At 43.7% G+C, this 144,179-nt stretch overlaps 3 protein-coding genes across 4 annotated transcripts; all 3 read left to right on the plus strand.

Moving 5' to 3' along the window:
• The first annotated feature begins 224 nt into the window (after positions 1-224).
• On the plus strand, positions 225-40,666 carry LOC141117018 (T-lymphocyte surface antigen Ly-9-like). Its single transcript, XM_073609588.1, has 5 exons — positions 225-351; positions 7,758-8,066; positions 28,242-28,547; positions 30,253-30,357; positions 40,558-40,666. Exons 1-4 carry the CDS (start codon positions 288-290, stop codon positions 30,354-30,356), a joined length of 783 nt encoding a protein of 260 aa, XP_073465689.1. The 5' UTR covers positions 225-287; the 3' UTR covers position 30,357; positions 40,558-40,666.
• Positions 40,667-51,301: 10,635 nt separating this feature from the next.
• LOC141117777 (SLAM family member 9-like) lies at positions 51,302-64,419 on the plus strand. 2 transcript variants are annotated; one of them, XM_073610809.1, is made up of 5 exons: positions 51,302-52,522; positions 57,128-57,436; positions 59,711-60,013; positions 62,495-62,599; positions 64,214-64,419. In XM_073610809.1, exons 1-4 carry the CDS (start codon positions 52,459-52,461, stop codon positions 62,596-62,598), a joined length of 780 nt encoding a protein of 259 aa, XP_073466910.1. In that variant the 5' UTR covers positions 51,302-52,458; the 3' UTR covers position 62,599; positions 64,214-64,419. The 2 variants fall into 2 exon arrangements, with proteins under 2 accessions (XP_073466910.1, XP_073466909.1); XM_073610808.1 differs by having other exon boundaries at positions 51,305-52,522; positions 59,711-60,022.
• Positions 64,420-96,107: 31,688 nt separating this feature from the next.
• LOC141117747 (SLAM family member 5-like) lies at positions 96,108-126,069 on the plus strand. The gene is made up of 4 exons (XM_073610761.1): positions 96,108-96,739; positions 102,264-102,569; positions 120,096-120,404; positions 125,619-126,069. Exons 1-4 carry the CDS (start codon positions 96,676-96,678, stop codon positions 125,720-125,722), a joined length of 783 nt encoding a protein of 260 aa, XP_073466862.1. The 5' UTR covers positions 96,108-96,675; the 3' UTR covers positions 125,723-126,069.
• The last annotated feature ends 18,110 nt before the right edge of the window (positions 126,070-144,179 follow it).

The following is a 144,179-nucleotide window of genomic DNA, read 5'->3' on the forward strand; positions in this document are numbered from 1 at the left end:
CCAGCCAAACTTAGATTACAGTTGACATTTTCAGACTATAAGAAAATGTTGAAATCTGAAGAAATAAAGACTGCATCTTGTCAAATGAGTTTTGTTGATTACTGATTAAAATATCTGTTTATGATACGTGCAGTCCACTCCTCCTAAGACATCAGGAGTTGTGGTTTCACACTTCCTCTAAAATAATTTCATATGTGTAGAAACTGCGGTTTCCATGCACGACTCTGAATTTTGCAGTAATTTCTCTTGCTTTCTGCCCTTCAGTATCACTCTCCATTCTACAGACAATGATGAAACATCTACCTGAATGCTTCTTGGTCCTTTCAATACTTCCTTCTGTACTTCTTACAGGTAAGTACACCATATAGCTCTTCACTCAACCCCGACCCCCCTTCCTCGCTACAAAGTTCACCTCCCCTTTAGTACAGAGCATCTCCTCCACCCCTCAGTACACAGACTTCCCCCACCTCCCTCTTCCCCCAGTACACAGAGCCCCCCTTCTACCCCCCCCAGTACAGAGTTCCCCCTGTATACAGTGCCCCTAGTAGATAGAGCTCCCCCAGTACACAGAGCTCCTCCAGTACTCAAACCCACAGTACATAGATAAGTAAAAAGGATTGAAAGGACAAAGGAATGTTCTCAAAAAGATAGCAGTAAGGAGGATCAACAACGGTCTATTAAAAATTAGTAAGTACTTTATTGAGAGTAGAAATGTCAATGATTAAATCCACCATAGGTATAATATTACCATAATAGTGGAAACACCCCCCCCCCCCCCCCCAGTGCATCCAATTTAAAACACAAACAAAAAAATTACAATGTTGTCACAATATGGCGCCGCACCCCGGGCCCCACACATACACTTTCATACATGGCCTGCTAGGAAGGAATTGGTGCTGCTCCCAAAATAAGTCCAGTGTGTAATACTAGTCATGAATCTTCCAAAGTACCACACTACACACTTTGCATGTCCATGGTTGGGACTTGTGCAATAATTGTGTAGATAGGTTGTACTCACATATGTATTTATCACACAGGGCTGATAAATAGGGGTATTCAAGATTAATTATGCAGCATGCACATACCAGCATTTAGCAAATACCAAGGAGCTCACAGTTTACCAGTATTCCATACCTCCCGACATTTTGAGATGGGAATGAGGGACACCTATTAGCAAATGTATGTAAGCATAGGACACGCCCCCTGCCACACCCCCTTAAAGGAGAATTAACCCCCAAAAAAGGTTAAGTAAATCCACAAGTGCTTTTTTTTACCACTACTATTCCTTTATATTGGCTTTTAAAATGTACAAATGCAGCAATTTAGAAATTGGATCAAAGGTTTAGCACTGGGAAACACTTTTTGAAAGATAAAAAGTGCATTTTATATACAACTATATAGATCAGACCAAAATGAGGGACAAATGAGGAGGAATGAGGGACAGAGGGACATTGCTCCAAATCAGGGACAGTCCCTCGAAATCAGGGACAGTTGGGAGGTATGGTATTCATGTAGCATAAAGGTAGATATTTGCTCAATAGATATAGAGCAGTTCAGTCCCGTAAGATATAATGATAACTGACAGTTGACATACTATGTATGCTTTAAAGGAACTTGACAGTCCGATACTAGCAGGAGAGAACTAATATATAGCTTGGGCTCAACAGTGAGAAAAACTCAATTTGGTAAACAAATGAAAAGAGGGGATTTGTTGCCCGAAGGCGCTCACCACTCCTGGGTAGTAGCTGCATAGACCCCCCCCCCAGTACACAGAGCCTCCCATTACAGAGAGTTCCCCCCAGGATATAGAGCCTTTCCAATAAATAGAGCCCCCACCCAATACACAGGGCCCCCCAGTACACAGAACCCCCTCCAGTACTCAGAGCTGGTAAACTGCAATATTGCTTTTGTGTTTAGATATTATTATGTATTGTACATACAACCAGAATTAGTACCTGAATCTGTCTTGATATCAATCCCCTTTCATACTGTGCTTAGTGGCACTCACAGAAATGGAGGGGAAACACTAGGACCCAATTAGAATATAACCCATGACTAAGCCTATTTCTGACATTTGGTGTTTACAAGATAAAATCCGTATTTTTTGCTAGAAAATTACTTACAACCCCCAAACATTATATATATATTTTTAGCAGAGAATCTAGAGAATAAAATGGCGATTGTTGCAATATTTGATGTCACACGGTATTTGTGCAGCGGTGTTTTAAAAGGACACTTTCATGAATTTAAAAAAAACAAAACAGTAAAGTTAGCCCAATTTTTTTGTATAATGTGAAAGATGATGTTACACCGAGTAAATAGATACCAAACATGTCACACTTTATAATTGCACGCACTCATGGAATGGCGACAAACTACGGTACCCAAAAATCTCCATAGGCGACGCTTTAAATTTTTTTTTTTACGATTACCAAGTTAGAGTTACAGAGGAGGTCTAGTGCAAAAATTATTGCGCTCGCTCTGATGATCACGGCGATATCTCACATGTGTGATTTGAACACCGTTTACATATGCGGGCGCGACTTCCGTATGCGTTTTCTTTGCTGCGAGAGCTTGCGGGGATGGGGGCGCTTTAAAAAAAAAAGAAAAAATTTCTTATTTATTTAATTTATTTTTATATTATTAAACTGTGTTTTAAAAGAAAAGAAAAATTTGATCACTTTTTTTATTGTCACAAGGAATGTAAACAGTATAAGGTGGTGACAGGTACTCTTTATCGAGGAATCAGGTGTCTAAAAGACCTCCAATACCTCCTTTGCACTTCAAAGTATTCAGATCTGAATACTGTATATTTTTTTAAATCCGGCGCCATTGGCAGCCGAGTAAACCGGAAGTGACGTTGTGACGTCGCTTCCATGTTTACATTCAGGAGACTGTAACAAAGCCATTTACGACTTTGTTCCAGTCTGTGGCTAGACGCCGGAAGTGCTGGATCGTGGATCGGATCTCCCGGTGGTACGGGAGGCCGGTCAGAGCGGCGGGAGGCGCCGGGAGGGGGGACGTCCCCTCCCGCTCCTCCGGGATAACAATTGATCGGCTTTTAGGCGCATCAGTTGTTATCCCTGGAAAGCCGATCGCTCGCTCTAAAAAACGGTACTAGGATGATGTCTGCAGCTGTGGCCATCATCCCGGTATAACCCCCGAAAGCCGAGGCCGCATATCTGTGTACGCTCGGCGGGAAGTGGATAATGCATGCACCTGTCCTTTTCTATAGCTATATGTATATCTATATAAAGTAGGGCAGTGCTCAAGTGTTTTACATTAAAGTGGTTTTAAAGCCTGAAGGTTCTTTACAGGTTGTAAAGGCAGAAGTATTTTTTTACCTTACTGCATTCTATGCCTAATCTCAATCCAGCAATGTGCATGAGAGCTGAGGCTCACTCGGCTCTCTTGCTCCTCATTGGCTCAGCTGCTGCCAATCAGAGCCAGTGACAAGATCGATCCCCGCTCTGTGCAGAGATGTACCTAGAGCATTTGGCACCCGGGGCGGATTCTATATCTGGCATCCCCCGAAGTTTAAAATGTAAAAACACCCCACTGTGTCACCTGCATACCTCTGCACCCCAATATCTGTTTGTCACTACTGTGTACCCCCTCTCCACAACTGCACCTCTGGACCCCTTTACATTACACAACCCTCCCCCCCACACCTTGCACATTACATAGCCCCCCTCCAGCTCTGGATCCCTGCAGATTACACAGCCCCCCTCCCAGCTCTGCCCCTTCCTACCTTACTCGGGCATGCAGAGGTGGAGACACAGCAGCGATGAACAGAGGGCGAGAGCTGCTGGAGTTAATCTTTCATATTAACAAGCTAAGGATTGGTTGCTAGGACCACCTAGCAACCAATCATCTGCTGATTAACTTGGAAAGTTAACTCCAGCAGTTCCCGTCATCTATTCAGCGCTGCTCACTGTCTCTCTCCCCTGCTGTGAGCGGCAGAGTCAATCTGGCGGCTGGCCCTGGGTGTCAGTCACCCGAGTACCGTCCGCACCCGGGCACCCCCGCACACTGTCACAGCTCGCCATTCCCTGCCCTGTCACAACACCGCTGCCTGAGGCACTGGCACTGCTTCACCCACCTGCCTGACACCCCCCAATGTGTGGGACCCAGGGCGGAATGCCCCCCTGCCCCCCTGTTGGTTCACCACTGGCTCTGTGTGTCTTATGGACACATAGAGCGGAGCTCAAATGCGAACACGCACAAGTGCCTCAATAGCTAGTGGCTTGCTAACTCAGTGGGGTGGTGGAGCCTTTAGTACTGGCGGGAGACCCCAGAAGAGAAGGATCGGGTCTGCTCTGTGCGAAACCATTGCACAGAGCAGGTAAGGATAACATGTTTTTTTATTTTAATTAAAGAAAAACAAAGCTTTACATTAATTTCAAGGTAAAAATCTTTTGTAATGAGGATCCCCTCACCCAGCCCCCCCCCCCCCCTTTATACCAACTTTAGTCCAGCAATGTGAATGAGAGCAGAGTCTCTCTCTCTCCTCACTGGACTGAGAAACAACAGCAGGAGCCATGGCCTCCTGCTGCTGTAAATCACAGCCAGTGATAAGGGAGCAGGAATGGGGCCATGCCATGGACACAATGGACACACAGAGCCGTCTCAGGAGCGAGCACGTATGAGTGCCCTCATAGCAAGCGGCTTGCTTTGGGGGCACTCAGCAGGGAGGAGGAGCCAGGAGCGTCAGTGGGAGACCCCAAAACAGGAGGATCAGGGGCTGCTCTGTGCAAAACCATTACACAGAGCACGTGAATATAACATGTTTGTTATTAAAAAAAATGTGAAGCTTTACAATCACTTTAATACTGTAAAGGAGATTTGTAAATTCTGTATATTATTGTATTTTATTTTGTATGTATTGCACACTGGATTGATAATGTTTTTATCACATGTTGCATTCTTTCGAGTCCTGATTAGAAATTAACCTACCTATGTTACGCCCCTTACTATAAAAGTACAACTGTAATAATAATGTGACACCTACGTAATCGCATGTATAAAAAACTTCAACAGAACAGTTATTTTGGAAAGATGCTGTGTGGATCTTTTGTGTCTGTTCCCTACTGCAGCAAAAATGTCCAGTGCATATATAATAAACTACATTAGTGAAGCAAACTATTTATCCTCCATGCTTTCAACTCCACCATCAATCTTTAGTGATGCTCTCCACCCAAAACTACAACTTCTTTATGCACCTCTCTGCTGATTTGCTCTCACAGTTAGGAATGGGACCTACTAACTGACAGGTCCAAAAAACACTCTTTCCCATCAGGGATTAATCTCAAATTCCCTTAATGCAACTTAATGTCATTGGTGCAAGTGAGCTCTAAAATAAACATCAGAGATACTCATACCACTTTCTGTTTAAAACAGTATTCATTAGGACACAAGACTAAAAGCACTTACAGGATATTATACCTATCCAAGTTCAAAGGAAACAACACTTCTGCTATTTGCTGTTATGGAACTGGGATCATCATCGTTCTACTCTCCTCTCCTCTCACCTCTGGAGGCCGACACCACCGGTAGCATTGTGACGTCACCTGTAGCTCATCCCTACACTTTACATCATGTGACTTCGTCAGGGTTTGATGGACAGGCAGACAGAAGGAGAAAACAAAGTAAAAAAACGTATCAGTATGTTGCTTCTTCTTCATTGTCCAGTCACCAGGCTGTAGGTGAGAAGGTGACCTTGGTGTATCCCAAAAGATACCCTTTAAACACGAACTCACATACAGGAGCCCATCCAGTAAAAGAAACCCCTCCATACTTACCTTCCTATCAGCTTGTATCTGCAAATGCCTCAGTTTTCACTGCTTCTCAGTCGCTGCAGGCATTTAACTTATCCAGCTAGTTTAACCCCTTCATGCCTAAGCCTTTTTCTGACATTTTTTGCCATATTTTTTGCTACAAAAAATACTTAGAACCCCCACAAATTATAAACAGTAAATATATATTTTAGAAGAGATCCTAGACAATAAAATGGTGGTCATTGCAATATTTTATGTCTCACGGTATTTGCTCAACGGTCTTTCAAACGCAATTTTTTTGGGAAAAAAAAGACACTTTCATGAATAAAAAAAAACCCAAAACAGTAAAGTTAGCCCGATTTTTGCATATAATGTGAAAGATGTTATGCCGAGTAAATAGATACCTAACATTTAATGCTTTGAAATTGCGAACGCTTGTGGAATGGCGACAAACTACTTAAAAATCTCCATAGAAAAAATTCTACAGGTTACTAGTTTAGAGTTACAGAGGAGGTCCTGTGCTAGAATTATTGTTCTCGCTCTAACGATTGCGGCGATACCTCATATGTGTGATTTAAACACTGTTTACATTTTTCGGGCGCGACTTACGTATGTGTTTTTACACTGTCTCGTTAAAAAAAAATTCGGATGATTTTTATTGCTGTCACAAAGAATGTAAACATCCCTTGTGACAGTAATAGGCAGTGACAGGTACTCTTTATGGAGAGATCTGAGGTCTATAAGACCCCAAATCCCTCCTTTGCACTTAAAAGCATTCAAAACGCCAAGTTTGGCTGTTTTGAATGCTGTAATCTTTTTACATTTGGTGCCTTTAAGTTCTGTAAACCGGAAGTGATGTCATGTAATGGCTTCCAGGTTACTAGATCCGAGACCCAATCAAAGCCGATTCTGGCTTCGTTCGGGTCTCCGGCCAACCGGTGGACGTCCCGGCTGGTCGCTCGAGCCTCCTGGTGGGTTGGGAGAGCCAGGGCAAGCCGCGGAAGGTGGGAGGCTTTTAGCCACATCGGTTGTTAGCCCAAGAAAGTCGACCGTTTGCTCTAAAAAAACACCACCAGGGTGATGTGTGCAGCTGCATGCATCACTCCGGTACAACCCCTTCAAGCTGAGTTCGGTCGGCGTGAAGGGGTTAAATATCTGCTCCTCCTGCCTAATGTAGAGGTTACTCCCACCAGCTCATACACCCTGTAGTGATTTGCACTTTGTGCTGTTTCTCCCTCTCCCAGTTTGAGCTCTACTGTACCATGGATTATAAAAACCTGAAAGCAAGTCCAATTCAGGTACCAACATTTCTTGCATTTAAAAAAAATTATACTTCATGTGTTTATGAATAAAAAGCCACATTAATTTGTGTCTTTTCTATCTGCCTGGAGTTCAGCTTAAAAAACAAGAAAGTATCCACACACCCAGCGGTTACCTGTGGTTGTGATGAATGAGCTACACTGGACAAAGACAGATGGCAGATGGCAGCCCAAATCTTACAGGATTTCTGAATCCAGTATTACACACTGCCCTCCCCCACCATTATGGCTGCAAGGAGCCCATATTAGGGGACAGTTTAGTTTAATGTCACAATGCCACCTTCAGGTCGGCAGACAAACTGCAGCCCAAACCTGCCTACATGTGTCCCCTTTGGGGCGCTTTCCCCTCACTTTCAGGCAACAGTATAGAAAGTGATGGGTAAAGGAAAATCTACTAATGAGACATCAGAAAATTACACTCACATTAGGTAGATTTAATCTTGTCTACACTTTTGTTTCAAGAGCAGGAAGTGAGGGGAAATCCCAAAGGGGTCACAGATAGCAATAAAAGCCTGACAGTGGTTCTTACACTCATGGGTTATGGCAGGGGATTTACTTTTTACATTTTCTAGTTTTAATTAGTGGAGCCTGTTGTCATCTACCATCCAAGATCCAGGATAGAATGATCACCTTTACACTTCTACCCTTATTGTGTATACAGGAGGAGAGTATGTCCCTGTCATACTGAATGGTCTTATAAACCAATCCATCCCAATGTCACTGAGTGGAGGTTCATCGGGTCCTGTACTTCTAGTAATCTGGAACTTCAAAACAAACCCATTGGTGACTTACACAAATAATCAGCCTACTGTTATAGATGAAAAGTTTAAAGGAAGACTTGAGATCCTGGATGATGGAAGAGTGCTGAAGATTGGATATCTGAGACTGGAGGACAGTGGACTGTATACTGGAACTATAACTGTTACCAACAACAAAAACTATAAGAAAGTCTACAACCTCACTGTGTATGGTAAGTGATCATCTGTGCATTCTTTTGTTTAACTGGCTGAAATATTATCACTGGTTTCCAATCTCTTTATGGAGAACACAGAACATCATCAACGTATTTAAAAGCTCACATCTGTTTAGTAAGCCCACAAGTATATAAGATTTAGTCTGTGTATTTACCCATTATCCTATAGGAAGATGGACAAATTCCCAAGAACCAATGTTTCCTGAAAATTATTTGCATTCTTTACATTTTGTGGAAATTATTTGGAGTTTTTTTTTTTTTTTTTTTTAATGTTATTCTTTTTTTATTTATGGGAAATATCTACAGTATGTATGAAATTTCATTGACTATGGGTAATTTTTACTAAATTATTGCAATGGGCAACATTCTTAGTATATGTAAAATATATTTGTTTTTACATATTATATAAATTTTTAATATTGACCAGAGGGTGTACATGTGTGTGAGTGTATTCTGTCCTTTCTCTCAACTTACTGCAAGTGAAACAAGCTTCCGTCTTTTTTTTTTATGCTATGCTTTTGGTTGTCTGCAATGTGGTTGATGCTAGACATGTATGTCTCACCAAAAGTCTAAAAAAGTTCAGCTTGCAAAACCTCTACATATTTTGGGGAACAAATGTTCTACATTGCATACATTTTCATTTTTGCTTAACCATACTTATTTCATGGAAAGTTTGCTCCCCTCCCCCCCAAAAAAAAAAAATAAATCCTGAGCTCTCTACATATGGTACTGTTTCTATGCTCAATAAATATACTTATCAGCCCAGCAGATCCAGCTTTGTCCTCTTCTCCCACACTGCTCTCCTTGTGCAAGTCTGTTCCATCAGCTTCCTCTTGTATGCCATCAGGGGGTCGGCTGTCACCAGTGGCGTACCAACGAGGGGGGCAGTCCACCCTGGGTGCCACAAATTTGGGGGAGGGGGTGTCAGGCCGGTGTTCCGTCAAAATAGCCAATTCATCAAGATCTCCAATTACGTCACTTCCGGTTACTGTAAGCCAACAGTAATTGGAGATTCGGACGACTTGCTGTTTGGACACAATACCGGTGTCTTGCCGAATAAGTTCCCTCGGCGGATAAGTTCCCCCCTGTACTGCGCAGGCGCAGCGCCTGCGCAGTACGAACTCCTGACAGCCGCCGGAGATAGCCGAAGCTGAAGATCGACAATCAGCTGTACACGGCGCCTGCGCTCTGGGTCCAGGTTCCTTCCCTACCATCCAAGTGGATCTAGAGGGGGAATCTAAAAGAGCCGAGCGCAGCGAGGCCGTGCCCGAAGCGCGGCGAGCGAAGCGTGGCGAGCGAAGCGAGCCCGCGAGGGGCCCTCTTTCAGCCGCCGTGTACAGCTGATTTTCAGCTATTCCGCTTCGGCTATTTCCGCCGGATCCTACTGCGCAGGCGCAGCACCTGCGCAGTAGAGGGGGGAACTTATCAGCCGAGCGGAACTTTCTCGGCAGAACACCGGCAACCATATACACTCCGGTACACAGTATTATGAGCGGATATTGGTATGTCATTCTCTGCTACAGAAAAGTGCTTGACATTTTCTGAACCGATTTTTGGGGCCCTGTATCTCGGGGCCACTTGGTGCTAGAGACTCCAGCTTTGGATATTTTATGGTGCTAGTTCCACTGGGTTTGCACGCCAAATTTGGAGTTCTTAGCACTAAGTAGCCCCAAGATACGGGGCCCCAAATTCGGCCAACTGTGTCCATCTGCAGCAATGTCATTTTGGGACCCTTTGGGTTCAGATACCCCAATTTTTGGCTGCAGCTAGGGGGCATCTAGGAACCCTTAACTACCGAGTTTGAAGTTTGGGGGACCTATGGCTGCAAATGGGCACAGTGAGGCATGCAAATGGGCACAGTGAGGCTGCAAATGGGCATTGTTGACCCTCTTTTCCACTTACAGTAGCTGTGCATTTCTCACCCTCGTCTTATACTCGGGTCAATAAGTTTTTCCCATTTTTTTGTGGTAAGTTAGGGCCTCGACTTATACTCGGAACGACTTATACTCAAGTATATACGGTAATGTGAAAACAGCTTAATGTAGCTTAACGTGTAATAAATTGCCTAAACCTCAATCAATTGCCCTGAAATTTTGCACAGCCTAAGATCTCAACTTCCCAAACCTATCCTATAAGTTTCATGCAATTCAGTGTTCCACAAGACAAACTAGGCACATTAAGCTTGTTTTTTGGGGAGCTTATTGTGGCTTAACGTACAAAAAAGACCTTAAATGTTAACCAATTTCCCATAAACTTCACACAATAGAAGACTCTATCCATGCCAACATATTCTGAAAATGTCAGCTCATTTAGTAAATCACAAAAAGTTATTCACGTTAAGCTATATTTTACAATGCTAAAACGTTTAATGTAAAGAGCTTAACGTACCATAATGTGCCTTAACCTGAATCAATTGTCTTGAAACTTTGCACAGTCTAAGTTCTCAACTTCGCAAACCTATCCAAGAAATTTCATGCAATTTGGTGTACCACAAGGCAAACTATGGACATTAAGCTTTTTTTTGGAGAGCTTAATGTGGCTTAACATACAAAAAAAACCTTAAATGTTAACCAATTTCCCCCAAACTTCACACAATAAAAGACTCTATCCATGCCAACATATTCTGAAAATGTTAGCTCATTTGGTAAATCACACCAAAGTTATTCACATTAAGCTATATTTTATAATGCTAAAACATTTAATGTGAAAATGGCTTAATGTAGCTTAACGTGTAATAAAGTGCCTAAACCTCAATCAATTGCCCTGAAACTTTGCACAGCCTAAAATCTCAACTTCCTAAACCTATCCAACAAGTTTCATGTGATTCAGTGTCTCACATGGCAAACTAGGGACATTAGGCTTGTTTTTTGGGGAGCTTAATGTGGCTTAACGTACAAAATGACCTTAAAGAGGATGTAAACCTGAATTTTTTTTTTTATGTCATAATATAGAGTATAAGATTGCCTATCATTTGAGCCCAGTCTTGCCACAAAGAGTTAATCCAGCTCTGAGCAATCCCCTTTTATTGTTCAGTGAGATAAAACTTGACAAACAGAGCAAATCTTTGTCAAATCCTCCCCCTTGCTGTGAGTGACAGGTGATTTACATATCTTGTGCACTAGCCTAAGACAGGCATTATTTTTTAATTTCCACCCCCACTCCTTTCTTCAGCAGCTCTGCAAGGATTAGCATTTCCACACCTCAGCATGATTTGGCATGCTGAAGTCATGTGGTTACTTTCCTGTCTTTTTCAATGGATGTTAGAGATCATAGCAGAAGTTCAGTGTTAGAAATACACAGGAGAAAATGCATATTGACAAGGGGAGTGTAGAGGTGGGCGGGGAGTCTACTGACATCACGACTCCACCCACCGAGCTCCAGACAACAGACCCACCCACAGAAACTGCAGTTTTTTGGGTCTCAGAACAGACAGAGGAGAGACATTTGACAGCATACATGCAGGAGGCATGTATATCCTTATAGATAACCATATGGCAGTAGTTTAGAAAGGATGACATTGGGCTTACATCCACTTTGAATGTTAACCAATTTCCCCCAAACTTCACACAATAGGAGACGCTATCCATGTCAACATGTTCTGAAAATTTCAGCTCATTTGGTTAATCACACCAAAAGCTATACACATTAAGCTATATTTTATAATGCTAAAACATTTAATGTGAAAATGGCTAAATTTAGCTTAACGTGTAATAAAGTGCCTAAACCTCAATCAATTGCCCTGAAACTTTGCACAGCCTATGTTTTTACCTTTCCAAACCTATCCAAGAAGTTTCATGCGATTCGGTGTTCCACAAGGCAAACTAGGGACATTAAGCTTGTTTTTTGGGGAGCTTAATGTACAAAAAAGACCTTAAATGTTAACCAATTTCCCCCAAACTTCACATAATAGAAGACTCTATCCATGCCAGCATATTCTGAAAATTTCAGCTCATTTGGTAAATCACATCAAAAGTTATTCACATTAAGCTATATTTTACAATGGTAAAAAGTTTAATATAAAGAGCTTAACGTACCATAATGTGCCTTAACCTCAATCCATTGTCTTAAAACTTTGCACAGCCTAAGTTCTCAACTTCCCAAACCTATCCAAGAAGTTTCATGCGATTCGGTGTACCACAAGGCAAACTATGGACATTTAGCTTGTTTTTTGTAAGAGCTTAATGTGGCTTAACGTACAAAAAAGACCTTAAATGTTAACCAATTTCCCCCAAACTTCAAACAATAGAAGACTCTATCCATGCAAACATATGCTGAAAATGTCAACTCATTTAGTAAATCACACCAAAAGTTATTCACATTAAGCTATATATTACAATGCTAAAATGTTTAATGTGAAAATGGCTTAATGTAGCTTAATGTAGCTTAATGTGTAATAAAATGCCTAAACCTCAATCAATTGCCCTGAAACTTTGCCCAGGCTAAGATCTTAACTTTTAACTTTCCAAACCTATCCAAGAATTTTCATGCAATTCGGTGTTCCACAAGGCAAACTAGGGACATTAAGCTTGTTTTTTGGGGAGCTTTATGTGGCTTAACGTACAAAAAAGACCTTAAATGTTAACAAATTTCCCCCAAACTTCACACAATAGAAGACCCCATCAATATCAACATATTCTGAAATTTTTAGCTCATTTGTTAAATAGCACCAAAAGTTATTCACATTAAGCTATATTTTACAATGCTAAAACATTTAATGTAAAGAGCTTAACGTACCATAATGTCCCTTAACCTCAATCAATTGTCTTGAAACTTTGCACAGCCTAAGTTCTCAACTTCCCAAACCTATCCAAGAATTCCAGATCATTTGGTAAATCACCCCAAAAGTTATTCACTTTTAACCATTTTTTTTACAATCCTTAACCAGTTGCAGACTTTGGGCTCACTAGACATGCCCAAAAACATGTCATCAGTGTACACAGGTCCAGGGCCGTCTTTAATATTGATTGGACTCTGGGCAAAACTTTTCTTGGGCCCCCCCCATGCAGTTTCGCTCTCCACCTGCTCTGATACATACAATAAATAGCAGCTAGACTGAAAATCAGTTTACTGAATCAGATCAGGCAGCTATTGCGATTGGTTGCCAGAGGTTACAGTGCATCATTACCGCTAACTGACTGGTTGCTAGAGGTTACAGCACACATTACGGCTCACTGATTAGTTGCTAGAGGTTACAGCACATGATTTCTGCTTGTTGATTGGTTGCTAGAGATTACTGTGGATATGACCTGAGGGGGGCATGATATACATATCAATGCCGCCGGCCGCCGCTATTTACATATGAATGCCGTTAATTCACATGTAAACACAGGGTCTGCAGGTGAGTCATCTGTACACAACAATAGGGCAGAGCTGGGCAGCATTAGTAGCAGCACTTCACACTGAGATATTGGGACACAGCACGGGACTAAAACCCTGAGGGACGAGGGAATTCAAACCAGGATAGCTGGCAAGTATGAGGAAGTTGCTTTGGGCCCCTCAACAATGACAGGGCCCAGGGCAGTTGCCCCTTTTGCCCTGCCTTAAAGACGGCCCTGCACAGCAGTGCTGGGACAAGGCCATTTGGTGCCCAGGGCAAAGATGGCAAACTGCGCCCCCCCCCCCCCCATTTTTAAGAAAGAATCAATGTCATTTCAAAACAAGGATATACTTAAAACAATACAAATTCAATTAGGTTTAATGCGATAGAAACAGAGTTCACTCACACCTTTTAATTATATGTAAACTCAGGTCCATATATATTGGGACATTGACACAATTCTAATCTTTTTGGCTCTATACACCACCACAATGGATTCCACCACTGGTCTACAGTGGGAGGATTCCCCCTTCCACCTGGAATGTGTAGATGGGGGAATTGGAACATTCTTTTTTTTTCATTCAACCTAATAGTTGAATGAAAAAAGTGATCAATGTATGGGCAGCCCAAGAGCTAAGACTAAGATAGTTTAACCTCTTGACATCCACGCTATAGCTGAATGACGGCCACAGCGCGGACCTGAATTTCCGGGAGTGCACGTGCCCTGTGCATGCTGTGATCACCGAGTCACTGAGTCCCGGCCCCTTACAATGTGATCAGCTGTCAGCCAATGACAGCTGATCACATGATCAAAACAAAAGCTCTGTGATCGTTTTTTTTTTCTCCTCACGCTGACAGCGCGAGGAGAAAAAAAAGCTGATCACCGGCTCATCTGCAAGGGACATTGGTCCCGAAGAGGAAGAGGCTATTATGCCTCATCAGTGCCACCTACCATTGCCACCTACCTATGCCCATGAGTGCCACCTATCAATGCCCACAAGTGCCATCTATCAATGCCACCTAGCAGTGCTGCCTATCAGTGTAACTGATCAGTGTCCATCAGTGCCGCCTCATCAGCGTACATCAATGAAGGAGAAAAATTACCTGTTTTAAAATTTTATAACAAAATATAATTTTTTTTTTTTTTTAATTCGGTCTTTTTACATTTTTTTTTAACAATAAATAAAAACCACAGAGATGATCAAATACCACCAAAAGAAAGCTCTATTTCTGGGGAAAAAAATTATAAAAATTTCATTTGGGTACAGTGTTGTATGACCGCGTAATTGTCATTCAAAGTGCGCCAGTGCTGAAAGCTGAGAATTGGTCTGGATAGGAGGGGGGTTTAAGTGCCCTGTAAGCAAGTGGTTAAATTTCAGCTGTTTCAGTGAGAACTGGCTGAGATTAGAACCATTAATGGGCAGGCTAAATGTACCAAGTTGATCGATCAAATTGGGTACAACCAGCCTGCCGGATATTCTTATGATTATCACTAGCGGTTGCTATATCTGCTAGTGATAATCACTGTTTGTTGGGACAATACAATTGCTCAGCAGAAGGGATTCCCCTGTCACCACTGACTGTGCTGACAGGGGAATCATGTAAATTTCTTTCCTGCAATCTGTGGTTACTGGAAAGAAATTTGTACAATCTATTGTCTAACTGAAAGTGAAAGTTAGTGAATATCTTGAAAGAACATGGGGGGGGGAGGGGGAGACAGATGGAGATAAGGACAGTTCAGTGATTACATTGCACTGTAGTGTACACAGTTGCACACTCACCCTGGTCCAGGCTGGATGCTCAGGCATCTTTGGCACACAGAGGAACCTGCAGCTGCTGTTTTCATATCTCCCGCCCACACATCCCCTCACTTCAGATACATGTGCACGTCGGGGATAGTGTGGACGGGGCGGGAAGTCACTGAAGGAGCAGAGGTGGGAGGAGGAGGAGGAGAGCTGTATTTCTTCCTGATCTCCCGTCAGTGAGGGGGGGAGGTGATGTGTTCGGGCTGGGTAAGTGTCACAGTCAGACACTCTTACAGAGCTGCAGCCACCAGTCTCACAAGTTACAGCTTGATTCTCCTGTCCTACGGACGGGAGAAATCAGTCTGTTTCTTCACAGTTACAAAGATAATGGGAGGCTTGTCCGCCCCTCCCCTGCTGATTCAATCCCTCCTGAAGTCGCTCTCCTCCCTGCCAATGAGGGGGAGGGAGCAGATCGGTTGGAGCGGCTCTCATATTATGCTCAGAGTCAGCGAGCAGAGAGAGGGGGAGAAATCCACCCCCTCTCACACTCCGCCCAGGGCACCCGCCCCTCTCGCCCACCCCTTGTACCGGCCCTGCTGCACAGGTCATGTCTAGTACATCCAGTCCTTCTGCTCTGCTGCCAGGATGCTTCCCTGTCTCAGTACCCAAAAATTCAGCAGGAGCTGTCAAAAAAAAAGAAGCAGGCTGGCAATGTTTATCAACATCCACATCACAGAAAGTTACATTGAAACATTGTATCAATTGTAACTTTCTGTGTTTTGCATTCACAGATTAAAGAGATGAACTTCGATTTGCAGGTGAAGAGAATTAAAGTGGATGTAAAGTCGAATTTTTTATTTTTTTTTATCATGCTGTAGAGTATAAGATTTCCTATCATTTGAGCCCAGTCTTGCCACACAGAGTTAATCCATCTCTGAGCAATCCTCTTTTATTGTTCAGTGAGATAAATCTTGACAAACTGAGAAAAACTTTGTCAAATCCTCCCCCTTGCTGTGAGTGGCAGGTGATTTACACATCTCGTGCACTGGCCTAAGACATGCATTATTTTTGAATTCCCTCCCCCACTTCTTTCTTCATCAGCTCTGCTAGGATTGGCTGTTCCACACCTCAGCATGATTTGGCATGCTGAAGTCATGTGGTTACTTTCCTGTCTTTTCACTGGATGTTAGAGATCATAGCAGAAGTTCAGTGTAAGAAATACACAGGAGAAAATGCATATTGACAAGGGGAGTGTAGAGGTGGGCGGGGAGTCTACTGACATCATGACTCCACCCACCGAGCTCCAGACAACAGACCCACCCACAGAATCTGCAGTTTTTCGGGTCTAATAACAGACAGAGGTGAGACATTTGACAGGTAAAGATACATGCAGGAGGCATGTATATCCTTATAAATAACCCCTATGGCAGTAGTTTAGAAAGGATGACATTGGGTTTACATCCACTTTAAAGCAACCTTGACAAGTAAAAAAAAAAAAAAGTTTTCTACTTAAATTATTATTATTATTATTATTATTATTATTATTATATGAGATTTATATAGCACCAACAGTTTACGCAGCGCTTTACAATGTATAGGGGGGACAACACAATTACAGTACAGTTCAATACAAAAAGGTATAGGAGGGCCCTGCTCGTAGAGCTTACATTCTAAAGGGAGGGGGTGGTGGTACAAAAGGTAATAGCTGCAAAGAATGATTTGATGGGGGTGGCTCAGGGACAGTTTTGTGGGTGTGGGATAGGCTTCCCTGAATAAATGAGTTTTCAGGGATCTCCTAAAAGGTGGACAGGGTAGGGGCTGATCGGACATACTGGGGCAGGGAATTCCAGAGGATGGGAGAGGCTCTGGAGAAGTCCTGAAGGCGAGCATGGGAGGAGGTAACAAGGGAGCTAGAGAGCAGGAGGTCCTGGGAAGAGGGAGGGGGCGATTTGGGCGATATCTGCAGATGAGGTTGGTGATGTAGATGGGGGCGATGTTGTTAATGGCCTTGTATGTTATGGTTAGCATTTTGAACTTTACACGGTGGGGTAGGGGAAGCCAGTGAAGGGATTGGCAGAGAGGAGCAGCAGTCACGGATGTACCTCCTTATTAACCCTTTAGTTTTCTCTAATCAGCATTGATTAACTCTATATTCTCCTTCTCTATTCAATTGTAATTTTCCTGGTGATTTTTTTTCTTTTCTATTTTATTAACTAATAGTTAAACTTTTTTTCTGTTTTTTGTTTGCTTTGTTTAATATTTTTGACACCTTTTTACATATAAATACTGATAGAAAGAAAAAAAATGCCTTTTGTTTAGTTTAATTACATTTAATTGTCTAAGGATTGCAAAAAATAATTATTGTTGCAGGACAATATTCACAAAAAGAAAGCCTTGTTTGTCCTTAAAAAAAAAATGCATGTATTATGTTGTTATCTTAAGTCAGGGGTTAGGCAAGCTCGGTACTCCAGCTGTGGTGAAACTACAAATTCCATCATGCCTCTGCCTCTAAGAGTCATGCCTATGATTGTCTGGTAGACATGTGCGATTTGTTCCCGAAAATTCGTACATTCGTAAGGATCCAAAATACAAATTTATATGCATACAAATTTTGTACAAAATACAAAATTTTGTTTACGAACTTCGGATCCAAATTCCGTTACAACAATAACGAACATTCATTATTATTACGAAAAGTTAACAAACCTAAAAGATAAAAACCCAGGAAGTCAGCACAGCACAGGGATGGTGGGAGCCCCTCATAATGATATATTTATCATAACGAACATTCGTTATTGTTACGAAAAATTAATGAACCTAATGAACATTCGTATTTCGTACGAATCCGAATTGAATTTTGGATACGAATTACGAAATACGAATCAATTCTAATACGGAACGGAACGAAAGGAAACAAATTTATTGACGGCGCACATGTCTATTGTCAGGGTCTTGCAATGTCATCTCTGGATCTAGATGCGACTCAGGATAGTGTTAGGGGGGCTGCTGCACACAGAAGGCTTTTTATCTTAATGCATAGATGCATTAAGATAAATTAATCTTCTCACTTTAAAATTCCTTTAACCACTTCAGGCCCGGAAGATTTTACACCCTTCCTGATGAGAGCACTTTTTACAATTTGGCAATGTGTCGCTTTAACTGACAATTGCGCGGTCGTGCGACGTTGTACCCAAACAAAATTTGCATCCTTTTTTTTCCCACAAATAGAGCTTTCTTTTGGTGGTATTTAAGAAAATATAGATAAGCCTTGCGAGCCACATAAGGGTTAATGCCTTATAAAATAATAAAATAAAACCTAAGTGAAAACTAGCTGCAAACACTAATCACGTTCCATAACCGTGTGAATGGTGTTAAAGAAATACAAATGTGTCTGCGCTAGATTGAAAAAATATAGATGATTACAGTAAGTGTTAAGTGCCAAAATAACCAAACAAAAAATAAATAAATAAATGTGCTTAAGCTGACCAATAATAAATCAGAAATATCTCTTAGTGATTAAACCTTATAATTTTCAAAGTGCAAAGTGCAATATAAAACACACAATCTAAGTGCCAAATCAGGAGTGAAATAGCAACATTCCTCATGAAAGTCCTTATAGTTCAAAAAGTGTATATCCAAAGAAATATAAATATAAAGTGCTCAAAAATTGTGTCCATAATTAGTGAAGCTCATCCATCTTGTTCTTCCAAAAGTGCAACACCATAAAGCATGCCTTAGTGTCTTCCAGTGACCCCCAAAAGAGTATGCGCTCACCTTACAGTGTGTGGCACAGTAATTAAACTCTGTCAAACACGCTTTGGAGCCACTCCTGTGCTCAAATGGAATCAACTGTGCAGACCTCCAATGTTCCCAGTCATGATATTATATGCAAGAAAAAAGAAACTCCATAGCGCAATATTGTAAGATAATGAAGGATCTTTTATTGTGAACAAAAACTCTCCCCTCATAGGGGTACTCACATGCTGTGGGTGCGTGAGTGCACCATCCTATACAGGCATAGACACAAACAGGCCGATCGTGAGGTATAGCGTGCGGGGCGGTGTGTGCCTCAATCTCTCTCTCTCTCTCTGCTGACAGCTCCGTCCAGGCCCCTCCCCTACGCGTGTTCGGCACCGGGATCATGTGCCTTCATCAGGGGGATTGATGAAGGCACGTGATCCTGGTGCCGAACACGCGTAGGGGAGGGGCCTGGACGGAGCTGTAAGCAGAGAGAGAGAGAGAGAGAGAGAGAGAGAGATTGAAGCACATTGAATACTTTTGACACATTTTTGGGACCATTGGCATTTTTACAGCGATCAGTGGAAAAATGCACTGATTACTGTAAAAATGTCACTGGCAGGGAAGGGGAAGTGTTAACTAGGGGGCGAGCAAGGGGTTAATTGTGTTCCCTCTGCATGTTCTAACTGAAGGGGGAATGGGATTACTAGGGGAAATGACAGATCGCTGTTTACACACACAGATCCCGGTTCTCCCTGTGGCACTCGATAGTCTCCATAGGCGCGCCCCTAGTGGCCACAGGGTGAAGTGACGTAACATACAGTACCTGTCCACGAGAATGTGTGTTCTTGGCGACAGGGTACTGTACATCTCGCGCTGGCTACAATAGGAAAAACACATTTTCCTATTGCAGTGAGCGCGAGGGGGAATTCCCCTCCAGGAGCATACCAGGCCCTTAGGTCTGGTATGGATTTTAAGGGGAACCCCCTACGCCGAAAAAACGGCGTGAGGGTCCCTCCCAAAATCCATACCAGACCCTTATCCGAGCACACAGCCTGGCCGGTCCGGAAGGGGGGTGGGGACGAGTGAGCGCCCCCCCTTCTGAACCGCACCAGGCTGCATGCCCTCAACATGGAGGGGGTGGGTGCTTTGGGGGAGGGGGCGCCCTGCGGCCCCCCCACCCCAAAGCACCTTGTCCCCATGTTGATGAGGACGAGAGCCTCTTCCCGACAACCCTGGCCGTTGGTTGTCGGGATCTGCGGGCGGAGGGCTTATCGGAATCCGGGAGTGGGCATCTAAAGCCCTCTTCTATCCATTTCCGGTAATCGGTGCAGCATGCACCTCCACCTCTTGCGCCTGCGCAGTAATGCCACCACAAAGCGCTCCTTTCTCTTGAGTCCTGACACGTTGCCATAGCGGCGTCAGCGGACGTTCCGTCAATCATCATGAGGTTTCGTCACTAGGCAATTCACAAGGACTCCTGGGGTACATGACGCCGCTATCCCAGGGGCCTTTGCAAATCGCCTAGTGACGTAATCGCCTCGGCGGGGACTACCGGAAATTCAGGAGAAAAAATAAAGAATTTCCATGGCGAAAAGGATTTTTACAGGGGATACCAGAGTGAGGAAGTGTGTAAAATGGGTGGAACTCCACTTAAGCCATTTTCACAATAAATGTTTTAGCATTGTAAAATATAGCTTAATGTGAATAACTTTTGCTGTGATTAACCAAATGAGCTGACATTTTCAGAATATGTTGGCATGGATAGAGTCTTCTATTGTGTGAAGTTTGGGGGAAATTGGTTAACAATTAAGGTTTTTTTTGTACATTAAGCCACATTAGGCTCCCCAAAAAACAAGCTTAATGTCCCTAGTTTGCCTTTTGGAACACCGAATCGCATGAAACTTCTTGGATAGGTTTGGAAATGTAAAAAATTAGGCTGTGCAAAGTTTCAGGGCAATTGATTGAGGTTTAGGCACTTTTTTACACGTTAAGCTACATTAAGCCATTTTCACATTAAATGTTTTAGTATGTCCCCTTTATTATCTATACTGTGTGTATACTGTGTGTTCCTCATCTACACCTATGATAGGTTCCTGCACTGTAGGACTGCTATCACAGCCATTACCTGCAGACAGGGTGGCTATAAATCAATGATTTGAAAAAAAAAATCAGGTTTTTTTAATTTAAATCTGATTTTTTTTTAATTTGAATTGATTTTTTTCAAATTTATTTTAACCACTTACAGACCGCCCGCCGTTGTACGTCGGCAATTTGAAGAGGGATATTGTTGTTATGGCAGCAGCTAGCTACTATAATCCCGGTATCCTCTTCTTCAGCGGGCGGTCCGCTTTCAGATCAAAGTTGGCTCTGCGGCTGCTTACCGGAGGAGGCGTTTGGATCCTGTCTTCTGTTAGGTATGGAGATGAGTGAGGGGAAGATGACCCCCACCCGTCTCCGTACCATTGCAGGGCAGAAGCGACGTCAAATCGTCACTTACGCCCGTAGCTCTTAAAGAGGCATTTATTTTTTATTTATATTTTAATGACATTTAATTTATTTTTTTTATTGCATTTTAGTGTAAATATGAGATCTGAGGTCTTTTTGATCCCAGATCTCATATTTAAGAGGTCCTGTCATGCTTTCTTTACAAGGGATGTTTACATTCCTTGTAATAGGAATAAAAGTAAAACAATTTTTTTAGAAGAACAGTCTAAAAATAAAAAATAAAAGGTAAAATAAGAAAATTTTTTTTTAAATGCACCCCGACCTGCCGAGCTCGCGTGCAGAAGCGAACGCACATGTGAGCAGCGCCCGCATATGAAAATGGTGTTCAAACCACACATGTGAGGTATCGCCGCGATCGGTAGAGCAAGAGCAATAATTATCGTCCTAGACCTCCTCTGTAACTCAAAACATGCAACCTGTAGAATGTTTTAATCGTCGCCTATGGAGATTTTTAAGGGCAAAAGTTTGTCGCCATTCCACGAGCGGGCACAACTTTGAAGCGTGACATGTTGGGTATCAATTTACTTGGCGTAACATCATCTTTCAGAATATAATCAGTTCAGATATTGCTGTTTTACTAACCTAACAGCTTATTATTTTAAATGGGAAACCTTCATTTTGTTTGCAAATATTAAAGATTTTAACGACCAGCAAGAATAAGTCCTTACATTTAAAGAGCACCTGTAATTTCAGATCTATCGTGGCACGCCTGTTAGCGGGGATCCACTCACCTGCTGCCGCCACGTCCCTCACCTTGTTGTGTCACTGCCGCATCACCAGCCGTCCCATTAAAGTGAATGGGACTGTCGGTGAGTCAACAGCGGGTCAGAGGAGGAGCCGCTGTGGGACAGAGATGACAGTTGCTCTTTAAAAATTATGATTTAAATCAAGCTTTTTTATAGTGATTTAAATCCACTTAATTTAAATCAAATCCACCCCGGCTGCAGACCCCTGGAAATGTTTTCTGTAATATCTGTACTGTGTTCCTCACCTACACCTATAGCAGGTTCCTCGAAATCGTGCAACTTCATCTGAAATTGCACAATTTCAAAGCCGCATGTCAGTGCGACTTCAAAGACATTTGTGTGGCTTCATGCACAAATGTCTATGCAAGTCAACCCAAAATCGCCAAAAGTAGGGCAGGAACCACTTTTTCAAATCGGTTTCTTTTGGTGGTATTTGATCACTGCTGGGGTTTTTATTTTTTGCGCAACAAATAAAAAAAGTCTGAACATTTTGAAAAAAAAAAAGTTTTTCTTTGTTTCTGTTAAAAATTTTTGTAAATAAGTAAGTTTTCTCCTTCACTTATGGGCGCTGATGAAGCTGCACTGACGGGCACTGATAAGGCGGCACTGATGGGCACCGATAAGGGACACCAATGAGGTGGCACTGATGAGGTGGCACTGATTATGGGCACTGATAAGTGGCACTAATGGGCACTGATAGGTGGCACTGGTATGCAGCACTGATGGGCATTGATAGGCGGCACTGATGGACACTGATAGGCCGCACTGATGGGAACTGATAAGCGCCTCTGATGGGTACTTATCTGTGACACTGATAGGTGGGTGCAGATTGGCACTTATAGGTGGCACTGATGGACACTGATGGATGGCACTACTGGGCATCACTGATGAGGAGACATCTGGCAGGCATTAGTGCATTAGGCACTGACTTGCACCATTTGTAGGCACTGATTGGCATATTTTGGGCACTGTGTGATATGTGATATGTGTACAAATTTGTGCAATAAATATTCTTGAAAATATTACAAATTTTTGTGGGTGTTTTTACATTTTAAAGTTGGAGGGGGTGCCAGATATAGGATCTGCCCCAGGTGCAAAGTTCTCTAGCTAGGCCCCTGGCTGTCACTCCTGGGTTCTTGCAGCCAGCTCCCTAATGATGTGGGACTCAGCTGATCACAGGGCAGGGTAAAGGCCAATCACAGCGGGCCCTTTATCACGTGATCAGCTGCCAGCCAATGACAGCTGATCTCGGAAGTAAACAGAAAGTAAACACTGTCAGCGTGAAGAAAAGAAGCAATCAGTTAACCTGCTTCTGTTAGAGGGACATCAGTCCCCTTAGTGATCACCAGTGCTACAAATCAGTGCTGCTAATCAGTGCCCACCAGTGCCATCTATCAGTGCCCGTCAGTACTGCTAATCAGTGCCCACCAGTGCCAAATATCAGTGCGCATCAGTGTCACCTATTAGTGCCCATCAGTGTTGCCAATCAGTGCCCTCCAGTGCCTCATCAGTGCCTCCTGATCAATGCCCACCAGTGCCGTCTATTAGTGTCCATCAGTGCCACCTATCTGTGTCCATCAGTGCCGCCTATCAGTGTCCATTGGTGCCTTCTATCAGTGCCACTTCTCTGTTCCACCTATCAGTGCCCATCAGTGTCACCCATCAGTGCAGCCTCATGAGTGCCTCCTGATCAGTGCCCACCCGTGCTGCCTCATCACTGCCCATCAGTGCCACCTATCAGTGCCCATCAGTGCCGCCTTTTAGTGCCACTTCTCCATGCCACCTACCAGTGCCCATCAGTGCCACCTCATCAGTGCCCATCAGTGAAGGAGATCATTGCAAAATTTTATAACAAAATATGAAAAACTTTTTTTTTTTTTTTTCAAAATTTTTTGTCTTTTTTTTGTTTGTTTAGCAAAAAATAAAAACCCCAGTGGTGATTAAATACCATCAAAAGAAAGCTCTATTTGTGTGGAAAAAAATTATACAAATTTGTACAGTGTTGCATGACCGCGCAATTGTCATTCAAAATGTGAGAAAATTGGCCTGGGCAGGAAGGGGATATAAGTGCCCAGTAAGCAAGTGGTTAAAGGGTAACTTCATTTTTGTGACAAAAAAATAGCAAATAAAAAAAATAATATAGCGTATACAATTTCTACATGAATCATATTGTAATTGAATGTTATTAAAAATGACCTTTCCTTTTCAATCTGCAGTGCTGTAATTTTTTGTAAAATCCAGTGAAATATGGCTACCAGAATGTGTAGAGAACGCCCCCCCCCCCCCCAAAAAAAAATATAATTTCCTGCTTGTGTGACTGGCTCACTGAGTTTCCCAGAAGTCTGTACTAAGATACAAGTCAGATTTTTGGCATCCCCTGCAACAAAAATTTAATTTTTGGTGAGATACTCTCAAAGGTAAATCACATCTAAATGGATGAAGATCCTGCTACTTTCCTCATCAGAACACTGCAAGTCCAGCAGCTGATTGATACGTAATCATGAAAACACTCCCATACAGATTCACTCTGTACATGGACAGAGAAACAAACAGCGATTTCTTCAGAATAACAAAGCAAAGGAATCTGCAACAAAATTTGTTAAAATCCCTGCAATGTACATTCCAGAGAGGAATGTTTTGTTTTCTTAATAAAAGTGGAGTTACTATTTAAAAATGTACAATATTAAAAAAACTATTTAGAAATTATTGTTTAAAGTCATTAAAAATGAATTTTGGTAGGTACTACAACTAGGCCAATGCATGAGAAACAAAGAGGCCTGATGCTACAAGGTGCTGACCAGCAGGCAATACAAGGAGTCAGAGGTTAAGAAGGTTATATTACTTACTAAAATGTCCTGGTCTTGCCTGCTTCTGACCTCTATCTCCAGGCACATGAGCCATTTTAACCCTTTGATTGCTATGACATACTGTATTACATATGTCATTAGCTATCTAAGAGGTGCATCTGCCATATGTACTATGCAGTTAAAATACTTAAAGCAATTGTACCCTAACAAAAAACAAACAAAAAAAATGTATCTTTAAGGCATGATCTATATAGCACAGTACTTGTGATGTGTAATTTGTCCCTTCTTATGTTGTAATATACCCAGTTGCCTGTTCCTGTGTCCCCCTGTCTGTGCTGACCAATGTATCATGGCTACTGAGCCATGATACCATAGTCAATCTACGTGCCTCTGTCATCCCGCTCTCTGCTGTGAGTCTCTCCCCTCTGCCCCTCCCTCTTTGCCTCTCAATGTGAGAACGGCTCTCCTCCCTGCCCCTCCCACTGATATTCAGCTGCAATATGCAGCAAAAATACTTCTGGATTATGGATTATGCAGGCATTAACTATAGTGTGTGTTTTTTTTTTTTAATGAAAAGGCTAAATACGTTTTCCCATACCGCTGGTGTGTAGTCAAGTGACTTTTCTCTGCTGCTGATGTCACAAGGAAATCTCAGCCCCTCCTGCTACTATGCATACACTGAGGAAGAAGTTCAGAGGGGGATCAAGCGGTGTGAGAAAAGGCAACACACACACACACTATAGTTAATTCCTGCATAATCCAGAGGGGATACCAGTAAAGTCACAATGTGACTTTACAAACACTTTCAACCCTACAAACACAATTCCATGTAGGGAGATTTTTACAGAAGCTGGAAATCGCTGTAGCGGACATCACTATTCTAGTGATCTCCACCATCTTCTGGGTTCTGTGCCAAGCAGCTGCCCTGCTTCATTGTAAACACAAGAGGTCGGCCGTTTGGCACGGGTGAAATTCAGAGTAAGAGACTATGTAAAAATTATCCATACCTGTAGTCCCTCTTTAAAATGTTTGGCCTTGGCCAAATTAAGTTTTTATTAGAAGACCAGTGAAGTGAGAGTGCCTTTACAAAACCTCATCTTTGTATTCTTACAAGGTCGGTGACTCAAAATATGTACAGTGGGGACAGAAAGTATTTAGACCCCCTTCAATTTTTCACTCTTTGTTATATTGCAGCCATTTGCTAAAATCATTTAAAGTGGGGTTCCACCCAAAAAAACTAAAATACCTGAAAAATTCTAAAAAAAAAAAACAAAAATAATTTGGATTTTTTTTTTTTTTTAACTTACCTCTTAAGGCTTGTTGCTAGGTGGTCCCTCGTAGTCTGCCTCTTCCTTTGCCTGGGCTGGTGACATCACTTCCCCCTCGGCATAGGAAGGGCTCGGCTCTGCTCCCTCCCTCCTGTCAATCATCTGGGACCCATTACAGGTCCCAGGTGATTGAGCGGCCAATCACGGCGCGCGGCGCTGCTCGCGCATGCGCAGTGGGTGCCAGGCTGTGAAGCCACAGCCCGCCGCCCACAGTTGAAATGCCGGCGAGGGGAGGGGGGATGAGCGGGGGTTCGATCCACCGCATCGCTGGACCCTGGGACAGGTAAGTGTCCAATTAAAAGTCAGCAGCTGCAGTATTTGTAGCTGCTGATTTTTTAATTTTTTGTTTTTTTAATGGAGCCCCTGGGTGGAACTCCTCTTTAAGTTCATTTTTTTTCATCATTAATGTACACACAGCACCCCATATTGACAGAAAAACACAGAATTGTTGACATTTTTGCAGATTTATTAAAAAACAAAAACTGAAATATCACATGGTCCTAAATATTCAGACCCTTTGCTCAGTATTTAGTAGAAGCACCCTTTTGATCTAATACAGCCATGAGTCTTTTTGGGAAAGATGCAACAAGTTTTTCACACCTGGATTTGGGGATCCTCTGCCATTCCTCCTTGCAGATCCTCTCCAGTTCTGTCAGGTTGGATGGTAAACGTTGGTGGACAGCCATTTTTAGGTCTCTCCAGAGATGCTCAATTGGGTTTAAGTCAGGGCTCTGGCTGGGCCATTCAAGAACAGTAACGGAGTTGTTCTGAAGCCACTCCTTCATTATTTTAGCTGTATGCTTAGGGTCATTGTCTTGTTAGAAGGTAAACCTTCGGCCCAGTCTGAGGTCCTGAGCACTCTGGAGAAGGTTTTCGTCCAGGATATCCCTGTACTTGACCACATTCATCTTTCCCTTGATTGCACCCAGTCATCCTGTCCCTGCAGCTGAAACCCCCCCCCCCCCCCCACAGCATGATGCTGCTACCACCATGCTTCACTGTTGGGACTGTATTGGACATGTGATGAGCAGTGCCTGGTTTTCTCCACACATACCGCTTAAAATTAGGGCCAAAAAGTTCTATCTTGGTCTCATCAGACCAGAGAATCTTATTTCTCACTATCTTGGAGCCCCTAAGGTGGTTTTTAGCAAACTCCATGTGGGCTTTCATGTGTCTTGCACTGAGGAGAAGCTTCCATCGGGCCACTCTGCCATAAAGTCCCGACTGGTGGAGGGCTGCAGTGATGGTTGACTTTCTACAACTTTCTCCCATCTCCTGACTGCATCTCTGGAGCTCAGCCACAGTGATCTTTGGCTCCTTCTCTAGGAAGGGTTCTGGTCATCCCAATTTAAGGATTATGGAGGCCATTGTGCTCTTAGGAACCTTAAGTGCAGCAGAAAATTTTTTGTAACCTTGGCCAGATCTGTGCCTTGCCACAATTCTGTCTGAGCTCTTCAGGCAGTTCCTTTGACCTCATGATTCTCATTTGCTCTGACATGCACTGTGAGCTGTAAGGTCTTATATAGACAGGTGTGTGGCTTTCCCAAACAAGTCCAATCAGTATATTCAAACACAGCTGGACTCAAATGAAGGTGTAGAACCATCTCAATGATGACAGCATCTGAGTTAAATATATGAGTGTCACAGCAAAGGGTCTGAATACTTAGGACCATGTGATATTTCAGTTTTTCTTTTTTATTAAATCTGAAAAAATGTCAACAATTCTGTGTTTTTCTGTCAATATGGGGTGCTGTGTGTACATTAATGAGGAAAAAAAAATGAACGTAAGTGATTTTCGCAAATGGCTGCAATATAACAAAGAGTGAAAAATTTAAGGGGGTCTGAATACTTTTTCGTCGCCACTGTAAGTGACACACAGCCAGGCAGCAAGCATTTTTAGGAGGCTCTCACATGTTTCTTCCATCGCAGGTTTTCTTTAATAATACATAAAAAGCATCTAACATAATGTGTTCTTTCCTACAGAACCTGTTCCTACCCCGTCCATAGTAGCTAAAGAGAGCAAGAACAGCCAGGACTGGTGCAATGTGACTCTTCGTTGTTTGGTCTCAGCAAACAAATCATCATTATCCTATACCTGGAAATACAGACGTGGAGGCTCTGATTACCAGCTGTATAATTCTGGAGACACAATCCAGATGTCACTGCAGCCGGAGTCCTGGGACTTGGAGGTCCTGTGTATAATACACAACCAGGCTGACCAAAAAAATGTTTCTTTACATAAATTCTGCCCGGATTATATGAAAGTCAAAAGTACTGGAGGTAAATTAGGTAATAATACATCTATTCCCTGACTTTTTGCAACAGAATCTGGGCAGGATTAAGCTCATCTGGACATCCTCCACTTAAATGTAAAAATCTGGGGAGACAAACTATATCATTATTGTACACACAGCTGCTTCATCCTGTACAGCAATAATTAGAAGATCGGCTTATTGCGCAGACACCATGAGGTCTTGGTCTCATTTATCTAAGTGTCAGACCATTTTTTTGTTTGTTTGTTTTTTTAAGATGTGATTTTGCTTATACCTTATTTCTTTTCTATGCTTAGAGCAGAAAAATAATAAAAAGAAATAATATAAATATTGCTTTTTGCCAGGTAAATATAACTATTGCATATGAATATGTTAGACTAATAAATGCACCCAGCAGGTGGGGCTCTGAATTCTCATTGTATATCAGTCTATTATTAGTTGTTCTGTTGAAAAGAAAAAAGTTTTTCTACAGAGCTCAATAGTTCAAGCTAGAACTTACACAGAGAGACCCATTTCCAAAAAAACAAAGTCAAAAAACACAAATCCCTGAAATTGCAGATGAATCCAGAAGACCCTCCACCTCGTGCATAGACCGCCACCTCAAGCAATACAGGCATACCCCACTTTTAAGTACACAATGGGGTTTATTTACTAAAGCTGGAAAGTGCGAAATCAGGCTCACTTCTGCATAGAAACCAATAAGCTTCTAACCTCAGCTTGTTCAATGAAGCTTTGGTAATAAAACCTGGAAGCTGATTGGTTTATATGCAGAAGTGAGCCTGATTTTGCACTTTCCAGCTTTAGTAAATAAACCCAATTGTGTACTTAAAAGAGGGGTATGCCTGAATAGACTCTTACCAGAGAGCCTGGACCCTTTATTACAGAGGGTCAAACAGGCTTGATGTAATAATCTTTTCAGGGGTCATCAGCTGGAGATGTGTCCTCAGAACAAATTAAGAACTTTCACTGGATAATCAGACCAGGCTCCATTCAACCCACGACCAGATTTAACCATGCAAATGGAGACACCAGAAAGGGTAAAATCCCAAAAGACTCATTTAATAAAAAGGTATTGCACTTACATTTGTTCAGATAAAAACCAGCGTTGTATATAACATAGACGGCCGCCATTTAAAACATCCAGATACTGTAAACAGGAACGCGATAGCAGGAAACAGCTCCTTTACCCGACTGGTTTTGTCACTAACAGGAAGAAGTCCGGGACATGATGTCTAAAGGCTGAAGGTTTTTTTTCCTTCATGCGTTATTCACTGCACGCATAAAGGTAAAAAACCTTCAGTGTGCAGATCCAGCCTAAGCCAAATCTGGAACCAGCAATGTGCACAAGAGGAGCATCTCTCTCGGGTCTCTACCTCCTCATTGGCTGACATGCAGCAGCAGGAGTCATTGCCTCCCGATGATGTCAATCACAGCCAGTGAGGAGGGATTGGGGGCAGGGCTGGGCCACGCTCTCTGTGTCTTATGGCACTTAGCAAAGGGGAGGGGCCCAGAGCTTTGGGAGGTGGTCTAAAAAGAGGAGGATTGGATCTTCTTTGTGCAAAACATTTGCACAGAGCGGGTAAGTATGACATGTTCGGTATTTTTTTGTTTGTTTGTTTTTTTTTCTTTTGCAAGCACTTTATCATCAAGTCTATATCATTGTTCTTTGTTAAGTATATATCAAGTCTCACCCTTCAGAGAATCTTTTTGTGTTATTACAGATCTAACCTGTTGGATAAAATTGTACATCTACCTCCCCATTCTCACTATTTTATCATTGTCTCTGCCCCTTCTGTGTTTACTGAACAAGAGGAAACCAGAATAAAGTAAGTACTTATAAAATTATTTTTAGCACCTAATAGTAGATAAACAAACTGAAATAAAATCTTAACATTATATTACTAAGCATAACTGGGTTTATTTATAAAGACTAAGGCTGACCATACCCTGTACAATCCAATTGTACAATCACCTTTAGATTTACCATTAACTATGTAGTGCAAGGACCTACCTGATTTGACACAAACTAAATGTATTGTTTACATTTATCCATATAGTTTTCTGTAAATCTAAATGGAATTGTACAGCAATTGTCCAATCAGATTGTATAGTGTAAGGCCAGCTCCAGAGCATTGCGCACAGTGCAGTAATGTACAGCAACCAGCTTTCATTGCCCTTGCTGCTTTGAACTGATGGTTGGCTTCTATGGGCACTTTTCAGATCCCTATTGCTCTTAATATTGGGGTTGATTTACTAAAACTGGAGAGTACAAAATCTGGTGCAGCTTTGCATAGAAAACCAATCAGCTTCTATTTTTTTTGTCAAAGCTTAATTGAACAAGCTGAAGTTAAAAGCTTATTGGCTACCATGCTGCACAAGATTTTGCACGCTCCAGTTTTTGTAAAACAACCCCATTGCCTTGTTTAAAAAAATGTATATACTTACCTGATGGTAATTTTCCTTTCTTGACACTAAAGCATGACAGCATATACATGTGGGTAGGCCCTGCCCCCATGGCTAATTCCAGGACTGTGTATATTATAAAAGAAGTCGCCTCCCACCAGGCAGCATTCCCATCACTTATCATCAATGCAAAGCCTTTAGGGAGGGACCTATATGCTGTCATGCTTTAGCGTCAGGTAAGGAAAGTATTTATTTAAATTTTAAATTTTCCTGACACAAGCTTGACAGCATATATGTGTGGGATGTAGCAAGTACCAAAAGAAACAAGGGTGGATAATGCTGAAGTGTTTAAATCAAGGATTAGGTCTATCCAACACTGAACGGCCAAAGTGTATTGTAGCAAAGGCCGCTGGGTCCACTTTAAAATGAGTCCAGATTGTGTTGAATGTAGACCAGGTCACAGTTTCCATCTTAATTTTGGAGATACTCTTGAGTTCTGTCCATGGATGCACAATCCATCTGGTAAAGCAATCTCTGCACTCAATTGATGGATTTGTCCTATCCATCTAAGCACTTTGAACTTCCTTGACCAGCAACAGTGCAACTGTCTTAATAGACAGTGAGCGTTTCCCTCTGATGCCGCTATGCCTAGAGAGCCCATCCTTTGACCTTTGAAGAAGAGCCACTTCGATGTATTTATTCAACATCAAGTCCAATGCCCTATACACACGATTGGATTTTCCGAAACAAATGTTGGATGTGAGCTTGTTGTCGGAAAGTCCGACCGTCTGTATGCTCCATCGAACATTTGCTGTCGGAATTTCCGGAATTTTCTGTTTGAGAGCAGGTTCTCAAACTTTCCGCCAACAAAACTTGTTGTCAGAATTTCCGATCGTGTACACAAGTCCGTCGCACAAAAGTTCACGCATGCTCGGAATCAAGCAGAAGGAGCTGCACTGGCTATTGAACTTCCTTTTTCTCGGCTCGTCATACATCTTGTACGTCACCGCGTTCTCACGTTCAGAATTTTGGGCCAACATTTGTGTGACCGTGTGTATGCAAGACAAGTTTGAGCCAACATCCTTCGGAAAATCCACGGTTTTGTTGTCAGAAAATTCGATCGTGTGTACGGGGCTTAATTCCAATGCTTGTGATGATTTAGACATTCCAGTTTGGACATGCTGGAGGGTGATGTCTTAACCCAGATGCAAAGATGCAGACCTTTGTATAGTGCAGAAGGAGAGACTAGAGCTAGTCTGCCTGATAATGGTAGCAACAAGGTAGTTTATAGCTTGACGCTTTGATATCTGAGATTATTTTTCTAGACCTATTAGGCACACGAAATATTGTTACCAGCCTTATTGAGGAAGTAATCTCCAGATGAATGGAGACAACATGTCCCTCACTATTTGGAAGTTCCAAGGGGAAAGAACAGTCTGCACAGGTCTAACGGGATTGGTTTACCAAGTGTGAAGACCCGACTGAGCATCATTTACCCTTTGTTCCCATACCAAGGCTTACTTGCATACAATTCAATCCTTACAGCAGGGAACAGAGGATTCCATCCTTTAAATTCTGCAAGGTTTCCCATGATCTAGTATACCTGACGTTTGGAGCAGGTGTCCCGACTTCAACAGGGTTTTAAACACTAAAGGTGAGACCTCCAGGTGAGCCTTCACGTTTAGTCTCCAGCATCTAGATGTACCTTGTCTGAACTTGGATGATACAGCTGGCCATGCTGTGTGATGTATTGGATCTCAGGAAGGAGAATTGGAGCTTCCCAGGTCAGAGACTGTACCCAAGGATATCATGGCCTGCAGCCCACTGGGCAATTATTGTCCTCCTCACCATTGGATGACTGCGGATCCTGATAAGGAGCCTGGAGACTACTAGGTTTGTTCGATCTACATATTGGCTAATCTGCAGACCTAGCTGGATGTCAGTAGACACACTACTTCCACCTTTGGGAAGCTATTGAGTTTACTGTCAGGTTGATCTCCTGATAGCCTTATTTGTTGTAGATCCCTTGAATGGCTTGTTGGTTTGGAGGCCATCCTCTGACCTCTAACGACCTTGTACCTTACGGTGTCTGCCAGGAAGTTCTAAGAAACTCAAAGGGTTGGCAAATCTGAATGGGAGATACCTCTGACAGAAGTGAACTAGACTTGCATTGCTTCTTGACAACGAAGATAGGACCTTACAACCTTGATGACTCTTTGGAGCATAGCTGAGGCTCTTTGTTGCATTTTTAGAGTGACTTTAGCCTGAGAACTACTGCAACTTCTGATGTTGGACATTTTTCTCCACCGTTAATATGAGTACCCAATAAAGTAAACAGATTGCGATGATTGAAATGTCAGGTAGCTGATAAAGCTGAAAAGTCTAACTGCTTTAGCCACCACCAAGGGGACTTGTTCACTGTTCACTGTTGAGTCACTGTTCCTGGTACAGGAAGCAATCTTTCCATTACTACAGACACTTGTTAATAAAGTTCTCAACCTTCCATTGAACCCATTGGACCACATGGCTTACTACAGACTACTTCTGTACCATTGCGACCCTGGGATGCAACAGATGTAAAAGAGCTATAGCTTGTTCAAGTAAGATACTCATATGGTCGCTTCTTTTGAGGTAACTCTACCGTATTTTTCTGAATTATCAGAACTGCTTCCAGGAGTGTCATTACTGTAATGAGATTAGTTGGCCTTCTCCCGATGATGACTCATCCCAATCTCTTCCAAGCTTAATTTAAAATTTGCCTGTACCTGGAGGACGTTGAGCCAGCAGGCTGTTGCCCAAACAAGGAATACCTTAAGCCCTTGCTTCACGCAAGGCAGTCACTACTGGACGTAATGCCCTGGAACTTGCCCAGAGTATGTGGAAAGGTCAAAATCTGTCAAATGAACTTGTAGTGAAACACACATCTGCTAGGTCTAAGACAACCTACAATCTTACCTGATAGCTTGAGCAATTGATTGCAATGACTCCATATGAAGTTATTGGATCTTCCTCCTTTCTGCCTCATGTCTCAGTCTGCTTTTCGACTAAGAACCAAGGATAGCATAATCCTTGACATCTTCTTTGGACAGGTGGGTTATCATTGAACAAGATGTGGTAACACTTGTTTCAAGCGTTAATTGCTCTAAGGAGTTATGGAGGGAATGAAATGAGTTGGAGAAAAGGAACGGAAATTCCAATGACTTCCTTAATGCACAGGACCCACGGATCCTGAACACAATGCCCAACTTTCTATATAATTCTGCCGGCCGACACTTACTGGGTGATTTGAGTGGAGAAAACTGTGTTGCTCCTAGAAAGGAGTAGATTCAGGTTTAGGCAAATAGATAAAGAGGATGAAGGATTCTTTCAGTTTCTTCTGTAGTTTTCCCCAGGTTTAACCTGTCACTCACTCTTTGTTACTTTGCCTTTTGGCTATCCTCTGGTCATTGGAAACTATCATAAGGGGTTATTCCCTCTTCTAGATATCACTGACTCCAATTTAGACAGTCACCAATCCAACTTTGAAGTGGCATGTGTTGCCTGTGGGATGGACCATAAGGGTTAACTGACCACAACAGACTACTAGAGAAACAGCATACAGTCTTGTATCCACAGTGGCTGAACTGGGACAATGGCCATTTCATTTTCACCTCGGGATCAAATATCATAGTGAGTTTACTACCGGCCAAAGTTTTGCTCATTTGTCTGCGATCCAGACAGCCTGGCTACCGAAGTGAGCTCCACAGCAGGCCACAAAACATTACTTAATAGTAGTATAAACCTTCTTCCTTTCCAAATCCATTCGCCATTCCAGGGCCTCTGCAAAGTATATTGCTTCTTCGGCTGGCAAAGTGGCACCCCTGGCTAATCTGATGAAGACTGTTTGACAGACTGCTTTTAAGGCAGAGGTACCCTATAGACAGCTTAGTTGCTTGATTCACTTATTATCTGAGCAGTGATCCGTTTGAACAGAGTTAAAACATCCACCTTTTGCTTCTGCTATGCCAACTTGCCATAGCAACTTCCCAGAAGCAAGCAACTACCAGCTTAGGCTGACCCATCTGGCCAGTCTAATAAAGACGTCCACTGTTTCTGAGGTAAAGGTACCCTTTAAACAAATTTAGTTGATTAATTAGCTTAGTACCTGAGTATTAGCGAGTAGAGATCCACACATTCAGTTTTAATAGAGTCAAATATCCCCTTTCTCGCTTCTAATATGCAAACTTGCCATAGCCACTTCCCACTTCTCAAGCTATTATCAGCTAAGGCTGACACATCTGGCCAGTCTTGATGAGAATCCTTAGCCCACTACTTCTGTGGTAAATGTTTGCCTTTAAATAAATGCAGCTGCTGGATTAGTATGGGACCATTCATGATTATAGCATTTTGCAGTCTCTGCCTCACCTTTTGCTGTTGCCTCTGGCATGCAAATTTGCATGACATTTTGGCAGTAAGCCAGCTACCACCAGTCCAAGACAATTGTTGTAGTGGGATTTCCTTAGTCTGCCCCTCCTGGAAGTTGATTGCAGAGAGCTCCTTCAGGGCTAAAGAGGGCTTGTCCCTGTTTAGAGATCAGGTTGCCTCACCTCCTCTGGAGAAGTGGTGCTGGTGTTGAGGGCTAGAGAGATTTGCAATCAATTATGCCCATAATGTGCACTCTTTTTAGGTTAAAGATGTACTTACCTGCCCTCACCTTAGTGAACATGGCTGGTCTCTAGAAAGACTGATTGCTACTGGCTCACAAATGAGCTGAAAGACTGGGGACATAATACCTGGGAGTATTTGCTAAAAACGCCAACAGTAATCCACTACAAGCAGCAAACCACACATCTATGCAGTCTACTATAAGTAGTACACCACACATTCCTCTGCAGACCATTGCAGGGTCAGATTGCCATTCACAACTGAAAGGCACAGTTCGCAACCAGCCACTGTGAATCAAGGGCCCGCCACCTAGCTAGCCGCAGCCGGTCACAGTGCCCAAGGAGTCCCAGACGATTAGCAGAAAACAAACCCCCCTGCATGTGTTGCACAAATGCTGAAAGTATGGTAAATAATTCCAATGTGCGAAGGGAGCAGGCCGGGTGAAACCAGAAGTGTTTTTATTGAAAAGTTTCTGCAATGACACAAACACATGACCTTTAGACTGATAGACTGGGTAGCAACTGCTATTGTGTTCATACAAAATAATACATATCTATATCTATAATAATAACATTCACATATACCGGAATAATGTCCTCGTAGAAAATAATAACCAGTGGTACATATGTTGATATGTTAATCACACAGCAGCCTTTACTGATCACATGGATGTAAATTAAATCACTTCCACCCTGTTTAAAGCCTTAAATATGTTCCCTCTTACCTGCAATGACACAAACACATGACCTGCAGACTGATAGACTGGGTAGCAACTGCTATTGTGTTCCCACCAGAAACAAAGGTCAGTCTTTTGGTTCCCCTTCTTATTAGTAAAGGTCCCATTAGAATGTGCTTTATGTCATTCAGGCTTTTCACTCTATGCTGCCATCTACTAGTGATTTAATAGAAATGCCATGAGTTTTACTTTCTCCATGACAAAACTATAATCCTTTTTTATGGGGTACCTGGTTTTGACATCCCTTACACATGTGTGAGTGAGGTCTGAGACACTTCAGACAGAAGCAATTACAGATTGATAACAAACAGGTAAGGACTTAGGAATGCCACTAAGCAGGTCACTGAACTTCACTAAGGCCACAGACACACCTGAAAATGCTTGGCAGTTAACCACTTGACGACCGCCTCACGCCGATTTACATTGGCAAGGTGGCATGGACAGGCAGAATCACGTACATATACGTGATCTGCCTTCCGTGGGTGGGGGGTCCGATCGAACCCCCCCCGGTGCCCGAGGCGGTCGGCTATTGTACAGCAGCGATCGGAGATGAGGGGGAGACCATCCGTTCATGGCCCCCCCTCGCAATCGCCGCTGGCCAATAGAATCATTCCTCTGCTGCTATATGCTAAACAGCAGCAAAGGAAATGATGTAATCTCTCCACGGCTCTGTATTTTCCATTCCGGCGCCGAGGAGAGAAGACTGCAATGTGAGTGTACAAACACTACACATACAGTAGAACATGCCAGGCACACAAAACACCCCCCTTTACCCCCCGATCCCCCCCCCGATCACCCCTCCCCCCTGTCACACTGACACCAAGCAGTTTTTTTTTTCTGATTACTGCATGGTGTCAGTTTGTGACAGTTACTGTGTTAGGGCAGTTACTGTTAGCCCCCTTTAGGTCTAGGGTACCCCCCTAATAAAGTTTTAACCCCTTGATCACCCCCTGTCACCAGTGTCGCTAAGCGATCATTTTTCTGATCGCTGTATTAGTGTCACTGGTGATGCTAGTTAGGGAGGTAAATATTTAGGTTCGCCGTCAGCGTTTTATAGCGACAGGGACCCCCATATACTACCTAATAAATGTTTTAACCCCTTGATTGCCCCCTAGTTAACCCTTTCACCACTGATCACTGTATAACTGTTACGAGTGACGCTGGTTAGTTCGTTTATTTTTTATAGTGTCAGGACACCCGCTGTTTATTACTGAATAAAGGTTTAGCCCCCTGATCGCCCGGCGGTGTTATGCGTCGCCCCAGGCAGCGTCAGATTAGCGCCAGTACCGCTAACACCCACGCACGCAGCATACGCCTCCCTTAGTGGTATAGTATCTGTACGGATCAATATCTGATCCGATCAGATCTATACTAGCGTCCCCAGCAGTTTAGGGTTCCCAAAAACGCAGTGTTAGCGGGATCAGCCCAGATACCTGCTAGCACCTGCATTTTGCCCCTCCGCCCGGCCCAGCCCAGCCCACCCAAGTGCAGTATCGATCGATCACTGTCACTTACAAAACACTAAACTTTAGCAGTAGACCTCCTCTGTAAATCTAAAGTGGTAACCTGTAAAGGCTTTTAAAGGCTTTTAAAAATGTATCTATTTTGTTGCCACTGCACTTTTGTGCGCAATTGTAAAGCATGTCATGTTTGGTATCCATGTACTTGGCCTAAGATCATCTTTTTTATTTCATCAAACATTTGGGCAATATAGTGTGTTTTATTGCATTAAAATTTTAAAAAGTGTGTTTTTTTCCCCAAAAAATGCGCTTGAAAAATCGCTGCGCAAATACCGTGTGAAAAAAAAATATGAAACACCCACCATTTTAATTTGTAGGGCATTTGCTTTAAAAAAATATATAATGTTTGGGGGTTCAAAGTAATTTTCTTGCAAAAAAAAATAATTTTTTCATGTAAACAAAAAGTGTCAGAAAGGGCTTTGTCTTCAAGTGGTTAGAAGAGTGGGTGATGTGTGACATAAGCTTTTAAATGTTGTGCATAAAATGCCAGGACAGTTCAAACCCCCCCATATGACACCATTTTGGAAAGTAGACACCCCAAGTTATTTGCTGAGAGGCATGTCGAGTCCATGGAATATTTTATATTGTGACACAAGTTGCGGAAAAGAGACACATTTTTTTTTTTTGCACAAAGTTGTCACTAAATGATATATTGCTCAAACATGCCATGGGAATATGTGAAATTACACCCCAAAACACATTCTGCTGCTTCTCCTGAGTATGGGGATACCACATGTGTGAGACTTTTTGGGAGCCTAGCCGCGTACGGGACCCTGAAAACCAAGCACTGCCTTCAGGCTTTCTGAGGGCGTAAATTTTTGATTTCACTCTTCACTGCCTATCACAGTTTTGGAGGCCATGGAATGCCCAGGTGGCACAAACCCCCCCCAAATGATCCCATTTTGGAAAGTAGACACCCCAAGCTATTTGCTAAGAGGTATAGTGAGTATTTTGCAGACCTCACTTTTTGTCACAAAGTTTTGAAAATTGTAAAAAGAAAAAAAAAATGTTTTTTCTTGTCTTTCTTCATTTTCAAAAACAAATGAGAGCTGCAAAATACTCACCATGCCTCTCAGCAAATAGCTTGGGGTGTCTACTTTCCAAAATGGGGAAATTTGGGGGGGTTTTGTGCCACCTGGGCATTCCATGGCCTCCGAAACTGTGATAGGCAGTGAAGAGTGAAATCAAAAATTTACACCCTTAGAAATCCTGAAGGCGGTGATTGGTTTTCGGGGCCCCGTACGCGGGGCTAGTTAAAGCGACGCAGTGCCAAATTGGAAAAAGTCCTCTGGTCCTTAGGCAGCATAATGGTCCGGGGCTAAAGTGGTTAATAAACGCATAGCAGTTATTAATACTGATGTGTCAACATAATCACAGGCAAGAAGTCAGGGGTTAATAGACACCAAACAATTAGCACTAGCATGTTAACCTACCTTAGACAACTGTACTGCAAAGGTTAATACCACAAACCAAGCATTAAGACATTAATACATTAAAATAGGAAAGGCTTTAGCTCAGCACAGCACACCTGCTGTTAGTCTAAGCATAGTAGTACTGCAGACACAAATCACAACCTGTGATGTTTTAAGAAGACAGACTGAAACAATGAGAAAGCCAGTAAGTTTAACATGTGTGATATCTGCTTTAAGTGGTGCAAGTTAACAGCATATACCTGCAGAGAACTTCTAAACCCATCTAAGTGAACACTGTAGACTTGTGCACCATGTGATGCCTTGCCACATCACTCCTCATGGCCACAGGAAGTCCAATGAATGTTCATCCATGAAGTCATGATGAAGGAGCAATCCCTTAGAGACCAGCCACCTGCAACAGCAATACCTGGAATATGGGGGGGGGCCTCCCTCATATAGGAGTTTTACAGCATGTACAGCGGGGAGCATTGACACAGGAAAGGCTGGAACCTGTGCGGCTTGGCCAGATACATCCAGCAAGGTGAGGGAAAAAGTAAAAATCTTGCTTGAAACAGTAGCACACAGCATTAAGGGGGAAAAAAGAGAATGCTACTTGGTGGGAGGCGACTTCTTTTATAATATATATACGCTCCTGGAATTAGACATTGGGCATGGGGGCGGAGCCTGCCTTCATGTATATGCTGTCATGCTTGTGTCAGGAAAGCATGGATTCTGTGCATGGACTTTTTTCTTTTCTTTCTTTCTTTCTTACTTTTTTTCTCCTTTTCTCCTTCCCTCTTTTTTGTATTTTGTTATTCCCACTCCCTTAGTATTGATGATAGATGTTAAGGACCAAGATACTATAACTCTTCCTGGTATTAAGACGTTGGGATGTGTCCAACTCATTTTTAAAGACAAGTAACAAGAGCTGTTTAAAACAATAGTTTTATTGGTAAAAGACATGCTTCGGTATTGGCCTTTCCTCTACACTAGTATTAGAATTAATTTATATTATATAGGCGTATTGGTCCCTGCGGGGTGTTTTTATTTTAAATATCATATACACTTTAGTATTGTAGTGTTTATTAGAGATTTGAGAATTGTTGTTTTCTCTGAGACATATATATCACTTTAGTATTACAGTTTGAAAGAGGAAAGAAAAGAAAAAAGGAAGGAAAAAAAAGGAATAAAAAAAAAGCATGCATTCTGAATGAATGATATATGGAAATCCCAACTACTAAAGCTTGTGATACTATTGAATACACACACAGGGTCTTCTAAAGAGTAACTCACTAAATATCTGCTTTACAGGTTGGCCATGTGAAGATGATATGACTTTGTCATGGAAAAAAAAAAAATTCAGGGAACACATTAAGAAAAATAAAAGATTCCTGTTACAAAGCTGGTCGGGCGAAAGAAATATCCTCAAGTTCAAGCTCACTCCGATAACTAATTCTACAGAAGAGATGCCCAACGACATGCACACATGGTGAACTGGTTATGGACCTTCTTCTGGATAAATGACCTCTTGCATTAGTACATTACAGATGGAGCAGCTATCTAATTTTACCCAATTTGGAGGGATATGGCACACAAGCCCACCCCAAATGCCAGCATACTCCTTTTTTTGGAGCACCGGTGGTCCTATAGAGCCCAAGTCTACTAAAACTAGGCCCAGTGCTTTGGTAGTAGATCCTTCTCAAAACATGCACCAATATGGGCCAGTATTAAATGAATGTTGCTGCACGCTTGCTGCCCCTGTACCACAGTGATATCAGTCAACATGTTGCTGTCCCAAGCTAGTATCTAGTTGGGGACACCAATTATTTTTTCTTTTTAAACTCTTTGATGTTTTCCATTTAAATAATTACATTCCAAAAGGTCAGGGAAAACAAGCATTATTCAGTGATACATTTTAAAGTAGATCTGAGTAAGCAGTAACAAGGAGATGCTAAAGTTACGAAGTATCCTCAGGTTATAAAATTGTAAATTGTTTGTATAATGAAAATATTTAAAAATCAATAAACTGAATCAGGATGATATATATAACTGTATTAGTGTTGTTAAAATGGGGAGGTTTGCTTGTAATCTATTGTCAGTGTAGGTTGCCAAGGGGTATACAAAAAGAAAGAAGAAAAGAAAGAGAGAAAAAGAAAAAAGTGGATAGGAGGAGCTGTATGGTGGGTAGGTGGTAGGGAAGGGGGCACAGGAAAGAACCACCCATTCACATGCCCCAATAGGCAGTGGGTTGCACAGACCAGTCAGGTGAAGTTATTTTGGTTTTTCCTGGGAGATCCATATTTTGGACTGGATAGGAATTTGTATCTGCAGTGCCATGTTTTCCTAAATTGATCTTATCTGTACTGGAGGCAGAAGGCAAGGTCCTGCATTTATTTAATTTAATCAATTTTAGCCAGCCACAGTGACAATGAGGCAATTTAGTCCCATTAAGCAGGTGTATAAGTAGCTTTCTGTTGTAACAATGTTTTGGAAAGCTCTGATGTTGTAGGAGATATGTTGCTGCATCTAAGCCTAGGTTGATGTCTGTGAATTTTAGGATTAGTTCTAATGCCATGTACACACGAGCGGACTTTTCGACCGGACTGGTCCAACGGACCGAATCTGGCGGACAATCCGACCGTGTGTGGGCTCCATCAGACCTGCAGCGGACTTTTTCGGTCGAAAATCTGACGGACTTTAGATTTGGAACATGTTTCAAATCTTTTCGACGGGCTCGAGTCCGGTCGAAAAATCCGCTCGTCTGTATGCTAGTCTGACAGACTAAAACAGACGCTAGGGCAGCATTAGCTACTGGCTATGAACTTCCTTATTTTAGTCCGGTCGTACGTCATCACGTACGAATCCGTCAGACTTTGGTGTGATCGTGTGTAGGCAAGTCCATTCGTTCAAAAGTCCGTTGGAAGTCCGTCGAAAGTCCGTCGGAAAGGCGGTCGGACTTTTGTTGCCAAAAAGTCTGCCCGTGTGTACATGACTTAAGACTTTGTCTCAGGATAAGCATAAGATTGAACTTTCCCAAAAACATCTTGAAAAAAATGTACCCTCTTCTTTACATCTTCAAAATGTGGAAGGAAGGGTGGGAAAGGTTTTGTGTAAGTATTAAGAGACCAGGCACCACCAATCCTGACAATACATGGGCAACAAACTGGCAATCATATGCAATATTTGGGCAATAGTCAAATGGTGCAATATGTGGGCAACAAACAGGCAGTTGTAATACATAGATAACAACTGGCCATTTGATACAATATGCATTGATACAATAGGCAACAAATGGGAAATCATTTGCTCAGATTAAGACTCCAAGACACCTTCCAGTGGGCCTCCTACAACCCATACCCAATGGAGAGAGGCCCTGGACCCAACTGTCTATGGATTTCAATGTGGAGTTACCCAACTCCCAGTGAAACACATTTATCCTTATGGTGGTTGACCGGTTCTCAAAGATGTGTCATTGTATTCCACTTAAGAAGTTGCCCACTTCTAAGGAACTGGCTTCCATTTTTGCTCGGGAGATCTTTTGCCTACATGGGCTACCCAAGGTGATTGTCTTGGACAGGGGTAGTCAGTTTGTGTCCCTGTTCTGGTGAGCCTTTTGTGCACAGTTGGGAATTAAGCTTGCTTTCTCCTCTGCGTATCACCCACAGTCTAATGGGGCCGCAGAACGAGCCAATCAGTCCTTGGAGCAATTCCTACGTTGCTATATTTCTTACCATCATAACAACTGGTCAGACCTATTACCGTGGGCAAAGTTTGCTCACAACAGTGCCTTTAATTCTGCTTCCGATTGTCCCCGTTTAGGGCGAATTATGAGTTCCAACCTACCATGTTGCCTGACTTGTCTGTTTCGCAGAGTATTCCTGCATTAAAGGAGCATCTCCGTGGTCTTCATTCCACTTGGGCACAAGTCCAGGAAGCTTTGCAACATGCTAATGATAGGTACAGACTCCATGCTGACCGCAGACGCCTGCCTGCGCCTTCCTACCAGGTTGGGGACAGGGTCTGGCTGTCATCTCGCAACCTCTGACTCCGTGTTCCCTCACTGATGTTTGCACCTCAGTTTATTGGGCCTTTCCGTATTCTTCACAGGCTTAACCCAGTGGCTTACGTATTAGACCTTCCTTCTAATATGCGTATTTTGAATGTATTTCATGTCTCCTTATTAAAACCTTTGGTCTGCAACCGCTTTACCACCTCGGTGCCACGTCCTCACCCTGTACAGGTTAAGAACCATGAGGAGTATGAAGTACAGTCCATTGTTGACTCCCGTAAGTTTCGTGGGTGCATACAGTACCTGGTGCATTGGAAAGGGTACGGTCCGGAGGAATGCTCTTGGGTCTCATCCTCGGACATACATGCCCCTGTCCTCCTCCGTGATTTCCATAGACGTTTCCCCCTCAAGCCTGGCGGTCCTCTGAGGGGGAGGGATCATTGAGGAGGGGGAACTGTCAGGGATGGGCTCAGTGCTTCCTTCTCTGAGCTGGCTGCTCAGCTGTCAGCTAATTGCCAGCTCCTATCTCTCTACAGTTACTCAGCTGTTGATGATATCCTGCTTGTCAGTCCTGCCTACTTAAGCTGTCCAGTCCAGAGGAGCTCTGCCTTCGCCTTGGTCAACATCACAGAAACTTTCTCCTGCGATTCTGTTCAAGACTTGCTTTGCTGACATTCCTTCTGGCTCCAGATTCTGCTTGCTGTTCCACTACATTGATCCCTGACTTCTGGCTTAGCTGACTATCCATTCCGGTTACTGAACTTTGGCTATGTTTTGACGTTTGTTCTTTTTACTTTTATTATTAAACAAGTGTGATTTAACTGTACTTCTGTCTCGGCCTGATTTCATGGTTTCTGACACTTTGTTACCATATATGCGCTATCGTTGCCTTTTATTTTTATGAGTATTTCAACTATTTTAGTACAATTAGTCGTTTACAGTTTTACACTATGTGGCTTCCCTGATTCTCTTTACATGGATACAGTGGAGCTTTGACATTTGGAATAACAGGAGACCTGTACAGGAAGATGGATGTATTGTGCTGAATGGAATCCCACATATACAGTATCTCACAAAAGTGAGTAGACCCCTCACATTTTTGTAAATATTTTATTCTATCTTTTCATGTGACAACACTGAAGCAATGACACTTTGCTACAATGTAAAGTAGTGAGTGTGCAGCTTGTATAACAGTGTAAATTTGCTGTCCCCTTCAAAATAACTCAACACACAGCCATTAATGTCTAAATCGCTGGCAACAAAAGTGAGTACACCCCTAAGTGAAAATGTCCAAATTGGGCCCAATTAGCCATTTTCCCTCCCGGTGTCATGTGACTCGTTAATGTTAAAAGGTCTCAGGTGTGAATGGGGAGCAGGTGTGTTAAATTTGGTGTTATCACTCACACTCTCATACTGGTCACTGGAAGTTCAACATGGCACCTCATGGCAAAGAACTCTCTGAGGATCTGAAAAAAAGAATTGTTTCTCTACATAAAGATGGTCTAGGCTATAAGATTGCCAAGACCCTGAAACTGAGCTGCAGCATGGTGGCCAAGACCATACAGTGGTTTAACAGGACAAGTTCCACTCAAACCAGGCCCCCGCCATGGTCGACCAAAGAAGTTGCGTGCACGTGCTCAGCGTCATATCCAGAGGTTGTCTTTGGGAAATAGAGGTACGAGTGCTGCCAGCATTACTGCAGAGGTTGAAGGGGTGGGGGGACAGCCTGTCAGTGCTCAGAACATACGCCGCACACTGCATCAAATTGGTCTGCATGGCTGTCGTCCCAGAAGGAAGCCTCTTCTAAGGATGGTGCACAAGAAAGCCCGCAAACAGTTTGCTGAAGACAAGCAGACTAAGGACATGGATTACTGGAACCATGTCCTGTGGTCTGATGAGACCAAGATAAACTTATCTGATTCAGATAGTGTCAAGCATGTGTGGTGGCAACCAGGTAAGGAGTACAAAGACAAGTTTGTCTTGCCTACAGTCAAGCATGGTGGTGGGAGTGTCATGGTCTGGGCTGCATGAGTGCTGCCGGCACTGGGGAGCTACAGTTCATTGAGGGAACCATGAATGCCAACATGTACTGTGACATACTGAAGCAGATCATGATCCCCTCCCTTCGGAGACTGGGCCGCAGGGCAGTATTCCAACATAACAACAGCAAACACACCTCCAAGATGACCAGTGCCTTGCTAAAGAAGCTGAGGGTAAAGGTGATGGACTGGCCAAGCATGTCTCCAGACCTAAACCCTATTGAGCATCTGTGGGGCATCCTCAAACGGAAGGTGGAGGAGCGCAAGGTCTCTAACCTCCACTAGCTCCGTGATGTCGTCATGAAGGAGTGGAGAGGACTCCAGTGGCAACATGTGAAGCTCTGGTGAACTCAATGCCCAAGAGGGTTAAGGCAGTGCTGGAAAATAATGATGGCCACACAAAATATTGACACTTTGGGCCCAATTTGGACATTTTCACTTAGGGGTGTACTCACTTTTGTTGCCAGCGGTTTAGACATTAATGGCTGTGTGTTATTTTGAGGGGACAGCCAATTTACACTGTTATACAAGCTGTACACTCACTACTTTACATTGTAGCAAAGTGTCATTTCTTCAGTGTTGTCACATGAAAAGATAGAATAAAATATTTATAAAAATGTGAAGGGTGTACTCACTTTTGCGAGATACTGTATGCAAGTGTGTTCTCACTTCTATAAAACGTCAAAACAATCCGCTAAGCGTGTTTTTTTAGCGCACGGTGGAGGTGCTCAGCAGTGTGGTTTATATACAGTGGATTAATTTACACTGGTCAAGAGGAAGGTTGATGTGAAATAATTAATCTATTTGGGACTGATGATTTTCATTATATTTTGGACTTGTATATACCACTTTTTCACTTAAAGTAATCATGTTTTGATTATTTAGAGCTGCACTTTATATACATATTTTGTTCGTCAACTTATATCGGTTGATGTGCTAGCAGCTACATATATTCCTTAAAGTGTGATTTCTATTTTGTACCATATATTTTTTTCAGGACAGTTTTTTCTCAGTAATATGCCTTTAGCCACCCAGGTTTAACTTTTGTTCATTATTATTTGTTGCCCAATGGAAGAATTCACAGACGAATGCCGTTGTTTAATATGTCCTTAAAACACGCCTACTTTTTTCAGTATTCTTACAGTAGTTGCAAGAATTGTATCCTTAATGTCAAAAATCAGGTATATAGAAAATCCGCCCACTCATACACCCAAAAACGCTGCGCTGATGGAAAATATAGCCTAAATCTAAGCTGCTGCTTAAATAATAACAACCATGAATGAAAAAATTGATTCACCACAAGCTCACCCCAAGTAAACTCAAAATAGCAGCGCTAAAGTAACCCTAATCAAAAAGTGACATAGTAAAGAGTGATAAAACAAACAATCAACCAGTGATATAATTATATCATCACTCCTCCCTATTAATGTGCATCAAATAATATGATCAAAATTCACAAATATAGTGCGCAAAACCAATTATGTGAATAACATATCTGTGCACACAAAATATAAAATTAAAAATATATATATATTTTCTCTGTTAAAAAAAAATAAAAAAAAATATATATATGTAAACCAATGTGAATAAGTCCACAAATGTAAAGAAGTGTCCACAAAAAGTCCAAAAAATGTTGTTCTGTGACGTGATACAGTGCAGATCTTCACTTAAAATAAATCTTCCACCGCACCTCTGTGACTGTGAATCCACTCCCCTTAGGTAAATAAACTCACCAGCTCCTTTTGCCCACACTCTCGTGTCAGGGCCACCAAGCTTTTATCCCACACAGCAAGGGGAAATAAATGATCTCCAATGGTACACCTTTACATATCCAGAGTGTGATGCCAAAGAGCTCTCTCTGCATGAAAAAAGAAAAAAATCCAATAGTGCAAATAACGTAATGATATTTATTAAAATAACACACTCCTCCACCATTAAACTCACATCTTTAAAATACACTGCAAGCCCAAAACAGCACAGCACAGCAAGCTGTCACAGCATAAACTCCAATCAGTAAAACCAGTGTATGGTGGTCGCGGCAGACCCAGGTACTGCGCTCTCAAACTACCCGTCTCACCCGATCCCTGGTGTTGATAGGACCCACTTCCGCACTTCCTCGTATGGCGCTCCCTGTCACAGCGTCCTACGTCACAAGCGTTCGATTGCCGTGTAGCCACGCCCCGACATGTTTCATCATGAAGACTTAATCATGGGATTGAATCCCATGAATCCCCGACATGTTTCGTCATGAAGACTTAATCATGGGATTGAATCCCATGATTAAGTCTTCATGACGAAACATGTCGGGGCGTGGCTACACGGCAATCGAACGCTTGTGACGTAGGACGCTGTGACAGGGAGCGCCATACGAGAAAGTGCGGAAGTGGGTCCTATCAACACCAGGGATCGGGTGAGACGGGTATTTTGAGAGCGCAGTACCTGGGTCCGCCGCGACCACCATACACTGGTTTTACTGATTGGAATTTATGCTGTGACAGCTTGCTGTGCTGTGCTGTTTTGGGCTTGCAGTGTATTTTAAAGATGTGAGTTTAATGGTGGAGGAGTGTGTTATTTTAATAAATATCATTACGTTATTTGCACTATTGGATTTTTTTCTTTTTTCATGCGGAGAGAGCTCTTTGGCATCACACTCTGGATATGTAAAGGTGTACCATTGAAGATCATTTATTTCCCCTTGCTGTGTGGGATAAAAGCTTGGTGGCCCTGACACGAGAGTGTGGGCAAAAGGAGCTGGTGAGTTTATTTACCTAAGGGGAGTGGATTCACAGTCACAGAGGTGCGGTGGAAGATTTATTTTAAGTGAAGATCTGCACTGTATCACGTCACGGAAGACGTTTTTTGGACTTTTTGTGGACACTTCTTTACATTTGTGGACTTATTCACATTGGTTTACATATATATATATTTTTAATTTTATATTTTGTGTGCATAGATATGTTATTCACATAATTGGTTTTGCGCACTATATTTGTAAATTTTGATCATATTATTTGATGCACATTAATAGGGAGGAGTGATGATATAATTATATCACTGGTTGATTGTTTGTTTTATCACTCTTTACTATATGTCACTTTTTGATTAGGGTTTACTTTAGTGCTGCTATTTTGAGTTCACTTGGGGCGAGATTGTGGTGAATCAATTTTTTCATTCAAGAATTGTATCCTATTTAGTATCATGAAGCTTGGAGTGGAACTTAGTAAATTTAGGTCTTTTAAAATTAAAGTGATATTAAAGGTATTTTTTTATTTTTAAAAAATAACAAACATGCTCTGTGAAATGGTTTTGCACAGAGCAGCCCCGGTCCTCCTCTTTTTGGGTCCTGGTGCTCCTGGCCCCCCCTCTTCTCCAAGCTGCTTGCTATGGGGACACTTGTGCGTGCTCGCTTTTGGGCTTGAACCCCCCCCCGCCCCCCCCGCTCCCTCCTCACTGGCTGTGAGCTGTGATTGACAGCAGCATGGCTAACGCTGTTGTCTCTCATCCAATCAGGAGGTACACTGTTGTTCGTGATCAGGCTCAGGTAAGTAAGTTGTGGGGGGAGTTGCATACTGAAGGTTTTTTACCTTCATGTATAGAATGCATGAAGGTAAAAAACCTTCAGCCTTTAGAACCACTTTAAGTATACTTTTCCTTTCATTGTCTCCCTTTTCTATAATTTACAGCAAATGTAATAACTCTGTGATCGCTATTGCCTTACTTCCACATTTGCAATCAGAGTTGTTTGTATTTAGTAGGTCCAGGAGAGCATTATTTCCACTAGGGGCTTTCACCATTTCACTCATGAAAATGTCCTGCATTACGGTAAAAAAATGGCAACTCTTACTTGAGTGTGAAGTTCCGTTTGCCCAATCAATATTAGAATGATTAAGGTCCCCCATAAATATAACATTGGTCTTGGACACTTTAGTTGTATCATCTGGTTTGAGACCCCCCCCAACTTTGCCCACATTTGCACACCTTGACCCTTATTCACAGTGTAGCACCCTCTACCTTAGGTAGGTGCTAAGTATAAGGTTTTTTGGTGTAAGCTGCCAGCGCAGGTAAATTTAAGCAGGCCTATGCTGTGATCTAGGCCTGTTTGTTTTGATCTGGGGGCAGGGGAGTGGTTTAGTGTAGCAGTAGGTGACTGACATGTACTTCAACTCTTTGGCGCCTCCTCTGTTTCCAGGGAGAATGTTCTGGAAAGGGGGCAGGGAAGAGAGCTGAAGTGACATGGGGTACATGTGAGGAGCTCTGACCAATCCCCAACTAGGATTGGCAGGGGGCAGGCCTCCTACATATGCCCATGGTCAGCTTGCTAGGGGAGGAGTTGTCAGCTGGGTGAACTGGATGAAGGGGTGTTAGACTGTGGTGTCTGAGGGAACCCCCTCTCTGGGGGGTGTACCTCAGGTGGGGAGCTCGGGAGCTGGGAGGGAGCCTCTCCTTACACGGTCATGGAGAGGTGTCCTGGACAAGGAGCTGGAGGAGACAGTTGGTACGCACGTCGGGAGTAAAGTCATTCAGGAAGAATCCAGGGCAGGTGAGTGGAAGGCACAGTGGAAAGCTCTGGAAGAGGCATGCCAGGGGAGCTGGATGTAGAGCTAGAGGGAGAGACTGTGGGAGTTTGTGTCAAATCGATGCAGCCATGAGGGCTGGCAGGATTTGCAATTTGGACTTGCTTCGATCAGTAGTCCATCAAGTACATTTATTCTTCTCAAGTAAATCGGTTGCTACCACAAAGGGGTACTGCAGGCCCCAGCCTACAAAGGGCCATCAAGTAAAGACACTGGGACTCATTCAGAGTGAGGCCTAGTCATGTTCTGATGGTGTGACAGGATTACTAAAATTGGACAGTGAAGTAGTGTGCTGGAGGAAGTGAGCTGGAAGAAGTGTTCTGTGGTAAAAGTCTGTCAAGTTTAGGGTCAGCCATCTTGTTCTTCTTGAGAAGTGTGACGCAGTTACTTTTACTCTACAATGTACAATTTAACCTATGGGCACCCCATGTCTCTTTTCCCCAACCAACTTCAATCCCCTAATAAAACAACAAAAACAAGCAAAAGACTGTTCATTGACTGAGAAGTGTGTCTCAGTGCCGGTTCACACTGAGGCAGCATGACCTGCAGCGCGACTGCCTCAGGCGACCTGGACACGACTCAGCGGTGACTTGCAACACAACTTCTGTATAGAAGTCAATGCAAGTCGCCCCCAAAGTCGTACAGGAACCTTTTTCTAAGTCGAAGCGACGCATAGGTTCCTTTGTACAGAACGGGACGCTATTTGTCAGGCGGCTAGGTCGCCTGACAAGTCGTCCCAGTGTGAACCGGCACTAATGGATATCTGGCAGCAGGGTGAAATGTGTGGATGCTGTAACATGTAGCAACCCCGCAGGGCAATCGCTACAACTGCATGGTATACCTTTCACTGATCCCACCCCCTCCTCATAGTTTAAAAAGTTCCTACAACCTTCTGGCCATCAGACCTGCACCCTCCACATTTGGGTCCATCTTTGCTGTAGAGCCGGTAGCCGACCGCAAAGTCAGCCCATTTCTCCATGAACCCAAAGACCTACTTCTTATACCAGTTTCTCAACCACTTTTGCACATTTGTTCAGTGCATTTTTTTAATCCAGACATATCTGTTGAACTATACAGCCAGGTTCTGACCTCTTTTGTCTACTGCATGTAAATCACTACAGCTTTGTCAAGAATGGCCCCAGCATTTGATTTAAATAATGAAGGAGCAGCGACACGTTCCCCTATTATAGACCAGCCCCCTGTGTAATGGGGCCTGTTACTACTGGTTTGCATGTGTAAAATTATTTAAAAAATGTATTTCAAATTATTTTTAATGAATACATAACTGGTGTTAAATGGCTATTTGTTTTGTTTCTTTTTCTTTATTTACTTACATTTATACTTTAACCGCTTCAGCCCCAGAAGATTTTTCCCCCTTCCTGACCAGAGCACTTTTTGCGATTCGACACTGCGTCGCTTCAACTGACAATTGCGCGGTTGTGCGACATTGCACCCAAACAAAATTGACATACTTTTTTTCCCACAAATAGAGCTTATTTTTGGTGGTATTTGATCACTTCTGTGGTTTTTATTTTTTGCTCTATAAACAAAAAAGTGCGACAATTTTGAAAAAAAACACATTTTTTTTTACTTTTTGCTATAATAAATATCCCCAAAAAATATATATAAAAACATTTTAGGCCGATATGTATTCTTCTACATATTTTTGGTAAAAAAATCGCAATAAGCCTATATTGATTGGTTTGCGCAAAAGTTATAGCGTCTACAAAGTAGGGGATAGTTTTATGGCCTTTTTATTATTATTTTTATTTTATTAGTAATGGCGGCGATCTGCGATTTTTATCGGGACTGTGACATTATGCCGGACACATCGGACACTTTTGATACTATTTTGGGACCATTGTCATTTATACAGCGATGAGTGCTATAAAAATGCACTGATTACTGTGTAAATGACACTGGCAGTGAAGGGGTTAACCACTAGGGGGGCGATGAAGGGGTTAAGTGTGTCCTAGGGAGTGATTCTAACTGTGGGGGGGATGGGCTACTAGTCACATGACAGCGATCACTGCTCTTGATGACAGAGAGCAGTGATCTCTGTCATGACACAAGCCAGAATGGGGAAATACCTTGTTTACATAGGCACTTCCCCATTCTGAGGCTCCATGACACGATCGTCGGGAGACCAGCGGACATCAAGTCCATTGTACGCGGTGGCACGCGCATGCCTGCTATCACCGCCTCTTAAAGGGGACGTACAGGTACGCCCATTTGCCCACCGCTGCCATTGTGCCAACTTATATCGGCGTGCAGCGGTCGGTAAGTGGTTAAAAGTCCATCACCAGCCAAACTTAGATTACAGTTGACATTTTCAGACTATAAGAACATGTTGAAATCTGAAGAATTAAAGACTGCATCTTGTCAAATGAGTTTTGTTGTTTGTTACCGGTTAAAATACCTGTTTATGAAATCTAGTTCACTTCACCTACGACATCAGTAGTTGTGGTTTCACACGTCTTCTAAAATATTTTCATCTGCGCAGAAGCTGCGGTTTTCATGCACGACATTAAATTTTGCAGTAATTTCTCTTGCTTTCTGTCCTTCAGTATCACACTCCATTCTACAGACAATGATGAAACATCTACCTGAATGCTTCCTGGTCCTTTCAATATTTCCTTCTCTACTTCTTACAGGTAAGTATACCGTATAGAGCTCTTCACTCAACCCTGACCCCCCTTCCTCACTACAAAGTTCACCTCCCCTTTACCTTTAGTACAGAGCATCCCCTCCACCCCTCAGTACACAGAGTTCCCCCACCTGCCTCTTCCCCCAGTACACAGAGCCCCCCTTCTACCCCCCCCAGTACAGAGCTCCCCCTTTATATAGTGCCCCTAGTAGATAGAGCTCCCCCAGTACACAGAGCCCCCTTCTACCCCCCCCCCCAGTACAGAGCTCCCCCTGTATATAGTGCCCCTAGTAGATAGAGCTCCCCCAGTACACAGAGCTCCTCCAGTACTCAAACCCACAGTACATAGATAAGTAAAAAGAACTGAAAGGACAAAGAAATGTCCGCAAAAAGATAGCAGTAAGGAGGAGCAACAATGGTCTATCAAAAATTTGTAAATACTTTATTAAGAGTAGAAATCTCAATGATTAGATCCACCACAGGTATAATATTACCATATTAGTGGAAACACCCCCCCAGTGCACCCAATTTAAAACACAAACAAAAAAATTACAACGTTGTCACAATATGGCGCCACACCCACACTTTCATACAAGGCCTGCTAGGGAAGAATTGGTGCTGCTTTCCAAAATAAGTCCAGTGTGTAATACTAGTCATGAATCTTCCAAAGTACCACACTACACACCTTGAATGTCCATGGTTGGGACTTGTGCGATAATTGTGTAGATAGGTTGTACTCACAGATGTATTTATTACACAGAGCTGATAAATAGGGGTATCCGAGATTAATTATGCAGCATACAAATACAAGGAGCTCACAGTTTACCAGTATTCATGTAGCATAAAGGTAGATATTTGCTCAATAGATATAGAGCAGTTCAGTTCCGTAAGATATAATGATAACTGACAGTTGACATACTACGTATGCTTTAAACTTGACAGTCCAATACTAGCTTCAAAACTCCATTTGGTAAACAGATGAAAAGAGGGAATTTGTTGCCCGAAGGCGCTCACCACTCCTGGGTAGTAGCTGCATAGACCCCCCCAGTACACAGAGCCCCCCATTACAGAGAGCTCCCCCCAGTATATAGAGCCTTTCCAATAAATAGAGCCCCCAGCCAATACACAGAGCCCCCTAGTACACAGAACCCCCTCCAGTACTCAGAGCTGGTAAACTGCAATATTGCTTTTGTGTTTAAATATTATGTATTGTACATACAACGAGAATTAGTACTTGAATCTGTCTTGATATCAATCCCCTGTCATACTGTGCTTAGTGGCACTCACAGAAATGGAGGGGAAACACTAGGACCCAATTAGAATATAATGCATGCACATGTCCTTTTATATATCTATATTTATATCGAGATATAGATATCTTTATATATAGTATATAAAAAGGCATTGCTCAAGTGTATTATATTAAAGTGGTTTTAAAGCCTGAAGGTTTTTTACATTTTAATAAATTAAAAACAAGGTAAAAAGCTACTCACAAAAGTCGCAGGTAAAATAGCATATCAAACGCACAAAGGCAATAGTTCCAGTGGTAGGCAGCTATCCAGGTCCCAGGAGGGAGGCACACGGACCGCCGCTGGCTTACGCGTTTCGAAGGTTTGACCTTCTTCCTCAGAGCCTTAGAGACTAAGGCTCTGAGGAAGAAGGTCAAACCTTCGAAACGCGTAAGCCAGCGGCGGTCCGTGTGCCTCCCTCCTGGGACCTGGATAGCTGCCTACCACTGGAACTATTGCCTTTGTGCGTTTGATATGCTATTTTACCTGCGACTTTTGTGAGTAGCTTTTTACCTTGTTTTTAATTTATTAAAATTTGCCAAGGATAATGCGCTAGGCTGGTGCGCTCTCTTGTTTCTTTGTTTTTTACTATTAGGATAATCCCATCCTTCGAGAGCAGCAAAGCCGAAGCCCATAGCCCCTCTTGAATCTCTTTAGCTAACACACCAGTGCGCAAGAGTACTTTTTTCGTGTTTCTATAGGTTTTTTACATTAATGCATTCTCTGCATTAAAGAGGTTGTAAAGGCAGAAGTATTTTTTTACCTTACTGCATTCTGTGCTAGTAAGTGGCTTGCTAGGGGGGCACTCAGTGGGGTGGTGGAGCCTGAAGTAACGGGGGGGACCCCAGAAGGATTGGGTCTGCTCTGTGCAAAACTATTGCACAGAGCAGGTAAGGATAACATGTTTTTTATTTTAATTAAAGAAAAACAAAGCTTTACATTCACTTAAAGGTAAAAATCTTTTTGTAATGAGGATCCCCTCACCCAGCCCCCCCCCCTTTATGCCAACTTGAGTCCAACAATGTGAATGAGAGCAGCGTCCCTCTCTCTCCTCACTGGACTGAGAGAAAAATCACAGCCAGTGAGAAGGGAGCAGGAGTGGGGCCAAGCCGTGCTTTGTGTATCAATGGACACACAGAGCCGCCTCAGGAGCGAGCACGCATGAGTGCCCCTATAGCAAGCGGCTTGCTTTGGGGGCACTCAGCAGGGAGGAGGAGCCAGGTGCACCAGCGGGTGACCCCAAAAGAGGAGGATCGGGGCTGCTCTGTGCAAAAGCATTACACAGAGCAAGTGAATATAATGTGAAGCTTTACAATCACTTCAATACTGTAAAGGAAATTTGTAAATTCTGTATATTATTGTATTCTCTTTTGTATGTATTGCACATTGAACTAATAATGTTTTCATTACATATTGCATTCTTTCGAGTCCTGATTACAAATTAGCCTACCTATGTTACGCCCCTTGTTACCATAAAAGTACAATTGTAATAATAATGTGACACCTACGTAATCGCATGTATAAAAAACTTCACAAGAACAGTTATTTTGGAAAGATGCTGTGTGGATCTTTTGTGTCTGTTCCCTACTGCAGCAAAAATGTCCAGTGCATATATAATATAATAAATTAGTGAAGCGAACAATTTATCTTCCACGCTTTCAACTCCACCATCAATCTTTAGTGATGCTCTCCACCCAAAACTACAACTTCTTTATGCACCTGTCTGCTGATTTGCTCTCACAGTTAGGAATGGAACCTACTAACTGACAGGTCCAAAAAACACTCTTTCCCATCAGGGATTAATCTCAAATTCCCTTAATGCAACTTAATGTCATTGGTGCAAATGAGCTTTAAAATAAACATCAGAGATACTCATACCACTTTCTGTTTAAAAAAGTATTTATTAGGACACAAGATTAAAAGCACTTAAATGATATTAAATCTATCCAAGTTCAAAGGAAACATAACACTTCTGCTACTTGCTGTTATGGAACAGGGATCACTCATCGTTCTACTCTCCTCTCACCTCTGGAGGCCGACACCACCGGTAGCGTTGTGACGTCACCTGTTGCTCATCACTACACTTTACATCATGTGACTTCGTCAGGGGCTTTGATGAACAGGCAGACAGAAGGAGAAAACAAAGTAAAAAACGTATTAGTATGTTGCTTCTTCTTCATTGTCCAGTCACCAGGCTGTAGGTGAGAAGGTGACCTTGGTGTATCCCAAAAGATAACCTTTAAACTCACATACAGGAGCCCATCCAGTAAAAGAAACCCCTCCATACTTACCTTCCTATCAGCTTGTATCTGCACTTGCCTCCATTTTCACTGCTTCTCAGTCGCTGCAGGCATTTAACTTATCCAGCTAGTTTAACCCCTTCATGCCTAAGTCTCTTTCTGACATTTGTTGCCATATTTTTTGCTACAAAAATTACTTAGAACCCCCACAAATTATATATATATATATATATATATATATATATATATATATATATATATATATATATATATATTAGCAGAGATCCTAGAGAATAAAATGGTGGTCGTTGCTTTCGGTCGGCGTGAAGGGGTTAAATATCTGCTCCTCCTGCCTAATGTAGTGGTTACTCCCACCAGCTCATACACCCTGTAGTGATTGGCACTTTGTGCTGTTTCTCCCTCTCCCGATTTAAGCTCTACTGTACCATGGATTATAAAAACCTGAAACCAAGTCCAATTCAGGTACCAACATTTCTTGCATTTAAAAAAAAAATTATACTTCATGTGTTTATGAATAAAAAGCTACTACAAGTCTATTATGTAAGCACTTCTGTGCCAAGATGGCAGCCAAAATCTTACAGGATTTCTGCATCCAGTATTACATGCTGCCCTCCCCCACCATTATGGCTGCAGGGAGCCCATATTAGGGGACAGTTTAGTTTAATGGCACAATGCCACCTTCACGTTGGCAGACAAACTGCAGCCCCAATCCTGCCTACATGTTACCCCTTTGGGGAGCTTTCCCCTCACTTTTAGGCAACAGTGTAGAAAGTGATGGGTAAAGGAAAATCTACTAATGGGACATCAGAAAATTACACTCAAATTAAGGAGATTTAATCTTGTCTACACTTTTGTTTCAAGAGCAGGAAGTGAGGGGAAATCCCAAAGGGGTCACACACATAGCAATAAACGCCTGACAGTAGTTCTTACACTCATGGGTTATGGCAGGGGATTTACTTTTTACATTTTCTAGTTTTAATTAGTGGAGCCTGTTGTCATCTACCATTCAAGATCCAGGATAGAATGGTCACCTTTACACTTCTACCCTTATTGTGTATACAGGAGGAGAGTATGTCCCTGTCATACTGAATGGTCTTATAAACCAATCCATCCCAATGTCACTAAGTGGAGGTCCATCAGATCCTGTACATCGAGTAATCTGGAACTTCAAAACAAACCCATTGGTAACTTACACAAATAATCAGCTTATTTTTATAAATGAAAAATTTAAAGGAAGACTGGAGATCCTGGATGATGGAAGAGTGCTGAAGATTGGACATCTGAGACTGGAGGACAGTGGACTGTATATTGGAATGATAACTTTTACCAACAGCACAAACTATGTAAAAGTCTACAACCTCACTGTGTATGGTAAGTGATCATCTGTGCATTCTTTTGTTTAACTGGCTGAAATATTATCACTGGTTTCCAATCTCTTTATAGAGAACACAGATGGTAACATCATCAATGTATTTAAAAGCTCACATCTGTTTAGTAAGGCCACAAGTATATAAGATAGCCCCATTTAGTCTGTGTATTTACCCATTACCCTATAGGAAGATGGACAAATTCACAGGAACCAATGTTTCCTGAAAATCATTTGTATTCTTTACATTTTGTGAAAATTATTTGCAGTTTTATTTTTATTTTTTTAATGTTATTCTTTTTTTATTTATGGTAAACATCTACAGTATGTATTGATGTTTTTATTTATTTTTCTTTAGTTTTATTTTTAATATTTTTTTTTTGTATTATTTTTCCTGAAATTTCATTGAGCATGGGTAATTTTTACTAAATTATTGCAATGGGCAACATTCTTAGTATATGTAAAATATATTTGTTTTTACATATTATATTCATTTGTAATATTGACCAGAGGGTGTACATGTGTGTAGGTGTATTCTGTCCTTTCTCTCAACCTACTGCAAGTGAAACAAGCTTCTGTCTTTTTTTTTGATGCTATGCTTTTGGTTGTCTGCAATGTGGTTGATGCTAGACATGTATGTCTCAAAAATAGTCTAAAAAAGTTCAGCTTGCAAAACCTCTACATATTTTGTTCTACATTGCATACATTTTCATTTTTGCTTAACCATGCTTATTTCATAGGAAGTTTGCTCCCCCCCCCAAAAAAAATAAAAATAAATCCTGAGCTCTCTACATATGGTACTGTTTCTATGCTGCATAAATATACTTACCAGCCCAGCAGATCCAGGTTTGTTCTCTTCCCCCGCACTGCTCTCCTTGGGCAAGTCTGTTCCATCAGCTTCCTCTTGTATGCCATCAGGGGGTCGGCTGTCACCAGTGGCGTACCAATGGGGGGGGGGGGGGGGGGGGCAGTCTGCCCTGAGTGTCACACATTAGGGGGGGGGGGATGTCAGGCTGATGTTCCGTCAAAATAGCAAACTATGCAGTTAAAAGGCTTGAAGCGGTTGTAACCCTAAGAAAAAACAAATAAAAAACTGTTCCTTTAAGGCATGATCTATATAACACAGTACTTGTGCTGTGTAATTTGTCCCTTCCTATGTTGTAATATACCCAGTTGATCCTGCCTGTTCCTGTGTCCCCCTGTCTGTGCTGACCAATGTATCATGGCTGCTGAGCCATGATACCATGGCCAATTTACGTGCCTCTGTCATCCCGCTCTCTGCTGTGAGTCTCTCCCCTCTCGTGAGAGCGGCTCTCCTTCCTGCCCCTCCTGCCGCTATGCAGCAAAAATACTTCTGGATTATGGATTATGCAGGCATTAATTATAGTTTGTGTGTTTTTTTTTTAAATGAAAAGGTTCAATTCCTTTTCCCATACCGCTTGTGTGCGGTCACGTGACTTATCTCTGCTGGCCGGCTGATTTCACAGGGGAATCTCAGCCCCTCCTGCTGCAATGCATACATCGAGGGAGACATTCTGAGGGGGCTCACGTGGTGTGAGAAAAGGCATTTAGCCTTTTCATTTATAAAAAACACACACACTATATTTAATACCTGCATATTCCAGAGAGGATACCAGTAAAGTCACAATGTGACTTTACAAACAATTTAAACCCTACGAACACAATTTGCAGGTAGGGAGATTTTTACATTGTAACCTTGATCCAGCTTGAAGAAATGTATCTATATTCAGTATATACCATACCTTTGGGATCCCACCAGAAGCACTAATGAGGCTGCACTGATGTGTGCTGATGAGGTGGCACTGATGGGCACTGATATGCTGCACTGGTGGGGCTGCACTGGAAATCGCTGTAGTGGACACCACTATTCTAGTGATCTCCACCATCTTCTTGGTTCTATGCCAAGCAGCTGCCCTGCTTCATTGTAATCACAAAAGGTCAGACGCTTGGCACGGGTGCCATTCAGAGAATGAGATGCACAAATTATCCATATCTGGATTCTTTCTATAAAACACTTGGCCTTAGGTATCAAAACTAAATATAGTTTTTATTAGTGGACCAATGAAGACCAGTGAAGTGAGAAAGCCATCACAAAACCTCATCTCCATATTCTTACAAGGTCAATGCCTCAAAATTTGTAAGTGACACACAGCCAGACAGCAAGCATTTTTAGGAGGCTCTCACATGTTTCTTCCATCACAGGTTTCTTTAATAATACATAAAGAGCATCTAACATAAATGTGTGTTCTATCCTACAGAACCTGTTCCTACCCCGTCCATAGTAGCTAAAGAGAGGAAGAACAGACCCGACTGGTGCAATGTGACTCTTCGTTGTTCGGTCCCAACAAACAAATCATCATCATCCTATACCTGGAAATACAGACATGGAGGCTCTGATTTTCAGCTGTATAATAATTCTGGAGACACAATCCAGATATCACTGCAGCCGGAGTCCTGGGACATGGAGGTCCTGTGTATAATACACAACCCGGCTGACTTCAAAAATGTTTCTCTACATAAATTCTGCCCGGATTATAGTGTGAAAGCCAAAAGTACTGGAGGTGAATTAGGTAATAATACATCTATTATTGAACAGTTACAGGACCCTAAGGAAAACTGGGATTGTGATAAAAATTCAATATGTGTTGTGTGCTTGGGTGGATCTAGGCAGGATTGAGCTCATCTGGACATCCTCCACTTTAAATGTAAAAATTTCGGGAGGCAGAATATATCACTATTACACACATAGCTGCTTCATCCTGTACAACAATAATTAGAAGATCTGTTCACTGCGCAGACACCATGATGTCTTGTCAGCCATAATGGTCTCATTTTGTTAAGTGTCTTTCTTAAAAGCTGATGGTATTGCTACAACAGAATCAAAATGATAAGAACCTGCACTGGAATATAACAGTTGGACAACTGCGGGATGAAACCTTATTGGTTGCTCTAAGACAGACAGTTTTTTTGTTTGGGTTTTTTTTTTAAAGATGTGTTTCTGCTTCTATCTTATTTCCTCTCTATGCTCAGACTTAAAAGAAGAAATAATAAAAATATTGGGTTTTTTTCCAGGTAACTATGAACTATCACATATGAATATGTTAGATTAATAAAAACACCCAGCAGGTGGGGCTCTAGATTCTTATTTTATATCTATTATTAGTTGTTCTGTTGAACAGAAAATGTTTGTCTACAGAGCTCAATAGTTCAAGCTGAAATATATACAGAGACTCATTCCCATCTCCCTGCCTATTTATTTGTAGAATTTTAACTAGAGAGTCTGAAAGGAAACCTTTGCTGACATAGTGGCACTCCATTTCTAAACTTTTATCTGTAAAAGAAGTATTTTATATAAGTAGTAAAAATGTTTTAATCTTTTAAAGGCTTAAAAACTTTAATCAGGTATCAGCTAAACTGACCCAAACCATCATAGTTTAAGATTGATAAATGAGACCCAGTGATGTCTGCACAGATGCATACACTGCAGTCAATGGTGGCCATACATACAACCAGAAAATGATACAACATAAATAGAAGTACATTAACCACTTCAGCTCCGGAAGGTGTTACCCCCTTCTGACCAGGCCATTTTCTGCGATACTGCACTGCATTGTTTTAACTGAACATTGCGCGGTCGTGCATCGATGTACCCAAATAAAATTGATGTTCATTTTTATCCCACAAATAGAGCTTTCTTTTGGTGGTATGTGATCACCTCTGCGGTTTTTATTTTTTGTGCTATAAACATAAAAAGACCGACAATTTTGAAAAAAAAAAAAGCATATTTTAGACTTTCTGCTATAAAACATATCCAATAAAAAATGTAAGAAATCGAATTTCTTCAGGAGTTTAGGCCAATATGTATACTGCTACATGTTTCTGGTAAATCCCAATAAGCGTATATCTGGTTTGCGCAAAAGTTATAGCGTCTACAAACTATGGGATAGATTTATGGACTTCTTATTTTTTTTATTGTTTTTACTAGTAATGGCGGCGATCAGCGATTTTTACCAGGACTGCGACATTGCGGCGGACAAATCTGACACTAAGTGACACTTTTTGGGGACCAGTGACACCAATACAGTGATCAATGCTAAAAAAAAATGCACTGTCACTGTACTAATGACACTGGCAGGGAAGGGGTTAACATTAGGGTCGTTCAAAGAGTTAAATGTGTTCCCTCGGTTTGCTTACTAACTGTGTGGGGGATGGCTTAACTAACGAAAGACAGAGATCCGTGTTCCTGCTTAGCAGAAACACAAAATCTCTGTTTTTCTTACTAGCAGAACGACGATTGTCCTGGAGATTGTTATCACCAAAAGTAAAAAAAAAAAACTATTTTAAGTTGTCACCAGAACAGGCATAGAGGGGAAATCATTACATTGGGACACTGGTGACAGCCCGCGGATTCCTCCACTTTGCAGGGTTTTCCTCTCACTTCCTGTTTTGGCTCATGGACAGAAAATGAAGGGAAATCTCCCCAAATCCCCCAAGGGACACGGATGACAGGGGTTATACGCCCTCCCATACTGAGGGAAAAAAGTTTTACCTTTAATTCTTCTTTAAAGTGGTTCCAAAGTCTGAAGGTTTTTTTACCTTCATGCATTATATGCATGAAGGTAAAAAACCTTCATTGTGCAGATCCACGCTTAGCCCTCCTAATACTTACCTAAGCCTAATCTCGATCCAGTGATGTGCATGAGAGCAGTGGCTCTCCCTAGCTATCTCCCTCCTCATTGGCTGAGATGCAGCAGCATTGGCTCCTGCTGTTGTTAATCACAGCCAGTGAGGAGGGATCGCAGGGCTGGGCCACACTCTCTGTGTCTTATGGCACTTGGCAAAGGGAAGGGTCCCAGAGCATCAGCAGGGGACCTGAAAAGAAGAGGATTACTATTGCACAGGGCAGTTTATAAATATAACAAGTATAACATGTTTGTAAAGTAAAAAAATAAAATTAACAAACACTTTAAGTCTATATCTGTGTTCTTTATTAAGTACATAACGAGTTTAATTCTTTAGAGAATCTCTTTGTTTTATTACAGATCTAACCTGTTGGATAAAATTGTACATCTACCTCCCCATTCTGACTATTTTATCATTGTCTCTGCCCCTTCTGTGTTTACTGAACAAGAGGAAACCAGAATAAAGTAAGTACTTATAAAATTATTTTTAGCACCTAATAGTGGATAAACAATTCTAAATAAAATATTAACTACTTCAATACAGGGCACTTTTACCCCCTTCCTGCCCAGGCCAATTTTCAGCTTTCAGCACTATCGCACTTTAAATTACAATTGTGTGCTCATGTAACACTGTACCCATATAGAATTTTTATCTTTTTTTTTTAGACAGATGAGATTTCTTTTGGTGGTATTTAATCACCACTGGGGTTTTAACTTTTTGCTAAACAAATGCAAAAAGACTGAACATTTTGAAGAAAAAAAAAGTCTTTGTTTCTGTTATACAATTCTACAAATATTTTTGGTCATTTTTATTCTTCACTGATATGTGCTGATGAGGTGGCACTGATAGGCTGCACTGATGGGCACTGATTAGGCTGCATTGATGGGCACTGATGAGGCTGCACTGATGTGTGCTGATGAGATGGCACTGATAGGCTGCACTGATGGGCACTGATTAGGCTGCATTGATGGGCACTAATATGCTGCACTGATAATCAGGGCACTGATGTGTAAATGTCCCCTGTGACTGGAAAGCCTGTTATCGGCTTTCCTTACCTCAGACACTGACATCACTGAGGAAAGGAAATGCAGATAACCAGCATTTGTTTACATGTGATCAGCTGTGATTGGACGCAGCTGATCACATGCTAAGAGTCATGTCATCAGCCCTTTACCCTAATAAGTGATGCACTGTGTCCATGGGACACAGCCCACCACCGATCACCGCGCTGCGCACCCCTGGGCACGCACAAGCGGCACGATGCAAAGTACGTTATATAATGTCCACTCAGTATGGTTAAGTCATAGGCTGGGTGGGAAGGTGTTAACATTATATTACTAAACATAACTGGGTTGATTCATAAAGACTAAGGCTGACCAAACACTATGCAATCTAGTTGTTCGATCACCTTTAGATCTATCAACTATGTAGTGCAAGGACCTGTCTGATTTGACACAAGCTAAATGTATTGTTTAGGTTTGTCTAACATAGGTTTTGTTAGACCCCTTTCACACTGGGGCGGGCATTAGCGGTAAAGCGCCGCTAGTTTTAGCGGCGCTTTACTGCTGTTGTAGCGGTGCTTTAGAAGGGGTTAAAAGCGCCCGCTTAGCGCTGCTTTCAAAGCGGTTTTACGGCGCTTTGAAAGCAGCACCCATTCATTTCAATGGGCAGGGGCAGTAGAGGAGTGGTGTATACACCGCTCCTCCACTGCCCCAAAGATGCTGCTTGCAGCACTTTTTTTCCTGTCCTGCAAGCGCACCGCCCTATGTGAAAGCACTCAGGCTTTCACACTGGGGTGGTTTGAGAGGCACTTTTCTGGTGCTTTACAGGCGCTATTTTTACCGCTAAAACGCCTGAAAAGTGAAAGGGCGTCTAAATCTAAATTAGAACGTACAACAATTTTAGTAAATCAACCCCATTGCCTTGTTTAAAAAGCATGGATTCTGAATGGCTGATCTATGGAAATCCCATCAATTTTATATGATATTAAAGAAAATAACCTTCATGTTTTGAAATATATATCAATGTCATAAATAATGGTTTAAACATGAAATTATGATTATGATTTATCTTAATAGATGCTTATGACTGGCTCCTTCTGAAGAAGCAGCAATTGCTGCAAAACTAGCCAAGGACAATCGCCAAGACGCATCATATTCGACACCCCACTTCAACACTGGGGGTCACCTTCATTTCAGTCTTTGTATAATTGTTTAAAGCAGCATAAAAGGCTGTAACTATCAAATGTATCTAACTATTTTGTCAATGTGGTTTTATCCCACAATGTTTTTATATCCTATATATTATTAAATTTCTTTTATATAAAACTATACATGTGCTTGTCTACGTCCTTGAGGTACAGAGATAGACCAAACTTTTCTCCCTTTTTCCAGGGGAACTTCTGAGGTGACCCCAGGCACCTATTTCTATGATAAATGGATGATGGTACCCACCCCTATCCCAGTAAAAACCCTCAATTGAGGCAATATCCTTGTCACGAAGGACAAGTCGCCTCCGTTCGCCGGGCTGCGGGGCGCATGCGCAGTGGGCTGGTATTGAGACGTGCACCCGTTCGCGGCCTGATGGTGCGGCGCGCACGGGTGCACGGCGGTCCACGTGTGCGCGCCGTCGCCCGTGCGGGTGCCCGGTAGCACGTCACGCTGACGCGCTCACCGGGAGGCTACTTGAGACGACACCAGCACCCAGTCGGGTTGCTGGTTTGTCGTCAGCTGTACCCTGCATTGTGCTTTGATTCCTGTTTCCTGATTCACAGTTAAACCGATCCCTGCCTGTTTAAACGACCACTCTTTGCCTGCTGGATACCCTGACCTTCTGCCTGTTTAACGACCGCTCTCTTGTCTGCTGGATACCCTGACCCTCTGCCTGTTTAACGACCACTCTCTTGTCTGCTGGATACCCTGACCCTCTGCCTGTTTAAACGACCACTCTCTTGTCTGCTGGATACCCTGACCCTCTGCCTGTTTAAAGGATCACTCCTTGTCTGCCGGATACCCTGACCTCTGCCTGTGTATACTACCATACTCTCCGCTGGGCTGACACCCCCTGATCTCCTCAGTCATAAGGACTTCCTACTTGTCAGTTGAATATCTCTTAACCTTTGCTCCTTGCACTAATAGGCACACCGGTCCTGCACGGCTCCGCCAGGAGGCTTCCCACCGATCCTGAGCCTTCTCACAGCTATTACCGGAAACCCGTGCCTCCGCGTGCTTCCGATCCCCTGTCTCATCCTCGGGGGTTCGGGTGCGCGTGGTCGTAAGGGCGAGCCACTCTCGGCATCTCGGCCTCGGTGAGTATTGACGTGACAGTACAAACCAGCCAGATGTCCGAGGCCGACAGAGCGCGCTCTCCCTTGGAGATCCTGTGCCAACAGGTCTCCACCTTGGCAGATTCAGTGCAGAGGCTACAGGAGGGATACACGCAAATCGATAGCCGTCTCCAGCAACTGACGGGGCCACTCCCTTCTGCCGCCGCAGCTCCCGCACCTAGCAATGAAGGCCCGCTTCCTCAGGCTGCTGCCAGTCCTACAGTCGTAATGGCACTTCCGGAACCTAGGGTCCCCACACCGGAACGGTTCTCAGGTGACCGTAAAAAGTTCAGAGCTTTTAAAAATGCATGCACCCTCTACTTTGCGCTGCAACCCCGAACCTTCGCCTCAGAAGTGGTCAAGGTGGGATTTGCGATTTCTTTGCTGTCAGAAGAACCTCAGGCTTGGGCACACGGTCTGATGGAATCAGGGAGTCCGGTGCTTAATACTATCGACACGTTCTTCGAAAGTATGTCACAGCTTTATGATGACCCACAGCGTATGGCTACCGCCGAAGCTATCCTGAACCACCTAGTTCAGGGAAGGAGACCAATTGAGGATTACACGGTGGAATTTCGTAAGTGGGCGGCCGACACTAACTGGAATGAGCCAGCCCTACGCTATCAGTACCGCCAAGGCCTGTCAGAGCTCCTCAAGGATGAGTTGGCCAGGATGGAAACCCCCGCATCTTTAGAGGAGTTAATTCAGGCAGCCACCAAATTAGATAGGCGCTTGAGGGAACGTCGGTCAGAATGATTCCAAAACCCCCGCCCTGCGTGGACGACCTCTAGACTCCAACCCATTCCAATATCATCACCCATAACAGCTGGGCCTACTACGCTTCCAGATTCTGAACCTATGCAGCTTGGTTTGGTACGACCACCACTAACCTCAGAAGAGAGACAACGTAGACGGCAATCCAACTTGTGTCTCTATTGCGGGGGAGCCGGTCACTTCCTGCGCAACTGCCCGATAAGGCCTAGTAAGTTCTTTCAGCCCAAAACAATGACTTATCAAGATAACAATACCTCTAAGTCTTACGTCATGTTGTTTATCTCGTTACAGCTACCGGAAGGGGAGTCCCGCCTGCCGGCGATCATTGACTCGGGTGCGTGTAGCTGCTTTATGGACGTTGCCTTGGCCCCGAACCTGCATGTGCCCTTACAAACCAAAACGCAACACCTACAGGTCCACTTGGCTGATGGGTCTCTTCCCAGCTCAGGCCCAATCACCCAAGAGACTCGACCTATTCTAGCAACTACCGATTCGGGACACCAAGAGCTCCTACGCCTACACCTTATTCATTCTCCCATGTTCCCAGTCATTTTAGGCCTACCCTGACTACAGGCCCATGATCCTTTGATTCAATGGAGTTCTAAGGTGGTCTCATTTCCCTCTTCTTACTGTTCCCAACACTGCCGCCCTTCGAAACCCAAGATCTGTGCTACGATCTCAGCTCCTTCAGTTAACCTCCAACATGTCCCTCAGGAGTATCATGAATTCCAGGAGGTCTTCAGCAAACAAATGGCCGATTGCCTCCCACCACATCGACCGTACGACTGCCCAATCGACCTACTGCCAGGATCAGAGATTCCTTTTGGTCGCATATTTCCTCTTTCAGAAACAGAGCTGGAGGCTCTCAAACAATATATTGACGAGAATCTGGAAAAGGGGTTCATCTGTCCCTCTTCTTCACCTGCCGGAGCGGGTATCTTCTTTGTCGGGAAGAAGGACGGTTCCCTTAGGCCCTGTGTGGATTACCGGCAGTTAAATAACATCACCATCAAGAATCGATACCCTTTACCGCTCATTCCAGAGTTGTTTCAACGTTTTCGGTCAGCTAGAGTCTTTTCCAAATTAGATCTCCGGGGGGCATACAACCTTATCAGAATTAGGGCCGGAGACGAATGGAAGACGGCCTTCAGATCCAGGTTCGGGCACTTCGAATACTTGGTGATGCCCTTCGGGCTCTGTAACGCTCCGGCCACTTTTCAACACCTGGTGAATGACATTTTCCGCAAATACCTAGATGATTTCCTTGTGGTCTACTTGGATGATATCCTAATTTTCTCCTCTACACTTGAACTTCACAGGGGTCATGTCAAGACAGTTCTGGCCATTCTGAGACAACACAAACTCTACCTAAAAATGGAGAAGTGTGAGTTTGAAAAATCAGTCGTGCAATTCTTGGAGTTCATCATTTCGGCAAATGGGGTAGAGATGGATCCTCAAAAGATACAGGCTATTCAGGAGTGGCCAGCTCCTTCTGACAAAAAGGGGGTCCAACGCTTTATAGGATTCGCTAACTTCTACCGGAAATTCATCGTTGGATTCTCCACCATAGTGGCACCCATCACTCAATTGACCCGCCGGCATGGTTCATTCCAGTGGTCCCAAGCAGCACAGGGAGCTTTCGTGAAACTAAAGGATCTGTTCAGTTCCGCTCCCATTCTCCGGCATCCTGATCCTTCTCAACCATTCGTACTGGAAGTGGATGCATCAGAAATAGCCACAGGAGCAATCCTTTCTCAATACAAGGACCTAAAGCCATCTTACATCCAGTTGCATTTGCTTCCCGTAAACTCAGTGCGGCAGAATTAAATTATGATGTAGGTGACAGGGAGCTGCTGGCCATAAAATTTGCCCTGGAGGAATGGAGGTACTTACTTGAGGGGGCACTCCATCCAGTGATGATCTTCACGGATCACAAGAACCTTGAGTACCTCCGAACAGCAAAACGCCTCAAACCCAGACAAGCTCGTTGGGCCTTGTTCTTTTCGCGCTTCAATTTCCACATCTCTTACAGACCTGGTATAAAGAATGGGAAAGCAGACGCCCTTTCCCGGATGTTCTCAGCAGACCTCCAGACTTCAGAACCAAGCACAATTCTTGCACCTCAAAATTTCCTTGGATTGACACAGACAGACTTAATGTCCTCTATCAAGAGGTCGTCCAATACATGTATGGATCCGGAGGTACAATCCCTGAGGAAAGACGAAGGTCTCTTTTGGATCCGGGGCAAAATTTTCGTACCTCAACAGACTCGGTTAACAGCCCTCAAGATGTGCCACGACCATAAATTGGCCGGCCACTTCGGAGTTAGGAAGACAGCTGACCTGATCTCTCGCTCCTTCTGGTGGCCGGGTTGGAGACGGGATTGCAGGGAGTATGTGGCCTCCTGTCTCCTGTGTCAACGTAACAAGGGCCAAAACACCAGATCCTGGGGTTTACTTAAACCACTACCTATTCCAGAACGACCATGGTCCGACGTATCTGTAGATTTCATTGTGGACCTACCAGCCTCAGAAGGCTACACTACTATTTTTGTTGTGGTCGACCGTCTGTCCAAAATGGCCCACTTTCTGCCTATGGTAGGTACGCCTTCCGCAGTAGAGACAGCCAATGTTTTCCTGAAAGAGGTCATAAGACTTCACGGTGTACCAAGGAGTATAGTATCTGACAGAGGCGTGCAATTCACGTCCAAATTCTGGAAGGAACTCTGTAAAGCCCTGGATATTAAAGTGTGCCTCTCGTCAGCCTACCACCCTCAGAGCAATGGCCAAACGGAGAGAACAAATCAAACCTTAGAGCAGTATCTCCGTTGCTTCTGTTCGGGATCCCAGGATGATTGGGCAAAACTCCTTCCATACGCAGAGTTTGCGTACAACAACTCAGTTCACGCGGCTACCAACCAAACGCCCTTCTGGGCCAACTGCGGATTCCATCCCACGTTTCTGACTAAGGACATTCCTGAAATAACAGTCCCTGCAGTGCAGGACAGAATAACATCCTTGCAAACTAACTTCCAAGAAATCCAAAACATCCTACAAAGAGCTCAAAGGGCCTACAAGGAGCAGTATGACCGAGGTAGGAAGGAGAACCCAACATTTAACATAGGGGAAGAAGTTTGGTTGTCCACCTCTAATCTCAAGCTACAGTTGCCATCCCGAAAATTGGGACCTAAATTCATTGGCCCTTTTCCTGTCAAAAGGATCATCAATCCTGTGGCCATGGAGCTAGTTCTGCCTAAAACGTACAAGATCCATCCTGTCTTCCACGTATCTCTGTTGAAGCCTGTTGTATCCAGTCCGTTTCCAGAAAGAGGAGAGGTTCCTCCCCCACCAATCAGGGTGGACGGGGAGAATGAGTTTGAGGTGGAGGCTATCCTGGGTTGTAGAAAGAAGGGCAGGCAGCTACAGTACCTGATCTGTTGGAAAGGATACCCACCTGAGGACAATTCGTGGGAGCCTGCGAAGAATCTACATGCTCCTCGCTTAATTCAAACCTTTCATCGAAACCATCCGGAGTTGATGTCTAGCCTGGGCGTCCAGTGTCCGCCCTTAGGAGGGGGGCACTGTCACGAAGGACAAGTCACCTCCGTTCGCCGGGCTGCGGGGCGCATGCGCAGTGGGCTGGTATTGAGACGTGCACCCGTTCGCGGCCTGATGGTGCGGCGCGCGCGGGTGCACGGCGGTCCACGTGTGCGCGCCGTCGCCCGTGCGGGTGCCCGGTAGCGCGTCACGCTGACGCGCTCACCGGGAGGCTACTTGAGACGATACCAGCACCCAGTCGGGTTGCTGGTTTGTCGTCAGCTGTACCCTGCATTGTGCTTTGATTCCTGTTTCCTGATTCACAGTTAAACCGATCCCTGCCTGTTTAAACGACCACTCTTTGCCTGCTGGATACCCTGACCTTCTGCCTGTTTAACGACCACTCTCTTGTCTGCTGGATACCCTGACCCTCTGCCTGTTTAAACGACCACTCTCTTGTCTGCTGGATACCCTGACCCTCTGCCTGTTTAAAGGATCACTCCTTGTCTGTCGGATACCCTGACCTCTGCCTGTGTATACTACCATACTCTCCGCTGGGCTGACACCCCCTGATCTCCTCAGTCATAAGGACTTCCTACTTGTCAGTTGAATATCTCTTAACCTTTGCTCCTTGCACTAATAGGCACACCGGTCCTGCACGGCTCCGCCAGGAGGCTTCCCACCGATCCTGAGCCTTCTCACAGCTATTACCGGGAACCCGTGCCTCCGCGTGCTTCCGATCCCCTGTCTCATCCTCGGGGGTTCGGGTGCACGTGGTCGTAAGGGCGAGCCACTCTCGGCATCTCGGCCTCGGTGAGTATTGACGTGACAATCCTATTGATAAAATACCAAAGAAGAAATGCCCAACAACATGCAGACATGGTGAACTGGCTATGGACCTTCTTCTGGATCAATGACTTTGGGGTTGCCTTACTTAAACTGGAGAGTGCGAAATCTGGTGCAGCTCTGCATAGAAACTAATCAGCTTCCAGTTTTTTTGTTTTTTTCTGGAAGCTTAATTGAACAAGCTGAAGTTAGAAGCTGATTGGCTACCATACACAGCTGCACCAGATTTTGCACTCTCCAGTTAAAATAAATCAACCCCGTTGTCTTGATTAACCGGTTCCCACACGGTTTATTTAACAATGTTCCTGAAGTGTGGCCTGTCCTGAACCCCAAGCACAAAAGGTTTTTGTTTTCCCTTTTCCCTAAACGCCTTACCTCCTCAACAAGTATTCTTGACCCATCAATTTTGAAGAAAGGGAAGTTCCCAAGCTGCTTTACAGGGCACAACAGCCCCAGTACACTCTTACATATATGGTGGGAATGCCTTAAAGTGTGAAACAAAAACATCTGAATATAGGTTTAGGTTCTCATTAGATCTATTCTGTCAAAACTCATTGTTAAATACTGTTTTTTTTTGTATTAATATCGATATTCTGTAAATTATATTGATCAGAAAAGTTCCAAGAAAGTCCGTTTAGTTCTTGTGTAAAAACTCAAAAATTGATTAAATAATAAAATAACAAAATATTACAAGAACAATATCAAAATGTAGAATGTAAAAATAACATTAATAGTGTATTATGTTCTTAAGATGAAGATTGAATCAGATGTGTATCTTTGTGTGTGTGTAGCTGTGGCAGCTTCCTTCAATGTCTCAAGGTATGTCTGAAACAAAAACTGCCCAACTGTCCTTCTGTTACTAGCTTTTCCACCTTAAATCTGACCCCTCCTTCCTAAAAAGGCTGGTTAAAAGTTCCTCTGAGCTTTGTTGTCCTACATACTCTTCTAATGAGACATAGCTTCCCTCCCACCTCTCACGCAAAGATGGGGGTTGTTCAGTCTCTATGCATTGACATTCCTGAGGAGTGGGCAAGAACAATCCGTGAAAGCATTAAACATATACAATATAACATCTAAATCAAATTCTACATAAATCAATATGTATAGTATTATATTAATTGAAAACCCAATGTATTCATTAATATCCTAATCAAGAAATATTGTAGTATAAAGAACTTATAATCTTAACTAAAACTTTTTCATCTTAAGAAATTTGAAACCTTTCTTCTCCATCTGTGATGGGGGAGGTAATAACTAATTATTACCATATGTTTGGTTCTCCGTAGGAATGTTTATGAAACTTATAACAATATGTATACTTATATAGTATAAATACCGTATTTATCGGCGTATAACACACACTTTTTTCCCCTTAAAATCAGGGGAAAATCGTGGGTGCGTGTTATACGCCGATCCCCACTGTCTGTGTGCCAAAAAACAGCGAGCGCCGCGAAAAAAAAAACGAGCGCCGACGAAAGAAAACGAGTGTCGCCGAAAAAGACCGAGCCGAGTACTCGGCTCCACTCGCAGTCACGCCGCCCCGCCTCCCTGCTGTCTCTGAGAGGATGAGGAGCGAGTGCTGCCGAAAAGGACCGAGCCGAGTGCTCGGCTCCGCTCGCAGTCCCGCCCAGCTCCTTTGATGGACATAACACTCCGTCCAATGGCAGGACTGGGTGGGACTGCGAGCGGAGCCGAGCTCAGTACACAGTATACTCGGCTCGGTCTTTTTCTGAAGCGCTCGCTTCTCATCCTCAGCAGGGAGGTGGGGCGGCGTGACGAGCCGAGTACACAGGCTCTGTCTATCTCGGCGGCAGATTTAAATGGCGCATTGGGTAAGGCTGCATTGGGCAAGGCTGCATTGGGCAAGGCTGCAATGGGCAAAACTGCATTGGGCAAGGCTGCATTGGGCAAAACTGCATTGGGCAAGGCTGCACTGGGCAAAGCTGCATTGGGCAAGGCTGCATTGGGCAAGGCTGCACTGGGCAAGGCTGCACTGGGCAAGGCTGCATATGACTAAGGGCAAGGCTTCTTACGACAATGGGCAAGGCTGCACTGGGCAGGGCTGCATATGACAATAGGCAAGGCTGAAAATGGCACTTAGCAAGGCTGCAAACAGCACTGGGCAAGCTGCAAATGAACACTGATCATTCTGCAATGATGGACAAGGCTATGGATGAACACTGATGAGGCTGCATTGATGGGCATTTAAATGTAAGTTTTTTTTTCCTTAAACTTCCCTCCTAAAAGTTTTTTTCCTTAAAATGCCCTCCTAAACTTGGGGTGTGTGTTATACGCCGGCGCGTGTTATACGCCGATAAATACGGTAACTTCTTTTTTTCCATAACTAAAAGATATATATATATATATATACAACTCAATTATTCTGTAAAGATCTAATACATTCATTCATTTGTTAATATTTGTTAATTGATGTATATTAGATATTAGATTACAAGAAACTTTCTAACCTTTCCCTCTCAAAATGATTGATTAAACAATCTTAATAATCTTCTTATCTAAATCCATTTACCACATCTCATTCGTATCCATACATACTTAAAGATCTTAAAATAATTGATTTGAATATATTTTCAATTTTGATTCTATATAAGGAAAAGTGAACTTATTAAACCTTTTGCTTCATATACCATAAAAATATTTTCACCCTTATATATTTTCTTTTTCTTTTACCAAACAATCAACCCCCTTAATATTCATAAATTCGTAAATGTAACATTGTTGTACAATACTTTTAAATATGGATGTCACTTCAGAAATATATGTTTCATTCTTTCCCTCCAAATTGTGTTTAGCATGAATCTATAATCCATACAACCTTTCAAATAACCTTGTCAAAATTTGAACATAAAATATGTTTCTTAACCTCAATGTATTCATATATGTGAGATGATTTTAAAAATAAATACATATTACAATGTAAAGTTAGTCTTAACTTGTTTATATGTACTTTAAGATGTACTGTTATCTTAATTAACACCAGATGTTCCTCCTAACTAAAATGGCTCTATTCTAATGATGTTTAACCATTTCAACTCTGAAAATACACCATAGGTGATTGTAAAAGTTGATGTGTAAAAAATATCTCATCTTGATATGATAAACATATCACGTCACATAAAAATGTATATATATAAAACTGCAATATATCTGATGGATAAATTATTTCATCAGTGGTCAAAAATCAAAAGTCAATTGTTTTTAGAAGTTTCTCTCTTATTAGAGGTCTTGAGGTTTTTTTCTTATTATTCTTCTTCTTCCTGCACTCTGTAAAGTTGGAAAAACTTTATTGAACACAAAAAGACAACAATAATTATAACGAATGAATCTCTTGTGTCAAATCTTCTCCAGAACTAATATTCTTAAACTTTAAGGGTTTGTTTTCATCTGGAAATATCTAGAAATATTAAATGTCTCTTCTTTTGGTGACCTTACTTTGCTCTATTTCTCTTAAACTGGCCTATACTCCTTATGTTATTATTTAAAATTGCGCACACACGTAGAATGGTGACAAACTACAGTACTTAAAAATCTCCATATGCGACAGTTTAAAAAAATCTATAGGCTACCAGTTTAGAGTTACAGAGAAGGTCTTGTGCTAGAATTATTGCTCTCGCTCTAACGATCGTGTTGATACCTAACATGTGTGGTGTAAACACTGCTAACATTTGCGGTCGCGACTTACGAATGCGTTCACTTCTGCGGGCGAGCATGGAGGGATGGGGCACTTTAAAAAAAATTATTATTTATTTTATTTCATTTTTTTTACACTGTCCCTTTAAAAAAATCTCTGATCACTTTCATTGTTGTCAGAAGGAACATCCCTTGTGATAGTAATAGGCAATGACAGGTAGTCTTTATGGAGGGGTCTGGGGTCTATAAGACCCCAAATCCCTTCTTTGCACTTAAAAGCATTCATGTTTTGAATACTGTAATTTTCTTAAATTTGGCGCCTTTAAGTCTTCTTTAAATATCGCTGACATCATGACATCGCTTCCGGGATACTAGATCCGAGACCCAATCAAAGCCAATTCTAGCTTTGTTCAGGTCTCCGGCCAGCCGGTGGATGTGCCGGCTGGTCCCTAAAACATTCCGGTGGGACGGAAGACCCGGGAAGCCGCGGAAGGCTGGCTCTAAAAAACTGTACGGGGGTGATGCCTGCAGCTGTATTGCATTGCAGTACATGTATAAATATATACACATAAAAAAAAATGTTTAAAGGATTGTTATTTTTGTAAACCTTTTAGTTAAAAAAAAAAAGGTTCTTTTTTTTTTTTTGCATAATAATTATGGATGTGTAAATATACATGTGGATATATACATTTATATATTTGTTAAGGGGCAGGTTCTTGAAACCTCCTAATTTGGTGCCTTGGCTTTTTTCAGGCCATTATCTGCAGACTGCTATCACGTGACGTTCCTTGTCCAAGATCATGGACAAGTCACCGCCTTTAAGTGGCCAGCCCTCTCGCACAAGGTATGTGCTTGTGAGGGGAGGGGTTGAGGTACAGGCGCAAACATTTGTGGTTCTGATACTATTTCTTGCCCCCCCCCCCCCTTTTTTTTTTTTCTGTTTCTTCTCCAGCCCTTCCAGGTCGGACCCTCTGGTTGCGGTCCAGAATGACAGAGACCTTGCCAGGCCACAATATCATTCATCATCCAGATCCAGACGAGACTCTCAGTCCGGATCCCACCAGAGGAGACGCTCTCATTCCTTCTCCAGACACCGCTCCCACCGCCATGACAGCCACTCTGATCGCAGAGCCTGCTGGGGATGTAGGACACGAGTTCCGGGGGGCAAGTCCTTTTGTGACCGTTGCTTTGTCCGTGCGGTTGGGGAAAAGGAGACAGAAAACCAGTGTTTAGAGTCTCTTGTGAAACGTGTGGTGCATCAATCCCTAATGGAGAGGGACACACCCCGCACGACGAGCCAGTCAACTACCTTGTCTGGCCCGCCGGCTGATGAGGCTCGTGATGGTCCGGGCACTTCCCAGCCCTCTTGACTCTTCGGATGATGAATCTGTAAACGAAGAGGACATCGGAGGCTTTGACTTCGCTATGGTTTCACCATTAATCAAAGCAATCAAGGAGGCCCTGAAATGGGAAGACCCCTTGCCCAACAAAAAAATTCTTTAAACATCTGGGGAAAGAACGCTCAAATTTTCCGCTCCTTCCTGAACTAAAGGACATCATTGATGAAGAATGGAGTAAGACGGAAAAGAAGTCCACCATGTCAAGTAAAACCTCCAGATTATACCCCTTCAAGTCAGAAGAAGTGAAGAGTCTGGAGAATACTCCCCTTGTGGACGCAGCCCTAATGCGTCTGGCCAAACATGTTACTCTTCCTTTGGAAGACGCAGTGGCCTTCAAGGATGGGCTCGAGAGGAAGATAGAAAAAGAATTTATGGGCTTGCCGGTATGGCCTGTAAACCGGCCCTGGCACTAGCAGCCATGTCAAAGGCCATGGAGGCCTGGATGGAGAACGTAGAATCCTTCCTCAGGGGCGTCTCGGAGGAACTGGCTGGAAGTTCAGCAGCCGCGGAACTAAAGCTGGCAGCAGTCTTCCTTGGGGAGGCGTCTATTGATTTGATCCGCCTACTGTCACGTATTATGTTGTCTTCGGTTACGGCCAAGAGAGCCCTATGGTTGCCCTTCGATCCCCTTCGAGGGGTCCTCATTGTTTGGCAACATGCTTGATGATGCCATAACACGGGCCACAGGCGGTAAGTCGGGCTTCCTTCCCCTGGACAGGCCGCCTGCTTGGTTGGAAGAAACCCCAGTTCAGAAGACGCAGCCCGGAGCGCTCCAGAGAAGCAAGCTCTTACAAGCCTGGCCGAGACTTCAGGAAAAATTGGAGCAGAGGGCAGGCATCCTTTCATAAGCCTGTTAAAAGCCAGACATCTGGCGGACATGAGCAGGCCAAGTATTTTTGAGATTGCGCCTGCCCAGGCGGGTCGGGTGGGGGCTCGTCTGCTCCTCTTCCGGCCCATCTGGGTGGCCTCAATCTCGGACTTCTGGGTTATAAGGAAGGTCTCGTCGGGTCACAGGTGGGCCTTCTCCAGTACTCCTCCCCCCAGATTAGTCTCCACTCTTCTTCCTCGTTCAGAGGAACAGAGACAAGTGTTGTTGTCCTATGTGGACCTTCTGAAGACTCAGGGAGCAGTGGTACACGTCCCGAAGGACGAATGGTTCCAGGGGATATACTCCCCTCTCTTCCTTGTTCAAAAAAAGAGTGGCTCTTGGCGCCCAGTCATAGACCTGACCTACCTCAACAAATTCATAGAGCACAGAAAATTCAAAATGGAAACACTGTCAACCATCCAGCGAGCCATACAGCCAGGCGATCGGATGATTTCAATCGACTTGAAGGGCGCTTATTTCCACGTCCCACTGGAAAAGGAGTTTCACAAATATCTCCGATTTCAAGTCGGGCAAGATCATCTACAATTTATCTGCCTCCCCTTCGGGCTGACAACGTCCCCCCCGGGTCTTTTCAAAGGTTCTCCTAGCCACAGTAGCTCTCATAAGATTAAAAGGGGTACGTCTTTACCATTACCTCGACGACCTCCTAGTATTGTCTCAAAACAGAGAGCAGTTGCTGGCCCACCGGGAACAAGTGATCTCCACCCTGTCCAGCTTCGGGTGGCTCCTGAACTTAGGAAAAAGTCATCTAGACTCAGCTCAACGTCTAATATACCTAGGAGCTCAGTTCGACACAGTGGAAAACACGACTAAGCGAGTGGCCTCTATAGGTAAAAATTACAATGACAAAAATAAACATGTACCATCATCCAGAAATTAATAAATAATGAGGTTGGAAGCCTGATCCCCAGTCAGGCAACCAAAAAAGTGGGGGCATGTTTGGACTATTACTGTACAGTAATTGTTGGTAACAATTTAAGGCATAAAACAGTAGTAGTAAAATTGAAAGTTAATTTATTGATGCAGGGGACAAATCGAAATTAATACAATAAAACTACATACAAATACAAATATGTCAACAATGGGATCATTAGTATACAGTACAGCACGACATCTCAGATATCATATTCCTCGACTAGTTTCGCGGACAAACCGCTTCATCAGGAGGGAATCTAGAGATAGTTGATTCTGACTAAACAGTCTGAGCCTAACAGATAAGAAGACATATAATGAGATTGACCAAAGGACAAGAACAATGCAAATAAAGTTTATGTTACAGCATCAAGATTAACAAAGGTAATATGCAATACATGGGGAAAAGGGGGACGTATCTGCTTACCCATGTCCCAACCGAGCCCAGACGCACAACCCCACCACCAAGGGGTGATCTCCCACGGCGACCTGGGGGGGCTAAAGAACGACGGGGATAGTAAAGATAATGTATGTCATAATAAGGTAAACTAAATTGCCACACACAGGACAGGTGAAGCATATAGTGACAATGATGAAAATGGTGATAAGAATACGGGGAAGGTAAATAGTGAGGATGTGGGAAGTGAGAAAATAAATAGCAGTGTGCAAGGAGTGGAATGGAATGCATCTAGTGAAAGCCAAGGATGGGAACAATTGTAAAATGAATGGTGTGGTGTGGTGTAAGATAGGAAGATTAAATTAAGGGAAGGAGATGGAAAGGCAGGGGGATGGGTGAGGGACCAGGGGGGAGGGGGGAGGGAGGAGGGAAGGGGAAAAGGGGGGGGGAGGGAAAGTGGGGAGGGGGGGGGGAGGAAGGTGGGAACGGGATAGGAAGGGGAATGAGGAAAGAGGAGGGGAGGGAGGGGGGAAAAAAGGGGGGGAGGGGAAGAAAAAAACGGGAGGGGGGGGAGGGGAGGGGAAAGGGGGAAGGGAAGGACAAGGAGGGAAGGGATGTGACCGTGTAAATTGTGCAGTGAAATGGGCATAAGGATACCTGATGCTGATAAAAACATGGAAAAGTTCCCGGGGAAGGCGTTGTGCCAGGAATTGGAGCCACGACAAGGTAACTGGGAGGGGGGTTTGTTACTAGAGACTGCAAGTGACGGGCGAACACATAGCAGGACAAGTCCACCCCAGCTTGAAACATCTAAAGGAGAAACACGGTATGTAATATAGCCAATGTTGGTGCCCTGGGATGCGGGACTTACATAAAAGGATACATTGGGTAATACCCTCAAACTTACCATTGGTTGGCTAGCATACACAGACCCGGGGACCAGAAACGAGACCGTCAAACAGACAGGTAAGGCCCGTCATTTATAGCTCCCAACCCTGCGACGCTGCGCTGCACGCCAGCGAGACGCCGGCGCATTACGTCACAGGGTCAGAGGTCCCACACAGCGCGCGCGTGAAGGAGCCGTGCGCGCACGCATGCGCTACCCCCCTATGGCCATAGGAACAAGTCCCCGCCCGGATAGGTGCAAGAGGAGGGGGCGGTCCCGCTAACGAGACCGACCCCTCCACCAGGGACCTCACCAGGCCGCCGCGGGAGAAGCCAGGGGGAGGAGCCCGCGCCGGCGCCCCAGCCGGGAACAGGAGAAGGGGAAGCAGAGGGTCCCAGTACAGCGGAAGGATAAAACAAATTGAAAGGTGTATAACGGACATAAACAAAAGGATAAATAGAACTTATACTAAGCATGGAAAACCTAAATAGGTGAATTAGGGATTGAAAATACCCTAAAGAACCGGTGCAATCGCCCCCCCCCCGAGACATAAACCCATGGGCCTAACTGCATAAAAATGCATAAACGTTAAGAAAGGCCATAGGCAAGACAAATGATCGGGTAGAGACATGTGAAATAGGGCGGGTAGCCACGGTAATAATGCCTGGCCAAACTAATGGGAATCTGTCTCGGAGGGTTGCAACGGGGCTAATGATTAATAAACAATGGTAGTATGAGAGAGTAATAGATTCTATAGTAAGAGGCCCACCCCCAGAGGACACAAACCATATGTGTCAATGGGGGTTGATTTAAAAATGAGGGATGGGACAGCCTGGGTCCGTAAGGTGGAGGGCAATTAGCCATGTCCACTCCGACGGCTCACCCAAACATCCCACTCGACATGGTGCCGGGTGTGTTGTCCACCCAATGTATACGACTAAGCGAGTGGCCTCTATAGGTAAAAATTACAATGACAAAAATAAACATGTACCATCATCCAGAAATTAATAAATAATGAAGTTGGAAGCCTGATCCCCAGTCAGGCAACCAAAAAAGTGGGGGCATGTTTGGACTATTACGGTACAGTAATTGTTGGTAACAATTTAAGGCATAAAACAGTAGTAGTAAAATTGAAAGTTAATTTATTGATGCAGGGGACAAATCGAAATTAATACAATAAAACTACATACAAATACAAATATGTCAACAATGGGATCATTAGTATACAGTACAGCACGACATCTCAGATATCATATTCCTCGACTAGTTTCGCGGACAAACCGCTTCATCAGGAGGGAATCTAGAGATAGTTGATTCTGACTAAACAGTCTGAGCCTAACAGATAAGAAGACATATAATGAGATTGACCAAAGAACAAGAACAATGCAAATAAAGTTTATGTTACAGCATCAAGATTAACAAAGATTAACAAAGGTAATATGCAATACATGGGGAAAACACCATCTCCCTTCCACTACAGAAAATCCTGACTGTTCGAGACAGAATTTCCCGGGCCCTACACGCCCCGCGCCTGAAGGCCTCCCAGTGCCTGGAAATTGTCGGCACGATGGTCTCCACGACTCCCATGGTCAAATGGGCCTTGTGGAGATTACGTCCCTTCCAGTCAGGTTTCCTACAACAATGGAAGACAGGGGACAAGAATCAAGTTATCCACATAACATCGACAATGAGGAACAGCCTCGTCTGGTGGCTTCAGCGCAAAAACCTTCTGAATTGCCACTCCATTGCTCCGATCTCTTGGGTCACGACCGATGCCAGCGGTACCGGTTGGGGAGCCCTCTGCGGATCGAACCTTGCTCAGGGCAAGTGGGACACCTGCCTCTCCGACGCAGTTTCGAATGTCCTGGAACTTTGAGCGGCCTGGTGTGCCCTACAGTCCTTCTCTCACCTTCTGAAAGGGGAGTCAGTGTTGTTAAGGATGGACAACACCACGGCGGTCTCTTATGTGAAGAGGCAAGGGGGTACTCAGAGTTCCACACTCCTTTGGGAAGTCAAGCCCATTCTATCATAGGCACAGAAGAAGCTTTCCAACATCTCAGCAGTCTTCATCCCAGGAGTCCAAAACACTCAAGCGGACTTCCTATCATGTACCGAGTTGGACAACAATGACTGGTCCCTTCATGTACAGACGTTCAAGTGGATCTTGTCACTGGGAATCAATCCCGAAGTAGATCTGTTCGCTTCTCTCCGCAATTTCGAGCTGAAGAAATTTTATACCAGGGGCCGCTGCAGCCAGGCCTTCGGAACAGATGCCCTGACGGATCAGTGGAGGTTCAGGAGGGCGTATGCCTTTCCGCCACCTCCAGTTATCCTGAGATTCCTGCAGAGGCTCCGAGTGGAAGCAGTCGAAGTGGTGACAATAGCTCCCTATTGGCCGAACAGGCCTTAGTTTCCTCTCCTTGTCCAGCTCAGTTTCGGGGACCCAGTGCCTCTCCCTCACAGGCCGGACCTTCTTTCTCAGGGGTCAGTCCTGCACCCTTGTCGGGCAGTACTAAGACTGATGGTCTGGTTCTTGAAAGGGAGAGGCTAGAATCCCTTGGCTGTCCCACAAAAGTGATCTCCACCCTCATGAGTTCAAGAAGATCTAGCACAAATAAGGTCTATGGAAGAATTTGGTCCAAACTCGTGGAATTTTGCTCTTCTAAGGGCAGGTCTTTTAGACATCCAGAAGTCCAAGATGTTCTCAGCTTCCTTCAAACAGGCCTAGATCTTCCCTTATCTATCAGCTCTCTTAGAGTCCAAGTATCTGCAATATCGGCCTTCTTCGGTACTTCGTGGGCAGTTCATCCTTTGATTCGGCAATTTTTTCGCGGGGCATCAAGGCTCAAGCCTCAAAGGAAATCCAGATTTCCCAAGTGGGACCTTCCACTTGTCCTTGACTCAATCTCTGGACTCAGTATTCTCCAGCAGTACTCCCCATCAAGGACTTTTCAGCAAAAGTCGCCTTCTTAGTAGCCGTCACCTCGGCTAAAAGGGTCCCTGAGATCGGATCACTGGGTCATGAAGAACCCTTCTTGACGTTTTTCCCGGACCGTGTAGTTCTCATTCCTATGCTGGGTTCAAACCCAAAAGTGTCTTCGGTGTTCCACGAGAATCAGGAGATTGTCTTACCTACGTTCAGGTCCCCGGGGTCCACTGAAACTCACCCTCTGGATGTAGGCGAAGCTATAAAGGAATATATGAAAATTACTTCTCCCTTTAGACATTCTGATCATCTCTTTATCTTACACTCGGGCAGCAATAAAGGGAAGAAAGCCTCAACCAGGACACTCGCAGCCTGGATCGTGCAGACCATCCAGCAAGCATACAGGGCTAAGGGCTTGGCTCCTCCAGAGGTGGTGACAGCTCACTCCAGCAGGGGAATGGCAGCCTAGTGGGTGGCGGCCCGACATGTAACTCCGGACATCATCTGCAAAGCAGCCTCATGGGCTTCTATTAATACATTCATGTCTCATTACTGCATAGAGCCTGCTTCACTGTCCTCTGTAAACTTTGGTTTGAAAATCCTATCGGCTGATAGGACAAATTAAAATTATATTTTGTTCAGCATACCCACCCGTGTGGTTGGCTAGTTATTTCCCACATGTAGGCTGCCATGGAGTCTGTCAGGAAAAAGGAAAATTTATTGTCAAATACTTACCGTAATTTTCCTTTCCTGATGGACTCCATGGCAGAGTTCCCACCCATTGGTCAAAGAGTAGGCTAGTTACGGAACGCAGTAGCTAGTGGTGAGTACTCATTTATGGGAATGGGGTCCTATAGCATTGGAGAGGAGGCGGGGTTAACCCACACGTTGGCTGCCATAGAGTCCATCAGGTAAGTATTCGACAACAAAATTTTCCTTTATTTTCCACGAAGGTGAACTTAGCCTTTAGGTAAGTTTTATATACAGTGAAACAAAATCCATCCAAGCACAAGCACACAACATATATGAAAATATAAGTGAACCAATAAAGCCAGTGACAGAATACCTGACAAATAACTAACAAATAGCCTAACTAACAACTAACTATATACAATATATACAAAATGGCGAACACGGTAAAGCAGGGGAAAACTGGAGGTGCAGGGAGCAGATGGGAAGGGGTAGAGCTGCGCGATTAATAGTTAAAATATTGTGATCTTGATTCAACCCCCCTCATGATCTTAATCCAGCATTTCCATGATTCATGAAACAAGTGCAGAGCAGTTCCCTGCTCATAGCTGTCAAAAAAAAGCAGACGGTGTTCTATCGAATAGTGCCCCCCGTTGCAAAGTGCCCATGAATGCGTGCCCACCAAACCCGCCCTGCAACACAGACAAAAGCCGACCTTGAGCATACTGTTAAACTGCCCCGCAACATCAGGAAATCAGCTGGAGTGGCCTTCCGTACTGCGCATGTGCGGGCACTTTTCGACGGAGGGTGCTATTCGATAACAACAACAACATTGCTCAGCGCTGAAAGAGAGATAAAAAGAAACATTGTATCTCTCTATTCATTTACAGATCAAAGGGATGAACATCGGTCTGTAAATACAGTCAGTTTAAAGCAACCTTTCAAGTAAAAATTTTTTTTTTTTTTTTCCCTCTGTTTAACCCCTTATTAACCCTTAATTTACCCTAACCAGCCTTATGAACTCCTTTTTCTCCTTCTCCATTTAATTATTGATTTCCTGCAGATTTTTTTTTTTTTTTTTACTTCTATTTTATAAACTATTAATAATTAAAACTTTTTTTTGGTTGCTTTATTTATTAATATTTTTTCACCTTTAACATAAATATACACGTTTCACATTGAAAAAAACACAAAATTAAACAAAAAAGATGTATTTAATTTGTAAAATAACTTTTCAATGCTTTTACCATTGCTGACAGTTGAAGTGTAAACAAAAAAGTTGCGGTAGGTATCGTAAATTAGTATTATTATACACGATTTATATAGCACCAACAGTTTGCGCAGCACTTTACAATGTAGAGGGGGGGACAGCACAATTACAATACAGTTCAATACAGAAGGGACAGGAGGGCCCTGCTCATGGAGCTTACATTCTAAAGGCCTATGACATTATCTAGCAAAGGTTTTATAAAGTTTGACCCCCTTGAAGGGTATTTCCACTTTTGCACTCTTATTGGCATAATAAATACCGGTAGTTTATATTTGTTAATTAGTATCGGCGATTACTAAAAAAAAAAGACCCTAATATAACTTAATGGTAATTTTTCTTTTCACATTACATTATGTGTCATTACATTTCTTTAAATTTGATTGAAGTAAAGAATATTGTGTCTTATTTTATTGCCATCGTGTTTGATAACCTAATGTTCAGGGGTTGTAAATCTTTAAAATAAAAAAGTTCTTCAGAATCGTGGGAAAATCGTGATCTTTGTTCTAAGCAAAAAATTGTGATTCTCATTTTATCCAGAATTGTGCAGCTTTAGGAAGGGGGAAACAAAACTTGAACAGGAACAAGGGGGAGCAGGTACAAGGCAGTAGGATACAGGGTAAGCGAAGAGAGCAGGAGCAAGATCAGGATAATGGCTAGCAGAATCTGGCAGCAAACAAAACACTGCAGCAATCGGCACTTAGTAGGTGAGAACCTAAATACCCTCCCAGCAGCCAGCATCACATGGAAACTGATTACTGGAGTCTGACAGGGTGCTGGGAGACTCTGCTGGTGGACAGTAGAATCACAACCCTCCACCCAGGGAACCACAGTGCCACCAACAGGTGATCCAGGTCCTGACAGACAGCTTCCCACTATATTAAATTGTAGTTAACCAGTTCTAGAGACAGCCGTTACATCTACATCCTGGTATTGACAAGAACACATGGAAAGGAGATTGACTCCCGTAAAAAGTAGAACTTTTGAGGATGTGATTTTAACCATGTTTGTACAATAAAAAATACAATTCTTTACCCATACTGATTGGGTGCTCACCTCAGTGACAACCTCATATCCTCTAAAGTCCTACTTTTTACAGGAGTCAATCTCCTTTCTATGTGTTCTAGACAGCTTCCCACTGTCACTTGTTTCTTAGAAAGCTGTAGGTGCTTCCACCCGCTGCATCCCTATCAACGACTGAAATCACAAAGAATCACTGCTATGTAAGCAAAGGGGTGGGGATAGTAATGACATCTCTGCCAAAATATGGCCACTGGCCATATTTGGTTCTGTGATGTCACTACCATCCCTGCCCCTTCCGGAGATCTATCATTTGGCTACTGGTACTGTCAGAATCAGTTTTGTGCACTAGGTTAAACTTTTTTTTTGGCAATTTGACAGGTGGCAGGCATCATGATTGATGATGGATTTACAATGAGGGCCTTTTTGAGAATTTACATTTTTTATGAATGAATAGGGGTATTAGGTACACTCTTTCACATGGGGGGGTGTTATCTGGGGCTTCCTTATTAAAGGGGGATTTCATATTCCGATGAGCCCCCTCTCCCCACCCACAGGCTCCCACAACCACTGGGCCAGGGTTGTGGGGAAGAGGCCCTTGTCCTCCTCAACATAGGAATAAAGTGCCAGGTGAGTCCCCCTGGCAAGCCACCCCCCATGTTGAGGACATGTGGCCTGGTACGATTCAAGAGGGGAGGAGGTGCACATTTGCCTTTCTCCCCTTTCCTGGACAGTCAGGCTAAATGCTTACATTAATGATCTGGTATGGATTTTTAGGGGACATCATGCATTTTTTTTTTACATTTTTTTGCATGAGGTACCTCTTAAAATCTATAACAGACTAAAAAGATCTGGTATGCATTTTAAAGGAGGGAGGTAGCACTGAATACAATTTGTTTTTCTATTCATGCTTTAAGATGTGTTACAGCAAAGGAGAAATTTACAAATAAATAAAATAATAGTTTCAATTGCCTGCAAATGAAAAAAAACAACACTTCCCCCTCTAAAGGCCCGCAAAATACATTGACCTTTAAAAAATTTACTTTTGCCAAGACTAATAAAACCATTGATGTTGCAGCACTTTCTGTACATCACAGAGATGCATCCCTTCACAGGTAGCATTAAGGCACCCCCAGCAGCAGCGGCTGGTCCATAAGGGGCGCCGGACATTTTTTCTATGAGTTTTTCTTTTTTTTTTAAGCACGATTAATCTCTAATCTTCAATTGAAAAAGGTTGGGCTCAGGGCACAGAGCACTGCGGCATGAAGCCACCCACTTGTGACACTAGCGAATCAATATTCGCTATTAGTTTCCAGCTTCTGCTCTTGGTCAATCGGGACAGGAGGCAGATCCAAAGAAGACCGGGTTGGCCAGGAGAAGAGGCCGGGGAAGCCAGGGCACCGTGACCCTGGTGGGGTGATTGCAGACCTGGAGGGGTTTGTTTGCTGCCCCCCCCCAAAAAGTTTATCACCAGCTGCCTGTCAGGTCACCTTGAGATGCACACCGTTGGGATCAGGAGTGCACCGCAAGGCAGTGGACCCTACCGCTGACTTCTGCAGATAGGAGTCCGGGTATAAGGAAGGCAGGGCCGCTGGAACACCAACATGGATCCTACCGGGGTTAGAGCGTAGGATTCCCTGGGGTGCGGAGTCTAAAAGCCAGCAGGTGTTCACCAGAGCCTCTAGTGGTGAGGATGGACTGGGCTGCAACTGGCTCCAGGTCGCGACCCCCAGGGTCCCCCAGCTAACACCCACAGTAGGCAACAGAAGGATAGGGATAGTAAAGGAATAAGCCAAGGTCAGGACCATAATCAAACAAGGACAACAGAGTACATGCCAAGGTTCAGGGTCACAGGCAAACAGGGATAGTCGGGGACACGCCAAAGGTCAGGGTCACGAGCAGACAGGAATAGTAGAGAACACGCCAAGGTCCGTAACAGAAGTAAACGTAGAGCACATGGCAGGCAGGAACAGGAAGCCAAACACACAAAGGTCGATCAGCATGGCTGACCTGCAGTGCAGAGGTTAATATAGAGTTCTCTGATAGGAGCTGGGGTGGAGCCATGCTAGAGGAGAGTTAATAAAAGCAGTCAGGTGGGAGACAGCTGGTCTTTGGAGATGAACACATGGAGACAGGTAAGCTGACAAACAAAACTCTATTGCATAACCATGACAGTACCCACCCTCTTTTGAGGCCTCCCCCTTCCCCGCCTGGGACCAGGTTTAGAGGGGAACTTCAAATGAAACTTCCTCAACAGATGAGGTGCAAAGACCTCAGAAGCCTTGATCCATGACCTCTCCTCAGGACCAAACCCCTTCCAATGCACAAGGTACTGGAGAATGCCTCTACAGAGTCGGGAATCCAAAATTTGGCTAACCTCGTACTCCTGATTATCCTCAGAGACCGGCGCTGCGGTAGAGAGAGGACGAGAGAACTTATTGAGGACTAAAGGCTTCAGAAGGGCAACATGGAAGGAGTTAGAGATTTTGAGGCTTTTGGGAATCTGGAGCTTGAAACAAACCGGATTCAGTTTAGAATGTATGGTGTACGGACCGATGAATCTTGGGGCAGATTTGAGAGAAGGAACCCAGAGTTTGATGTTCCTGGTGGAGAGCCAGACTTTGTCTCCTGGCTGAAGAGAAGGCGGCTTACACCTGCGACGGTCAGCAAAACTCTTGAATTTGTTGGCAGCTTTCTGGAGGGAATCATGAACGTCAGCCCACATGGAATTGAATGATTCCTGAACAGTAGCCAAGGCTGGAATGTCGGAAGAACAGGTCATAGGAAGAGGAAGTTGAGGATGTCTTCCATAAACAGTGATAAAGGGTGTTTTCTAAGAACTGACATTGACATGATTATTGTGGGAGAACTCTGCCCACGGAAGTAGTGATGCCCAATCATCGTGATGAGCCGAGACCACGTTACAGAGAAAGACCTCCAACTCCTGATTAACCCTCTCAGTCTGGCCATTGGATTGGGGATGGTAAGAAGAAGTAAAATCCAAGGTAATGTTGAGGTATTTGCAAAAGGCTCTCCAAAAACGGGACGTAAACTGAACACCCCTGTCCGAAACAACATGGGAAGGAACACATGAAGGTGGAAAATCTCTCATACGAAAATGGGAACCAAGGCAGAGGCAGAAGGGAGACCAGGAAAAGGAACAAAATGAGCCATCTTGGAGAACCGATCGATTACCACCCCAATGTGTCACGTACCTTACAGCGGAGCCCGAAATGATGAGGGTGGCCTCTTGCACGGTTCCGGTCCAAGCACCCCTGGTGGTGGGTACAGGGAGTGCGAGGGCAACGAAAGGGTGCAGGTGCCTGCAGGCAGGAGGCTGGAACTTGGAGATATAGGAACCTCTGCTGAGGAGATGTGGAAACTGATCACCAAACTTGTTCAGTGGGAGCCAGATCAGGATGAACTGCAGAATCAGGAACAGGCAGGAGTCGGCAATAGGCTGGCAGCGGGGTACCAAGTCAGAAGGCAAAACCGTAGTCAGGAACAGGCAGGGGTTGGCAACAGATGGGCAGCAGGGTACAGAATCAGGAGGCAGAGCCGTAATCATAAGTTCTTTACAAGGTCAGTATTGCAAGTAGAGGCAGGTTCAGCAGGCAGGGGAGATCCAAGAGAATGGTCAGAAGATAGTCGGGTTTCACAGGAACAAGGTCAATCAGGCAGAGTAACAACAGGAACAAGCTGAAGACAATCCAGCACTGATGCTAGGCAGACTCTCTGTTTATATAGGGTGCTGTGTGCCAGGATTGGCGCCAGCGTACGTGCGTACGCGCATGCGCATTAGCAACTTAGCACATTGGCACATGCGCGTTAGCACATTAGCACTTTGGCACATTGGCGCATGCGCGTTAGCATATTAGCGCTTTGGCACTCGCGGACGCGCGTTAGCGCGCGTGCGCATTCGCATAGAGGTGCCATTGAGCATGCCCACCCTGGATCTCATTTGCCTCTGGCTATGGTTCCGTGCATGCACCTTGGCATTAGCAGAACGAGGATTGGCAGCTGCTGCATGGAGACGGGTGCTTGCTGTGTGAGTTCTCTGACACAATGGCTGTATTATTCTCCGACAGTGGAAGATCGGTGATAAAATCCATGGCGATGTGAGACCAGGGTTCCTTAGGAATGGGCAAGGGCATGAGAAGACCAGCAGGGGCTAGTGTGGAAGATTAAAACTGGGCACAGACACGACAAGCCTTAACGTACTCTTTAACATCCGAGCGGAGGTTAGGCCACCATTAGAGACGACTGATGAGCAGGAAGGATAGGAGGAACCCAGCATGACCTGCCACCTTGGAATCATGTCCCCAACGAAGGATCTTAGCTCTTAGCTCTGTGGGAACAAAGGTCTTGCCAGGAGGAATTTTTGATTCCAGGGGGGTAGAATGGGCAACAATGCATGAGGTCGGAATGTTCGGCTCAGGATCAGGGGTGGACTCCTCATCCAAAGTGTCAAATGACCTAGAGAGCGCATCAGCCCGACCGTTGCAGGAACCAGGTTTGTACATAATCATGAATTTAAAACGTGAAAAGAAGAGACTCCACCTGGCCTGTCTGGAGTTCAGTCATTTAGCATTCTGTAGGTATTGTAGATTCTTGTGATCAGTAAAGATCGTAATGGAGTGAGGGGAACCCTCCAAGAGATGACGCCACTCTTCCAACGCCAATTTAATTGCGAGAAGTTCCCGATCACCAATGGCATAATTTCTCTCTGCCTGAGAAAATTTTTTGGAGAAGAACGCACATGGTTGACGTCTCTTCTCAAAGAACTGAAGAAGCACAGCTCCCACCCCCATCGAAGAAGCGTCTACTTCAATAAAAAATGGGTCCCCAGGATTTGGTCTCCTCAAGAGAGGTCTAGAAACAAAGGCCTGTTTCAGATCGTAAAACGCAGAGACAGCCTCGGGAGGCCAGTCTTTGGCATTCGCACCCTTCTTGGTTAAAGCTATAATAGGCGCGGCAATGGAAGAGTAATTCCTTATGAACTGCCTATAATAATTTGTGAAGCCAAGAAAGCGCTGTGTGGCCTTGAGTCTAGCAGGAAGGGGCCAGTTGGTAATGGCCGAGACCTTTCCGGGATCCATGCGAAGACCCAAACTAGAAACAAAACATCCCAGAAACAGGACCTCAGGACATTCAAAGGAACATTTCTCCAGCTTGGCATAGAGATTATTCTCTCTAAGGCACAGAAGAACGGTGCGGACATGGTTTCTGTGAGCAAGCAGATTTTCGGAAAAGATGAGAATGTCATCCAGATAGATGACAACAAACTGGTATAGTAGATCCCTGAAGATTTCATTGACAAAGTTCTGGAACACAGCTGGAGCATTACGCAAACCAAAAGGCATAACCAGGTATTCGTAATGTCCGTCCCTAGTGTTAAACGCAGTCTTCCATTCGTCATCTTCTTGTATTCTAATGAGATTGTATGCACCTCTGAGATCCAACTTGGTGAAAATGGAAGCCCCCTTCAACCTGTCGAATAGCTCAGATATTAGAGGTAAGGGGTATCGGTTTTTGATGGTCACTGCGTTTAACCCTCGACAGTCGATGCAGGGTCTGAGAGTACCATCCTTTTTAGCAACGAAAAAAACCGAAAAAAAAACCCTGCTCCTGCAGGTGATGAGGAGTTCCGGATGAAACCTTTCTCCAGATTCTCGGCGACATACTCAGACATGGCCTGGGTCTCTGAAATGGACAGAGGGTAGGTACGACCCCTGGGCAGAGTTGCTCCAGGGACAAGGTCAATGGCACAGTCAAAAGATCTGTGGGAGGGAAGCACCTCAGCAGACTTCTTACAGAACACATCCTGGTAATCGCTGTATGTCGCGGGAAGATCAGAAGATACGGATGTGGTAGCAATGGGAAGTCTCTCCTTGTGGACCACCTTAAGAAGACAGGACGAGAAACACGAAGGAACCCAAGCCAGGATCTGCCCAGAGACCCAGTCCACATGTGCAGAGTGGAGCTGTAGCCACGGAAGGCCCAATACAATGGGGGTAGAGGCCTTGGGTAGAATGAGGAAGGAAATCCACTCCTGGTGGAGTATCCCTACCGACATCCTAATAGGTAGCGTCTTGAAATGTATAGGACCCCCTGGGAGCACAGTGCCATCAATAGACTACCAGTTGTTTAGTGAGGGAAGAAAGGGTAAGCTTCATAGAAGAAGCAGTTCTCCAGTCCATAAAATTGCCGGCAGCCCCGGAGTCCAGATATGCTATGACCGATTGGGGAGAAGGGCCTACATGGAGGAACACCGGAAGAAGAAAATGAGAAGGTGATGTTTCTGGGTCCAATACTCCAACTTCCAAATGTATTATACCCAAGCGTTTCCCGGAAGAAGCGAGCAGGAGTTGCCCCCTGCAGGAGTTGCCCCCTTTATTGCCCCCACAATAAAGACACAAGCCTAGAGATCTGTGTCTAGCACGTTCTTCGGGGGTTAGTCTAGTCTGGCCCAGCTGCATAGGTTCTTCAGCAGGCAGAGGATGCTCCACAGAGCGACGGGGGAAGAGTTCTGGCTGACTAGGACCTAGAGGATGCTGGCGTCTTTTTTCTAGGGACCTCTCCTGGAAACGAATGTCAATCTGATTGCACAAGGAAATTACATCGTCCAGACCGGAGGGGATGGCTCTTCCTGCTAATTCGTCCTTCACTCAGTCAGAGAGGCCATGTAAAAAGGTTGTGACCAGGGCCTCATTGTTCCAGCTCAATTCAGCTGTGAAGATACTGAACTAAACATATTGTTCCACTGAACAAGATTCTTGGCGAAGGCGTAAAAGGGCACTAGCCGCTGAAGAAACCCGAGCTGGCTCCTCGAAGATATTACGAAAAAGCTTCAAAAAGTCGGACAGGCTGGAAACCACCTGGGTCATTCTTCTCCCACAAGGGGGCAGCCCAAGCTAAAGCTTCACCAGAGAGGAGGGAAATGATATAGGCTACCTTAGCCCGATCAGACAGAAAGTTTTGAGGCTGGAGCTCAAAATGAATGGTGCATTGGCTGAGGAAGCCCCTGCAGGCCTTGGAGTCCCCAGAAAAACGGGACGGAGCTGGCAGTAAATATGAATGTGTGGCTGCGACTGGTGCGATAGATGCAGCTGCTAATTGTACTTGAGGCTGCAGGTTCGGGTTTCCCAAAGAGGCCTGGAGCTGCTCGAAGCGGGAAGCCACATCCTTAAGGAATAGCATTACCTGAGTCTGATTAGATTCTTGGGTCTCGAGTCTGCGAACTATGCCCTGCAATGAATCGGCTGCAGGAAGCGGCACGTCAGCCGGGTCCATGGCTGATCAAACTGTCAGGTCACCTTGAGGCTAGGTGACAGATGCACACCGTTGGGATCAGGAGTGCACCGCAAGGCAGTGGACCCTATGGCTGACTGCTGCGGATGGGAGTCCGGGTATAAGGAAGGCAGGGCCACACCAACACGGATCCCACCGGGGTTAGAGCGTAGGATTCCCTGGGGCGCGGAGTCTAAGAGCCAGCAGGTGTTCACCAGAGCCTCTAGTGGTGAGGGTGGACTGGGCTGCAACTGGCTCCAGTTCATAACCCCCAGGGTCCCCCAGCTCACACCCACATTAGGCAACAGAAGGATAGGGATAGTAAAGGAATAAGTCAAGGTCAGGGGCACAAGCAGACAAGGACAACAGAGTACACGCCATAAACGTAGAGCACACGGCAGGCAGGAACAGGAAGCCAAACACACAAAGGTTGATCAGCAGGGCTGACCTGCAGTGCAGAGATTAATAAAGAGTTCTCTGATAGGAGCTGGGGTGGAGCCATGCTAGAGGAGAGTTAATAAAAGCAGTCAGGTGAGAGAGAGCTGGTCTTTGGAGATGAACACATGGAGACAGGTAAGCTGACAAACAAAAATCTATTGCATAACCATGACACTCCCACTGACCCCAGACATGTTTTTTAACTACCTCAGCTCCTGAAGGTTTTACCCCCTTCATGATAAGGCCATTTTTTGCTACTTAGCACTGTGCTATTTTAACTGATAATTGCAACAATTGCACGGGCACCCAAATTAAATTCATATATTTTTATACACACAAATAGAGCTTTTTTGGTGGTATGTGATCACCACTGGGTTTTTTTTAATATAAATGAAAAAAGACAGAGAATTAAAAAAAAATCTACTTTCTGCTATAAAACATATTAAAAAAAAATTTCTTCATAACTTTATAATATAGCCAGGTTCTCTTTTTTCTACTAAAGTTAAATCACTACGTCAAGGACTGCTCCAGCCTCTAATTTTAATAGTGAAAATGCAGTAACAAGTTCCCCTCTTATTGACTAGCTCTTTGTGTAATGTAACAAAATCCTGGCTAGCTTTCAGCAGTAAAATCATTTTTAAAAATGTATTTACGATTATTTAGTACATAAATGGTGTTAAATACGTGTACAGTTTCTGTTCTTCTTAGGCCCCTTTCACACGGACGGATAGAATGGTGCTTTTAGCTGCGGATTTTCTAATGTTCTACTGCAGCTAAAAGCACACAATGCTTTCCAATGGCCCCATTCACACACTGCGTTTAGCTGCGAATTAGATACATACGGTTCTGTTCAGATAGAAAAAATAGAATTGCCTGCGTCCAGGAGCGATTTAGCGCAGCTATCCACACATAACCGCAGGTATTCGCAGTGCACTGTGTCAGCTGCGGATAACAGCGCCAAGCTGCTCATTGGGAAAGGTAAAAAAGATTTTTCCTTTCCCGATGAGCGACAAGCACGGGGATCCAACTCGGATCCCCGCCAATGCCCGGCACTGTTTGGTATGAATCTTGAGGGGGAACGCATGCCCTCAACATGGGGGGGTGGGTGCTTTGGGGAGGGGGCGCCCTGCGCCCCCCCACCCCAAAGCACCTTGTCCCCATGTTGATGAGGACAAGGGCCTCTTCCCGACAACCCTGGCTGTTGGTTGTCGGGGTCTGCAGGTAGGGAGCTTATCGGAATCCGGGAGCCCCCTTTAATAAGGGGGCCCCCAGATCCCGGCCCCCCACCCTATGTGAATGAGTATGGGGTACATGGTACCCCTACCCATTCACCTGGGGGAAGAAGTGTCAATAAAAAAACACACTACACAGGTTTTTAAAGTATTTTATTAGACAGATCCGGGGGTCCTCTTCCGGCTTTGGGGGTCTTCTTCCTGCTTCGGGGTCCTCTTCCGGCTTCGGGGGTCTCTCCGGTCCTTCTCCGCGCTCTCTTCTGCCGGGCCCCTCCGCTATCTTCTGCTCTTCTGCCGCTCTTTTGCCAGCGGAGGAGCCCGGAGTGTTGCCTTCTGTCTTCTGCCTCCTTCTCTTCTTCTCTTCTTCCGATGTTGACACGACGGTCTCTCCGGCTGGAATGGTCTCTGAGTTCTCCGCTCTGACTTATATAGGCGGAGACCCTTCCCCCTTATGCCGTCACAGTCCCTGGGCATGCTGGGAGTGTGACGTTTTAGGGGGCGTGGTCACCGGGGTGATGTTGACCACGCCCCCTAAAACGTCACACTCCCAGCATGCCCAGGGACTGTGACGGCATAAGGGGACGGGGTCACCGCCTATATAAGTCAGAGCGGAGAGCTCAGAGACCATTCCAGCCCGAGAGACCATCGTGTCAACATGGGAAGAAGAGAAGAGGGAAAAAGATGATCCAGAGGTCCGGGCCACCGCTAGCAAAACAGCGGGAGAAGATAGCAGTGGAGCCGGCAGAAGATCCGGACACCGGGAGAAGACGCCGGAGAGACCTCCCGAAGTCGGAAGAAGACCCCTGGAGCTGTCTAATAAAATACTTTAGAAATAGTGGAAAAAAACCTGCGCTAATGAGCAAAACGTGATAAAGAATAACATTCACAAAGTGCAGCTGCAAAAAAAACTCCAAATATCCATGAAGTGATAAACATATAAATAAAACTTTTGTGCGCTAGCAATAATATAATTAAATAAAGAGTGCCTAGGAGACACAATGTATGTGTGAATCCCAGCAAAAATGATGACAACAACAAGTGTATAGAATTATTACTCAAAAGATCCAACACAATATTAGCATATGCTGAAAATAAGTAATCACACATCAAAAGAACTTATAATCAGTCCATAACAGGGTTCAAAAAAATTGGTAGAAAGAGAAAGTCCACTTGGTATATCTCATCACTGAATCATGAGAAATAATGAGCTGAAGAGACTCTTATCGAATGTACATTGATTGCAGAAAAAGGAGTAATAGATGTGCGCTTACCCCAATCGTTGGACCTCCTCTATGGCAAGGTCGTATGGGCTTGCAGATATAACCCTCTGCAGGGACAGAATGTTGATATCCGGGTCTTGTCAGCATGTACCACCGACTCCAATGTGGTCCGGTCAATCCAACTGCTCCAACATCAGAGGGGGGACTCAGGAGTGGAAGAGTCTCCTCTACTGCCACTTCTAACAACGTCGCCTCTACAGAGGCGACGTTGTTAGAAGTGGCAGTAGAGGAGACTTTTCCACTCCTGAGTCCCCCCTCTGATGTTGGAGCAGTTGGATTGACCGGACCACATTGGAGTCGGTGGTACATGCTGACAAGACCCGGATATCAACATTCTGTCCCTGCAGAGGGTTATATCTGCAGGCCCATACGACCTTGCCATAGAGGAGGTCCAACGATTGGGGTAAGCGCACATCTATTACTCCTTTTTCTGCAATCAATGTACATTCGATAAGAGTCTCTTCAGCTCATTATTTCTCATGATTCAGTGATGAGATATACCAAGTGGACTTTCTCTTTCTACCAATTTTTTTGAACCCTGTTATGGACTGATTATAAATTCTTTTGATGTGTGATTACTTATTTTCAGCATATGCTAATATTGTGTTGGATCTTTTGAGTAATGATTCTATACACTTGTTGTTGTCATCATTTTTGCTGGGATTCACACATACATTGTGTCTCCTAGGCACTCTTTATTTAATTATATTATTGCTAGCGCACAAAAGTTTTATTTATAATAAAATACTTTAAAAACCTGTGTACTGTTTTTTTTTTTATTGACACTTTTTCCCTAGGTGAATGGGTAGGGGTACCATATACCCCATACTCATTCACATAGAGTGGGGGGCCTGGATCTGGGGGGCCCCCTTATTAAAGGGGGCTCCCAGATTCCGATAAGCCCTCCGCCCGCAGACCCCGACAACTAACGGCCAGGGTTGTCGGGAAGAGGCCCTTGTCCTCATCAACATGGGGACAAAGTGCTTTGGGGGAGGGGGCCGCAGGGCGCCCCCTCCCCCAAAGCGCCCACCCCCCCATGTTGAGGGCATGCGGCCTGGTACGGTTCAGGAGGGGGGGCGCTCGACGGTCCCCACCCCCTTTTCTGACCGACCGGGCTGCGTGCTCGGATAAGGGTCTGGTATGGATTTGGGGGGGACCTCACGCCGTTTTTTTGGTGTAGGGGTTCCTCTTAAAATCCATACCAGACCGAAGGGCCTGGTATGCCCCTGAGGGGGAACCCACGCAATTTTTTATTTAAAATTTGGCGTGGCGTTCCCCCTCAAGATTCATACCAAACAGTGCGAGTCGGCACCCTATCGGGTTGCCATGGAAATGGCAAACCGCAGCTAAATGCGACCACAGCTAATCGCACTGTGCAAATGCAGCTGATCGCAGTGCCTGGAGTCTTGAACTCCACAGGAAAAAAAACATGCTTTTAACTGCGGCAAAATAGCCGTCCGTGTGAAAGGCGCCTTACACGTTTCCTTTAAAAGCCCATCTCCAACTAAACTTTTAGTACAGCTGACATCAGAACATATGAAAATAGTTTAATTCTGAAGAATTAAAGACCTAATTTTGTTGATTACTGATTAACAGATCTGTTTGAGAATTGTGCAGTCCTGTCCTCCTAGAATATCAGTAGTTGTGGTTTCACACTTCTTGTAAGGTAATTGCATCCGCGCAAGAGACTGCAGTTTACAAACACAACTGTAAATTTTGCAGTCATTGATTTTGCTTCTCTTGCTTTCTGCCCTTCAGTATCACACTCCATTCTACAGACAATGATGAAACATCTAGCGGAATGCTTCTTGGTCCTTTCAATATTTCCTTCTCTATTTTTTACAGGTCAGTACACTGTATAGAGTGCTCTGTATTATTTCATAATTTGGAAATAACATGTGATTATAGAATAGGGTTGAAGCCAAACGTTCTACAGCAATTAAAATATATTTAGAGTTTCTCAAGTTAAAGTGTATCTAAACCCAAAAGTTAAAAAAAATGTATTTCAACTTGCCAATTAATCTCCCTTTTTCAGGCATTTATTCCCATGACCCCACCAGTTACACACTTCCTATCCTAGGGTGACAACACTCACTATACTGTTTCTGTGGAGGAGCATTATTGTCACCCTAGGCTGTTTTTCTGATTTTGGCTACAAACACCTCCCCTGCTTTGTAGTTCACAGAAGGTAGCCGGGAAAGCTGATAATGTTGCTTGATATATCAGATCAGTGCACTGAGAGTTATAAGGACACAAGATTTCTTGCAGAATCAACAAGTGTTATTTTGTACTTCCTGAAGATGTACTTAGATGTAGTGGCTGTATTAGTTTTCTTTTTCAGGTGAAGAACTACTAAGCTGCAATATATTACATGTTGGTTCTTGGGTATAGATATACTTTAATTGTATTGTAAATACCTGAATCTGTCTTGATATCAATCTCCCATCATCCTGCGCACAGCAGCACTCAAACTGGGACATAGAGTGGCTACACTATCTGCCAATCAGGATATGGAGCATGCACATGTGCTTACAGGGAGCAGGCAGACAGGAGGGGAAAGCAGAGCTGATCACTTATTGGTGTGATGCTTCTTTTTGTCCCATGACCAGGCTGTGGGTGGTGTGCTGTCCTTGCTACACGTTTCCCTGTGTGTAATTCGACATGCAACTAAACCCTCCTATTCTTCAATAAGACAGACTGAATGTCATTTTAAAGCTTTATTCACAAAACAGGATGAGATGAAACTATTAATAAAAAAACAAATAAAGATACATATAATCAGTATATGAAATATGCAGAAAATAATACAATGAATAAGCTAGGCTGTAGATGGCGATAAGTAATTCTCACCATGCTGCTTTAGGGGATTCAAACGACAAGTTTTAGTCCAACCTGTGCTCTGATAGCTGGTTCCTTCTTTCAGTCTCTAGGATCTCTAAGTCCCAGAATGCACCTGTTTCCTTTTCTTAGACTGAAGGATAATGGGAACTTTTGTTAAAGCTGGAACAGTTTCTAGTTTCTGCAAAACAGCAGATTCGCCACCTGCTCCATCTTGTGGTCAAATCTGATATTGCAGGCAAAACAACTCATTGGACATCCTGCTGGAGGCAGAACAGGTGGGGAGCTGACCTTGGTTTAGGGATTTAATGTACCCTGTAAACACTGACTCACATATACCGTACTGGTGACCCCACAATAGGGATAAAACTTTTTTGCGGAAGGGAGTTTTACAAGACATGTGGCCACTCATTGAAATTAGAAGAAAAGAGATTTAACCTTAAACTACGTAGAGGGTTCTTTACTGTAAGAGCGGCAATGGATGTGGAATTCCCTTTCACAGGCAGTGGTCCCAGCGGGGGGCATCGATAGTTTAAAAAAACTATTAGATAAGCATCTGAACGACCACAACATACAGGGATATACAATGTAATATTGACATATAATCACTTAGACTTGTGTCTTTTTTCAACCTCACCTACTATGTAACTATATAGAAGGAGCCAAGCCTGTAAAAGAAGGCCATCCATAATTATCATTCCAGCAGCTCGTATCCACAAGTACCTCTTTTTCAGTGCTCCCCGGTCGCTGCAGGCATTCAACTCATCTGGCTGGTTTAAATATCTTCTCCTCCCGCCTAATGTACTGGTTCCTCCAACCAGCTCATACACTCTGTAGTGACTGGCACCTTGTGCTGTTTTTCTCTCTTCCAGTCTGAGCTCTACTGTACCAAATAAATTTACAGTATGCTGAGTTAGCTACAAGCTACAAGCTAAGGCTCCATGCACATTGTGCTTAAAAGAAAACCCAGTTCCCTTGGCAGAAAAAAACACTCATATAGAGCATGTTTGTACGGGAGTTTAGGAGAACTTAGGAGTGTTTAGAGTTATTCCTACCAGAAAACACCAATCAAAAACACAAACCAGAAGTTTTTTTTTCCTGCCTCTAAATGCTGAATTTAAAATATGCCTGTAATCATCCTAATGGGCATGAACACACAGGATAGCACTGAGATGCTTCTACAGGCAAAACACACAACTCCTGTAAAAGTAGCGATTTTAATGCCAGTGTGCATGGAGCCTTACAGTAACATTCCCAATGATATTACATTTGTTGGGACCTAGGGATTAGTAGGGAGAGCGGATATTTTGGTGATTCCGTTATATTTGGTTTTATTTTCTCTTTTTTTCTTCATAGTAACACTACACATGTATATCATAACATCTGCCCCTGCATTTTTTAAACATACAGTACTAACATGTGTACATGTAGATATTCCTGTTCATATAATTTACACATCATAGAAATAAGTCATATGATTTTTCTCATATTGACATAGAACAATTATGATTATTATTATTATTTTCATATACTACATATTTCTTTATCGTCGACTTAATGTAAGTAAATGTTTCATTATGTGTTAAAGCGGTAGTAAAGTCATAAAAAAAGGGGAAACATTATGTGAAACTTACCTTAAAGGGGAAGTACAGCCAAAGCTTGTTTGTTTTGCACTCCTGTGACCCGTTTTCAGCAGACAGCGGGCTGAAGTCCGCTGTCTGCTGACGTTACAGAGCTGGTGCAGGCTGGGGAAAGATCACAACACTGGGTTCGGGATCTGCCCACATGCCTGGACTGGCACCCGGCTCATCCTCTCAGCGCGCTGCTGAGAGCCTGAACCGGCTGCTCCTACCTCCTCAACAGCCCAGCGCTCCAGTGAGCCAGGAGGGGACCGAGCAGAGAGAGGTGACTTCTTGGTGTCTCTTGTTAATTTCACATTGTATTTTTGAAATGTACCTGCCTCCTCACAAACAAACTGTCCTTTTTGAAGGAAAACACACATAGACGATTTTATTGTCTACATTTATCAGTGTAAGATCCAACTTCTGAGCCGCAGTATGGGAGGGAGATACCCACTCATTACCCGCAGAAAAAAATGGGAGTCACAATTTGGTTTCTATGGTGCTGCATAGCTGCACACCAGTCAGGGTGTTACTGTACCTGAGGGAAACAGGAAAATGTCCCCAACCCTTTTTTCAAAATGCACCCGGAGGGCATCTGCACAGAACTACATGGTTTCAAGTACCTGAAAAATGTTTTCAGATGCATAGGGATGCATGCGGGTGACATTAAGAATGAATGACACCATGGCACATGTGTTAAGAGCAATGCATTTTGGCTGCGAGAGTCTGCAGGTACAGGATTTACCGAAAAAGAAACTCTCTCCTGCGCTCAGGTATCTAAATTCTCAATGTGTGGTAAGGCCAGAATGCTTCAGTGGTATCTGCCGTCTTGCAGCCCTCTTCAGAATATTGGGTATTCATAGGCTACAAGAAGAAAAAAAGGAGTCACCACCCGCTTAGGCTCTGAGGAAAGGGGTTCTCCCCAGAAATGCGTCAGCCATTGCCGTATCCACCCGATGTCCGGTCCCGGTTTCTTTCTGATGTCTGTTACTGCGTACCTGCAGCTAATGTTCATGCCTGTCATTCATGCTCGTTTGTGAGTAACCATTTGCTATTTTACCTTTTTTTAATAAACGCTATCAGTAGTAATGCACTAGGTTGGTACAGGATTTACCCCTGTTGCAGGATCCCTATATGTATGAACCTAGACTAAATCATTTTTACATTTTTTTAACCACTTCAGCCCGGAAGATTTGGCTGCTCAATGACCAGGCCATTTTTTGCGATACAGCGCTGTGTCGCTTTAACTGACAATTGCGCGGTCATGCGACCCACACAAAATTGACGTTCTTTTTGGTGGTATTTGATCATCTCTGCGGTTTTTATTTTTTGCGCTATAAACTTTTTTGCTCTATGTACTTTTTGCTGTAATAAATAGCCCCAATTTTTTTTACAAAAAGCTATTTTTTTCCTCAGTTTAGGCCGATATGTATTCTTCTACATATTTTTGGTAATAAAAATCACAATAAGTGTATATTGATTGGTTTGCGCAAAAGTTATAGCATCTACAAAATAGGGGATAGATTTATGGCATTTTTATTATTATTTTTTTTTTTTTACTAGTAATGGCGGCGATCTGCGATTTTTATCAAGACTGCGACATTGTGGTGGACACATCGAACACTTTTGACACATTTTTGGGTCGATTGAATTAAACAGTGATCAGTGCTTTAAATATGCACTGATTACTGCATAAATGTCACTGGCAGGGAAGGGGTTAACACTAGGGGCGATCAAGGGGTTAACTGTGTTCCCTATGTGTGTGTTCTAACTGTGAGGGATGGGACTGACTATAGGAGATGAGAGATCATGGTTCCCAGCTCGTAGGAACTCTCGATCTCTTTCTCCACTCCTCACAGAACTGGGATGTGTGTGTTTACACACACACGTCCCTGTTCTGCCTCTTGTGCCCGTGATCGTTCATGGCTGGCAGTCATCGTGACTGCTGGTCACGAGAATCGGCACTCCCGCTGTGCAACGAGCGCCCGCGTGTGCCTGCTATCCCGCTTAAAGGGACCGATGTGTAGCTACGACAGTTCGTGGGATCGTGCCGACCTGCAGCAGTATAATGACGGCGGCTGGTCGGCAAGTGGTTAAGGGCATATAAGGCTTTTTGTCTGGTATTTCCTTCCTTGAATACCTTTTTCTCTCTGGGAGGAAATGCAAACTCCTTTGTATTTGAGGAGTGACAGACAGAACAGGAAAAGACAGGAAATACGAGAACGTAGGCACCAAATGAAATTGCATATCCTTACAGGGTGAGCAATTATTAGAACTTCTGTCAGGATTTGATTACTGTCCCTGTGAGTGCAATTTCCCTTATTTCCTGGCATGGACACACATGTCAGATGGAATAGGAAGAGAAGAGAAATCTCTGCTATGGCAAAACAAACAGCTTCCCTCCACCACCCCCCTCCATAGTTTACAGAACTGACATTTTTATTACCAACTTGTATACAGGTGGAGAAAGGTCCCTCTGTGTGGCCTAATAAACTATTCCGTTCTCCTGCCACTTCCTGTGGAATGGCAGCCACATATCCCCTCACTTCCATTATTAGTGATCACCAGAATAGAAAGTAATGGTAAATACAATATTTTACTGTTGTCACAGAAATAGCTGGGGGAATCTACCAATGGGGACACTTGGAATTTACTTGCACATTGAGAAGATTTCTTTTTACTTCCTGTTTTGTTTCAAGGACAGGAAGTGAGGGGAAATCCCAAAAATGGTCACAGGCAGCAATATAAATCTTATACAGTAAAGGTTCTTACATGTATTAGTTATGGTTGGATTCTTAATTTAAAATTTCCAGTTATTATTAGTAGTAGGGTGATACTGTTAGTATCTGCCACCTAAGGTCAAGGATAAAATGCTCACCTTTAAACCTCTAACTCTTTTGTCTTTACAGGAGAAGTTGTCCCTATCAGAGTGAATTGCCTTTTAAACCAGTCCATCCTTTTGTCACCATCTGTGGATTCATCACATTCTGTACAACATGTCTACTGGAACTTCCAAACCTACATAATAGCATCTTATATAAATAATCAGCTTATTGTAATTCAGGATAAATTTGAAGGAAGGCTGGAGATCGTGGACAATGGAAGATCACTGAGGATTGGAGAGCTGAGACTGGAGGACAGTGGATTGTATGCTGGAACTATAACTTTTACTGACAAAAGTAAAGATCAGAAAACCTACAATCTCACTGTGTATGGTATGTAGTGATCTGCGCATGCTTTCCATTACCTTAACCCCATGTTTACCAAAGTATCTAGGCCACCTCAGCATGATCAGTTTTAATCTGCTGATTTCCTTCTTGGTCACAAATAATATAAAAGAGTAAAATGTTATAAGCTATTTTTTTCATAACTGGGTTCTAAGCCAAGAGTTACGCAGTTTCAGGATGTCTACAGACAGTGATCATTGGCTAGGATCATTGTTAAGGTACTTTATGAGCATGAATATCTCAGTTCTTTATTAGATCAGAATTAGACCAGAATTTGCTAGATATCAGTTTCTAATTACAGACATCCTTTTAAAACTCATGCCTGGTACACACAGGCAGTTTTCTTTTTCATTCAACCCAGCGCTCTGAACGAAAAAAAACTGAAGAGCTTGTGAGGGGTTTGCTGTATTAACTGAGCTATTGGGGGACCCCTCCCCCGCCAGAACACACCGGACAGTGCTCACAGCCATTGGCTGTGATCACTGATCGGATGGCGATCAGCTGCTGCTTTTCCAGCATGGCAGTTCAACAGAAGCCAGACACTAGGCAGGCTTCTAACTGAGAGTTTGCTGTACACACTGGCCAAACGTTGGTCGGTTTCTGTTGAACCAGCTGATACCGACCAATATTTAGCCTATGTATACCAGCCTTCAGATGAAAGGATATTTCTGCAGGTCACATCACATGTCCACACAGTCCAAACATGAGCCACCTGACTGGGTTCTGGAACCTCACGAAGCTCTGGGCTGTCTTTGCAGCTTCAAGAATGGATCATGTCTGGAGGAAGAACCAAAAGTAAAATGGTACCATTGGAAATTGATACTAAACCCTGAAATGTTAAAAGCCCATGGTGCTGTAGACCCCAACACTTACCATCTTTGCTCTTTGATGTTTGTATTAGGCTTGTGTTTGCTTTGCAATCTATCTTGAAAAAAGGACTCGCCACCAGTTCCTTCTTTAAAGAGGAGGTCCAGCCCCCCCCCACCCCCCCACCCATGAAAAATGAATACTGTAGCTGCTGACTTTTAATATATGGACACTCACCTGTCCAGGGAGCCTGCGATGTTGGCACCCCAGCCGATCTTTGGATCAGCTGTCGGGTGTAGCTGCTTCCATTCCTAGTAAGGGAACCCGGAAGTGAAGCCGTTGGAATTCACAGCCGCTTCCTTACTGTGCATGCGCAAAGCGCGCTGCACTTTCTAATAGGTCTGGCGGTGGAGGAAGGAGGAGAGGGCCAAACTTCCTAGGGACGTTGCCATGGCTCCGTCTCCCGGAAGTGGGGACAATAACCTGTCAAAAACAGGTCCCCGTTCCCCCTGAAAGGTGCCAAATGTGGCACCGGAGGGGGGGAGGAGACGGATAAGTGGAAGTTCCACTTTTGAGTGGAACTCCACTTTAAGATGGTCATTGACTAGTACATTTTTGAACAAATGTTCATACAAACATTTGTATGAAAATTCTCATGAGTACCTTTGATGACTTGACTAAATGTTGTTTGAAAATACTTGACTAATGCCGCGTACACACGGGCGGACTTTTCGACGGACTAGGTCTGGCGGACTTTTCGACGGACTTTCCGAATGAATGGACTTGCCTACACACGATCAACCAAAGTCCGACGGATTCGTACGTGATGACGTACACCGGACTAAAACAAGGAAGTTGATAGCCAGTAGCCAATAGCTGCCCTAGCATCGGTTTTTGTCCGTCGGACTAGCATACAGACGAGCGGACTTTTCGACCGGACTCGAGTCCGTCGGAAAGATTTGAAACATGTTTCATTTCTAGGTCCGTCAAACTTTTGGGAAAAAAAGTCCACTGGAGCCCACACACGATCGAATTATCTGACGGACTCCGGTCCTCCGGACCAAGTCTGCCATAAAGTCCGCTAGTGTGTACGCGGCATAAGGCATACCAGAGGTAGTACTGGATGTGCTTCTGTAGACCTCTACAGCCCAGTGAACCCCCACTTTCCACTGATCACTAAAATGATACGACTCACACACTTTTGGAGTAAAATGGGCCATAGCGGCCATTTATTAACAATAAACATATCAACATTCCTTAGAACAGAAATATAGAACAATAACAATAATGACACCCAGGTTACCAATCCTTGGAAGCACTACTGAAACCAACACAAAATTTGTATCTGCGGAACCACTTGAAGGCCCTTAGCCGCAGAACACCTACTCAAGGACAATATAAAATCTCCCATAGACACCTCCATCTTCACAAATCCCGTTAAACCACTGTTAACTGGGATTAACCATAGGATGCCATACCATAGACGGATCCTTACTCTGATCTTACGCAGCAAAATTTGGACACCTCCAAGGACCCCAACTGCCATAATACTACAACCACCCAACAAGTCCAACATCCACAGGGGCGGGAGGATGGGAAGCTTCTTTGTCGTCCGTCTGCCTCGAAGTGCCCCTCAGACTTTATAACCCCACCTCCCCACAGTCTTTGCCCCTCCCTAGCATTACCTACACCAATCAATGCCTATAGGCCCTTCCCGACCCCTGACCACTTTACCATTAACCTACTGACTGCTGTACTACCCTGCTGGCCTAGTCTTGCCTGCCCTTCTCCCATTTTATTTTTGTTTCGGGCCTCTCTTTTAAAAATATTTGCTTTACCATTAGATTTTGGAGTGAATGGACTTTCCCGAACGAAAACCACATTCGCTGTTGGAAATTCAGTTGTTAGAGAAAAAGTTTCCATACTGCTTATATTTTGTCATCACTGTGGTTGAAAATAAACGTTGATTAAACCCCACTAATGATTAGAAAATTGAACAAACAATCTTAAAATGGAAATTTTTCCATTGAAATTCTACTAGTGTATAGCCAGCTTTAAGGTGAATCCATCCTCTTGCTGGATCCCAGGGTGCGTTCCCATCTAGGACTTCAGCCAACTGCATGTGCCAACACAGTTAATAGTATGACAAGCCTACGGTGGCAAGCAGACATGTGCACTGCCAAAAATTGTGTTCATTTTTTGTTTTTTTCGGAAATTCAAATATTCAAAAATTTGGAAATTCAAAAATTTGAAAATCGGAAATTTGAAAATGAGAAAATTCGAAAATCCGAATTTTCGAATTTCTGAATTTTCGAATTTCCGAAATTCCGAATCTTCGGATTTTCGAATATTCAGATTTTCGAATTTTCGGATTTTCGAAAGGAAAAAGGAACTGCGCTGTACCCTAAAAACATATATGTGAACATATGTGACAAATAATATAAAATCCTTGACTGGGTGAAATTGTGAAAATTCAAACTGGTGTTATCAAATGTATATAAACCAATACCAAAAAGCATATAGTGAAACCAAAATAAAAACACCAAGTCCATAAATCAAATAGACAGACAGTCCACTAGGCAGTGGGAAGAGGCCCTTGATCGCTGTTCATAGGGATCGGTGTGCAAAGGGGGAAAGTAGGGAAACACCCATCATAGTGATCCTCCACCACCTGAAGTGCACGCTTACCAAATAGTCGAATAAACCGGAGGCCAGATGGACATGGATCTGAAGCGTCACTCTGTGTACTGTAACAGGCAGCAGGTAGACTGGGTGAAGTGAAGATCTGGATATCCAACCAGCATCAGAGCATCCCTCTGGCGGCGTGGCCACAGGCAGATTAGGGAAGTACCAACCCCCGAATTACAAACATAGGAATAAAAAAGAGATATCCATAGTGTGACTCCGTAGATAAAATTTGTTTAAATAAGGTAAAACACTTACAATTTTGCAGTGAAAAGAGAGCAGAAATCGCCGGCCGGCTGGCGAGCGCCCGTCCTAGTGAGAGGCGATGACGTCAGAGCATCACTTTCCCGACGTACGTTTCGTCTAGTAGCTGACGTCCTCAATAATAATTAATATTATTATTAATTTGCTACGTTCCATTTGTTTAGATGCGGCATTCTTTATTTTGGATAATTTATAACTTCGGATAAATTCACATTCATTACGTTCACTAACAGTCAAATTTGAAAGGAAATTCCAATACCTATAATTTTGTAGTTATTAATAGTTAAGTTATTATTAGTTAGTTATTATTTCAGATTTACGTGTTTTAAAATTTTAAGATTTTCGTTCTCTTGAATTTTTTCAAATCTTCATTCTTATTTTCGGATTTTCAAATTTTTACGAATTTTCGCATTTCCGAATTTCCGAAACTTCGAATTTATGACTTTCCAATTTTCGAATTTCCGAAACTTCGAATTTACAAATTTAGAATTTTCGGAAATTCAAAAATTTGAAATTAGAAAACTTGGAAATTCAAAATTTCGGAAATCTGAAAATTCGCAAATTTTGGAATAAACTAATTTGGCGAAATTCATTAATAAAACTAATTTCACATGTCTAGTGGCAAGCCACTTCCCTGCTCCTATGGGTTCCCTCTGCAGGCAGCTCAATGAGCAGCAGCATAAGCCTGAACTGTGCAAAAAACTAGTACCCTGCTAACATGCTAAATGTGCTCGCTTCTCTACCCAGAAATTCAGCGGAGCTCTGGAGCTGGCAGCAGTTATCATTTTGGTGTGGTGCAAGTTGCAAGTTTTTTACTGTGCATTTTGCCGCGTTTGTCGGTGTTGGTGTGCCGTTAACAATGAATGACACTGAAAGCGTAACTAGGTACGTTTAGGTGTATAAATGTGGCCATACACTATACAATCTGATTGTACAATCTCTGTAAAATCTCCTTTAGATTTACTAAAACTATATAATAGGAAGACACATCATCTATCCAATCACTCTGCATCTAATCAGGCAGGCCCTTGCACTACATCAGGGGTGTCCTGTGGGCTGCATGTAACCCCAGGGAGTTTATCATGTGGCCTGAGCTTGTCTGGAGAGACTCTGGGGAAGTCAGGCAAATGCATGCGTGGAGAGATGCCAGTGATGCTGTACAAACATACTTGATGGGTGAGTGCTAATGACGTCAGCTGGTAAACTCCGGTCTGTATCTTACATAAACTCCGGTCTGTATCTTACATACCAACACGCATAGGCATGCGCACGTTGTGTGCCGGGTGTGCCTGGGCACACCCTAATGCCCAGGCACGTCCAACACACCCCAGGACTTTTTTGCTGCCAAAATGTGTGAGAACTCTTTTTTTTCTAATTGAAACTGCTGCAAGTGGGACTATTTGTTATGGATGTGTAAAACTCCTGTTGGAACTGCAGCCACTGGCCGCGAAGTAATCAGTTAGTCAGCCGCATTTTCCGATGCTGACTCTGTAGTTCCGGCTACAGCATCCCTGTCAGCTGAATATCACTCCTCTGTCCGCTGTCAGAGATGAAGCATGCGAACTTCAGAGAGCATCGGATACTACCTGACTGCTTACTTCACAGCTGTGGCTGCAGTCCTCACAGGAGTTACCCACCATTCTATGCCTGTGTTGCCAGAAGACAGCTTGCCGAACTCCTCTCTGATGCAGCATTTGGGGGGAAAACTGTCTCTCTCCTCGGGTTCCTGTCTGGCTGAGTCGGGGACAGGAGGGAGGAGCAGGGAGAGATCATCAGAGTGCACCCTCCATCACTTTCTTCCTGTCCAGCACACAGCACAGCTCTCCCTAGGGATGACTGAAGATCTCAGAGGACAGATAGCAGCCTTTTACCTGTGAGACCTATGAGTACTGACCTTCTCTGCCTTTTCCACTATGCAATTATGTACTGTAAACCTGCCCTGCACTTTGCAGGACAGGTTTACTGAAAGAAATTAACATTCTTGATTTTTTTTTTTTTAATAACATATAATGTGTGTGTTTATGGAATACATCTATGTAGCACCTCAGAAGTCCCAGGAATTCCTAACCTATCAAAAACTCTTATCATAATAATACAGCCCAAATCCAGGACAGTAAAAAAGTCCAGCCTTGTAGTGTGTGGGGGGAGGGGGGATATCCTCTTTCACTTACCTGATTCTAATGTTTCTTCCTTCACCCCAAAGCCATGACATCACATACCAGAGGGACATTAACCCTGTATGGTATGATGACTACTTCTTACGATTTCAGCCCACGATTTACATTGACATCCATGCAGAAACCTGCACAGATGTCTCTAAAATCGCGGCCGAAATCGGGACTGACAGGCGGGAGTGCATGCACTCCCGCAGCCCAGTGTGAACCTAGGCTAAGTCATAGGAATCTGAGAATGTATAAACTACAAGTTCAATCCAACACTGCAGCCAGCACACTGATCAGCACATATGCTATATATATATATATATATATAATTATACACATGCATGTGTGTTTGAGTTTTGGGGTGCAATAGGCTGCGCACGCCTATGCCATCATGTTATGAAGCGTTCTAAGAAATAGAGCAATACAGCAAGGGCTGAGGTAAGGCCTTGTTCTCAAAATCAAAGAAAGCTTTTATTTTTCTGCAACCGAGGTACATTAATGGTATATTGGTACATAGCCGAGCCGGATTTTAGAAAAAAAAAGGTGAACTTAGCCTTTAATACTACTTTAAGAGGTGTATTTATGAAAAAATGTGCATATCAGTTCATCCACTAAAAGTTTATGTGCCTTTGTTTCGTGCATATGGGGCAAAAACAATTGTTATGCCCCATACACACAATCGGAAATTCGGCCAGGAAAAGACAGATGAGAGCTTTTGGTCGGAAAATGCGACTGTGTGTATGCTCAATCGGTCTTTTGCTGGCGGAATTCCAGCCAGCAAAAGATCGAGAACAGGTTCTCAATTTTTCGGTCAGAAAAAATTCTGACGTGCAAAAATCCTACGCATGCTCGGAAACAATTCGAAGCATTGAACTTCATTTTCTCGGCTCGTCGTAGTGTTGTACGTCACTGCGTTCTTGACGGTCGAAAGTTCCGAGAACTTTTGTGTGACCGTGTGTATGCAAGGCAAGCTTGAGCGGACTACCGTCAGAAAAACCATCCAAGTTTTTTCCAACGGAAAATCCGCTCGTGTGTACATGGCATTAGGCTTGTTTGTGTGCTGGCTGAAGGTTTTTCAGTGATTTAAAATTGGAAAATACCATATTTGACAACTAGATAGTGCTAAGTAACATAGAAGTGTAAATATAAATTTGACCATTGATTTCATTTATTTACTAATCTCCCCCTAATGTTTTCTAAAGTTATTACATTGCATCTCTTGTTATGAACGCGTATGTATTTCCTATGCTCCTCAGCTCCGTCTAGTGGCCACAATGTGCTATGTGCAATGTGCTATTTTACTACTGGTCATAATAAAAGAACATCCAATCTGATAAGAAAATAGCCTAAAGAACAGTGGCGGTCAGTAGCACTTACCCCATCACCTGTTCTCCTGCTCTCCGCGGTTCATCACGGCGACGGCAGCGGCGGCTTCTATTTCCTCCCTCCTTCTAGGAGGTCAGTCGGGAGTCTTCTCTTTTCGGCCAATCGAAAAATGGGTCTCATACCCGCTTCTGATTGGCTGGATTGAGGATTAGTGTTTCAACAGCGAATATTCATTCGCTGTTGTAACACATCTGGGTGGGCTCCGTTTACATTCTCTGCAACCCGAGCCGACCCTATTTTGAAGCCTATTAGAGCCCCTGGCTCTAATCAGGTGCTTGAAAAAAAAACTTGGCCTCTGTAATTCATATGCCCGGTGCCCTGAAAGGGGCTGGACACATGGATAGGGGGTGGCCACAACGGCCGTGGATAGATTTATGCTATGCATGAATCTATCCATTGCATATAGGGGGTAGAGAGGAGAGAGGGGGCGGCGCCCGGGCGCCCCTAATGGATGGGCCGCCGCTGCTAAACAACATTTGTTTTTGCCCAATTCACACAGAATGAGTGTACATGCAAATTAGCTAGATGAATAGCTATACTTTTTTTGTTATTAATTGACACCCAAAATGTAAGGAGGTGCTCTACACTACACTACTGTGTATGTAGTGATGTGGAGGCCATCAGGAGGAGCCAATAAGCCCAGCAGGTGGCACAGGAGATTGAGAGTGTGCATTTCTGCAGAGACTGTAGTTGGTGGTTTTTCTATACTGGATCAGGGTCCATTGACTGGACAGCAGGAGAGGCAAGTTTCTTCTTTGCGGGTACTTCCTTTATTTTTAAAAAAGATTGCCCTCGTGTAACTGCCAGCTAGATGTGCATACATTCTAATGTTTGGTGCCCTCTACCAGGTCTGAATTTAAAAAAAAGAAGTGGTTTGGTAAGCTACAAAATGTCTTCAGCATTGCAGAACAAGTCCAGTTGAATATGACTAATCGCTACTAGTTGAGGAACTACATTTATTTTATGTAGCAATGGCCCCGCGGGGTTGATACATGTTGCAGCATCCACACATTTCACCTTGCTGCCAGACCTCCATTAGACACACTTCTCAGTCAATGAACAGTCTCTTGCTTGTTTTTGTTGTTTTTATTAGGGGATTTAACTTGGTTGGGGAAAAGGGACATGGGCAGGGGCAGATTCACAATTCATGGGGCCCCCAGGCAATAGGAGGGCAGTGTGATGGGAGGGGAGATAGTGGAGAGCAGTATGATGTGAGGAGGGTAGTGGAGAGCAGTATGATGGGGGTAGTGGAGGGCAGTATGATGGGAGGGGGGTTAGTGGAGGTCAGTATGATGGGAGGGGGGTAGTGGAGGGCAGTATGATGGGAGGGGTGGCAGTGGAGGGCAGTATGATGTGAGGGGGTAGTCGAGGGCAGTATGATGTGAGGGGGGTAGTGGAGGGCAGTATGATGGGAGGGATGGTATTGGAGGGCAGTATGATGGGAGGGGGGTAGTGGAGGGCAGTATGATGGGGGGTAGTGGAAGGCAGTATGATGGGGGTGTAGTGGAGGGCAGTATGATGGGGTAGTGGAGGGCAGTATGATGGGAGGTGGGTAGTGGAGGGCAGTATGATGGCAGGGGGGCTAGTGGAGGGCAGTATTATGGGAGGGGGGTAGTGGAGGGCAGTATGATGGGAGGGAATGTAGTGGAGGGCAGTATGATAGGAGGGGGGTATTGGAGGGCAGTGTGATGGGAGGGGGGATAGTGGAGAGCAGTATGATGTGAGGAGGGTAGTGGAGAGCAGTATGATGGGGGGTAGTGGAGGGCAGTATGATGGGAGGGGGTTAGTGGAGGTCAGTATGATGGGAGGGGGGTAGTGGAGGGCAGTATGATGTTAGGGGGTAGTCGAGGGCAGTATGATGTGAGGGGGGTAGTGGAGGGCAGTATGATGTGAGGGGGGTAGTGGAGGGCAGTATGATGGGAGGGATGCTATTGGAGGGCAGTATGATGGGGGGTAGTGGAGGGCAGTATGATGGAGGGGTAGTGGAGGGCAGTATGATGGGGGGTGTAGTGGAGGGCAGTATGATGGGGTAGTGGAGGGCAGTATGATGGGAGGGGGGTAGTGGAGGGCAAAATAATGGCAGGGGGGTAGTGGAGGGCAGTATGATGGGAGGGGGGTAGTGGAGGGCAGTATGATGGGAGGGGGGATAGTGGAGGGCAGTATGATGGGAGGGGGGTAGTGGAGGGCAATATGGGGGGACTGTACAGCAGCATGACTGGAGGGGGGCAGTATATGGGAGGGAGCAAAGTGACCATGAGCATCCTTGGGGCAGGGAACATTTCTCCTACCTTTTTTCCAGAGCAGGAACAGACATCAGGCAAGACCCAGAGTCGGGAGGAGGAGTCAGGGCGGAGTTTAGGCACAAGAGGGAGATTCTACTACGGCTTGCTCTTAATGCTGGGGCCTTGCTCTCCTCCTCATCATGACATCACTGGTTGCTAGACGCCAGGTGGGCCGTGTCTAACAACCAGTTGTTTGGGCAGTAAACCCAGCAGCGCCTGAGGGTTAATAATAAAGCGCCGCAGGTCTCGGCCAGCAGTACACCGGGCAGTGAGGGACAGCAGCGGCATTTTTAGGGGGCATCGGATTGGCCCAGGGGGCAATTCCGGGACATTGTATTGTCCCGGCATAAAGGTGCATGGGACGTGGGACAGACCTCCCAAGGCGAGACTTTCACAGGCAATCCGGGACGGTTGGGAGGTATGCTGCGTCACACTTCTCAGCAGAATAAGATGGCTGACCCTAAACTTGACAGACTTTTACCTCAGAACACTTCTCCCAGCTCACTTCCTCCATCATGCTACTTCACTGTCCAATTTTAGTAATCCTGTCACACCATCATAACATAACTAGGCCTCACTCTGAATAAGTCCCAGTGTCTTTACATGATGCCCCTTTGCGGTAGCAACCAAGTTACTTGAGAAGAATAAATGTAGATGGACTACTGATCCCAGCAAGTCCGACTTGCAAATTCTGCCCACCCTCTTGGCTGCAGCGACTTGACACAAACTCCCTCAATCTGTCCCTCTGGCTCGACATCCAGCTCCCCTGGCATGCCTCTTCCAGAGCTTTCCACTGTGCTTTCCACTCACTGACACCTGCCCTGGATCCTTCCTGAATGACTTTACTGAACAAACTTTCTCCTCCAGCTCCTGTTCCAGGACACCTCTCCATGACCTCTCCATGTAAGAAGAGGCTCCCTCCCAGCTAACAAGCTCCCCATCTGAGGTACACCCCCCCCCCCAGAAAGGGGGTTGCCTCAGACACTACAGTCTAACACTCCATCATCCAGTTCAGCCAGCTGACAACTCCTCCCCCAGCAGTCTGACCATGGGTATATGTAGGAGGCCTGCCCCCTGCCAATCTTAGTTGGGGATTGGTCAGAGCTCCTCACATGTACCCCATATCACTCCAACTCTCTGCCCTGCCCCTTTTCCAGAACATTCTCCCTGGAAACAGAGGAGGCGCCCAAGAGCTGAAGTACATGTCAGTCACCTACGGCTTTACTAAACCACTCCCCTGCCCCCAGATCAAAACAAACAGGCCTAGCTCACAGCATAGGCCTGCTTAAATTTACCTGCGCTGGCAGCTTACACAAAAAAACCTACATTAGCACCTACCTATCTAAGGTAGATGGCAAGAGTTGAACTGCTCTACCAGTTGTCAAAAAATACAATTATGGTATTTTGGGATTTGCTCTACCAGTTGGTATGTCAAGTTTAGCCCAAGATGATTAATATTTAAGCGACTGTTACTGCTGAGTCCATCAATATCTCATTTATTTTGCTGCATTCCACTCCCAAGCTGAGAACTTTGATGAAATTTAAGGGGAACGCCAGAGCAAAAGTTAATATTCATTCATAAATATGTAAAGAGAAATAATTTACGTGCTATTTTAGGGGGCCATTTAGAAGATAGTAGGAGGTGGAATTGGGCTTTTTTATTATTATTATTATTATTATACAGGATTTACAGGATTTATATAGCGCCAACAGTTTACGCAGCGCTTTACAACATTAGGGAGGACAGTACAAGTACAATACAATTCAATACAGGAGGAATCAGAGGGCCCTGCTCGTTAGAGCTTACAATCTAGGAGGGAGGGTCAAGTTATACAAAAGGGTAATAGCTGTGGGGGATGAGCTAATGGAGAAAATAGTGCAGTTGTTAGATGGAGGCAGGATAGGCTTCTCTGAAGAGGAATGTTTTCAGGGATCGCCTAAAAGTGGATAAATTTGGAGACAGTCTGACAGATTGGGGTAGGGAATTCCAGAGGATGGGCGAGGCTCGGGAGAAGTCCTGGAGGCGGATATGGGAGGAGGTGATGAGGGAGCTAGAGAGCAGGAGGTCCTGGGAGGAACGGAGAGGGCGATTAAGTTGGTATTTCGAGACTAGGCTAGTGATGTAGCTGGGGGCAGAGTTGTGGATGGCTTTGTAACTTATTGTTAGTATTTTGAATTTAATTCGTTGGGCGAGTGGCAGTCAATGGAGGGATTGGCAGAGAGGGGTAGCAGACACTGAGCGGTTTGTAAGGTGGATGAGTCTGGCAGCAGCATTCATGATGGACTGAAGGGGGGATAGTCTATTTAAAGGTAAGCCAATGAGGAGGGAGTTGCAGTAGTCGAGGCGAGAGATAACCAGGGAGTGAATCAGGAGCTTTGTGGTTTCATTGGTTAGAAAGGGATGTAGTTTAGAGATGTTGCGGAAGTTGAGGCGGCAAGCTTTGGAAAGTGATTGGATGTGGGCCGAAAAGAGAGTTCAGAATCCAGGATAACACCTAGTACCCTGACATGTGGGGACGGGTGAATGGTTGTGCCATTGCTCTTGACAGACAAGTCAGGAGAAGAGGCACGTGGAGGAGGAAATATTATAAGCTTGGTTTTGGACAAGTTGAGTTTGAGGAAGTGGTGTGACATCCATACAGATATGTCGGTTAGTAAGTTAGTGATGCGTGAGGAGACTGATGGAGTGAGTTGAGGGGTGGAGAGATAGATTTGTGTGTCGTCAGCGTAGAAATGATATTGAAAGCCGTGAGAGGCTATCAGCTGACCCAGGGAAGAGTTGTAGATTGAGAATAAAAGAGGTCCAAGAACAGAACCTTGGTAGACTCCGACAGAGAAGGGAAGAGGAGTGGAGGAAGTAGAATTGTAAGTGACACTGAAGGTGCGTTGGGATAGGTAGGATGAAAGCCAATGAAGAGCACAGTCACGGAGATCGAGGGAGATTTGAGGAGGAGGGGGTGGTCAGCCGTGTCAAAGGCAGCTGAAAGATCCAGAAGTAGGAGTACAGAATCGTGTCCGTTGGTTTTTGCAGTTAGTAGGTCATTTGTGAGTTTTAAAAGAGCCGTTTCTGTGGAGTGTTTTGAATGCGAAATCCAGATTGAAGGGGATCAAGAAGGTTGTTTTTAATGAGGTGGTCACTCAGTTGGTTGTAAACCAGGCATTAAAGGAGTTTAGAGGAAAAGGGGAGCAAGGAGATAGGGCGTAGGTTGTTAAGATTGGAAGGGTCCAAGGACGGCTTTTTAAGTATGGGGGTGACCAGTGCATGTTTTAGAGCATTGGGGAAGATGCCAGAGGTGAGGGAGAGATTGAAGATGTGGGTTACAGAGTGTAGGATGGAGTCAGAGGGCGACCGTAGCATATGAGAGGGAATAGGGTCCAGGGGACAGGTGGTTAGGTGGGCGATAGAAAGGAGTTTAGCAACTTCGTCTGTAGTAGCAGATTTGAATAGGGGGAGTGTCAGTTGTACCTGTTGACATGGGGTCTTAGCTGAGGGAGATACCTGTAGAGTGGACATTTCATCGCGGATTGTATCAATCTTGTTTTTGAAGCGATTAGCGATCTCCTGGGCAGTGAGTGAGTCAGTGGGTGGAGGCAGTGGAGGACAAAGTAGAGATTTGAAGGTAGAGAAGAGTTTACGTGGACTAGATGAGAAGGTGTTAATAAGAGCTGTAAAATAGGTTTGCTTGGCAGTGTGGAGGAAAGAATAGTATTTTTGGAGGGCAGATTTGTATTGGTTGAAGTCTTTGAGAGACTTAGTCTTGTGCCACAGACTCTCAAGAGCGCGACTACGTTTTTTGAGAATTTTAGTGTCATCTGTTTGCCAGGGTTGTAGGGGTCAAGGCCTGATTCTGCGTGTAGTGAGGGGAGCGAGCTTGTCCAGGATGGAGGACAGGGATTTATTGTAGATGGATGTGGCTTGGTTGGGGCAGGACAGGGGAGAGATTTTGTCATAGAGGTGGTCAGTAGCAGAATAGAGGAGAGAGGAGTTGAAATTGTGAAAATTTCTACAGGTGATGACTAGGCGATTGGAGGGAAAGGTGGTGGAAGACAGGGGGAGAGAAAAACTAATAAGGTGATGGTCAGGGAGAGGAAAAGGATTGTTTAAGAAGTTGCATGGAGTGCATAGGAGAATACAAGGTCAAGGGTGTTGCCATCAGAGTGAGTAGAAGCATGTACCCATTGTTTTAGGTCAAATGAAGAGGTTAGACTAAGAAGTTTAGAAGTAGCAGGAGTGTTTGTATTAGCAGGGATGTTGAAATCACCAAGAAGGATTGTGGGAATTTCCGAAGAGAGAAAGTAGGGTAGCCAGGCAGAAAACTCATCAAGGAAAGTTGATAATGGTCCAGGGGGCCAGTAGATCACAGCAATTCTTAGGGAAGTAGGAGAGAATAGACGTATACAGTGGGCTTCAAATGATGAGAGGGAAAAAGAGGGAGGAGAGTGAATAACCTGGAAGGTGCATTGGGGGATAGGAGGAATCCCACTTCACCTCCCTTGCGTCCATTAGGCCTAGGGGAGTGAGTCCAGTGAAGGCCACCCTGAGATAGGGAAGCAGGAAAAGGGGTGTAATATTCGTGGAGCCAGGTTTCGGTGAGAGCAAGTAGATTAAAGGAATTAGTGACAAAGAGGTCATGAACAGCAGTGAGTTTGTTGCAGACAGAGCGGGCATTCCAGAGGGCGCAGGAGAGAGGGAGGCTGGCGTTGGGAAGAAGAGGAATGGAGACTAAATTGCGTAGATTGCGACTACTGCCAGAGGGTGTAGGGTGATGGTGATGGGTGTGTTGGGCACAGTTAAATAAGGGAGGCCAAGGGTTTGGGGAAATATCTCCAGCGGTTAGGAGAAGCAGAAGAGTAAGGGAGGTAATATGACAATATGATTTGTATGAGGGGACATGCTTCAGTATCCTGGGGGGGTTTGTTAGCAAGTGGGCTTATAGGGCGTACACACGGTCGGACTTTGTTCGGACATTCCCACAACAAAATCCTAGGATTTTTTCCGACGGATGTTGGCTCAAACTTGTTTTGTCTACACACGGTCACACAAAGTTGTCGGAAAATCCGATCGTTCTAAACGCGGTGACGTAAAACACGTACGTCGGGACTATAAACGGGGCAGTGGCCAATAGCTTTAATCTCTTTATTTATTCTGAGCATGCGTGGCACTTTGTCCGTCGGATTTGTGTACACGCGATCGGAATTTCCGACAACGGATTTTGTTGTCGGAAAATTTTATCTCCTGCTCTCCAACTTTGTGTGTCGGAAAATCCGATGGAAAATGTCCGATGGAGCCCACACACAGTCGGAATTTCTGACAACACGCTCCGATCGGACATTTTCCATCGGAAAATCCGACCGTGTGTACGGGGCATTAGAGTTAGAAAGAGGTGATGAGTGCAGTAATAGGGGGAAGGGAGAAGTGAGGGTGATATGTACAGATTGTGGGGTGGAGCAGAGGGGTGAAGAAAAGAGAGTTTGAGGAGAGAGGCAGCAATTATGAAAAGGAGGAGAGGTAAAGAGTGCATGTTTCAGAGAGGAAGGTGAGATAATTTGGAATTGAGGTCATCTGCAGTCTGTTGTAGTTTGCTTTGTGCAAATCACTGAAGTGCAAGAGCAGAAGTGCCACTTATTTAAAGAACCCCACTTCTTTGGAAGAACCCCTGTATGTGCAGCCCCCTGTATGTGTTCCCCCGTAAAGAAGGCCTTGTTTTTATACTGTGTGCTGGGTGTGGATAGAATCTGGCAATCAATCAATTAAGAGGGGATATTAGGAACACAGCTAGCAGAGCATAACTTTCACACCACAATCAAACTGCAAGGGGACTAAAAGGCCAAAATTGTAAAGATAAGGGAACGCATAATTTAGGGCTTTAACCACTTCCAGCCCGTCGGCTGTCAAATGATGGCTGGGCGGTGCGGCTCTTGTTCTGAGTGGATGTCAAATGATGGCCTCCCAGAACGACCGCTCTCGCGCGCCCCGGGGGCGTGCAGCGTGGTGATCGCGGCCTCCCCATGTTGCTATGACATAGCGCGACCCCGATCTGAGTAAAGAGCCGCGTCCGCGGCTCTTTAACCATGTGATCAGCTGTGTCAAATCACAGCCGGTCACATGTAAACACGGAGATGCCAGTGATCAGCGCTCCTCGCCTCACACTGACAGAGTGTGAGGAGAGGAGAGCCGATCAAAGGCATCTCCTCACAGGGGACAGCTAGGGATGTAATCAGGGCACTGATCATCAGTGCCCTGATTACAATTAAGTGCCCACCAGTGCCAGAACTGGGTGCCCATCACTGCCAGCAATCAGTGCCCACAATTGCCACCAATCTGTGCCCACAAGTGCCAGCAATCAGTGCCCATAAGTGCCAGCAATCAGTGGCCATTAGTGATGCCAGTCAGTGCTGGCTATCAGTGCTGCCCATCAATGCCCATCACTGCTGCCCATCAATGCTCATTACTGCTGCTCATCAATGCCACCCATCAATGCCCATCAGTGCCGCCCATCCGTGCCGCCTATCCGTGCCCACCAGTGCCGCCTATCTGTGCCCAACAGTTCCACCTATCAGTGCCACATACCAGTGCCACCTATCAGGGTCCATAAATGCGGCATATTCATGCCTCCTCATCAGGGCCACCTAATCAGTGCCCATAAGTGCTGCCTCATCAGTGCCCATAAGTGCCACCTCATCAGTGCCCATCAGTGCAGCCTATCAGTGCCCATCAGTGCTGCCTCATCAGCGCCCATCAATGAAGGAGAAAAATTACTTATTTACAAAATTTACTGACAGAAACTAAGAAAACTTTTTTTTTTCAAAATTTTTGGTCTTTTTTTTGGGAAAAAAAAACCCATGAAGTGATTAAATACCACCAAAAGAAATCTCTATTTGTGTGAATAAAATGATAAAAATTTTACATGGTTACAGTGTAGCATAACCGCGCAATTGTCATTAAAAGTGTGACAGCGCTGAAAGCTGAAAAATGGCCTGGGCAGGAAGTAAATACCGTATTTATCGGAATATAACACACGCCGGCGTATAACACGCACCCCAAGTTTAGGAGGGAATTTTAGAGAAAAAACTTTTTAAGGAAAAAAACTTACATTTAAATGCCCATCAATGCAGCCTTATCAGTGTCCATCTGCAGCCTTGTAGTGTCATTTGCAGCCTTGTCAGTGTCATCTGCAGCCTTCTAGTGTCATCTGCAGCCTTGTAGTGTCATCTGCAGCCTTGCAGTGTCATTTGTAGCCTTGCCCAGTGACACTGCAGACTTGTCAGTGTCACTGCAGTTTTTAAATATGGCGCCGCCGAGAGAGCCGGTCCTGTGTATCTTGGCGGCCCTCGGCCGCTTTCGGCTCCTCTCGTAGTCCTGTGGGCGGAGCCGAGCGGCACCGATATACATACATAGCCTAGTGTACTCGGCTAGGTTCGGCTAGCTCTGCTCACAGTCACGCCCAGTCCCTGTGTTATATCCATCATAGGGCGGGACGGGGCAGGACGGGGCGTGACTGTGAGCGGAGCTAGCCGAACCTAGCTGAGTGCACTCGGCTATGTATGTATGTTGGCGGCGCTCGCTCCTCTGCTCACAGTCAGCGGGGATCGGCGTATAACACGCACCCACGATTTTCCCCTGATTTTAAGGGGAAAAAAGTGCGTGTTATACGCCGATAAATATGGTAAGTGCCCTGTATTGAAGTGGTTAAAGTCATCTAACTCAGCTACTTGACATTTAAAGCCCAAATCAAAAATAGACTCTAAATTTCTACCGGGTTTATATTTCTTAGAAAAAGTGAAAATTAGACACTAGATATGTGTTTGTTCCCATCATTTTTGCTGCAGGATTTATTCAGTGATTCAAATATCATACTATTTTATTTCTTTAATTTTTGGCTGAACACACAAACATGCATAACATAAGTGTGTATTCTTCCCTATAGACTATGTTCCTGTTCCAACCATTGTAAGTGAAGAGATGAAGAAAAATGGTGAATGGTGTAATGTGACTCTTCGTTGTTTTACCCCAACAAACACACCAGCTCTGTCCTATATCTGGAACTACAAACATGGAGACATTTCCTCTACAATTCTGTATAAGAACACTGGAGACACAATCCAAATATCACTGCAGTTGGAATCCTGGGATATGGAGATTATGTGTATAGTACAGAATCCTGTTGATCGGAAGAATGTCTCTGTGCAGAAGATCTGCCGGGATTATGATGAAAGTGATAGAAAAGCAATAAAAGGTAGAGTTCTCGATTTTTAAAGGATTAATAAAAAATTCAGGACCACAAATAGGGTTACCTGATATTATTACACCCATTTTTAATACTTTTTTTAAAAATTTCATCATTCGTATGTATATAAGCTATTTTTATTTTTGTAAATGTTTTCTTTCATTTTTGTAGTGCCAATACACTACAGAATATGTGAAAATAGGTTAAATTTATTTGCTAAATACATTCACCATGAAACTGGAAACATCCTTTCACTACAGTTTTACTGGTGTGGCACATTCCTAGTTACCCTACATTTACACCTATACATTTTTTTGTGCATTAGCAGTTTGCAGAAACACACTACAGTCCATTTAACATTGTTTCCTATAGTACACGTTCACATCCATGTGTTTTGCAGCCGGTGTGTTTTTGAAAAAGGGCAAGGACTTTTTTTTCTGTGTTTTGCGTGTAATAGACTTGTCGCACCAGAAATGTGTGTTGCGTTTGTAAAGCGATTTTTGATGCGTTTTGCATTTTTTTATATATAGATTCATACAGTATCTCACAAAAGTGAGTACATCCCTCACATTTTTGTAAATATTTTATTATATCTTTTCATATGACAACACTGAAGAAATTACACTTTGCTACAATGTAAAGTAGTGAGTGTACAGCTTGTATAACAGTGTAAATTTGCTGTCCCCTCAAAATAACTCAACACACAGCCATTAATATCTAAACCGCTGGCAAAAGTGAGTACACCCCTAAGTGAAAATGTCCAAATTGGGCCCAAAAGTATCAATATTTTCTGTGGCCACCATTATTTTCTAGCACTGCCTTAACCCTCTTGGGCATGGAGTTCACCAGAGCTTCACGGGTTGCCATCGGAGTCCTCTTCCACTCCTCCATGATGGCATCACAGAGCTGGTGGATGTTAGAGACCTTGCGCTCCTTCACGTTCCATTTGAGGATGCCCCACAAATGCTCAATAGGGTTTAGGTCTGGAGACATGCTTGGCCAGTACATCACCTTTACCCTCAGCTTCTTTAGCAAGGCAGTGGTCATCTTGGAGGTGTGTTTGGGGTCGTTTTGTTGGAATACTGCCTTGTGGCCCAGTCTCCGAAGGGAGGGGATCATGCTCTGCTTCAGTACGTCACAGTACATACTGGCATTCATTGTTCCCTCAATGAACTGTAGCTCCCCAGTTCCGGCAGCACTCATGCAGGCCCAGCCCATGACACTCCCACCACCATGCTTGACTGTAGACAAGACACACTTGTCTTTGTACTCCTAACCTGGTTGCCGCCACACACGCTTGACACCATCTGAACCAAATAAGTTTATCTTGGTCTCATCGATCACAGGACATGGTTCCAGTAATCCATGTCCCTGGTCTGCTTAACTTCAGCAAACTGTTTGCAGGCTAATTTGTGCATCATCCTTAGAAGAGGCTTCCTTCTGGGATGACAGCCATGTAGACCAACTTGATGCAGTGTGCGGCGTATGATCTAAGTATTGACAGGCTGACCCCCCACCCCTTCAACCTCTGCAGCAATGCTGGCAGCACTCATACGTCTATTTCCCAAAGACAACCCCTGGATATGACGCTGAGCACGTGCACTCAACTTCTCTGGTTGACCATGGTGAGACCTGTCCTGTTAAACCGCTGTATGGTCTTGGCCACCATGCTACAGCTCAGTTTCAGGATCTTGGCAATCTTCTTACAGCCTAGGCCATCTTTATGTAGAGCAACAATTCTTTTTTTCAGATCCTCAGAGAGTTATTTGCCATGTTGAACTTTCAGTGACCAGTATGAGAGCGTGAGAGCAATAACACCAAATTTAACACACCTGCTTCCCATTCACACTTGAGACCTTGTAACACTAACGAGTCACATGACAGCAGGGAGGGAAAATGGCTAATTGAGCCCAATTTGGACATTTTCATGTAGGGGTGTACTCACTTTTGTTGCCAGCGGTTTAGACAATAATGGCTGTGTTGAATAATTTTGAGGGGACAGCAAATTTACACTGTTATACAAGCTGTACACTCACTACTTTACATTGTAGCAAAGTGTCATTTCTTCAGTGTTGTCACATTAAAAGATATAATAAAATATTTACAAAAAATGTGAGGGGTGTACTCACTTTTGTGAGATACTATACTATATAATTGGCTGCTAAGGAGCAGGTCAGGAAGCCGGCCGCTGCATCCTTAAGTGGGATTCCCTGGTGACAGCTGAATGTAAAAAAAAAATTGTGAAAAAACAGCGTGGGGTTCCCCCCCACCAAAATATTTTTTCATTAAATGGTGTGGGGTCCCTCCCAAAATTCATACCAGACCCTCATCCGAGCATGCAGCCTGGCAGAACAGGAAAGGGAGGGGATGAGCGAGCGCCCCACACCCCCTCCTGAACCATACCAGGCTAAATGCCCTCAACATGGCGGGGGGGTCTCTTCCTGACAACCCTGGGAGGTGGTTGTAGGGGTCTGCAGGCAGGGGGCTTGTCGGAGGTCTGGAAGCCCCCGGATCCTGCCCCCTCCTATGTGAATGAGTATGGGGTACATTGTACCCCTACCCATTCACTAAGAAAAAAAGCAGTGTAGTGTTACAAAAATCAAGAGACGGTTTTATTAAAAATGAAGAATGTCCTCGTCGTAGCTCTAACATGTCTTCTTCCTCTGGTACCGGCACTGATGTCTTTTTCCTGCGGTCTGCTCCCTCCAGTGATGTCTTCACCCTCTGCTGTCTTCTCCCTCCAGTGGTGTCTTCTCTCTCCACCAATGTCTTCTTCCTCCGCCATCGCCGACCCACTAAAAATAAAAAACGGTCCTCCTCCAACACTGGCTCCCTCCGTTGTGTCAGATCAGGTGTCTGCCAGTTCTTATACAAAACACACACCTTAAACTGTTATTGAGCCAGAAAGAGAAAATGCAGTGTGCAGCACTCAATTTGGGGAAGGGATCAGCTTATCATCAGCGACCTCAATTAATACTCAATTTGTAGAAGAGATCAGCTTATCATCAGCAGCTCCTCCAGAAGTGCGCTACACTCATGGAAAATGAAAGAACAAAATGTGCACTATTATGCCCCGTACACACGGTCGGATTTTCCGATGGAAAATGTGTGATAGGACCTTGTTGTCGGAAATTCCGACCGTGTGTAGGCTCCATCACACATTTTCCATCGGATTTTCCGACACACAAAGTTTGAGAGCAGGATATAAAATTTTCCGACAATAAAATCCGTTGTCGGAAATTCCGATTGTGTGTACACAAATCCGACCGACAAAGTGCCACGCATGCTCAGAATAAATAAAGAGATGAAAGCTATTGGCCACTGCCCCGTTTATAGTCCCGACGTACGTGTTTTATGTCACCGCGTTTAGAATGATCGGATTTTCCGACAACTTTGTGTGACCGTGTGTATGCAAGACAGGTTTGAGCCAACATCCGTCGGAAAAAATCCTAGGATTTTGTTGTCGGAATATCCGAACAAAGTCCGATCGTGTGTACGGGGCATTACAAGAGGAGCCTGAGCAGTGTATCACTCCTCCCCCCATACCTAGGCCACCTTCTCTTCTTTCTTTAAAAATATCAATATCTCAGGAGGAGCAAAGACATGTAGGATATAGAAGAAGTTTTCCATAAAGATAGACTTATTATTGCAATTTAGTTATTATTAGTTATTAGTTATTATAATTTAGGCTACTCAGACCACTAAGAACAAGAAGGTTAAAGTGGTTCTCTTCTTTGTAGAGAGCCTGGAGGAAATTATAGACATGGCCCTTCTCCGAACAGGTTTGGATAAGGGACTGCATAGCCAAGCACCCTAAAGAAGAAGTCTCGCCATAAATTAAAAGGACCCAGTATGCATAGCACGTGTTCCTGTGAAAATCTATGCAGGGGTTACTGAGCTACGTGGTCAAATAGCTCACCTTCCTTCTCCACCGCTATCTGACTGTGCTGGAGCAAGGAGATGGCCCCTGCCTCCTTTGTGCACTGCCAGACAAAATTTCCTTAGCCCTCATTGCTGTGCAGCCTGTGCCTTCTCTACTGCCTTTGTACTAATTAAAGACTGGGCCTGCATCCATTAGTACCTGATGGTTTGTGTTCTGATTGACAGCGGCTGGAGTGGAACGCTGTCATTCATGATTACACAGCATCACAAACTGGCTACTACATTTGTCGGAGAAAGACAAGTGTAGTAGCTGTCAGCTTGTGCTTTTGTAAATGACCGCACTCCACTCAAGCCAACAGCTATTACTGTAATCATCTCAGAAGTTGTTTGCTGCGGGAGATTGTTTTCTCTCCGTCTCACAGTGCCTTCACTCAGCAGTGAAAAGATATCCTGAAAGAAGAAGACACAGGAGCATAGGGAATTGATACAAAAGCCACGCTCAGATCTTTTACCCCCTTCAGCTCTGTCTAGCAGGGTGCAGGAGAAATCCAGCTTCATAGTCACATTTACCAATAAGAGAGATATGTTTAACATGCCAGCATGCATTGGAAACACCCATTCATTACTCTGAGAGGAAGAATCTAGAGACGTGGGAGAACACAGTTCTGGTACCTTCAGTACTGAACGTATATAATGGCAAGGGGTATGGGGTGTGCTAGGGAGTCTATTGTTACTGAGTGGGGGGGGGGACTTTTGTTGCAGGGAGCTCTATTGCTGCTGGTGAGTCCATTGTTGCAGAGGAGGGACTTATGTTGCCGCCGGGGTGGGGGGGGGGGGGGCATCATAACATATTCTGGCCATGTGCAGATCTTCTGAAGGTTCCTGGGATCTGGTAAAGACTTTTTGCACAACTGCATGTGCACAAACCTCTGAAATATGAAACGTTGTATTTACCTGCATCGTATGTGCACATGCACAGAAATGCCCTGTGTGTATGCAGATGTGCTGTAGGTTTCTGCCACATCCTAGAGACCTGTATTACATCAGTAAATCTACCTCCTGAGATGTGTGTGTGAGGTGGACTTCCCAGGAGGTAGCAAGGGATCTTACATCACTCTTGATTAGGCAAGCAAGCAGGAAAATAATTTCCTGGCGGCACCACATAAAGGTAAGAAACCTTTCTAAAAAAAACACACGTTCTCCCATTAGTGGAGAGGGAGTGGGGACGAGCTAGAAAAAGGTTATTTTAATGGGCAAATGTCCACTTTAAGTCTACCTTGTTTTTTTCGTAAAATGTATAACAAATCTCATTCTTCAGAGAATCTTTTTGTCTTATTACAGATGGAACCTGTTGGATAAAATTGTACATCTATCTGCCCATTCTGATTAGTCTATCATTATCTCTGCCTCTTCTGTGTTTACTGAACAGGAGCAAACCAGAATAAAGTAAGTAATTATAAAATGAGAGCACAGGGTCTGGAAGAGGACCAGAGGAGGGCTGGACTGCGCATTTAAAAGCTGTTGGCACTGCATGGACTTTCCTGTTTTAGCACATGTTCCCACTTGGACTGAATGCCCCCCCGTTGACATTTAGAGGACAATTGCAACCAATATTTTAATTCTGGTTCTTCATTCAAGATATACTCAAAGCTTATCAAGAAAGTCATTTCCTTTCTTTAATGTGTGTGCACCCCTGAAGAAGAAAATTGAAACGTGTTGGGTGTTCAGCATTTTCCATCCTCTGTTTTTGGCAATTCCAACTTGAGTACAATGTCAAGAACACTTTTCCATCATTTTTAAGATGTACTGTAATGTTTTATACAACTTGTATTAATAAAGTTTTGTTAACTTTTATACTGTTTAGAAACATTTTTTCATTCAGTTGATACAACAATGACCCAGTACCGTTTTGAGGATTTTTCCTTATATATGCAATTCAGGGATGTTGGTACCCTATTAGCTTCTATTCTCATTTTTGAGGGGCCACATGAAATGGCCTGGTGGGCCTTGTGTTTGACACATGTGCTTTAGAGCTTTGAGCACAATGCAGTAACCTACAGCAACCAATCAGCTCCCAGCTTTCATTGCCCTGGCTGTTCTGAATTTATGAAAGGTGAAATATGATTGGCATCTATAGGTACGTTGCACATCCCTACTGCTCTTTACAATGTGTGGATTTTGAATGGCTGATATAGGGAACTCCCAACTATGAAAGCTTGTGCTGCTATCAAATACATACACATAGGGTCTTCTAACATGTTACTTTCTAACGTGTTACTTTCTCTCCTCTTTACAGGTCAGCCATGTGAAGATGCTATAACTTTTTTTCCCAAAAGAGAAGGATAAAAGATTCCTGTTACACAGCTGTTCGGGCTAAAAGACATATCCTCAAGTTCAAACTTTCTCCTTTAACCACTTGACCTCCAGAAGACTTACCCCCCTTCATGACCAGGTCATCTTGTGCAAAATGGCACTGCATTATTTTACCTGGCTATTGAGCGGTCGTGTGACACTGTACCCAAATAAAATGTCTGTCCTTTTTTTCCCACAAATAGAGATTTATTTTGGTGGTATTTGATCACCTCTGCGGTTTTTGTTTTTTGCTATAAAACATATTCAATAAAAAAAGTGTAAAAAATCAAATTTTTTCAATAATTTTGGCCAATATGTATTCTGCTACATATTTTCGGTAAAAAAAAGTGTCAGGTCACGTACTAGTTATGCGATCTGGTGCAGAGCAGCCGCCCCGCCACAGTATATGTATGGTGGATGGCCTGCAAGTGGTTAACAAACACTACAGAAGAGATGTCCAACACATGCAGACATGGCAACTGATTATGGACCTTTCTGGATCAATGACCTCTAATGTCGCGTACACACCATCAGAAATTCCGCCAGCAAAAGTCGATGTGAGCATTTGGTCGGAAATTCCGACCATGTGTATGCTCCATCGGACTTTTGCCGGCGGAATTTCCGCCAGCAAAAGATTGAGAGCAGGTTCTCTATTTTTCCGTCGGAAAAAGCTCCTATCGGAAATTCCGATCGACTGTAGCAATTCCGACGCGCAAAATTCCTGCGCATGCTCGGAAACAATTTGACGCATCATCAGCATTCAGACTTTATAAAGAATGCAACAAGAAATGTAAGAGTGCAATTATGGCTGTTAAGATAGAACACGAAAGACACATAGCGGAGGAGAGCAAAAAAAATCCCAAGAAATTCTTTAAGTATGTAAACAGTAAAAAAGGGAGGACAGACCATATTGGCTCCATAAAGAATGAGGAAGGACATCTGGTTACAAAGGATGGGGAGATGGCGAAAGTATTGAATTTATTCTTCTCCTCAGTCTTCACGAGGGAATCAGGGGGCTTCAGTAACCAAAACTGCAGTGTTTATCCTTATGACACATCACAGGAAGCACCTCCATGGTTAACAGAGGACAGAATTAAAATTAGACTTGGGAAACTTAACATTAATAAATCACCGGGACCAGGTGGCTTGCATCTGAGGGTACTTAGGGAACTTAGTCAAGTAATTGCCAGACCATTGTTCCTGATTTTTACTGACAGTCTACTGACTGGAATGGTACCAGGTGATTGGAGAAAAGCCATTGTAGCACCAATATTTAAAAAGGGCCCAGACCAGTTAGCCTAACATCAATAGAATGCAAGCTCTTGGAGGGGATGATAAAGGTGACGAGAAGGGATAACGGGAACGGTATCATTAGCAGTAATCAGCATGGATTCATGAAGAATCATTCTTGCCAAACCAATCTATTAACCTTCTATGAGGAGGTGAGTTGCCATCTAGATCAAGAAATGCCCGTAGACGTGGTGTATGTGGATTTTGCAAAAGCATTTGACACAGTTCCCCATAAATGTTTACTGTACAAAATAAGGTCCATTCGCATGAACAATAGGGTGAGTACATGGATTGAAAACTGGCTACAAGGGCGAGTTCAGAGGGTGGTGATAAATTGGGAGTACTCGGAATGGTCAGAGGTGGGTAGTGGGGTCCCCCAGGGTTCTGTGCTGGGACCAATCCTATTTATATTTGTTCATAAACGCCCTGGAGGATGGGGTAAATAGTTCAATCTCTGTATTTGCAGACGATACTAAGCTAAGCAGGGCAATAACTTGTCCCCAAGATGTGGAAGCCTTGCAAAAAGATCTGAACAACTTAATGGGGTGGGCGACTACATATCAAATGAGGTTCAATGTAGAAAAATGTAAAATAATGCATTTGGGTGGCAAAAATATGAATGCAATCTATACACTGGGGGGAGAACCTCTGGGGGAATCTAGGATGGAAAAGGACCTGGGGGTCCTAGTAGATGATGGGCTCACAATGGCATGCAATGCCAAGCTGCTGCTAATAAAGCAAACAGAATATTGGCATGCATTAAAAAGGCGATCAACTCCAGGGATAAAACGATAATTCTCCTGCTCTACAAGACTCTGGTCCGGCCACACCTAGAGTATGCTGTCCAGTTCTGGGCACCAGTCCTCAGGAAGGATGTACTGGAAATGGAGCGAGTACAAAGAAGGACAACTAAGCTAATAAAGGGTCTGGAGGATCTTAGTTATGAGGAAAGGTTGCGAGCACTGAACTTATTCTCTCTGGAGAAGAGACGCTTGAGAGGGGATATGATTTCAATGTATAAATACCGTACTGGTGACCCTACAATAGGACTAAAACGTTTTTGCGGAAGAGAGTTTAACAAGACATGTGGCCACTCATTAAAATTAGAAAAAAAGAGGTTTAACCTTAAACTACATAGAGGGTTCTTTACTGTAAGAGCGGGGATGTGGAACTCCCTTCCACAGGCGGTGGTCTCAGCAGGGAGCATCGATAGTTTCAAAAAACTACTAGATAAGCACCTGAACGACCGCAACATACAGGGATATACAATGTAATACTGACATATAAAAATACAGAAGGCCTTCGCGCTACTAAGATGTGTTTAGAATAATCTCCTAATCAATAGAAAGAGGGAAACCCTCGTAAACTATGAAATTTTGTAGATAAACAATTAAATAACAAAGTGCGTACCGTGCATTAAAGTGCAATCAAATGAAGTGAAAAAAGCTGCAGCAGGATCTAACAGTGTTTACATTCCACTCATAAGTACATACAATCATATAGTGATTCCGCGCTACAGCAATAATGTGCTAAAAGTGCCCAATGAATAAGGTAAATAGACAATGTGTAAATGGTGCTCAATAAGTTGGGATAATAATAAAGTGCAAAAGTGATTAGTCCATAGGTTTAGATTCAATATGATGATGGTCTCTTAATTCAGCATTTTTCAGTAAATGTCCAAAAAAAAGGTTTTCTCAAAAATGTGTTTAAATAAGTTACACAGCAAACAGGCGAGAATTGTATAATCCCATAAATGAGCTCACAGAACCCTCACCTTCATATCTTGAAATGTCAGCATAAGGTAATGTACAGGAATCTATTCCGCTATTCCAACATCCACCACCAGGGGGTCCTCCGTTCCACTAAGTGTAAAACCTGAATGAATACTTCACATCCGCGTCCTCATACAATCTCGCACCCGCAGAAAGGGGGGGGGGAGAAGTTGGTAAGGATGGGAGACGTCACGTGACTTCATCAGGGGAGAGAAGTGGGAGAGATATAGAACTCCAATGGTGTAGTATGTTAGCGATTAAAATATATTTTATTAAAAGATAAGGCTGGACTCTTACATTAAAGGATTAAAAAACAAGCATAAACAACTAGTATGGCGTCTGGACGCCGTTCTCACATCACTTCCGGTATACTTCAACCTCCGGCCACTCCCTACGCGTTACGTCATCATGTGACTTCATCAGGGGAGAGAAGTGGGTAAGGATGGGAGAGATATAGAACTCCAATGGTGTAGTATGTTAGCGATTAAAATATATTTTATTAAAAGATAAAAGGCTGGACTCTTACATTAAAGGATTAAAAAACAAGCATAAACAACCAGATAAGCAAGCCTAGATGGATGACAACGGATTCAATTATACCATTCCACTGCCGGTAGTTATAGGTGGAATTCCCAGTTTTCAGCGGACTTCAACGATATGTAAGACAAAAAAGGGGGACAAAACCATTGCGCAGGAATCGTACCAAAGTAATCCTAAATAAGATTAGGGTAACCTCACTCACATGTCCCAGTCAGTGTGATCGCATGTGAAAAATGATCAGCTGCATTCAGCTAAGCGCTGGAGACTCCTCATCCACCACCAGTGCACACACATAAACACTGCTGGAAACGTCACAGGCTCCTCCTCCCGATGCTGAAAACTGGGAATTCCACCTATAACTACCGGCAGTGGAATGGTATAATTGAATCCATTGTCATCCATCGAAGCTTGCTTATCTGGTCCCGTTATTTCACTACAGAGGATTTCTTTCTGTTACACACTTGGTGGATGATATATTTGTGTGAATTTATTTATCCAGTATATATATATATATATTTATTCTTCACTGGAGGACTGTTTATCACAATTTCTTTCTTTATTTATTTAATCAATTTCTTGTAGTTCACTTATTTATGGTATCTATTTATTTGATGGTACACGGTGCAATATTATTAGGTTAATATCAGCGCAATCATTTATTTATATTTAATTCATTGTGTTTGTGTATTTCACATAATTGATTGCAGTTATTTTATTTGGGCATCTTAATATATTTTCACATAATTTGGATCACTATTTCCATATCAGCGCTTTAGTAACTTATCACTTTTTAATTGCCTTCAGAAGTCACCTAATTAGTAAATAGAGTCCACCTGTGTGTAATATATTCTCAGTATACACACAGCTGTTCTGTGAAGCCCTCAGAGGTTTGTTAGAGACCCTAAGTGAACAAACAGCATCATGAAGGCCAAGGAACACACCAGGCAGGTCAGGGATAAAGTTATGGAGAAGTTTAAAGCAGGGTTAGGTTATAAAAAAAATATCTCAAGCTTTGAACATCTCACAGAGCACTGTTCAATCCATCATCTGAAAAGGGAAAGAGTATGGCACAACTGCAAACCTACCAAGACATGGCCGTCAAAATTAAACTAACAGGTCGGGCAAGGAGAGCATTAATCAGAGAAGCAGCCAAGTGGCCCATGGTAACTCTGGAGGAGCTGCAGAGATCCACAGCTCAGGTGGGAGAATCTGTCCACAGAACAACTATTAATCGTGCACTCCACAAATCTGGCCTTTATGGAAGAGTGACAAGAAAAAAACCATTGTTGGAAGAAAGTCATAAGAAGTCCCATTTGCAATTTGTGAGAAGCCATTTGGGGGACACAGTAAACATATAGAAGAAGGTACTCTGGGCAGATGAGACCAAAATTTAATTTTGGTATGAAACATGGTGGTGGCAGCATTATGTTGTGGGGATGCTTTTCTTCAGCAGGAACAGGAAAGCTGGTCAGAGTTTATGGGAACATGAATGGAGCCAAAATACAGGGCAATCTAATGCCGCGTACACACGACCGGACTTTACGTCAGACTTGGTCCGGCGGACCGGAGTCCGGCGGACAACTCGATTGTGTGTGGGCTCCAGCTGACTTTTTTTTCCCAAAAGTTCGACGGACCTAGAAATGAAACATGTTTCAAATCTTTCCGATGGACTCTGCTTTCTAGCGTGCAAACCATTCGTCTGTGTGCTAGTCCAACGATCCAAAACTGACGCATGCTCTGAAGCAAGTACAAGACGGAAGCGCTCGGTCTGGTAAAACTAGCCTTCGTATTGAAGCTAGCACATTCCTCTTCTGTGATCTTTTAATACAGCGCATTCTTTTTTCTTTATAATGCGAGAAGAATGAAGTTGTTTTGCTGCTTATATTCACACAGAGTTCTCACAAACTACTTTCTTCATTATTTATCCTCATGCCATGACTAATACTATAGTTTTTAAAAGCCAGATCTCCAGAAATAATGTAGAAAATTATTTATTTGACTCATCTTTAGTACTTTTATATTTCATCAATATCTATTTTACAATTTGTGATAAATTCTCAAAAATCTATTGATTTAAATGTTTAATTTTTTTTTTTGGAATTTCAAGTTACCACAATAACCTTATTATTTTTTTATTGTTAATGAACCTTAATGAGGTTAGTGCCCCTTGTTAATTTGACATAGGGGGGTTATTTTCAAAAGGCAAAATTATTTAGCACTACAAGTGCAAAGTGCACTTAAAATTGCACTGAAAGAGCACTTGGAAGTGCAGTCACTGTGGATCCGAGGGGCACATGCAAGGAAACAAAACATAAATCATTTTATCTTGCACATGATTGGATGATAAAATCAGCAGAGCTTCCCCTCATTTGAGAACTTCCCCTCAGATTTACAGCGACTGCACTTCCAACAAGTGCACTTGCAGTGCAATTTATAAAGTGCACTTTGCACTTGTACTTTGCACTTGATTTGCAAAATGATTTTGCCTTTTGTAAATAACCCACATAGTCTTTTTGACATGTACCTGCCTACTCGCAAACAAAATGTTCTTTTTGAATAAAAACACATAGTCAATAATTTAAGGTAAAGAAAATATCCATTTATTCTGGGAAAAACATAAATGAGGAAGGCAACACTGGAGACACTTTTGGAATGTGTGAAGCCTTTTGTCCCCCAGGACACACATCAAGTCAGTGGAAAACAAAATTGGGATCTTGCGAATAGAGAGCACAATCTGCGTCTTCTGTCAGACCAGACTGAAGCCAGACAATCACCTTCGACTCTTCCGTGGAGCCTTCCCTGCATGCTTCCCTGCAGCCTTCCTTGGAGGCTGTGCCTCTGGTGGTGTACTTGTGGCAGGAGGAGGAGGAGCAGGAGGAGGGGCTTCATCTGAAATATGGCTTGTTGGAGTAAGCTCCCCTCTCAACCCCTTCTGAAAGGCCTGAAAAATAATCCCCTCACAGAGGAGGCGTTGCCCCTTCTCAAGTTCCACCAACCTGGTGGCCATATAAGTGCCATAGGCCTCTTCAGCATTGGGGGGAGGGTACTCAGTATTTGGCTGGCTTCCCGAATGAGGGCAAGTGATTCCTCCTCTATTCGGCTGATCTTCCTGGGCCTATTGGTGGTAATGCGGAAGGGAGGCACCTGACATTGGGTGAGGCTTCTACTGGGCCCAGCCACCTCCTGCCTGCCACCACTGGGCACGGCCTCCTCCTCTCTCCCACTGGGCAAGGCCTCCTCCTCTATACCACTGGGCACAGCTTCCTCCTGGCTGAGCTCATCCTGTGTATAAAAAAGGGACATAGTTGTAATTTTTGCTTCCTCAATCACACACAATTTTCAGCTCATGACTTGCAAATATAATTCTAAACAAATATAAAAGGCTATAATTTTGACCCCACCATTATTCTAGCTGTTCACCATTCTTTGAAGTACATTTTTGGCCAGTACTGTCTAGTGATATGTATACATAATAATAATTGTGATTAAATCATTGATTTATAAGCAATTAAAGCATTTTATAGTTTACATCATTAATATTTACACAATCCAAAATTCACAAAAAAAGTATACCTGGCTGAAGCTGGGCGCATCCACTTCCTCAAGGATGAAAGGCCCCAGTTCTTCCTGGGACTCCTCAGCTGGGGTGGAGGGAAGGGTGGAGGTGGAGGGAAGGCTGGAGGGAAGGGTCGAAAGTGATTGCCTTGCTTCTGTCTGGTCATCCAGAAATCTCAGTTTTGGGTAGTACCACAGCTTGGGGACATAAACCTTGTCCGCTGCTGCTCCTGATTTTTGGTAATCCTGGATCTTCTTGTGTTCCCGCCCGTACATATTACGCAATATCCCAATTTCGAGTCTTGACAAATTCCAGAAGTCTCCCCAGTGTTGCCTTCCTTGCATGTCTAATAAAATACAATGGGTGCTTGACCTCCCACAGGTTTCTGTTCTCTTGATACAGATCAATAAAATGAGACAAAAATTCCTCCTCCTTAAAGGGATTCATTTTTGCTGAAAGACAAGACAAAAGATAAAAACTGTAATGTCAGTCCAAACTCCCAGTATTATTTTTATCAGAATATAGGGTACACACACACACATACACCAAACACCTGCACAAAACACACACCCACGTTTAAATCTTACCTTCGTTTATGACGCTCGCTACTTCCGCTCAGACATACATAGGCCAGCGTAATAGCTTTATATACACTGTGCATGTGTCATGCTACGCCTGCGTCGCCCGCCCCTGATGTTCTTTAGGACGATTTTTCCCCGCCCCTTCACTCTTCGTTGCGCAGTGGGAGTATATAGAGAAAGATGGCAGGGAGATTATCTGGAACTAGCGCGGAGGAAAGCCCGGAGCCACAACCATCCAGATCCAGGGGGAGATATAAGGCCACTAGACATGTGCACAGCCAAAAAATTTGTTCATTTTCGTTTTCGATTCATTAGTTTATTTCTTTTGTTTTGTTTCTCGGGTCATTCGTTATGATCGCGATTCGTAAATTAGTTCATTCGTAAATTCGTAAATGCGTTCATTCGTACATTCGTAAATTCGAACATTCGTTCATTCGTACATTCGTTCATTCGTACATTCGTAGATTCGTACATTCATAGATTGGTACATTCGTAACTTCGTACATTCGTAAATTCGTACATTCGTAAATTAGAAAATTCGGAAATTTGTAAATTCGAAGTTTGAAAATCCAAAAACCTGAAAATTCAAAAATCTGAAATAGTAACTAACTATTAAATTATAGGTATTGTAATTTCCTTTCAAATTTGACTGTCAGTGAACGTAACAAATACGAATTTATCCGAAGTTACGAATTATCCAAAATGAATGCTGCATCTAAGCAAACGGAACGGAACAAATTAATAATAAATAATAATAATAAAACGTTGTTATTATTATTATTGTTATTTAATATTAATTCATTACGTTCCATTCCGTTTTTTCAGATCATTCTTAACTTCAGATAAATTTGTATGTGTTACATTCACTAACAGCCAAATTTGAAAGGAAATTACAATACCTATAATTTAAAAGTTACTAGTAATTACTAATAGTTAAGTTATGCTGCGTACACACTGTCGGACTTTACGGCAGACTTTGCCCGGCGGACTTTTCAACGTACTTTACGACGGACTTTCTGAATGAACGGACTTGCCTACACACAATCCACCAAAGTCTGTCGAATTCGTACGTGATGACGTGCGACCGGACTAAAATAAGGAAGTTCATAGCCAGTAGCCAATAGCTGCCCTAGCGTGGCTTTTTGTCCGTCGAACTAGCAGACAGATGAGCGGACTTTTCGACCGGACTCGAGTTCGACGGATAGATTTAAAACATGTTTCAAATCTAAGTCCGTCCAACTTTTGAGCAAACAAAGTCCGCTGGAGCCCACACACGATCGAATTGTCTGACGAAATCCCGTCCGCCGGGGCAAAGTCTGCCGTAAAGTCCGCTCGTGTGTACGCGGCATTATTATTAGTTAACTATTATTTCAGATTTCCGAATTTTCAAATTTACAAATTTACGAATTCACTAATTTACGAATGTACGAATGTACATTCGTAAATTGCGAATGTACGAATGTACGAATGCCCGAATTTACGAATGTCCAATTTTATCGAATTTACGAATATTCGGAAAAAAATTGTTAAACGGGTTTTCGTTAATTTGGATATTCCCGAATTAACGAATTTGTTGAAATTCGTTAAAAAACTAATTTGGAACGAAACGAACTGCACATGCCTAAAGGCCACCAACATGGCCATTGAAGAGATGGTGGAGATGGTGTCCATATTGAGAAGGGAGGACTATGATGCCAAAAAAGGACCGTACCCCAGACCCAATATGCGGAAGGACAAAATAATGTCCTCAGTTGTCACCGCTATTGAAGGAAAAATTTGGCATTAAACGGGCTAAAGAACAATTGAGGGAAGCGGTGGTCTGACCTCAAAACTAGGGAGCCTGAACAACATTGGCGAATCAAGAAGCTGCTTAAAAAAGTAAGTACTTGTTGTGTGTTCCTATTGAGATACTTAACTTGCATGCTGATCCATATGCTTTTCGTTTATACAGCATCGTTCGTAAAGACCGTTCTTTTGAAACTACGTATGATAATAATAAAATGGCGTTTGTTTTGAAAGAAATACGATGGTACGGGGTTGTACATACATTTAGGTCTTGATAATTTGTCGTATTAAAATAATTTTTGGATGTTGTGTAGATGTGTTTGAAACTAGAATGCTTATTAAAAAATGATTCAATGTAATGTAAGGACAGGACACAGCAGCTGTTTCCACATCTGGACTCACGAGCACTAGTGTACTACGTGACACCAGAGAACATTTTTGAGGGTAATCCACACAGGTGCTCCAGGAGATACTTGAGGTGTCTCCATCTGTGAAACTTGCATCAAAATGTGAAGTTTTTTGCAGTTTTGTTCAAAGTGAATTTGAATCCTGTCTTCAAAAATATTTTTGTAACAAACAGACAATTGTCCACCACTTCTAAGCAAGGTTTCATATTCCTATTTCTGGACTGAAATATCACTGTGTTTTAAGTATACCTTTTGTTTCATTCTCATAGGGGAGAAAAGACTCAGACAACAGTCCGAGGATCCCAAGACCCCCCCAAGTCACCAGCCTGAAGCAGGAATTACCCCAAGCCCCAGCCCAAGACCACGCCCCCCGACGATCTTGAGGAAGGAGAGGTGGAGGAAGTGTGCGAGATTTGCACCCCACCAAGTAAGTGACGGACACCCCAGCTTAAGGTAATCTATTTAGGCGTGCATATTTCTAAATACATTTTTCTCCACAAATTTTAGGTGATGTTCTGGTTGTGGAAGGCCAAGCGGCGGAGCCATTTAGCACAGACAGTGCACAAAGACTGATTGGGCAGATAATGGTGTGGAATGGGCAAATTGATCGAATGCGAGAACAAATTGACAGCATCAGAAATCGGCTGGACAGCATGCAACAGGAAATGAAGAACATGATTGATGTTTTGGGCAGAATCTAATCACTTTTTGCCTAAAAACATCAATCATGTTCTTCATTTCATTGTAAAATTTTAGATTTTTAAATTTTTTAAAGTTGTGAAATAGTAATAGCAAAATTTAGCAGATGCACACGGTGTGTCATCATGTGCTATCTGCCATCAGGGGATCTCAATGTACTTGTTTTGTGTTTGCAACCCATTCCTCATAATAATGTTAGTTTGTGAGAGGAAAAAAGGGATTGCACACACAAAACACGTCCATTGCTCCCCCATGATGGGAGATAGCACATGTTGACTTTAACCATTTGGACTCCCAATTTGTGTAGATCTGCTAAATTTTGCTTTTACATGGGTGACATCACCAGCACAGTTTTTGACATGTTGAACTTTGTAAGTTCCTGTTTTTTTTTTTATTATGTGTGAAAAAACCCTGTTGTCAAGCAAAAATTAGTAAAAAAAAAATATTTTTGGATAAATATGCCTAAAATAACACAGAAAAAAAAATATTGTTAAAAAAACAAAAAAAATATTAAAAAGAAAAAAAATAATAATAAACACGTTTAAAAAAAATGCACCTTTCAATGTGCGCACAGTAAAATGTTTTTACTACTACAATGTGTGTGGCTTATTATTTATCAATACCAGTTTCTTAATTTTTTGGGTGTTTACAGTGACAAAGGGCCTTATTGACTAAAGGGAAATGCACTTGCCACTACAAGTGCACAAGGAGACAGCCAAAAATAAATGCAAACAAGAATAAAAACAAGAGATTTGATCCAAAATATTTTTTTTTATTTGGTAAAAGTTTAAAGATGTTCTGGCATTGCAATGGCCCCCTGACCATTAAAAAAATTGACATATCTGTCCCGCACTTGATGAGCGGTTTGGGGGGCCAAGCCAGTACGGCCAGTATCCAGGCCTGTGAGTGGAGATTAGCAACTAAGTCCGGCCTCAGGCCCAACAGAGGTTATATATGTTGAAGAATGTCTTCTCAAAAAATTTGGAGAATGCAGCAAGCCATTATGACATGATTGATTTTATATTCTGCCAGATTTATGGCCGAGAGGAACAAACGGAACCGGCTGGCCACAATCCTGAAGGCATTCTCCACAACTCTTTTTGCTCTGGCCAGCCGGTAATTAAATACCCTCCTCTCAGGGGTGAGGAACCTTTGGGGGAACGGCCTCATCAAGTGCTCGCCAAGAGCAAACGCTTCATCTGCGATGAAAACTGAGGGGAGTCCATCAACGTTCTGGTCATCAGGTGGCAATCCCAGGCCACCAGTCTGAAGATGCTGGCACAACACGGTCTGTGCGTAGACTCCTCCGTCCGATATCCGGCCATTCTTCCCCATGTCCACGAACATAAAATCCAATTGTGCCGAGACCACCACCATCAATACTACACTATTAAACCCCTTATAGTTAAAGTAGTAAGACCCCGAATGGGGTGGTGGCACAAAGTGGACATGCTTCCCATCAATTGCCCCGACACAGTTGGGAAAGTCCCAACGGTCAGCGAACTGGGAGGCCACAGTCTGCCATTCCTGTGGGTTGGAAGGAAACTGTGGAGTCAAACAAGAAAAAAAAAGATAAAAAAGTACTTTGAAACATAACTTTGCTAGCAGATTACACAAAAACATTCTTGAACAACAGCAGTCTAACATTTTTTTAATGTATTATTTCTAAAAATCAAAAACATAAGGCCCACTTATAAGATTATTCACCCCCTCTGATGGACCATTGATCAATTTGTATGTGAGGGGGAGGGGTTCTAATTTAGTAGAAGACCACACCTGACATTTGGAGACATTTGAGGGGGTGGGGGAGGGGTTCTAATTTAGTAGAAGACCACACCTGACATTTGGAGACATTTGAGGGGGTAGGGGAGGGGTTCTAATTTAGTAGAAGACCACACATGACATTTGGAGACATTTGAGGGGATGGGGGAGGGTAAAGCAGTACAATGGAGATGACAATATACATTGTTAAAGGAACTATAGGCTATAGGTATAAATGGACCCAGGATTGCATGGTGGGGAGGTTAGTGAAGGTAAATATGCGTGTAGGGCAAAAAAGGATTTAGGAAAAAAAAAACATGCATGCATGAAGATAAAGGGGACATTCACAGCATATTCCAAGCATGGTAATTAGGTAAGGAGGACATTTAGACCATACATTAGCAAACATTAAATACATATTATGTAATGTTAAAGGTTAAAAAAATTACTTTCATATAGTCCTTCTGCAGAACCTGAATTATGGCAGAACAAGTCTCTGGGATTAGGATCCCCAGAGCCTGGGGGGAGATGCCTGTCGAGAACTTCAAGTCCTGAAGACTTCTCCCAGTCGCCAAGTAACGTAACGTGGCAACTAGCCTCTGCTCCGCAGTGATGGCTTGCCTCATGCAGGTATCCTGCCTGCAGATATAAGGGGTCAGCATAGCCAGCAGACGTTGAAAAACGGGGTCCGTCATCCTGAGATAATTCCTGAAATCCTCAGGATTATTCTCATGGATCTCACGGAGCAAAGGCACGTGCGAGAATTGGTCACGCTGGTGCAACCAATTCTTCGTCCATGAACTCGCCCTGTTCATGGACTAGACTTGGGTCAAAGTATTAACCCCAACACCAAGTCCCCTCGTAGCACGAACTCGAGAACGAGTACGTCCACGCACCATGGCTTCAAAACGGTCGGCTGGTCAAACAAACAAACTTAGAACAAACGCACTGAAGAACAGCAAGGCCTATGAAGAGCGACCTGAAGATCAGGAACGAGCGGACCAGAACGGCCTGCTAGGCAGGTTACAAATTGACCAACACACACTGAAAACCAGATACAAACCTCACAAGCACAAACTAAACCATAGAAAACGATCAAAATAAGCTGAAGTGTGAAAAGCGCAAATTGTCTCTAACCAAACTTCTGCTAACACGAGATAAACACAAGATAAACACGAGATTAGCAGAAGGAGCCCAAAGAGTGGCGTAATGGGGCTTGAACTTCCTTTTTCTAGTCCCGTCGTACATGCTGTATGCCACCGCGTTCAAAACCATCGGACTTTTGGAGTGATCGTGTGTGTCCAAGTCCATCCGTTTGTAAGTCCGGGGCACCTACGCTACAAAGTCCGTTGGAAAGATCGTCGGACCAAGTCTGCCGTAAAGTCCGGTCGTGTGTACGCGGCATTAGAAGAAAACCCGTTAGAGTCTGCAAAAGAATTGACACTGGAGCAGAGGTTCACCTTCCAGCAGGACAATGACCCTAAACATACAGCCAGAGCTACAATGGAATGGTTTAAATCAGGGATCTCCAAACTTTCTAAACAAATGGGCCAGTTTACTGTCCTTCAAACTTTAGGGGGGCAAGACTGTGGCCCGTGGAAGTAGAAAATGGTGCCTCATTGTCAGTGTGAGTGGCAGGAACTATGTCCCACTGCTGACAGTGGAGGAGAATAATGCCCCAAGGGCCAGATAAGACAAAGCAAAGGGCCGCATCTGGCCTCCGGGCCACAGTTTGGAGACCACTGGTTTAGATCAAAGCATATTCATGCTTTAGAATTGCTCAGTCAAAGTGCAGACCAAAATCCAATTGAGAATCTGTGGCAAGACTTGAAGATTGCTATTCACAGACGCTATTTTGCAATGAAATGGAAAACAACTGCCATTTTCATACCACGCTAAACACGCATTGAATAATAGTGAAAAGTCCATACACCACCACCAAACATAAATATCCACGAAAAGGGTAACAGTGATATCTTCTTATGTCTTCAAACCTATGTGCTTTCTTCCACCAGCCCCAGACAAACATTCTACTCACCAAAATGAATTGACACCCATGACAGGTAGTCAAAACCAGCATAAGCAGACGAATAAAAAAACGCGGCTCAGGGAATAGCATGACCACCAGGTAGGTTTGGTATCATATATCAAGGAGAAAGAAAAAAGCTTCTCATAATGCAGTACCGTATAAAAATGTATTTGTTAAAAGCTAAGATTGCACTTACATCCAAGTAGATCAAATCACATTCATAAAAAACAGCAGGGACGCCAATTGCATTCCACCTGCGTTCCAAAGGGAGGAAGTGACATGTATCACGGGACCCAATGCGTTTTGTCAGCAACGTCTGACATCATCAGGGGTCTTGTGACAGAGTCCGTCACCTCCTACTATATATACAACCGCCAAACAAAGGATAACCAATCCACTGCAATCCTTTCAGCCGGTACATAATCCAGGCCGGGAGACAATTGATATCATGATTGGACTCCATTAACTACTACATTAACAAACTATTTTTAATTAAAAGCACATCAGAGAGAAAAAATATATTAATATTCATGACACTTCATATAAATAGAAAAGGAAGAAAAACTCCCTCTGGTGGTAAGTAGGTTAGTAGGTGTGAATCTTACCACAGATAATGTGGCTGACCACCAAGTCCGTCATCTTGTGGATAAATTGAATATTACAAACAAATAATGGATAAAAAAATATATATAAATGTATAATAGATAGAAGAGGATTGGAACACCATCACAATTTAATAGTTTGAGATATAACAATTCTAGTCAATATCTACATTATTACCTAAAGGATTAAGAGTATTTAATTTGTATAGCCATTCAGTTTCGTTCTTAGAGATCCTTTGTTTCATATTGCCTCCTCTCCAATGTGGCTCAACCCTATCGATACCACAGAAGGTGGCCAAACTGGGGTCCTTATTATGGTGGGTTCTATGGATGAGCCTAACACCCCCCCAAACCCCCCCGTTCGGATCACAGCAGAACATGCGAACAGGCAAAACATTTGTGCGAACACCGGTAAAGTCTATGGGACACGAACGTGAAAAATCAAAAGTATTTAAAAGCAGGGGTCTCAAACTGGCAGCCATCCAGCTGTTGCGAAACTACAAGTCCCATCATGCCTCTGCCTGTGGGAGTCATGCTTATAACTTTCAGCCTTGCAATGCCTCATGGGACTTTTAGTTTCACAAAATAGCTGGAGGGCCGCCAGTTTGAGACCCCTGAAAAAAATGGCATGAGTTCCCCAGCCCCCCCCCCCCAGTCCATTACCAGGCCCTTTTGGTCTGGTATGAATATTAAGGGGAACCCTACGCCAAAATGTTTTAAAAAATAGCGTGGGGGTCTCTCCCAAAATCAATACCAGGCCCTTCAGGTCTGGTATGGATTTTAAGGGGAACCATGCGCCAAAATCTAAAATAAAAATAAATTTCCCATGTTCATAACAGTACCGCAGCAAAATGACATTTCTAAAGGAAAAAATGACATTTAAAATTGCTTGCGGCTGTAATGTATTGTCGGATCCTGGCAATATACATACAAATCATTGAAAAAAATGGCGTGAGTTCCCCAGCCCCCCCCCCCCAGTCCATTAGCAGACCCTTTTGGTCTGGTATGAATATTAAGGGGAACCCTATGCCAAAATGTTTTAAAAAATAGCGTGGGGGTCCCTCCCAAAATCCATACCAGGCCCTTCAGGTCTGGTATGGACTTTAAGGGGATCCATGCACCAAAATCTAAAATAAAATGGTGTGGGGGTCCCCCCCAAAATCCATACCAGACCCTTATCCGAGCACGCAACCTGGCAGGCCACAGGAAAAGGGGGGACGAGAGAGCGCCCCCCCTCCTGAACCATACCAGGCCACATGACCTCAACATGGGGAGGGGGCTTTGGGGTCCCCCCCAAAACACCTTGTCAATTTCCCCGATACCCATTCACCAAAAAAGGACAGTTTTGGACAATTCCTTTATTTAAAAAAAATTGAATAAAAGTGTCCCGCAATGTAAACCAATCTTCAATCACAGTGCCAACAGATCAAAAAAAACCTGAAAAACTTTGCCTCGATGGGAGGCGTCCCGCCGACTGCAGCCTTTCACGATGACAGCTGTTATATAGCTGAGGTCGGGGCCACCTGGTGACGTAAACCAGTGACCCCACCCCCTTCTGATGTATTGTGACGTCCCGTGACATCAAAGGGGGCAAAGTCACCCGTTTACGCCACCGGTTGGCCCCGCCCTCAGCTACCCGCCCACAGCTATATACAGTAACAGCTGCGTGGACATCACGAGACACTTTTTTAAAATTATTTTTTAATAAAAGACTTGTCCAAAACTGTCTTCTGTAATTTTTACTTTTTTGACACTCTTTTTGGTGAATGTGTAGAGGTACAATGTACCCGATACCCATTCACATGGGGGGGCGGGATCTGGGGGTACCCTTGTTAAAGGGGGCTTCCAGATTCTGATATGCCCCCCACCTGCAGACCCCCACAACCACTGGGGCAAGGGTTGTGGGGATGAGGCCCTTGTCCCCAAAGCACCCTCCCCATGTTGAGGGCATGTGGCCTGGTACGGTTCAGGAGGGGGCGCTCTCTCGTCCCCCCCTTTTCCTGCGGCCTGCCAGGTTTTGTGCTCTAATTAGGATCTAGTATGGATTTTGGGGGGACCCCACGCCATTTTTTAAAAAAATTTTGACGTGGGGTTCTCCTTAAAATCCATACCAGACCTGAAAGGCCTGGTATGGATTGGGGGGGGGGACTCAACATTTTTTTTAATGATTTTTATGTATATTGGTGGGATCCGGCAATACATTGTAGCCTTGAGCAGTTTCAAATGACATTTTTTCCTTTAGAAATGTCATTTTGCTGCTCTCATTCATTACACTATGTACGGCCGCTATGTAAGCAGCTTTAAATAGTGTGGGACGTGGACTTAACCCCCTGAGCCCTGATTGGCCAAAGGCACCCTGCCTTTGGCCAGTCATGGCTCTCACAGCACAGCGCTGTGATTGGCCAAAGCATACAGGTCAGGTGCATGCTTTGGGCAATCAGCAGTCATCAATGCACTGCGATCTCGCAGTGCATTGACAATCACGCAGTTCACTGTGGGGCGTTCCACTAGCGCTCAAATTTCCAGCG

The sequence above is a fragment of the Aquarana catesbeiana genome, linkage group LG13, assembly GCF_042186555.1.
Source record: "Aquarana catesbeiana isolate 2022-GZ linkage group LG13, ASM4218655v1, whole genome shotgun sequence".
Lineage (NCBI taxonomy): Eukaryota > Metazoa > Chordata > Amphibia > Anura > Ranidae > Aquarana > Aquarana catesbeiana.

What these genes read in the sequence shown, in the direction of transcription:
- LOC141117018 (XM_073609588.1), top strand. Translation starts at nt 288, where the DNA reads ATGATGAAACATCTACCTGAATGCTTCTTGGTCCTTTCAATACTTCCT. An exon ending in TCCTTCTGTACTTCTTACAG is followed by an intron (nt 352 to 7,757) that starts GTAAGTACACCA and finishes TTGTGTATACAG; the next exon opens with GAGGAGAGTATGTCCCTGTC. An exon ending in AAGTACTGGAGGTAAATTAG is followed by an intron (nt 28,548 to 30,252) that starts GTAATAATACAT and finishes GTGTTATTACAG; the next exon opens with ATCTAACCTGTTGGATAAAA.
- LOC141117777 (XM_073610808.1), top strand. Translation starts at nt 52,459, where the DNA reads ATGATGAAACATCTACCTGAATGCTTCCTGGTCCTTTCAATATTTCCT. An exon ending in CTACAACCTCACTGTGTATG is followed by an intron (nt 57,437 to 59,710) that starts GTAAGTGATCAT and finishes TCTATCCTACAG; the next exon opens with AACCTGTTCCTACCCCGTCC. An exon ending in AAGTACTGGAGGTGAATTAG is followed by an intron (nt 60,023 to 62,494) that starts GTAATAATACAT and finishes GTTTTATTACAG; the next exon opens with ATCTAACCTGTTGGATAAAA.
- LOC141117747 (XM_073610761.1), top strand. Translation starts at nt 96,676, where the DNA reads ATGATGAAACATCTAGCGGAATGCTTCTTGGTCCTTTCAATATTTCCT. An exon ending in TCCTTCTCTATTTTTTACAG is followed by an intron (nt 96,740 to 102,263) that starts GTCAGTACACTG and finishes TTGTCTTTACAG; the next exon opens with GAGAAGTTGTCCCTATCAGA. An exon ending in TGATAGAAAAGCAATAAAAG is followed by an intron (nt 120,405 to 125,618) that starts GTAGAGTTCTCG and finishes GTCTTATTACAG; the next exon opens with ATGGAACCTGTTGGATAAAA.